This window comes from Phocoena sinus, chromosome 9 (assembly GCF_008692025.1).
Source record: "Phocoena sinus isolate mPhoSin1 chromosome 9, mPhoSin1.pri, whole genome shotgun sequence".
Classification (NCBI taxonomy): Eukaryota; Metazoa; Chordata; class Mammalia; order Artiodactyla; family Phocoenidae; genus Phocoena; species Phocoena sinus.
In genome coordinates, this window is record NC_045771.1 from 33,402,222 (window position 1) to 33,546,400 (window position 144,179).

Here is a 144,179-nt window from a genome sequence, read left to right on the forward strand (position 1 = left end):
TCATTGGTAAAATAAGAATGATGAAATATCTTATTTATCTATAGGCCCTTTCAAACTCTAGTACCCTGTGAGATATCTTTTTAAAGCATTGGATATATATACCAACTCCATTTTGAAGCTTGGTATATGTTCACCCAATAAACTGGCAAATAAAACAGTTGTTAGTTGGAGGAGTATTGTTATTCTTTTGCTTAAAAAAAATTGATGTTACAAGTTTTAACAAAGAAGTAAAATAGGATTTTAATGACTTATATTAACACTGTCTAATAGAGCTTCTGTGAGGATGAGAATGTTCTATATCTGCTTTGCTCAATACTTGGCACTTGAAATGTAGCTAGTGAGACTGAAGAACTAAATTTTAATTTTATTTACTGTAACTTAAATTTAAATAGTCACACATGGCTAGTGACTGACATCTTTGACAATACAGATTTATAGAGTGTAGGAAATATGGGAACTTCTTGATGAATTTGGGGTGGTATTCACCAATATACTTACTCTTGTTACTATATTTCACATTCACCATCCCCCCTGTTTTTTCTTGCCAGAATTAACCATACAAGTGCTTTAGGATTGATTCCATAATTGTATCTTCCCTCATGGTTTCAGTTATGTAGGTCTGGTTTAATTGAATTAAGGTAAAGCAAAGATTTTTTTTTTTTGGTTCACAAACAAGGATTAAAAGATGCAAAAATAGAGAACACTTTGTAACACTTAGTAAGTGTGAATTTCAATGCCTAACCCCTACAGTTATTTTTCTAAAGTAATTTTCTGCATTTGAGAGTTCAGGTTAAAAAAAAAAAGCTTAGGAGTCCCATGAGCTATCGAAATATATGCTTTTCTTCTTATTATGGTGTCTACAAAGAAATAAATACTTGACAGTTTTTAAAAATGTTATTTAACTTAAATTTTAGCTTTCTTAAAATCTACTCTGAAAACACTCAAGGATTTTGAATAGAAACTTCATCCCATTTTATTCATTCCAAATTATTTATCATTAGGTATACTTTCTTTTGTGCTCTTGCAGTTAAAATTAAGCCCACTCAACTAACTCTTTCATTAGTGTATAATATCTTGATTTCTATTATTGGCATCATAGAAGATACTTTAATTTAACCGCTATTGCCAGATAAACAACTCCAGCAACACACACACACATACCCATACACATAGACATATACATTACACATACATATTCACAAACACATATACGTATACATTCATACACACACACACACACACATTTTTCTAAGATTTAAGATGACTGGGAGCAACTTAATATATTGTCATTGAAAGGACCTCTCTAACAAGGAACATATGCATAGGAGGATCTGGTCCAAAATAAGTAGAAAAATGACATGTGACTTATAAAAGTTGGTTGTAATATCTATAATGAGTTTTATCTTTTCCATACCTAAGCCTGCTATACCCCAAATTTCTGCCTTACTATAAAGTTACTTTGCAAAAAAACCCACCTTGCCTCTCCCATATGTATGTACTTTGAACATTTAAAAATGCAAAACTCTTCTATTTTTCTGCCATCCAATCAAAGGATAGCACTTATCTATCCTGAGTAACAACAGGTCAAAGCTCAACTAAGTGTATATTTTACAATATTATGAAAAATAATGTTTTCAATACTGATTACAAGGCACTACAAAACCCTGGACTGCCTTCTGAAATGAAGGTTGAACTTTACTTATGAAAAATTCAGCATTGTGCATGTAATTTGACTTCAATTTCTTTGAAAATGATAAGCTTCTGTAAATTTATTAAGTGTGTACACACTTATAATGTATGTTTTCAGAATGTGTGATTAGACAGAATGTCCTATTCTGCGATCATTTTAGAAAAAAAGAAAAGCTCCACATATCTACTTTTACTTTGCCACAGAAAGCATGATATGAGTTATCTCTTCTCTCTGCCATATCAAGTAACCACATTTTGAAAATCATTTCATTAGCTTGAACACAGCTATTCTATATTCATCAAAGTGGCAGATGAAAACTCCTTAGTAACAAGTATTTCCAGATGGAATATTGCTGTGACTGAATATTCTACTAATTTATTCCATTCAGTCATTTAGATACTTATCTTTATTATAAAAGTTAATAATATTTGTGACATATTTTTCTTTTACAGATCCTGCTTAAGTTATTAAATTCCCTGGTCCTAGAGCAGTTTAGCTAGCTTTCTATCATAAATGCACAGTAGATGGCAGTCTATGCACTAGAATTCACAGAACATCATCTTAAACCCTTAACTGCAGCTTTTTAAAAATCTGCATTTTGGAAATTCTGTTGAAGTTTCACACAATGAGGTTGAAGGTCAACTTTAAGCTGCCTCCTGATTCATTTTTGGCTTTCGAGAACCATTATAAATGGAACATATATTTGCTTTTTTGTTTCATTTTGCTTGAAAACAATTTTGGCACGAAAAAACAGGAGAAATTATTAAATTAAAGTGTCCACAAACACTGAAATGATAAAGTCAATAAGCCAATTTTCTGTGAGTTTTCTTGATTTTTTTAGAAAGGAGCAGACTAGAGGATGAGATTCCAGACCAAGATCTGTCCTTCTAAATGTGACCAGCAACATACAGTATGATACTTTGTTCTTCTAGAAAGTTTCCCCTATGTGTTGAAGACACAATTCACGGGTAATTGTAGGAAGAGTTATTAATGTTCAGTACTGAAAATTGGCTAATATAGGGTTCCAATATGATTTATCAAAAGGGAAATTTGAAAAGAGAGAGAGAAAATTATAATGGAATGTTTTCTCCCAAGGGACAGGAGTTTCCAAGAGGGCCTTTGCCTTGGGGGCTGTTCTTGTCTACCTCAAAAGACTTGGGCAAGGTAAAGAACCTATCCCAGTCCTCTGGAGAGCAGAGAGGAAGAATCACTGTTTCCAGGAGTCAGTGCATTCAGAGCATCTATTGTGAGTTTGTCAGAAATAAGCAAGTATGAGGCTGCTGGAGGTGATGAGACGGCTGCTGCTGGTGGGTCAGAGGAAGGGTCAGAGGAGGGTCAAGGAGAAACCTTTCCTGGCCAGAGGATTTGGGAAGTACCGGGTGGCATCACTGACTCTGTGTGAAGCCAAGGGCTGAGTGGACTGATGTAGAAGAGCATGTAGCAGAAAATCAGGGAAGGTGAGAGGAGGTGAAATCAAGTGTAAGTCTTCACACATGACGTTTACTTGACTTTGAATGCTCTTCTCCCCTCCACTTTGCACTGGCCGTCATCTTCTCAGTCTTCATGTGTCAGCGTCACAGTCAATATTTCTTCAATAAATGAATGAATGGATGATCATGCAGAAAAAATTAACATTCTAATCCCAAGAGTTTGAAGGTACAGCAGAGACAGCAACTACAGCTTTGGTAGTGGTAGCAGGGGAGAACTCTTCCATGGGAAGGGTAGCAAGCTCTCATCACCCTGAGAAAAGCCACAGAGATTCTATAAGGAGGCATGGAGGTCAGGTTGAGAGCTTAAGAAGAGATCAAGGCAATTCTATGTCTGAGTATTTATCCAAAAGAATTGAAAGCAGAGTTTCGAAGATATATTTGTATACCTGTGTTCATAGTAGCATTATTCACAATAGCCAAAATGGAAGTGATTCAAATGTCCGTTGACACATGAATGGATAAACAACATCTGGTGTGTACACACCATAGACTATTATTCAGCCTTAAAAAGGAAGGAAATTCTGACACATGCTACAACATGGATGAACCTTGAGGACGTTATACTAAGTGAAATAAGCCAGTCACAAAAAGACAAATACTGTATGATTCCACTTAAATGAGATACGTAGAGTAGTCAAACTCATAGAAAGAGAAAGTAGCACGGTGCTTGACAGGGGCTGGGGGAGGGGGAAATGAGGAGTTGTTGCTTAATGGGTACATAATTCCAGTTTTCAAGATGAAAGTTTCTAGAGATTGGTAGCATGGCAATGTGAATATGCTTAACATTACTGAACTGTACACTTAAAACTGGTGAAGAAAGTAATTTTTATATTATGTGTATTTTACCATAATTTTAAGAATGTTAAAAATAAAAAAAAAAAGAGGATGGTGCAAGGCAGAGTGCTTCAGCCAGCATCTGTATCTACCTTTTCCTTCAGGCTGAGATAGTTCAGCCTTGTTGAAATCTTAGGGATTTAAGAATTTTAGCACAATACTCATGCCACCTATTCTCTAGTTGGGTCTTGACCTTATAATATTACCTTCTTGAATACCAGTTTTATTAACTGGGTTCTTGCTTTCCTTAAAAAGCACTGGCTTAACGTCTCTAGGGCTGTGGTCTGCCTTGTTCTTACAGTCCCTTCTCTTCTCAAACTTCATCCTTGTCCAGGAGTGGAGCCTAACCTTGAGACCCTGACTTCCTGCTAATTGATTTCCTTAAAGATAACTCTTGCCTGCATTGATTTCCCAGATGCTCCAAATAGGCTGACCAACCATCCAGGGTAGCCCCGGACTGTCTCGGTTTTAGCAATGCAATTCCCATACCCTGGGAAACTCCTCAGTCCTGAGCAAGCTGGGACAGTTGAGCATCCTACGTGTAACTGTCCTCAGTCTATCGGTGTGTTCTTCACTGTTGGACCCTCCAATGCCTGTCCAATAGCCCTTAGTGGAGGCAGGGGTGAGCCTGGCCAGAGTGCCAGCTGCACAGCCTAGAGTTAGAGGCAGTGCCCAGAGCCATACCTAAAGCAACTTGATACGGAAGGACACAGAGGATGAGGAAAAGCTTAAGTATTTGGAAGGTACTGAAGTTCAAAACTGGGAAGCCAATAAGAAGATATTTGGTGCTAAGAGCTAACATTTAAGAACTATGCTGAGGTTTAGACGTGAATTAACTAATTTAATCCTGACAGCCTTATAATACGCATACAGTATATATATAGACACTGTGATTACCACATTTTATAGATTAGAAAACTGAGACTTAGAATAGGTAATTGGTTTTGCTGGACTTCTAACTCAGGGCATCTGATTTTTAACCGGTCTCCCAGGGAGCTTTAAAACAGACTGATACCCGGTTTCACACCTAGAAGTCCTCATTTAATTGGTCTGGGATGAGAACTCAGTATTGGGATTTTTACAAACTCCCCAGGTAGCCTTAATACGATTCCAGAGTTTAGAACCACTGCACTAAAGCCTGATTTTTAAATAGCTACTTGATTCCACCTTCTTAAAGTCAATGTTCAGAAGGTGGGCAGAGCTGGGGAAGTTGGATTGAGAGCAAGGATGGAGTCATGAGAAAAGGTTCTCAGCTGATTACCATGAACACAGTCACATGCTATTGCTTCCTTCTGTTGGCTACTGGTCATAGGTGAATCAAACAGGCTTAGACATCGGTGATCAGGACAAACGCCACTGGGGTATTTATTGCCTCTTGACCTCTTCCCCTGATGTCATATTTACTTATACACAGGCTGGATGCCCCTGACTCTGTACCTGACCTTCACAATTGGGCTGGATCAAAATCAGGCCCTGGTCGCTTTCATAATTCCTGTCTTATAAAAGTTAGACTGACTTAAAGAGAAAAAAGACATTCCTCTTTTCTCATCCAACTCCATGCTTTTTGCCCTATGAAAAGAGACAGAACGAAGACCTAGATTTTGAGATTTTACTTGGGATGGTAAGAATTTACCATTTCCTTGGGAAAAATGTATTAGTTATACATGCCTAAATGAGTTATTTATAAGCCTGCATTCTGTTATCAGGTAGGTAATTCCTTTTGTTATTTTCCTAAAGAACTTCAGCCAGGTACTATGAAAACAGAAATGGCCACACTTTGGGTAGACCACTCAACCATCCATTAATATTTTTTAGGCAAGAACTAATTGAATCTACCATGCTTCCCATTCCACAAATACTGCTTACACACCTCTGGGTGGGAGTGCTTCCTGGAAACCAAATCTTGTATAATGACCCCAGAGCATGGTCCATCTATAATCACAAAAGCTGGGTCTTACAAAGGCCCAACTTCATAGAAGTTGGCTAAGAGTCCAGTTCCTGTTGGTGGATGCAGGAGTTGCCAGAAACTTCATTCTGTCTTCAGATTCAAACTTAAAAAATAGCGGTTATTTCAGATTTCCAGTAACTTTCTGTTTCCTACAAAGTTAAAGTTTGAAGTGATATACTGTGGTGCTGGTAGAAACACAGGGATAGGTTCACTTTCTCTTGCTTGGCTTTCTTGGACAGGACAGGGTTTTTGAAACAGCCTGCTGGAGTGTGGGTGGGGGGAACATCCCTGGCCATAGGACAGGGTGAAGCCCTGGGTAGTATTTGTGAGTGTGGCCTCAACAACACTGGCTCTGACCACTAAGTCAGGGATCAGCAAACTGTGGCCACAGGCCAAATTCAGCCTGCCGCCTATTTTTTCCCCATTAAAATAGAGTTTTATTGGAACACAGCCAATGTGTGGAGTGGCAAAGTTGACTAGTTGTGACAAAGACCATATGTCCTGCAAAGCCTAAAAATATTTACTATCTGGCCCAGAAAAAGTTTGCCAACCCCTGCACTAACTTATTCACAGATTTAGAAGAGATTGGGTTGAAAAATATTCAGTTTGTCTCTAACCTCTTTTGGGGGTCAAGACCAAACCAAAACAGGCCACTGCTTGGCTTGAATGTGGCACCTCTGCAATTTGTAGTCAGCCTCTCAAAGGCTATTGGCAGTGAGACATAATGCTGGTCTGGTCAGTACTAACAGTTTTTTGTTTTGCAAATACTCATTATTAAAATAGGCTTATGTTTTTCAGAAATCATTGGAAATTATAAACTAGTGTTTGGTGCAATTTGGGTTTATGCTCTAGTGAAAAAAGAGCTTATTAGAGGCCTCCTGGAAAACTTCTAGGACTGTCATTTTTTTATTCAGCCTATAAAGGAATGCTCAACTGTTTCTTTTATTATTATTTTTTTTTCGGAATTCTCTTGTCCCCTTGGGTCTTATTGTTCTCATATATTTTTTAAAACTAGTGAGTCAGAGCCTTGCTACAATGAGAAAAACGTTCGGTCTCACAGGCCTTTGCTAGCGTGAGAGATGGCGTTGAGGTGCAAAGATGTCACTGGACAAACTAAATATAGGCCAAGCAAAGCACTCCCAGGCCCATCGTTTCTCTGTAAACGGAGGCCTGCTACGTGTCATGAGCCTCCTCCCCCTTTCTTTGCCCTGTGCCTTTTGCACTGCTCTGAGGAATCTTTCTCCTCAGGGTAAGGCTGATGAAATGTTCCTAAATTCCCTGAGGACACACAAAACTGCGCGAGCTGCATGAATTCTTTTTTGGAGGAAACAAGCTGGTTCTGGTGACCAGGCACAGAGTCCGGAGCCTCAAGACACCCTGCTAGCACATGTTTTCTTCCCAGTTCTTAAACTAATTTGCTGTTCATTTGGATGGCAGCACTTAGCAGCTCAGTGTGGTGACACCATAGGGTGGAACTTTTCAATTTGCTTCTTTGTATAAGTGAGTCCGGACTATGTAATTTACAGATTAAACAATGAGAATATGCATTTCTAAAAACATGCAGATACTAATGGGGTAAAGTCACTTGGGAGAGGGAGTGAACAGTGCTATATTTAGACCAAAAAGGGATTGTACAGCTGATTTTAAACTTCCTCACTTGTCTGAGGCTGGTGGGCTTAAAGTCTGCTTGGTGGTCTACGCTGGAAGGTAGAATCCTAATTTCATGACCCTTCTTGTGATTGATTCCCCAAATCTCTCAGCACAGAGCCTAGACCCCATCCTGGAGGAAGGGAGATGCCCTAGCAGAGGGAGAATACAAATCCTTGCTTTGCCTCTGACTCACCGCATGACCATGGAAAATTCTGGTTACAAAACATGGAAAAGTGCAAGTTTTTTCCCTTGTGAAACAACTCCTTGACAGTGTCTCCCAGCCATCTTACACACCCCATATATCTAAAAGTACCTCCTTTGGCAGTCAAGAAAGCTGGGACCTCCACAACTGCGAGGAAGAGGGGAGCAGGCTGCAGACAGCTGGGGTAACCAACTTGGCTGTGAGCCTAGCCTCTGTCATGGGGGGCTGTGTTGTTTAATGTAGGTGCAGCTGCTGTAACAGATAAACCCTGAAATTTTAGTAGCTCAGCTTTAATTCCTGTAAAAGCCCATTAGTGCTGGAGAGTGGGCTGGGGTAGGGTAGGGTATGGCGCTTTCCTCCCCACAGTCTTTGGAGGACCCAAGCTGAGAGATGCTCTGTCGTTTCAACACGTGGTTTTCATAGATGCCCTTAGTCTAGACATCCAGCCAAAAGGTGGAGGAACGTATGGGAGTTTTTTATGGCTCAGACCTGGAAAGAGAGCACATAATTTCTTCCTAGATTTCAGTGCCAGATCTGAGTCACATGGCCACTGCAAGAAAGGCTGGGAAATTTGGTCTAGCTGTGGGTCCAGGAGGAAAGGGAAAAAAGTTTCTTGCACAAACTAGCCAGTCTCATGCACAAACTACGCCACCTGATGGAGGGGAGTCTCTAATGCTTTATCAGAGTCCATGGAATTAACCCTGGAGCTTACTAGGGCAAAGGTGCTGAATTTCTTCAGTTGGTTGGAGTTGAGGAATACAGAATTACATACTCCCTTTTCCTCTTTCTTTGAATCTAGTTGACATTGTGGTTGAGTCTCCAAGGTTTATTTCACTACAGATCTAAACCCATCGTGGTAATTATTTATTTATTTATCTGGCCAGACAACTTGACAGAGCCAGGAACTACCTTGTGAATCTGCAGCTGAATGAGTGATGAGAAAGTATGGAATTACCAGCCCCCTTGGTAGTCCTGTGGAATTGTTCCACACCTATGAGTAACACCTCTCACAGGTGAGACATTCCCTGCCTAGGATATGGAGATGCCTTGGATCTGTCCATCTTAGCTCAGTGAATCCAAGTGACCATGGAACTTCAGCAAATCCCCCTCCCTTCATGGTGGCAGGGTCCCAGTATCTGCATTTCAAGGTACAAGGGTTTTTTTTTTTTTTTTTTTTTTTTTTGGTGGGAGGAGTAGAAACTTCTCTGCCTCACTCTGCCCAGCAGCAGGGCAGGCTAGAAGTGCCAAGGAATTAACACCTGCCACTTCCACCCCCCAGCCCCAGCAGCAGGCTTCAGCTGAATTGGAAATTGGATATAAATGCCTGCTGTCTTGCTCCTTGGGTGGGGTAATTCTCTGGTGTGTACTGTACAATTTACCTGAGTTTCCCAGGTACATAAGCTGACCGTGGTAACTGACTTATAGCTGTCTTCATTTCTCTGTATCACTTTCCTAGCTCCCAACTGATGTTCCCTGCTCTTCTCAAATAAACCATGCAAGTGAATTCTTGTCTCAGTGTCTGCTTCCGGGAGAAAGCAAACTAAAACTCTACTATTCCAGAAAATAGCCTGGGCTTCATGAGGGGGTTATTCTGACGCTTTAAAAATAATGTTTTCCCAGGCAGATATTTTGGGATCATGGTGGTATTTACTCCCAACTTTCTTCTCTAGCTAATTTTAGTAGGTACATGGCAGTTTCCCATTAGAACTATCTTTTATTTTATTTGGGACCCAAAGAAAATTTATCTCCATATAAATTATGATAGTGGCTTAAAATATTTTTTTGGTATTATCCTCAGTAAGAAATACGCTCTATATTGCAACTCACTACACACACATATCCACACGCATAAAAGTGAAACAAGTCTTACTGAAGTCATTCTATTACCCTTGCTATGTGTGATCTACTCTGTTATTTCTATTCTACCCTATCTTATCCCATCCCATGCCATCCCATTCCATCTCATGCCTTCCTATTGCCATCCCATCCCATCCCATCCTGTCCCATTCTGTTCTGTTCTATTTTCATTTAAGAATGAAAGCCATTAACCATTAAATCACTTTTACAATTCAGTGATAGATCAGCACTCACAGTTTGAGAAACACTAGCTGAAGGAGACACCTTTCAAAACAGATACTGGCATAACAGGATTCTCAAAGGAAGAAAGTTCAAGAAGAGGATTTGCAAAACTGTTATTCATTGTCCCTCAGGATAGCTGTGCAGTGACCTTTGTTGATAGAATCCACCATTTATTAACATCCTCTGTTCCTGGAAGAAAGAAAAAAAATCAATATATTGCAGCTACCAGGATTCTCCATGTGGGGATTTTTGCAGGTATCCCCGTTCCAGCGAGAACAAGCACTGTGAGGTTAAATGGAACAAATAGATAACTGGAAACTGGGAGGCTCTTGAAAGTTCGGAACAGTACTATGGGACTTGCACTTGCTTTTAAGAATGCGTCCAGTGTTTTGGCTGGGAAAACCAAGAGCAGGGCATACACAAGCTGTGTACTCATCATCATCTCACATATATGTGGTTATCAATAGCCAGCCCTGTGATTCACCAGACACTTATTTGTATAGGAGACTTAGAGGAAAGACAGTGAAGGGGAGCTCTGAACTCTAAGGTTAAGCCCTATGACTGGGAAGAAGCAAGAGTTCAAACCTCTTAGCCATCCAGGAGAGAACTCTTCAGAAGGGAGAGCAGTACTATTGTAGTCTCCGAGTTACCTTATAATTCTTTAGCACTAACAGAGGGATATGTGTGTGTATGTTTAGAGTGGATGGTGGTGGATAGTTAACTTCTGAAATACTGGACTAAGGAATTTACACTCCGGGGGTAGTCAACTAACACTGAAAAACCATAACCTGCAATCCTATTAAAACTTTATCTCCAATAAATACAAGAAGGTTTGCTAGTTTGTGTAAGGGATACTAGAATGGTTTTTCATTGGTGAAAGAGTGGTGATCGAGTTATGTGGATTAGCTGGAAATGTTGTACATGCATTGCTGCCTTTGTATGAACATCAGGGAGTAAGAATCTAGAGAGAGCCTCATAGGGGCCTTCTTGGACAGGTCTTCATTCAGGTTTTGTTCAACAGCTTAACACAGGATCCTGTGGCTTGACTTCTGACCAGAAATTTAGCTGAATTCTTCACTAGGACACTGATGCGTCTGCCTTGAGTGACCATTTTATACATAGATAGTGTTTCCTGGGACTTCATTGCTCATGTCAGGTTATCTAGTTGTTTGGGGGCCTTATTGTAATGAGTATTTGAACAGGTGGCTTCTTTGATCTGAAATGTGTTTTCAGTATAATACATCACTTGGTAATGGATTGTGGGGGAGGATAATTACAATTCTCACCCATAGCTACTGGAGGTGACTGATATCTGCCAGAATAACCTAAAACTCATGAGCAACCAAATTTGCTTGTCAATTCCTTAGGTACACTCTCTTGATCTAAGAAAATTGTTTGAGGGTTGAAGAGAAACAGTGGTTTTTGAACACAGCCTAGTGAGTGTAACTGGACTTGTTTCCAGTTCAGCCCTCACAGTTCTATGGAAATAGAGGCTTTGACGAAGGGTGGGTCAAAAAGCCACCTCACTATGGCCTCTATAAAAAATGTGGAGTAGAAGGAAGCCCTGCTTTGAGACACAGTAATAAAGTTGATAGCAGCATGATTTTTCTTCAAAACACAGGATATGAGTAATATTACATTTCTTTCCTTTTCCTAAATAAATTTAAAATGCTCCAAGCTCCCGTTTAGCCTGACTGGTAGAAACATCAAACCTTGTCATGATAAGGTCCTTTTTGTTGCCATGCAAATGCCCTGAGGGTCTCTTGTATTTGGTCTCCAAAGATCACAGCTGACGTAGTAGTCAGTGTTCAGATTTGTACCATTCCATATCCTTCTCAAAATCTTCCAAAAAAAAAAAAAAAAAAAGATTAAAAAAAAAAAAAAAAGACTCAGATTTGTACCATTCCTCACGGCTGGGGGTTCTCCTGGGGGACTGAGGTCATTGCCAAAGCCAGGAGCTAGGTGCCCAGGGTCCTGCCTCTTTAGGAACTTTAAGATCCCTTCTGAGGTCCTGTCACATATCGAGGCACTGCAAGACATCGGGAGAGGGACTCCCAGTGCTTGTGGAGTCTACACACAGCTGCTGTCTCCCTAATCTTGAAGGATACTGTCCAAATTGCCTTCCAGTCTTGCTTTTTCCATTCCTTTCACTTCTGAGAGGAACCCATATAATCATTCTTCAGGGGGACCTTTAGAAACACAATGTGAAATCTCCTCCTTGGGGGAGTGGCTGGGAAAATAATATGCCAATACATTTTTTTTTTCTACAAACACAGATCCTGTAACATAACCCTGTTGTGCCAACAGCCACATCCAACAATGTTGAGAGATGGGTGAGAGGAATAGCTTCAGAATTGTCACTTGAAGCCACCCAGTAAGCAGGGTGTGACCTTATGAGATAGGAAATGGCGGAGAAAAAAATGGAATTCAATTTAAAGTGGAAGAAAGTAATTTGACCTTTTTGGAGGGCACATATATGTTTTTCCTGTGCAAGAAAGTACATATCCAATCATTTGCTAATAGCACAAGCACCGTTACTATGATAATCATTATTTTTAGATATTACTTAAAAATAAGTAACTTTTAAACCTTTGTTTAACATTATATATTGTCACATTATAGCATTGCATATATAGCATTATATATTGTCACACATGTGATCTTATTTGCTGTTCACCACATCCTGGGAAGTAGGCAAGGCAGATAAGATTCCCTCATTTTGCAGATAAAAAAAGTCAAGTGTTTTTTATGCTAACTGAGCTCCAAAGTATATCAGGCAGTAGGCAATTCAGTGAGATTAGAACCCAAGTAGATTGTTTTTCTACACTCTGCCCTAAGCTATAAGACTGGGATTGAAAATATGGTTTGTAGATGACTTATTCTTAAGCAAATCAGTTACTTTTAAGTGTATCTTTCAAATTAGCCACAAAAGGCTTTCCTCACAATATCCAGAGAATGATCAAATTCACTCTTCCTTTAGATCACATATTTAATCCCAACTCAGCCAAGTTAATGATTAGGTATTGAATGCTTCCAGTACTCTGCAGCTGACAGCTGTTTGGAGGGATGTGGTTTTAGGAAGGATTAGGTAGTCATTCATTCATTCAGAAACATTTGAATAGTAACTACTATGTGCCATGTATCACTTTAGACTCCAGTGCTGCTCTGTCCAACATAGTAACCATGAACCACAAGTGGTGACTTGAATTTAAATTAAATACAATTTAAAAATTCAGTTCCTAGTCACACTACCACATTTCAAATGCTCAATAGCTACATATGGCTGGTGGTTTCTATTGGACAGTGCAGATACAGATTTTTAGAGGAAGAAAGTTCCTTCAAGTGCTTTCCATTTATTATACTGGAAATAGAGCATTTCTATACTTGAAGAAAGTTCTATTGTATAGCACTGCTCCACAGTGACAGAGATGTAAAGGGATCAGACTGGGCCCCTCCCTTTTAAAAACATAATTATTGTATGCCTGTAGCACAACAGAATATATCATGGTAAGTTCTATAACAGAGGGTCAGTTCAGTTTAGCAGATATTTATTGTCAGTCCTTATGCTGACCTCTGTGGCCATACTGATGGCTAAAAATTGGTCTCTGCCCCCCAGTAGCTTACAGTTCAGTGGAGATATGAATAAAATGTCTCAAGGCCTCGAGGGCAGAGCAACTGTCTCTGCCTGGGAAAGTTACAAGAGGAAAATACAATTATGCCCATTTTTTTTTCATCTTCTCTATCCATGAACATGCCTTGTTTCCTGAACAACACAGAAAACACTTTAATAACTATATTATGTAATAAGCAATTATTATAATTTTGCATTGGCATTCTCAAAGCACTGGACTCCCTTTGCTCTATTTTACAAATGAGCCTGGACCATAGGGTGGGAACCATGACAACTCCCAAATTCGCTTGGTGACATTATTCATAAGGCAGGCTATTAGACCTCATCCCAATGATGCTTCTCTTTGCACTCTGCTGCTTAAAGCTGGGAGAACCTTCCTCCCATCTCCTCCTCTACCCACCGTGGGTCAGGTGCAGAAGACATTTATGTTTAACATGGTCCCAATGTACTAAGAGTGGCCAGCAGTGATCTTTTATTGAAATTTCCGAGAGCGGCTGTTTTGTGTCTCTTCTCCTTTTATCATGTGTCATTTAAATTTGTACAAATAATGAAATAGTTGTCCTTTAGAGTAAGATAAATCCTCATTTAATTTGAGGGTAGTGGCTGAATATTAACTGTGTTTTCTGAGACTTTTATGAAAGAGACTCCTATTCACTGGCTGAATTATGGGGGGAAAAGTTCTCCATTGCCCTCTAGGGTTAGTGCCAAGGATTTAACCCTTAGGTTCTTTCCTGACTGGCATTAATATGACTCTACAGAAGGAAGTTGCCCAGGAGTGAAAGCACAGCATTGTTGAGACACAAGTCCATTTCAAGCTGATTTATTCCATTTAGTGAGCGGGGGTAGTTCCTTCTTCTAGTTGTGCCTGCGTTTCTGTCTTTACAATTGATACTGATTCAGCATTTGTTGCCCTTGCTGTATTTAGAAATCTTTGCAATCTTAATTGTTAAAGAGAGACCAGGCTGCCTAAGCTCTCAGAAAATCTGGATTTATTTCTTGCTCCACCAGTCACTCATTAAGTGACCCTAGGTAAGTCTTTTGTCCGTGTTGTTTTATTCTTTCCATATGTAAAATGAGGTTACGGGACACCTCCATTCCCTCATGGGAATATGGAGGGCACAGATGTGGAAGAGTTTGGAAGATTAGAGTTTTATGGATATTTAGATTGTAAGAGACATGTTTGCTGGTTTGCTGGCCATATCCCTATTTCTAATTAGCTTCCCTTCCTTCCATAACCCCTTGAATGGATAACCTTTCAAACCAGGTGACTCTGCTGCCATAGCTGTCACTGATAGGATTAGAATGGACAACAAATGTAGGAGAAGCCAGTCTATGATCTAGGCTGAGCCAGTCAGGTGTCCCTCCTCTAGTATGAATATAGAGACAAGAAATGGAAGTCGGACAATGATAGGTCCTTGAAATAAAATGTCGGGTAGATTTTGGACATTTTAACTCAGTCCATATTGATAAGCACAAGAAGAAATATGGTTTATGAAGACAGGCAAGAGAATGGCTAGGATGTGTGTTTATATATATCTATATCTATATATATCTTTATTGGGATATAATTGATTTACAATGTTGTGTTAGTTTCTGCTGTACAACAAAGTGAATCAGCTATATGTATTCATATATCCCCATATCTCCTCCCTCTTGAGCCTCCCTCCCACCCTCCCTATCCCACCCCTCCAGATCATCATAAAGCATCGGGCTGATTTCCCTGTGCTATGCAGCAGCTTCCCACTAGCCATCCATTTTACATTTGGTAGTGTATATATGTCAATGCTACTCTCTTACTTCGTCCCAGCTTCCTCTTCCCCCACCATGTCCTCAAGTCTGTTCTCTACGTCTGTGTCTTTATTCCTGCCCTGCCACTAGGATCATCAGTACTGTTTTTTTAGATTCCATATATGTATGTTAGCATACGGTACTTGTTTTTCTCTTTCTAACTTACTTCACTCTATATGACAGACTCCAGGTCCATCCACCTCATTACAAATAACTCAATTTTGTTCCTTTTTATGGCTGAGTAATACTCCATTGTATATATGTGCCACATGTTCTTTATCTATTCATCTGTCGATGGACATTTAGGTTGCTTCTATGTCCTGGCTATTGTAAATAGTGCTGCAATGAACATTGTGGTACATGTCTCTTTTTGAATTATGGTTTTCTCAGGGTATATGCCCAGTAGTGGGATTGCTGGGTCATGTGGTAGTTCTACTATTAGTTTTTTAAGGAACCTCCATACTGTTCTCCATAGTGGCTGTATCAATTTATATTCCCACCAGCAGTGCAGGAGGGTTCCCTTTTCTCCACATCCTCTCCAGCATTTATTGTTTCTAGATTTTTTGATGATGGCCATTCTGACCAGTGTGAGGTGAAACCTCATTGTGGTTTAGATTTGCATTTCTCTAATGATTAGTGATGTTGAGCATCTTTTCATGTGTTTGTTGGCAATCTGTATGTCTACTTTGGAGAAATGTCTGTTTAGGGCTTCTGCCCATCTTTGGCTTGGGTTGTTTGTTTTCTCGGTATTGAGCTGCATGAGCTGCTTGTAAATTTTGGAGATTAATCTTTTGTCCATTGCTTCATTTGCAAATATTTTCTCCCATTCTGAGGGTTGTCTTTTTGTCTTGTTTATGGTTTCCTTTGCTGTGTAAAAGCTTTTAAGTCTCATTAGGTCCCATTTGTTTATTCTTTATTGTATTTCCATTTCTCTAGGAGGTGGGTCCAAAAGGATCTTGCTGGGATTTATGTCATAGAATGTTCTGCCTATGTTTTCCTCTAAGAGTTTGATAGTGTCTGGCCTTACATTTAGGTCTCTAATCCATTTTGAGTTTACTTATTTAATTTATTTTTTTTTTTTTGCGGTATGTGGGCCTCTCACTGTTGTGACCTCTCCAGTTGCAGAGCACAGGCTCTGGATGCTCAGGCTTAGTGGCCATGGCTCATGGGCCCAGCCGCTCCGCAGCATGTGGGATCTTCCCGGACCAGGGCACGAACCCATGTCCCCTGCATTGGCAGGTGGACTCTCAACCACTGCGCCACCAGGGAAGCCCTTGAGTTTATTTTTGTGTATGGTGTTAAGAGGTGTTCTAATTACATTCTTTTACATGTAGCTGTCTGTTTTTCCCAACACCACTTATTGAAGAGGCTGTCTTTTCTTCATTGTATATTCTTGCCTCCTTTGTCAAAGATAAGGTGAACATCTGTGTGTGGGTTTATCTCTACGCTTTCTATCCTATTCCATTGATCTATATTTCTGTTTTTGTGCCAGTACCATACTGTTTTGATTACTGCAGCTTTTTAGTATAGTCTGAAGTCAGGGAGCCTGATTCCTCCAGCTCCATTTTTCTTTCTCAAGACTGCTTTGGCTATTCGGGGTCTTTTGTGCTTCCATACAAATTGTAAAATTTTTTGTTCTAGTTCTGTGAAAAATGCCATTGGTAATTTGACAGGGATTGCATTGAATCTGTAGATTGCTTTGGGTAGTATAGTCGTTTTCACAATGTTGATTCTTCCAATTGGATGTGTTAAGAAAAGCAGGTAAGGTACCCTGAGACACTGGAAAGAATGAGATAGGGTGATGGAGTGAAGGGTTGTTTAAAACTTTCTATTTCCCATGAGGTCTGGCTCTGTTTTAAGCATTTTTACTTTTTAATTTGAACCACAGTCTCATGAGACAGGAGGCATTATGACTGCTGATTTAGGAGAACATAGTTATGTGACTTATCCAAGGTCACATAGTTGGTTTTGAAGTTGGTTGAGGATTTTTCTTTTTTTTTTGTGGTACGCGGGCCTCCCACTGCCACGGCCTCTCCCGCCCTGGAGCACAGGCTCCGGAGGCGCAGGCCCAGTGGCCATGGCCCACGGGCTTAGCCGCTCCGCGGCACGTGGGCTCCTCCTGGACCGGGACATGAACCCGCGTCCCCTGCATCAGCAGGCGGACTCTCAACCACTGTGCCACCAGGGAAGCCCTGGTTGAGGATTTGTTTACAGTTCCCTGCTTCTAACTTCAAAGTTTTTTCTGCTACAGTATTTCTTATTATTTACATTCATTGTTGTTTAAGGTTGAAGGTGAAATAAGAACTAAAGAAGTTGTTTTAGTCCAATGTAGATACTGAAGGCTGATATTTTATTTGTAAGTTGCCTGAGCAATATTTGATGTCATTCCAGATATTTGTCCTAATGCCAAAACCTCACTGTTAAATTTGTTTCCTCCTCAGGAATATAAATGACGCTCCTAGTTTTTTCCTATTCATCCCACTCAAATTATTACTCATTTCTGTTAGATCTGGAGTATGAGAGTTTACAAGGCTATTGTATATTTTTTTCATGGTTTTGATAGATATTTTCTGAGCTTGGTCATCTCAGTTTAGCTTGGATTTTCAAAACAATATTATTAGAACATATTTGAGTAATAATCACAAAAGCAAGCACTAGTCTTTCATTTAAGATCTAAGTTGCTATAAAAGATGTATTTATTTCATCAAGGCAGTGGTTTTCAAATTTTCTTAGTGATGGAACTATTTAATCAAATAAAATATTGAAAATTAATATGAAAAGAAATTAAAATGGACCTTGTTTGTTTGAGGGAAAGTGGTAGATACTGTTCCTCTCATCTCTACCCCTAGCCCACCTCTTTTCTCTTAGGGGATCTATCAGTACTTCTGACTTCTATAGTTCTATATTCCACAGTTTTAAGGCCACTATACTAAACCATAAAATTTATTGTCAGTAATTTTTATTTTACAAAAAGCTATTTTCTCAGAGAAAAATAACAAAATATTAATTCTAAGAGTCGCTTTCATTGGTGCTTCACTGAGCTTCCTTGAAGACAAAGGCCTTTGTCCTACCCATTTTGTCTTGCTTGTTTTTCTATTTTCTACTGTACCAAATAATTGCTTCCTGTGAAAGGAAGAAAACGAACAACTATGTGAATAGAACCTTGGACTAGGGAATATATTATCTACATGGCTTTTAACCATTTACTGTCTTTTTTCCCCCTTGATGACACTATTTTAATACTGCCCAATAGTACTTCACTTCTGCAATTTCTCCCAAGAGCATAGTGAGTTTCTCCATAAAGAAGAGCTTTGGAGCTAATAGTCATGGGTGTTAAACTTTCTGGGAAACCTTGAGTAATCTATTTAACCCCTCTGAGCTTCTGTTTTCTGATCTCGAAAACAGAGCAGTGGCATCCAGTTGACTTAGATAAGGTCACATAAGCCATAGGGTTGTTGTTAGGAATATTTGTAAAATGCTTAGCATACTGCTCCGCCTAAGGTATGTGCTCAGTAAATGAAACCTATTTTTATTTTGAGGGCAATAGGAAAGGCAATGAAGAAAAGGACAAAATCACAGTGAAAATGCAAAGTCACTGTCAAGCCAAATTATATCCATCAATGTGAACATTGTGCTATGTATTTCACAGAGTGCTTACTTGTGTTATACAGTTGATAGAAATTTGTTTTAGAGTTGGCAGGTAACTAAATCTCACCTTTTCCAAGTGTTCGTGCAATGTGATGAAGAGCTTAAAAAATATCCTCTCAAAAATGACTTTGACTAATGCCTGGGATAGTTATTATCTCATTAATAGTTAGCATGATATTAATACAAATGAAGTAGAGGAGTAGGTTTCTTTGTTGCCCATTCATAGAGTGGCTCAGACTGACAGCTGTTACCTTTTTTTAATGACTGCCTTCTTCCTGCTGCAAGTACCCCACCCTTTATGCCAGTTTCCACATGTTTTTCACTTGTTCTGTTAAAATACTAGGTAGATTATAGTTTTTTCCCTTTGACGTATACTCAACTTTCTATAGCATCAAATCTGTCACTCCAGTTGATTTTATTCATTTTTCCCTATCTAACTCTTCCCACTCCTCTCTCATTACATAATAAAATTCCTCTTCCTTACTTGTAACTTTCTAGCTCTGTAGAAGTTTGAGTGACTCATCACACAGTGGAGTTGATGAAGTCAACAGCTGCTGGAAAATCATCTTTTTCCTTAATAACTGTATCAACATGTGTTTGCCATTATTCAAGTAAGAAAAAATGTATATATCAAATATCCATGGTAGTCCTTGCTAAAATTTTCATAGGGGAAACTCATGTTTTAACATATCAGAGTGTTCAAATGGGTACAATAGAGAAAGTTTCAATGGGGGAACAAAATCATGGAGAAAAGAATGAAGTTGGGGAAGAAAAACAAATGGCAAGTATGTTGTTGGTAATGCTATAATTTATTTCACAACAGGTTAGGTGACCTTCTTCATGACACTATTAGCAGTAAAGCAGAAACTTGGCACTTCATGTCTTCATATTTTCCATCCATCTATCCAGCAATCTATCCATTTAACAAATACTAATTGAATGTCTATTATGGTAAAAATCTCTGCTTCATGCAGTTTGTATCCTAAGGGAGGTAAAGACAAAAAATTATAAACCGAAAAATAAAATAATTTCTCAATATTATGTGCAGTGAAGGAAATAGGCAAGAGGCTAAGATAGAGACTAACAAGGGAGGACTTACTTCAGATAGGGAAGACATGGAAGACCTCTCTGAGGAGTGATATTGAGGCTGAGACTTAAAGGATGAGAAGGAGGTAGTAAAGTAGAGAGGAAGGTATAAGAGCAGTCCAGTCTGATTGAACAGCTGTGCAAAGTCCTGTGACGAGATGGGACTTAAAATGTTCTTGGGAATGAAAGATCAGTGTGTCTGGAGGACAGGTAGTAAGGTGGTGGTGGTATGAGCTAAGATGGAAGAGACAGGTAGGGTCTGGGTCATGTAAGACTCTGTGGGCCTTGGTAAAGGGATTGGATTTTATAATGAATACAATAAGAAGCTACTGGAGTGTTTTAAGCTGTGTATGTTTGTACATATGTGTGACAGTTTGTGTTGCTGTGTAGCAAAATGACCAAGTGAGTTAGATTAGGGGGCAAGAGTGGAAACAGAAAAACTAGCTAGGATAGTTCAGGATTTAAATGATGGTTGCTTACACGGAGGTAGTGACAGGGGAGATGAGGCAAGAGTTCAAAAGCACTGGAGGTGGAACTGACAGAATCCTATGAGTTAATGATAAAAGAGAAACCATCCTAAGAAAAAATTGCTCAATGACATATAAGTGATATCATATGATATTTGTCTTTCTCTGTCTGACTTCACTTAGTATGATAATCTTTAGGTCCATCCATGTTGCTGCAAATGGCATTATTTCATTCTTATTTTTGGACACAGCAGTGAATTTATTTATTTAAAAATTTTTTATTTTATATTGGAGTATAGTTGATTAACATTGTGTTAGTTTCAGGTGTACAGCAAAGTGATTCAGTTATACATAGACAAGTATCTATTCTTTATCAAATTATTTTCCCATTTAAGTTGTTACAGAATATTGAGCAGAGTTCCCTGTGCCATGCAGTAGGTCCTTGTTGGTTGTCTATATATTTTAAATAGAGCAATGTGTACATGTCAATATGGCTGACTAATATTCCATTGTATATATATACCACATCTTCTTTATCCATTTATCTTTTGGTGGACATTTAGGTTGCTTCCATATCTTGGTAATTGGAAATAATGCTGCTATGAAGATTGGGGTTTGTGTTACTTTTCAAGTTAGTGTTTTTGGTTTTTTAGGATATATACCCAGGAGTGGAATTGCTGGATCATATGGTAGTTCTATTTTTAGTTCTTTGAGAAAGCTCCATACTGTTTTCTACAGTGGTTGTACCAATTTACATTCCCACCAACAGTGTAGGAGGGTTCCCTTTTCTCCATAACCTCTCCAACATTTGTTATTTGTGTTCTTTTTGATGATAGCCATTCTGACAGATGTGATGTAATATCTCGTTATGGTTTTGATTTGCATTACCTAATGCTAATGATTGGTGATACTGAGCACCTTTTCATGAGCATGTTGGCATCGGCATTTCCTCTTTGGAAAAATGTCTATTCAGATCTTCTGCCCATTTTTCAATCAAGCTGTTTATTTTTTTTATGTTGAGTTGTATGAGCTGTTTATATATTTTGGATATTAACCCCTTATCAGTCATATCATTTGCAAATATTTTCTCCCATTCAGTATGCTGTCTTTTTGTTTTGTCAATGGTTTCCTTTGCTGTACAAAAGCTTTTCTTTAAAGTCACTAAACTGATTCTTCTTGAATAACTTTGGCATAACTTTGGCCAAGATCTGACATGCTGCCACGGTCAAAAGCATGTCTCCACACTGCATATGAGAAATGGGTTTAGTGGGTAAACACAAATGCCAGCCTGGGTTATTAAATAATCAGCCTCAGTGCTTGCTTGAGAGCCCAGCAAAGGGAGGGACTCTGTTAACAACATGAAAGGAGTTTCAGGGGGAGAGAAACTAGGAGAAGATCCCTTTGCAAAAATTTTTTTTGGAAGCTGTGATGGTTAATTTTATGTGTCAGCTTGACTGGAGTACCCAGATATTTGGTCAAACATTATTCTGGGTGTTGCCATGAGGATGTTCTCGGATGAGATTAACATTTAAATTGGTAGACTGGGAGGACAGACAGCAGAAGCAAGAAGAACTACAATCCTGCAGCCTGTGGAACAAAACCCACATTCACAGAAATACAAGATGTAAAGGCAGAGGGCTATGTACCAGATGAAGGAACAAGATAAAACCCCAGAAAAACAACTACATGAAATGGAGATAGGCAATCTTCCAGAAAAAGAATTCAGAATAATGATAGTGAAGATGATCCAGGACCTTGGAAAAAGAATGGAGGCAAAGATTGAGAAGATGCAAGAAATGTTTAACAAAGATCCAGAAGAATTAAAGAACAAACAAACAGAGATGAACAATACAATAACTGAAATGGAAACTACACTAGAAGGAATCAATAGCAGAATAACTGAGGCAGAAGAACGGGTAAGTGACCTGGAAGACAGAATGGTGGAATTCACTGCTGTGGAACAGAATAAAGAAAAAAGAATGAAAAGAAATGAAGACAGCCTTAGAAACCTCTGGGAAGACATTAAATGCAACAATATTCGCATTATAGGGGTCCCAGAAGGAGAAGAGAGAGAGAAAGGACCCGAGAAAATATTTGAAGTGATTATAATCGAAAACCTCTCTAACATGAGAAAGCAAATAGCCACCCAAGTCCAGGAAGCGCAGAGAGTCCCATACAGGATAAACCCAAGGAGAAACACGCTGAGATACATAGTAATCAACTTGGCAAAAATTAAAGATGAAGGAAAATTATTGAGAGCAACAAGGGAAAAACAACAAATAACATGCAAGGGAACTCCCATAAGGCTAACAGCTGATTTCTCAGCAGAAACTCTACAAGCCAGAGGGAGTGGCATGATATACTTAAAGTGATGAAAGGGAAGAACCTACAACCAAGATTACTCTACCAAGCAAGGATCTCATTCAGATTCAATGGATAACTCAAAAGCTTTACAGACAAGCAAAAGCTAAGAGAATTCAACACCACCAAACCAGCTCTACAGCAAATGCTAAAGGAACTTCTCTAAGTGGGAAACACAAGAGAAGAAAACGACCTACAAAAACAAACCCAAAACAATTAAGAAAATGGTCATAGGAACATACATATCGATAATTACCTTAAACGTGAATGGATTAATGCTCCAACCAAAAGACACAGGCTTGCTGAATGGATACAAAAACAAGACCCATATATATGCTGTCTACAAGAGACCCACTTCAGACCTAGGGACACAGACAGATTGAAAGTGAGGGGACGGAAAAAGATATTCCATGCAAATGGAAATCAAAAGAAAGCTGGAGTAGCAATACGCATATCAGGTAAAATAGACTTTAAAATAATGTTACAAGATACAAGGAAGGACACTGCATAATGATCAAGGGATCAATCCAAGAAGAAGATATAACAATGATAAATATATATGCACCCAACATAGGAGCACCTCAATACATAAGGCAACTGCTAACAGCACTAAAGGAGGAAATCGACAGTAAAACAATAATAGTGGGGGACTTTAACACCTCAATTACACCAATGGACAGATCATCCAAACAGAAAATTAATAAGGAAACACAAGCTTTAAATGACATAATAGACTAGATAGATTTAATTGATATTTGTAGGACATTCCATCCAAAAACAGCAGATTACATTTTCTTCTCAAGAGCTCACGGAACATTCTCCAGGATAGATCACATCTTGGATCACAAATCAATCCTCAGTAAATTTAAGAAAACTGAAATCATATCAAGCATCTTTTCTGACCACAATGCTATGAGATTAGAAATGAATTACAGCGAAAAAAATGTAAAAAACACAAACACACGGAGGCTAAACAATATATTACTAAATAACCAAGAGATCACTGAAGAAATCAAAGAGGAAATCAAAAAATACCTACAGACAAATAACAATGAAAACACGACAATCCAAAACCTATGGGATGCATCAAAAGCATTTCTAAGAGGGAAGTTTATAGCTATACAAGCCTACCTCAAGAAACAAGAAAATTCTCAAAAAACAATCTAACCTTACACCTAAAGGAACTAGAGAAAGAAGAACAAACAAAACCCGAAGTTAGCAGAAGGAAAGAAATCATAAAGGTCAGAGCAGAGCTAAATGAAATAGAAACAAAGAAAACAGTAGCAAAGATCAATAAAACTAAAAGCTGGTTCTTTGAGAAGGTAAGCAAAATTGATAAACCATTAGCCAGAATCATCAAGAAAATGAGGGAGAGGACTCAAATCAATAAAATTAGAAATGAAAAAGGAGAAGTTACAACAGACACTGCAGAAATACAAAGCATCCTGAGAGACTACTACAAGCAACTCTATGCCAATAAAATGGACAACCTGGAAGAAATGGATAAATTCTTAGAAAGGTGTAACCTTCCAAGACTGAACCAGGAAGAAATAGAAAATATGAACAGACCAATCACAAGTAATGAAATTGAAACTCTGATTAAAAATCTTCCAACAAAGGAAAGTCCAGGACCAGATGGCTTCACAGGTGAATTCTATCAAGCATTTAGAGAAGAGCTAACACCCATCCTTCTCAGACTCTTCCAAAAAATTGCAGAAGGAACACTCCCAAACTCATTCTATAAGGCCACCATCACCCTGATACCAAAACAGACAAAGATACTACAAAAAAAGAAAATTACAGACCAGTATCACTGATGAATATAGATGCAAAAATCCTCAACAAAATACTAGCAAACAGAATCCAACAACACATTAAAAGGATTATACACCATGATCAAGTGGGATTTATCCCAGAGATGCAAGGATTCTTCAATATATGCAAATCAATCAATGTGATACACCATATTAACAAATTGAAGAATAAAAACCATGTGATCATCTCAATAGATGCAGAAAAAGCTTTTGACAGAATTCAACACCCATTTATGATAAAAACTCTCCAGGAAGTGGGCATACAGGGAACCTACTTCAACATAATAAAGGCCATATATGACAAACCCACAGCAAACATCATTCTCAATGGTGAAAAATTGAAAGCATTGCCTCTAAGATCAGGAACAAGACAAGGATGTCCACTCTGACCACTATTATTCAACATAGTTTTGGAAGTTTTAGCCATGGCAATCAGAGAAGAAAAAGAAATAAAAGGAACACAAATTGGGAAAGAAGTAAAACTGTCACTGTTTGCAGATGACATGATACTATCCATAGAGAATCCTAAAGATGCCACCAGAAAACTACTAAAGCTAATCAATTAATTTGGTTAAGTTGCAGGATACAAAATTAATGCACAGAAATCTCTTGCATTTCTGTACACTAATGATGAAAAATCTGAAAGAGAAATTAAGGAAACACTCCCACTTACCACTGCAATAAAAAGAATAAAATACCTAGGAATAAACCTACCTAGGGAGACAAAAGACCTGTATGCAGAAAACTATAAGACACTGATGAAAGAAATTAAAGATGATACCAACAGATGGAGAGATATACCATGTTGTTGGACTGGAAGAATCAATATTGTGAAAACGACTATACTACACAAAGCAATCTACAGATTCAATGCAATCCCTGTCAAATTACCAATGGCGTTTTGTACGGAACTAGAACAAAAAGTCTTAAAATTTGTATGGAGACACAAAAGACCCCGAATAGCCAAAGCAGTCTTGAGGGTAGAAAACGGAGCTGGAGGAATCAGACTCCCTGACTTCAGACTATATTAAAAAGCTACAGTAATCAAGACAATATGGTACTGGCCCCAAAACATAAATATAGATCAATGGAACGGGATAGAAAGCCCAGAGATAAACCCATGCACCTATGGTCAACTAATCTGTGACAAAGGAGGCAAGGATATACAATGAAGAAAAGACAGTCTCTTCAATAAGTGTTGCTGGGAAAACTGGACAGCTACATGTAAAAGAATGAAATTAGAACACTCCCTAACACCATACACAAAAATAAACTCAAAGTGGATTAGAGACCTAAGTGTAAGACTGGGCTCTGTAGAACTCTTAGAGGAAAACATAGGAAGAACTCTCTTTGACATAAATCACAGCAAGATATCCTTTGATCCACCTCCTAGAGTCATGGAAATAAAAACAAAAGTAGACAAATGGGACGTAATGAAACTTAAAAGCTTTTGCATAGCAAAGTAAACCATAAACCAGATGAAAAGACAACCCTCAGAATGGGGGAAAATATTTGCAAGTGAATCATCGGACAAAGGATTAATTTCCAAAATATATAAACAGCTCATGCAGCTCAATATTTAAAAAAACCAAACAACCCAATCCCAAAATCGGCAGAAGACCTAAATAGACATTTCTCCAAAGAAGACATACAGATGGCCAAGAAGCACATGAAAAGCTGCTTAACATCACTAATTATTAGAGACATGCAAATCAAAACTACAATGAGGTACACCTCATACCAGTTAGAATGGACATCATCAGAAAATCTGCAAACAACAAATGCTGGAGAGGGTGTGGAGAAAAGGGAACCCTCTTGCACTCTTGGTGGGAATGTAGATTGATACAGCCACTATGGAGAACAGTATGGAGGTTCCTTAAAGAGCTAAAAATAGAATTACCATATGACCCAGCAATCCCACTACTGGGCACATACCCAGAGAAAGCCATAATTTCAAAAGACACATGCACCCCAATGTTCATTGCAGCACTATTTACAATAGCCAGGTCATGGAAGCAACCTAAATGCCCATCGACAGACGAATGGATAAAGAAGATTGGTACATATATACAATGGAGTATTACTCAGCCATAAAAAGGAACAAAATTGGGTCATTTGTAGATATGTGGATGGATCTAGACACTGTCATACAGAGTGAAATAAGTCAGAAAGAGAAAAACAAATATCGTATATTAATGCATATATGTGGAACCTAGAAAATGGTACAGATGAACTGGTTTGCCGAGCAGAAATTGAGACTCAGAAGTAGAGAAAAATCATATGGACACCAAGAGGGGAAAGTGGCAGGAGGTGGGGGTTGTGGTGTGATGAATTGGGAGATTGGGATTGACATGTATACACTGATGTGTATAAAATGGATGACTAATAAGGAAAAAAAAACATAAAAAAAATAAATTGGTAGACTGAGTAAAGCAGATTGCCCTCTCTTATGTGGGTGGGCCTCATCCAATTAGTTGAAGGAATGAATAGAACAAAAAGACTGATCCTTTCCTGAGTATGAGAGAATTCCTACTGCTTGAATTCTTTTGTACTGTAACATTGGTTTTGTCCTGCCTTTGAACTCAAAGTGAAACATAAGCTTTTCCTGGGTCTCAGCCTGCCAACTTTTGGACTGGAACTACACCATCAGTTCTCCTGGGTCTCCAGCTTGTTGACTTACCCTGAAGACCTTGAGACTTTTTAGCTTCCTTAACTTGTATGGACCAGTTTCTTATTCCTTAATCTCTTTCTCTCTTTCTCTATATGTAGTTTCCTAATATATTCATATATGTATATTTCATATATGTATTTCCTATTGGTTCTGTTTCTGTGGAGCACTGTGACTAATACAGAAGCTCTTAATGTAAACTTAGCCAAGGCCAAAATAAATTATTCTGAAATGTGCATCTTAAAAAATTCCAGTTAAGAAATGGCAAAGGGCTTCCCTGGTGGCGCAGTGGTTGAGAATCTGCCTGCCAATGCAGGGGACACGGGTTCGAGCCCTCGTCTGGGAGGATCCCACATGCCGCGGAGCGACTGGGCCCGTGAGCCACAATTACTGAGCCTGCGTGTCTGGAGCCTGTGCTCCGCAACAAGAGAGGCCGCGATAGTGAGAGGTCTGTGCACCGCGATGAAGAGTGGCCCCCGCTTGCCACAACTAGAGAAAGCCCTCACACAGAAACGAAGACCCAACACAGCCATAAATAAATAAATTAAATTTAAAAAAAAAAAAAAAAAAAAAAAAAAAAAGAAATGGCAAAAATTCAAAGCAAAGCCCCCTCCCTGAATGTATCATTTATCAATGGAGAAAGTTAATATCTATCACATAAAGTTGTTGGGAGCTCAAATTAGATGACATAAAACAAAACATTGAGTAAGCTGCTAAACAAATATTTCTTATTAATTATAACTTTCACCTGAAGTAACTCATGAATGTTGATGGCCTTAGAAGAAAGAGCCCAACTAAATGTGGAAAATGTGGTCTTGAAAACTGGAAGACCACCACCCCCCAAAACATACTACAAATATGTACACACACCATGAATATGCTCAGTACACACATACACACACACACACACACACACACACCCCACAGAAATCAACACATACAGACCTGTTTTGAGGAAAAATAATAAAGCTGACAAACTGTTAAACATTTTTATTGTGTAGACTTATAACTTTACAGGACATGCAGGATAAAAAAGTGTAAAATATCAGTAAGCATATAAAATTTCAGCTATCTTTTGGACCAGCACTTGATTTGTACAAGGGACTAAGCATCTATATAGAACAGACATGTCTTGGGATACACAGTTTACAGATTGAATCACAAAGCAATTTCCCAAGTGATTTTCCTCATATAAAGATAAAAATATCTTTGCACTTAAAAATATTTCAGTATAGTACATTTTCAGTTATGTACACAGTTTAAAAGTAAAACTATGTCCATGCCAGTGTCTGTTTTAAATGCAAAAAACCTAAGTAGGTAACAGGTTGGCAATTAAAGTGTCAGGAAAACTGGAAGAGGCCAAAAAACAAACAAACAAACAAACAAAAAAAAAAACAAGCAGAATTCCAACAGTTGTATGGAAATAAAAATAAAAGCATAACTGAAGGTTAAAAATAAAGTCCCCCTGGGAAGACTCTTAATATGAGCAGGAGGAATAAAAAGCTTTTTGATGTACCAGGCAGCTTTCTGTATGACTCAGGTTTACAGGTAAAATTCCTCAGTTTGAGTTCAGAAGAATTTGAATTTATTCCAGCAAAATTACCTCAATCTTTTATTACTGCCTCCTCCCCCATCTTCTCTCTGAGCAAAGTGATGCTTGGATTAGGTCCAAAGCTCCTGGCAGGGGGAGGGGCCATGTGTCACAGCATTACAAACAGTTGCAAGTGCTTTACTTTGAAGAGGTCACATTTGCAACAACTCTGACAGTCTCACACAATGGCCTCCATTTTATGAGCCCTTCCCCAGAGGCCCACTGATCAGCTGAAAAGGGAACACAATGTTCAGCCACTAAACCACCCCAGTGATGGATTAGTTTGGAGTCAGGAAAGCGTGATTATTCTTGAAAATAAACGAAGCTGAATAGACATGCTGACCTCATTCAGCTGGTGAGAGGCGGGGAAAGTTGGCTTCTACTCCTGCCAGCCCAGAGAGGGCTTGGCCCCATTTATCCACCTTAATTCGTTTAATGGGGCTGATGTGGACCATACTCGATATGGGTAAAGGTGTTGTGTCATCAAGTGCAGACATGAACTTCATCTGATTCTGTATCTCAGAGTCAGAAACAAGTGTGAAGAACTAGGTAATGGATTTTTCTAATTTTGGTCTTCAGGGAGGCTGCTGACCTAATGAAAGTTGATGAGGTGGACCCTATTTGAAAAGGAAAACCTGAAGAACAGGAAGGCACTTAGGTGTCACCATCTATATAACAAATATTCAGGCACAGAAAGTATCACAGGTTAAAATTTCAGGAGAGTAAGGCATTAGTCGGATCATGTACAGATTATATTTTCTAACTTGATAAAGATCACTAGATTCCACTGGATCATTAAAGTGAATGGCAGCAATTCACTAACAGTTCAGAGGGAAGAGTTGGTTGAAAACTGCCCACATACCTGTACACTCAATGGCAATAGCCTGGAATTCTTCCCTTACCATAAAATGATCAACATTTTAGAACAGGCAGTTGAGGTTGTTAGTTCTTTTTTTTTTCTCCTCCTCAGTTCTTCATATTTCTCTCAAATTATCTTTCAACGATAGGCTCATATCTCAGCCAATAAAACAATGATCCAAATGTAAGGAAAATATTTTAAGTGGGTTTTAAAAATTCATACCACCCCAAAAATAGAAGACATAGCTCAGAAGAGACAAATAATAGTTATGAAAACTGAGTGATTTCTTTGCTCTGAACCAAGAAAATTCATTCATATATTGTTGCTAACAACTTGAAATTGGCACCAAGAAAATTAAAAGGGAAAAAAAGAATCGGATATACTTCTATCCTTGAAATGTCATTTATATTTCTTTCTGCGTGTTGATGTGGATATTGCTGAATATTTTGCCAATAGACTCAAATAGCGGGTCACAGAAGGCGTGGACGTAGATGGAATAGACACGGCTGATGCACTGAATCTCAATCAAGAAACTCTTAATGCACGGTACAACTGCCCAGATGTGCAGAAAAGAGAGAATGGCAAAATAAATGCCCCAGATGAGTGCCACTGGGATGCCAAAGAGGGCAGACAGCAAACGGTAAAACCAGTACTTCGTCACAGTGAAGGTGGTGAAGCTGGCCTTCCAGATGCCATCGAAACTGTGTGTCCCTTCTGGTTCTGCAATCACATCTTCAAAATCAATCTAAAAGGAAGAAGTGACAGAACATGAGCATGAAATAGAAGAAGAAAAGAAAAAAAAACCATTTCTGAGTATGCATAAATATATATTAGCTTTTATGTACAGGTTCTGTGTAAGATGCTAAAAGGCACCCAGCAGCATAAGCCTCGCTTGGAATTTGTAGGAAATTCAGAGATTTGGGCCCCACAAAAATCCCTAGGAGTGGCATCAAGGAGATTTTCTAACATGTCCTCCAGGTGCTTCTTTGCTGTGTGAAAGGTTGAAAACTGCTGCTCTGAGGGAAACTAAATGGATATGATAAAATTCCTGCCTTCAAGTAAAACCCAGCAACATGGATAAGTATACATGGCACTCAATAAAATGTAAATGACATGACCTAAGTTAATTGACTCCAAGACAACTACACACACAGTGTTAAAGGGTAGTTAGTTCATAACTGATTATCAACTCTTCAAACATTCAACTGGTAGAATATCTTCAGGAAATTAGATCATTGTGAGCTCTGAGGATTCAAGGAGTCTTCATGGGGTGGTGGGACCTGAGCAGGGATTGGAAAAGGGGTATGATTTGGAAAGGAAGGAAGAAGGGATCTTGAAAATGCAGTGAGCAAGGCCCCAGGAGCAAGGAAGGATGATACAGTGAGTGTCACAGGCAGATAGACCTGTGTGGCCCTTCTGGAAAGATGGGTTGAGGCCAGATTCAATTTTATTTTATATACAGTGGGGGTCTATTGAAGATGTTGGAGCGGAGGAATACAGCCACAATCAATGCAGTCATTTATCAACATGAATTTGATATCAGTGTCCAGCCTGAGAAAAAAGGAAGAGACTCAAGGCAGAGAGATTCTTGCTGTATCTCAAGTTTGAGATGGTAGGGCCAAAACTAGAATAGGCCATGAAAAAGAAAAAAGAAAAGAATAAATAATGAATTTCAGGATGTTAAAGGAAGAATCCACAGGACTTAATTACTTCAAGGATAGGGAGAGAGAAAAGCCTAAGGTGAGCTTTGAGCTTCAGGTTTTCCTGCTAGAGAGCAGAGGTGACATTAAAAGCAAGAAGAAAATTAGGAAGGCAGCTAAGAAAATGTCGAGAGAACTTAATTTTTGAATTGAGCAAATAGTAAGGTTATGAATAAGGACAGATGCAAACATCAGTGGTCCACACCTGTACTAGTCCCTTTTGGTGGCCACTAGGAAGTAATCAAATGAGTTTGCAGTCACATAGCACTTAACAGTTACCACGTGCTTCTACATGCATTGTCTCCATGTGATCTGGGATTTCAAACCAATCTGGGAAGGTAGGTTGTCATTTTACAAAAGAAGATACTTAGGTTTAGAGAGGTGAAGGTGACTTCCTGAAGTCAAACACAAAGCAATGGTGGGGACAGAATGCGAACTTGGCCCCTTTCCCAAATAGCGTTCTCTCCCACAGTACGTGTTCACTTAAGCAATTAATTCCCAGGAGCTTTTATCCCTCTGGAAGGATTATATAGACTAAACTGAAACATAGGGTAAAAAAATTACCACCAAAAGAATAGGACAGAGCCAGCTTAACTGCTTGGTGGTGGCAGCAATATGAAGGGATCTAATGTAGTTTGAAATCCAAACAAGTTGATGACTGCTAGCAGCAATCCAGCTAATCTCAGGATTAGGGAATTAGGACTTGGGTGACTCCATGGAGCCTCTCAGTGCCAAGGAGCCACTTTTGATTCAACACAACAAAACCTCTTTCGTAAAGAGTACATAATACTTACCAATAGTTAAGGTTTATTTTCTAGAACATTCTGTTTCTTGATCTGTTGTCCAATGTCCTAAGAATATGTAATATATAAAAATGGTATGTCCACAATTATCTAAATGAAGCTAAGTAAATTTATTGTTGTTCTAATGTTTTCTTTCTTCATTTAGATCTAGACTCAGAAGTAAACATTTACTTGTGTGTTTTCAAAGGCTGTTCTAAATATGTGGCAAGTCAGATCAGTCCTTTAATGAAGTTTCTGTGCAGTTTACTTGTCTACTGTGGGGTTTTGCTCAGATAATGCATTTTCCTAGAGCTATTAAAAATAAAGCCCTGCTGTTTTCCTTCATTCAACTGAAAGGTACCCAAAGAATTTTATTTTTTAAAGATGACCTTATTTTGTAAGAGGATTTGGTGAAGTCAGAATGAATGCGCTAGAGCAGGTGTTCTTAATCTGAGTCAAAGGATGGGCAGTGTTGGTCCACGAATGCCCTGAAGTGGGTGCATACATTTTGAGTGTACAATAGAAAAGGGTCCATTGCTTTTTCTTAGAAAAGAGTCTATTACCAAAGAAGGCTGGTAAGCACTTTATGGGAACAGAGGATTCCTATCTCTTTACAGAACAGAATTTAAGCACGTCTGCCTAGAGATTCTTTTCCAAGGGAATGGATAGTTGCTAACATTTGTTGATTGGCTATCATGATCAAACACTGTTCTCATTTAACTTACAGCAACTCTGTAATTTATTATTCCCATTTCATAGAAAAATGTAAGGTTTAATAAGTTGTCCAGGTAAATAAGAGGTGGATTTGAATTTCTAATCTGGTTTGAAAGATACCGACTCTTTCTTCAATACCACATTGCTTAAAAAAATATTTTTCAAATTTTCTCTAAGACGATTATAGTATTTCATAATTAAATGGTACATTAACAAAAAAGAGTTTACTGAATTTAACCCTTTGGTAACTGTAAGAATACCCACAGTGTGGTCTCTGAGGAGCGTGTTACAATGAGGTCATACACATATATACACAATTGGTCCTTAGTGAAGATCTCTGAACATATGCATGTGTGTAAGATTTCTCAATGATAAGTTAATTTTTCTAAACATAAATGCTTTTTTCAATGAATATTTTGGAAATTCTTAAGCTTTATTTTAACTTGCTTTGATTATTTCAAAGCAAGTTTAGTGTTTTTTAATGCTTTCCAGAAACTGCAGTGAGCATGATTTATTTATCCTCAAATATCCAAGTAAATTTAGAGCAGGTCTCCAGGGGTGGACAGCAACATGACAAAACTAACATGTTATATAAATATATTCAGTTAGTTGCTGCTTTAGTCTTAAAAACTTTAAGTGGCTTAAAATAATATTAAAAGTACAACCAATTAGATGCAGCTGAGAAAAAAAAGGCAGGTTAAGGAAACACAATGAAGCCAGAAATAATGTTTCGTTTCTCTCCACCTCCATTTCTGCAGCAGTAATAGTAATAGGTTTTTGTGAGGAGAACATGAGAAAATTTATGCAAAGTGCTTAGCATAGGGATAGAGCATTGCAATACAGTAAATGCTTAATAAAGGGCATTAAAAAAAGTACTTGCTCTGGGTGACTAAGCTTTTTAATTGCAATAAGAGAAACTATCAGCTGCAAAGTATATGGTGGCTGTGAATTCAAACCTCATCAGTGCTTCAAAAGAGCTAACTTCCATCTGTAATCATCTTTAACACAACCCTCTGAGATGCGTGCTCTTATTCTCATTTTACATATGAGGCTACTGTGGGAGGTTAAGAAATTACCCAAGGACACAAGGATGATAAGTGGCAAAACTGGAACTTGTCCCACCCCAAGTTTGACCTTTTTTTGCTTATGTATCCCTAGGACTATAAGCTCTTCCAGTAGCCTTATTCGCTAATTTTCACCCATATAGATATGCTTTCTAAAACATTCACATTTTGATTATTAAAGGAATTACTCTTGTTAATGTTTCCATTTTAAGTTAGGACATCTAGTAACTAGGATGTTTTGCATTTTTGGTACTGATTGAATTTCCATGGCCCTGAACATTATGTTCTCACAATCCTGGGCACCTAGCCAAGGACTCTCTCTAAATGGCAGATAAGGAAACTGAGGCACGATTTAAATGGGCCAGACATTCTCAAGGTCCCAAGTGAATCAGTGGAAAGGCTGAAATTAAAACTGTAACTTCCTGATTCCCAGGCCTAGGTCCAGCCCTGCCCTCCACATAATTTCCCTAGGAACTTACATCTCTCTCCCCAGGTCCCTTCTCTGCCTACCCCATTCATATCTCTAGGTCTCCTGTAAGTCTCTCACTGTCTTCTAAGACATAGACTTGAAATGTATCTCTGTGTGAGGTTAGGAGAAGTGTCCTTTTCTCAACACTAATACAGACATTTCTGTACATTTATCTAGGGTGAAGAAAACTGGAGGGAATATTTTGAAAAATATCCTCATTGTACATTTTGATATGTATTCATAATGCACTGAACCCAACAAAGTTCTGTTAGTAATCAGTCATTCCATCTAAAGGTAGTTCACAATTCCATCAGTCAAAGCATAGTTGCTTTAGCAGATTCATAGGTATTTAAAGCTGAAGGAATCCTTAAAGAAAAGGAGTCCCATTTGAGATAGAGAAAGCTATGGCAAAGCTGTCAGATGACTGGATCAAGAATACTTTCCCACTTAATGGCAGGCTCAGGATTGGAATTCAGACTTAGAAACTCTCCTAGGCTCTTCCACAGCTGTCTGCTGTCACCATACATCCTCAATCATCTGGATGCTACATTCTGTAGTCAATGTAAAAGGCAGCTAGGCTTGTATGTGAATTTGAACATCACTGAATGAATGATGATGCCTGTTTCTGACAATCCCCAGTGTGCTCATCGTTCACATGCATCATTGGTTTGATTTATCCCTTATCAAAGCTGTCACTCTGGCGTCCCGTTCCCTCAGGGACATGCTCCTCTTATCCCTCTATAGGAGGGCAGGTCTTGCTCAGAGCAGAACTTTATCTGCTCACCTAGATTTGGAGCAGAACAGCAGTTAGAGATTTGCTTTTAAACAAACACAAAAACCAAGACATGCAGGTGCCATTTAGTTTCTAGAATGGGATGCCTCAGATGAGGTTGAACAGCTTCTCCAAGAACTGATTTTCTGTTCTGTAATCTATGGAACAAGTTGTGCCTCTGGCCCGAATCATAATGCAGACTGCAAGATCAAAGGCATAAATATGCTTCAGTGATATTTCTGTGTCTTAATAGATGCTTTATAAGGAGTCAACAGTTTATATAACTAGATTTTTATAAATGACATTAAATACTTTTGTGCAACATTGACTTATGATGCTATAATTTTGGAAACATAAGTTAACAAAAATCTATCAGCAGATGTTCAAGAAAAGCAATCTATCTCATTGTGTTTTAGTAATAGCTGGCTAATACAGTAAGTCTCAGAAGATTTCATCTTGTTAAATGTATGCAATGGAAATATTTAAAAAACATTTTATATGTACACAGGATTAAAAAACCATGGGGTCATTTTTTTTCTCAAAATTTGAACATTTTATTTACGAATAAGGAATTTTCAAGAAGGAAACTTTAAGTATATTTGAGATTTAACAAGCAATGATGCTTGCCTTGTCTGTTTCTGTGGGAAAATATCTTTTTAGACTTTTGTCAAAATTGTGAAAAAATCACAAAATTGTGATTGTATTGGATATATGGAGCACATAAATAATAACAAATAAGATGTTTACAGAAGATGTGTGTTGCCTGCTCTAAATCCATAGTCCCACTTCTCTGCCAAGTGAATCTTCGTTTATTCAGGTCTTGGAAATAATTCTTTTATCTCAGAGTTAAGTTATAGTTGTTTATAGACTTGCCAGGGTAATCTTAGTCTCCTTGGTGAATGGTCAGTTTAGAGTAGACATGTGACCCAATTCTGGCCAATGAGATCTAAGTAGAAGTCTGCTGGGCAAGACTTCCAGGAAAGCTTTATCTTCCTTATGAAAAGAAACAGAGGTATATGGTGTGGCCCTTTGCCCCTTTCATCCTACTTAGAAAATGATGTATTGCCTTAGTGTAGAGAAGTCATCTTGTGACCATGAGGTGACATGTATAATTAAAAGACCAAGAGAATAGAAGATGCTGCTTTTGCTATTACCAAACTACTGAAACAATGCCAGTAGCTGTCTGCCTCTAGACTTCTCCTTATGCTCTTATTTTTAAGCCACAGCTCTTCAGATTTTCTATTACCTATAGCAGAGAGCATTCTTAAGTGATATAGTAACTAACACTCTTTCCTATTGGTTGGCATAGTAGGTGTACAGCTCCTCATATAGAAACCTGAATTCAATTAATAACCTCAAACTATCTTTTCAACACTACTAGACTCTACCCCCAGAATGTACTCCTTGACCTGTATCAGAAGAGTTTGTTTCACATTAACATTTAGTTTTAGCAAAGTGTAAGTAGGATGATAAATTGACTATGAAAAAGCAAATTCATGTATTCTGTGATAGCATCTAAGATGACTCCCAGTGATCCCCCCTCCCCCACTTCTTGGTATTCATGCTTTGTGTAACACCCTCCCCTTTAGTGTGGGCTGGATTTATTGATTTGCTTCTAAATAGTAAAATGTGGCAAAAGTGATGGGGTGGTCACTTCCAAGATTAGGTTACAAAAGACCATGGCATCATCTTGCTTCCTTTCTTGCTCTCTTGCTTGCTTGCTCTGCTGGAAGCCAGCTGCCATGTTGTGAGCGGCCCTATGGAGAGGTCTGTGTGGAAGTTAACTGAGGGAGAACTCTAGCCAACAGCCACTGAAAAACTGAGTCCTCAATCCAGCAGCCTGGGAGGAACTGAATCCTACCATTGGCCATGCGAGTGAGCTTGGAAATGGGTCTTCTCCTAGTCGGGCTTTGAGATGACTCCAGCCCTGTCCCCTGGACTGCAGCCTGTGAGAGGCCCTGAACCAGAACTACTCAGTTAAGTCACACTTGGATTTCTGACACTGTTAGATGGTAAATATTTGTTGTTCTAAGCTACTAAATTTGGGGGTCATTGGTTATGTGGCTAGAGATGACTAAAACAAACCATCTTTATTTTGATGATCATGTTTTATTTTCTATTACATTGCTCTTTTTTCTGTTAGATAATTTAATTTTTAAGCTTATAGAAAAATGTATATAATGAATGTACATAAATATCCTGGAATTTGGTCCTGGAGCAAAGTCTAGAATTATATGAGAAGGAAATGCAGCATTTTCAACTTTCTACAATTCATATCAAACTGAATATTAGAAAAGTTTTAGGCAATTGATAGTGCGTGCTATCAGCACATATCCATAAAGTGCTTGGCTTTCTACCCAGATATGCACCAAGGACTAAGAGCCAGCTCCACCTAGAAGACGCATCACTGAATCTTGACTTCTGAATATAATGTCTTGAATGCACCAGCACAGGGGTAGTGTTGCAAAAGAATCAACTGGAGGGAGGATGCTTGTTAAAATGCAGATGCTTAGGCCCATTTCAGACTCAGATCACACCCTCTGGGTTGGGGCCTGGGGAATCTTATGCAAATGATTCCTAGCGAATGACACATCCATTTGGATTTAGTGACAACTTCTTTTTGTTGCCGATACTCTTTCCCCTCCATGCCTGGAAGCCCTAGTCTGCTTCCTGCTTCTTTCTGGAAACTCCTCATGTGCTGGCTGGCATCTGGAAGTTGATGGATAATGAATGAATGGAAATTCTCTTGAAAAGCTATTCCTAATTTAAACCTATAAATATTTATTATTGGACAAGGATGAATGACTACTATTTATTATGAAAAACACAAAAACTGGCAATAGAAATCCTGATTTATTTTTCATGACTCTAAACCCAGTATAAACAAATGCATGTTTTAAAGATCAAATACGGGGACTTCCCTGGTGGCGCAGTGGTTAAGAATCCATCTGCCAATGCAAGGGACACAGGTTCGAGCCCTGGTTTCGGGAAGATCCCACATGACGCGGAGCAACTAAGCCCATGCACCACAGCTACTGAGCCTGCGGTCTGGAGCCCGTTAGCTACTACTGAAGCCCGTGTGCCTAGAGACTGTGTTCCACAACAAGAGAAGGCTCTGCAATGAGAACCCCAGGCACCTCAACAAAGAGTAGCCCCCGCTCACCGCAACAAAGACCCGACGCAGCCAAAAATAAATAAATAAATTTATTAAAAAAAAAAAAATCAAATACGTACTTCTAAAATCCTAACACATGAACCAAACCCACACATACAGAAGGAGGGTTGAGACTAATTTCAAACTCCCCTCAGTGTTCTCTCACGTATTTCCAACATGTTGAACAGCCTTTGAAGTCAGTGGAATAAATGTTGTCCATGAGTGTGTGGGTGTAGAGAGGGCTGAGAACCAGCACAATTAAATGTTACCAGAACACAGGAACTTTGCTCTAATGCCTATGTGTTTTCTCAGGGGCAAAGGCAAAATACCCATTTGTTTACTGGGCTGAACTAGCACCACTGTAGGAAAAAAGCTGCAGTGTTCTTGCAGCCCCGATTGAAAAGAGGAGGCCTGGACTGTATCCTTAATGCTTATGATTGCTTGGATTTCCAGAGGATCCACACACGGTCCTAGGAAAAATGTAAACCTGGGGTGGGAACATTGAAGTGTTCTTGGGCTGCTTTGGGGTAGCAGGTGCTAGGCAACTTCACCTTGTGGGAGAGCACAGGATTGCCTGAAGGGAGAGGGCTGCATTACTAACCAGGGTTTCAAGCTGAAAGAGGACAGAAAGGTGGGTATATACCTACCTCTGAGTGAGAGAAGAGGGCTGGGTGTAGAAAGAGGGGTGCAGAGGGGACCTGCAGTCCCTGGCCTGGGCCTCCAGCTGGGACCCTTGAGTGTCTCTCTTTGGATTGACCTCCCTGTTGTTGCTTCTCAGACATTACAGAGACCTCAGAATAATGATATTTTATACATATAGTGTCCTATTTCACTCATCTGCTTCTCTTCACAAACTTGTGAAATTCTAGGTTATCTTCATAACAAGAAAGGAAAATAATCTTTTATTTCCCCAATAAGGAAAGGTCACTTAACTAATAAATGAATGGACCAAACCAAGACCTAGGGTAGGTCTGTATCTGTTGTACCCATCTTGGTATCCTCCACAATTCCTAGTAGTACTATGCACACATTAATTAGCAAATATTCCTTCAATATGTATAATATTTTAAAGGAGCTATAAATGTCCATTGAAAGAATGTAGGCATACATTAACTATCATATTATCTACTATGAGTTCTTTTCCAATTTCACAAGTGTACTTTTATTTATCGATATTTTTGGTATCCCATTTTATTAAAAGAGATGTTCTTTTCACCATAGCTCTATAATACCACAATCTGATCAAAATGAAGTGTAGGGTTGGTTATCATTTAAGTTACTTGAACGGCATGGAAAGCCTACAGAGGAGGGGGCAATTCAAACTCAGAAGTCTTCAGCTTTAAGGAAGAATGATTTAGAAAATATTGATTAAAGCATGTTGTTGCTTTGTTGGGTTTTGCCTCAATGATCTGAATAACTACAGTTGTGTAGATCTGGCCCCAAAACAGGGGGCACGCACTGGAGTATGTTGAGGAGGGGAAGCAGGGGTAGAAGCAGAAGTAGCAGTCCAGCTCTTCGGGGGATCAGTAGAGCACACCAGTGGGGAAGAGATAGAGTGAGGAGAGTGAATTTGTTCTTTGGTGTCTCTAGTCTCCACTTTTCCTCATGTTTTCCTGTGTGTGTGTGTGTGTGTGTGTGTGTGTGTGTGTGTGTATGTGTGTGTGTGTTTCCCCAGTGCAGGAGGCCTACATTGTAATTTGTACTTTAGAATGAATTTAGGTGACTATGTTCTTTTTCCTGGCAGGGGTATAGGGGGATGCACAGAGCAAGGCAGAGCATCATCTCCAACTGTCCTTTATTGTGTCATTAATGGACTTAGGGCATGAGTGTGGAGGATATATTCTGAGGCAGGAGAGTTGTACAGAGGTTTTGGAAAAGCAATGACATACATTATAGAGTACTATATGCCTTAATTGGTTCATCACATCCTGTATGTGAGGACCTTCAAGGCAGGTGTTATTTCCCCCATTTTACAGACCAGGAACCTGAGTCTCAGGGAGGTTGTAATCAGTGACTGAACCAAACGCAGGACTTAGGTCTCTTGGATCCTCCATCACACAACTCTCTTTAACCCCACACCAGTCCTTATTCTGCTTATGAAGCCCTGCTTAATCAGAGTCACATAGGAATTTCTGAATCCACGTGCTCTGGTTGCTCTCCCTTGCCTGCAACCATGCTTCCCATCCAAACTAACAGAAAATGCTGCCCTGACTCAGTATAACCATTTCTACCAGGACAGGGCATGTGAATCCAAGCCAGAGGATGTGGCTGGCCTCCTTCTGCTCTCAAACCTCCATGCTCAGCATTACCCTCACTCTCCAGCAACCAAGCTCTTCTCTGGTCAGGACCCCCTGAGTCATTGACCATTGGTTACGAGGGTCCCCATTGCCTTGTCACCTCTCTGTGGCTTTTTCTGGTTTACCATAACATTGTACCTTTCCCTATTCCATTCCTGTAGGGCCAGTGGTTCTCAAACATTAGTCCACTCATTTCTTTGTTAAAATGCAGATTTCTTGGCACTGAGATTCTGAATCGGTTGTGTCTGACAGTAGGGTCCTGGTGTCTGTACCTCCTCCCTCATTTTGATGCAAGTGGTTATAGGTAAGACACTTTGAGAAAGAAAAAAAAAAACTGTCTTAGGCTGTCTTAGCTCTTTGCTAGGTGAGAGCATCTGAAAAATCTAACACTCAGACCTGAGTGGGCATGATATTAAGTTAGTTACTGTGTTGCTCTCTGCTGTTGAAAGGCAATATGGTACCCTGCTTGATAGCATGAGGGCTGCTTTGAATCTCAGCTTTGCTAAGCTACTAAATCTCCCTGTGCCTTAGTTTCTTATCTGTAAATTGTGGGTATAATGGTATATACTTCATAAGATAATTCTGTGTATTAAATGACTTAACTTATGCAAGATATTTGGGACAGTGCCAGGGGCAATGGTCAATACTACATCAGGAACTTCTGGCCCAGGCACCCAAACCAGGAGAAGTGGGGAAGTGTCAGGGATTTCGGTAGCAGTGTTGGGAGGATGGAGGAGCTATCTTGGAACAGGAGAACCTCTTGGCATTCCTGAAACCATTTTGTGCAGGTGGGTGCTTATTTTCCATTCTGCCATTAAGCAAATAAGAAGGATTAGCTCATCTCTTGCATGTGCATTAGCCTTCTGGAGTTTAATGTAAACATGAGGCATACATGCCCTGGGGGAGAAGATGCTCCAGCTGACTGAGTGACTGGATGTGTCCGAAAGTGGCAGCAACACCAAGCAGACAAGACTCTCTTTGCTTTAGATTAATTCCTTTTTGCCTTATTCTTCCTTTCCTTTTGCCTTTCACCTGAAGGCAACCACCAGGTTTTTCCATCTTTTGCTCTTCTTAGGAGGGAGAATAAATGATCCTTGGGTTTGTATTACACTTTGAAAATTTAAGTTAAATTTCCCTGCTCTAATAACAAAAATATACACTCCTAGTTTACATCCTGTTATGCATTGAATTGTGTTCCTCTCAAAAAGATACGATGAAGTCCTAATCCCCAGTACCTCAGAATGTGACCTTATTTGGAGACAGGGTCTTGTAGATATAATTAGGATGAGGTCACACTGGTGTAGAAGTGGGCTCCCCATCTGAGATGGCTGGTATCCTTATAAGTAGATGGTAATGTGAAGACACAAGGAGAAGGCCATATGATTGATTTGAGTTATGCAGCTGTAAGCCAAGTAATGCCAAAGATTGCCAGAAAACCAGAAGCTAGGGAGAGACAAGGATGGATTCCCCTGCAGGTTTCAGAGGGAGCATGGCCCTGCTGACCTTTTGATTTTGGACATCCAGACTCCAGAACCATGAGACTGTAAATTTCTATTGCTTTAAGCCACCTAGTTTGTGATACTTTTTAAGGTATCCCTTGGAAACGAATATACATCCTTTTGAAATTGCTAAAAACTGTCCTTGATGATGAGATGATTTGGGGATTCCAGAGCATTTTCATACCTCCTTGAGTATGCTGTGCACTCTTTCTTCTGGGGATCCCAGTCAGGAACCTAAAACCACATTTGGTGTACCTGAGACCAATTGGCCGTTAGCCTTCTTCAGGAATCTGGAACTATCTCTCCTGTCCACATGGCCTCACATTTTCATTATTACAAGAAGCACCTAGTTTCAGGTGGCTTGGTACAAAGCAGGCTACATATCTTTTGATTCTTTTTTTTTTTTAATCTTCAGGCTTCTGGTATTGATTTGGTGGCACTTGTTGATGTTGAGTGTTACCAAACAAGTGACATGGAACAGTTCACAGTGTAAAAATAGGCCAAGCAAGGGCCAGTGATAGGAGCACTGAGACTAGAGCATTGAACTTGAACAGGGAGGAGCCATACCTTGGGGGCGCTTATGTTTGTCATCCTTGAGGAGAAATAACTGCAGCCCTTCAAAGTGTTGGAAGCTTACTTCTCAAATAGAAAGTCCTGTATTGTTTAATGCATGGAAATCTTATTTTATCCAAACATACAATGATAAGGATTCATCCAGAGGGCTCACTTTCTCACAAAATTCTGTGTTTACACTTGGGAGTTTGTTATTCTTTAAACTTCTGGGCATGTCATGGGAAAAATATAAATGATCACTGCACTAAAGAAAATAAAAGCTCTTTCCATTCTATCAAAGACATGAGAGACGGAAATGTCTTCACTGTTTTCAAGCTACCCATTGGTTCACATAGACATTTGTTTGAACCAGAGCTTTTTAAACACTCTTAACTTTTTTTCAGTTTCTACAACTCACTTCCTGATGGCAGAGGTTGTTTCCTACCATTCACTTAAGTCAACCTAGTGTTACTAATAGTTTTCGTCTTACCTCACTGCTTGAATATTTTTCCCTCCAGTGCTTTAAGTCTGTTTATTAAACAAATAGAAAATTAATGAAATAAATCTCTGTCGGTTTGAACATTGCTTGGCTAGTGAGGAAAAGGATTTACACTAGGGTCCTTGTAAGGTCTAAGCAAGGATAATCACAGCCCATCATGTGGCTCCCAAGACACAGCTACCAAGCTCTACCACAGGGTTACTCCATCTGGGCACTTGTTGGCATTTTGTGCCAGATAATATCTTGTTGTTAGGGTGAGGGTGCTGTCCTGGGAACTGTAGGGTGATTCTCAACATCTCTGTCGTCTACCCACCAGATGCCAGTAGCACCTCCTAAATTTTGACAACTAAAAATGTCTCCAGACATTGCCAAGTGTCCCCTGGGAGGGGGAGCAAAAAATAATCCCTGGTTGCAAACTGGTGCTCTAGAAAATCAGAATACAATTTGCTGAGACAGTACCTGAACTTTAGAAACATTTATAGCCTAGAATGCATGCATATTTATTGCAGGCACTTTTGGTTTACAGTACTGTGGCCTTGTGAGTTCATTCATACCTTCATTCAGTAGTTATGAAATACCTACTTTTTGAGGATGGAATAAATGAACCAAGCAAACAGAGCCAGGATAGGGTCTATGAGCTGGCTACGGGTGTCACTGAAAAGGGGACAGTGCCAATAAAATAGACATGGCCTCTGGCTGCTCAAGCTTACTTTTAGGGTAATAGAGGAAGTCACTTTCTTGCCCCTCCCCAAATCACTAACCTCTTGAATTTAGACCAGACCATTTTTTTCATCCCGCCTACCCCACACCCCACACTTATTTAATGGTTTTATTTTGTATGTGTGTGAGATTATTTCTGCTACTAGACTGTAAGCTCCCTGGAATCTAATAGATACTAAATTAATATTTGTTGAATAAATTAGTGAATGCTTCCATTTATTAAGTTATATTTCTCTCTTTCTCCTATTTACAAGAGCACAAACATGATAAAATCTCCTTTAGGAAAGAAAGTTCTGAATGTGTTATTATCTGGCCAGGGGCTAGTGATTGCATTTATTGATTGCATTCTATTATTCTAACCCAGTCATAGTAATTTTGGTAAAAGAATGATCAAAAGGTGAGTAATGACAGGGAAGACAGATCTATTCAGTTTTTGTTTATCATGAAATTTGGGTTCATACCTACAGATTTAGGTTTAGATTTAAACCTATAGCTTAGCTTAGGGAGCTGATGAGCTCCCTGAGAATGTTCAGGGGGTCTGGAATTCAAACAACTTCATTTTTACTTTCAGATTCATACAGCTGGGGTGCTAAATGATGGGATTAAAATCACCTAGGGTCCTAAATTCTGAACTTTATATGGGTCAGAGAGAAACAGACTCTTTATAGCTGGGTAATGGGAAAATATGATTCAAAGTAATAGTGCTTCCGTCCTGTAGTTCTTAGTCATCTGATCCTATTGCTCACAGATGGGCTGTTAAAAGAACTTCAGAAATGTGGCCATATATGAACTAGGTAAATTTGATAACTGTTGGCACTCAGAAAGTCTGAGCATTTTCTATTTAGCTAGACCTTTTTAAGACCATTGCTCTAACTAAAGTTGCAAATAATTATGCGCTTCTTTGTTATGTGAACTAAGAGAAACTGGCTGGTTACAAAAAATAAAAAAACAAAAATTACTGAAAGTTTGTAACCAACTTTGGAACTGATTTTCTGATCCATCTTTGAACACAAACAGCCAGTTTGGAGGCAAGGGCAGTAAAAGGAAAGACTGCAGAGTTCTGAGCCCAAATGAGAAGGGGAAATGAACTCCAGCTTTTGATCTTCTTCAGGACCAAATATTTATTTGCAGTGTATTTGCATTCAGCATGCCATCTGTTGATAGCTCAGTATTTCAAAGATGATTTAGTTAAGTCCCACAGCCTTAATATTAAGAGTAAGAATGACAATTGGTAAAATCTAGGAAGAAGGTAATAAAAATAGTATTGATGAGGGGGTCCTCCACCGTTATCTCTGCATGGACTTTTCTGCACGTTTACAGCGTTCCACACTTTTATGAATACTGGTTAACTGGAATCACAGAATTTTAGAAATAAAAGTGACTTAGCGATCTTCTAGTTCAACTTATTGATTGTTAGATGAATAAACTGCTGTCCAAAGGGTCCAAGTGACTTTTCCGAGGCCCAAGGTAACACTTGAGGTCAGTGTCCAAGAGAGATCTGGAATTCAGGTTTCATCTGAGGCTCAGTTTCCCCATCTGCTCTGAGGAGTGATTGGCATCAGTAAAGCACTTCTCAGTGACTTCTCTCTTCTCTGTGCCAGGCCCTGGAGAAGTGTGGGACACCTGCCATCCCTAGGTCCAGTGAAGCTTCCTGTGGCCTCTGCACCATTAGGAGAAAAACCAGTGCATGTTGTCAGCTCCATTCCTAGTATGCCTGAACCATGAATGCAAGTGAAAAAGAGGGATAGGGATGATGTTCTGACACTCTAACCTGCTGATCTTCCTCTTGGGGAGAATAGAAAGAATGAGCAAAGGAAAGGGAAAAACACCAGGACTGAATTACATAAGTGACATGAGATTTATCCCACATACAAAGTCTATCTTATGTAGTTGCTATAGCAGAGTTCCAGAAAGCACTTTTTTTTTGTAATAGGAATTTGAGTGATAAATATCATATTCTAATAAAAGTTCTAAGGACTGTAGGATGAGGACCTAGAGAAGTAATAATTTCCCCACTGTAGCCCTTACAGTCCTGAAAATTTTGTCATGATACACAGTTTTATTATTAAGAAATTCTGCGAGTGGAAACCAGACTCAATTCCAGCTGTACATTAGCATCACCTGGGGAGCTTTCCAAAGAGAAAAGAATACATAGGCCTGGGCCCCATCCTAGACCAATTCAGTCAGAATTTCTAGGGATGGAGCGTGTACAACAGTATTTTTAATTGTTCTCCAGATGATTTGTAGCTAGGGTAAAGGACCACTGGTCTAAAGTCACAAAACAGCCACCCTTTGCAGAAGCCACACTCTCTCATGAGTTTAAATCACAATAGGGATTTATACAAGCTGCAAAATTGTGTGACTATGCAGTGTGTAGGAGGGATTGGATGGGCAGGCTTGCCATAAAGATAATGTTTCATACTGACCTTTTGGTACATACAATGCATGCATTTTGTAGTATTCTACTTTCAGATGTTTACTACTTGCATTCTCAACCACTGTTAACACAATGCCACATCAATTCCTCTTTGCCCCCAAACAAACCAGGTATCCTGCAGGAATAGAGGAAAGTGTTCATACATATGCTTGTGCTTAATTATGAGACTGTGTCAGTATTCTTATACACCAAATTGTAGCTGTAGAGGTAGAAGGATTTGAGAAGCTACATAGACAAGTAAGTAATTTAACACACTACTCTTACAGAACAACCTCTTGTGACACATTCCTGGGATTAACTGCTCTTATTTCTTGGAATTTCTTCTCCCATGTAACCTAACTTTTCTTTTTTTTTTTCCAACTAACCCCTTCCTCCTTTATCCTTGTCCTGAATGGTGATTGTGTCTGAGCAGTATTTTCCTTGTTAAGTCTCATAAGAACCTAGCAGTAACTAAAGGCAGTTGTCATTTTATGTTCACTTTCAACTCTTCTAACAAACTGCCAGACAAAACAGTCCCTCCCCAGCCCTACCTGGGTGTTTCTCTTCATCTCTTATCTCCTTCCTTTTGCTCTTCCCTAGGATCTTTCCAGCATCTCTACCTCCTCATAAGATCGAAACAGATCCTATATTTAATAAGTCTGACCAATAGCAAATAAAGTAGAGAATCTTGTCTGTGACATTTTTGTTTTTTTGGATTACATTCTCCTTTTGATTCCATTCATTGTGCTTCCTTTAAAATATCATTAAATTATTGAGATGTTTAATGTTCAGACACAATTGATAGACTTAGTTTTGGTCCCCTATTGCTCAAGGGGTATGGAGCATGATGGATTCATTTAAGGGTGTGTTTACAATAGTGATTCTCACCCAGGAGATCTTGGTCCCTTAGGGGCTGTGGAATTATTACAAAGGGTTTCCATATCCGTTGTGTTTACCAAGCATCTTGATTTTCCACATCACAAGCTCCCACAGAAATGACAACCCTCTCCTGATATTTTCTTATTTTTCATATATTTACCTATTTGTTTCCCACTTAATAGCTATACGTTTTATTCCTAGTCTTTTAACATTATCTTACTTTGTATTGGTTTTTATCTTATTTTTATGGGCTATTTGTAATTTGCCAAAAATCACTTTGATGTTATTTTTTATATATGTTAATAAGGTCATTGTAATTGGTGTCATTTGTAAGTTGAGAGTCCTCTTTAACTCGTTCATTCCAGTCATCGATAAAGCATTAAATGTGCTACGACTGTGGTCTTGGCTGTATATTAGATATCAGTCACACCTAAAATTCACATTACACATCATCACCCTTTTTTAATGGCAGCTTTCTAGTCCTACCTATGCTTAACTGAATAATGACCCTGATTTCCTATACTTAGCTTATTGATGAGAAAACTATTTGGGGTCAAATTGACACATCTTACTCTTATCCTTATTATAGTAAATCAACCTCCTATCACGGGAAATGATAGAAAGAAGCATATCTGGAAAAGGAGCTAACATTCATTTCACTTGGCCCAGACATCAATAATGAAACAAATGATGTCTGACCCCTTCTAGAAACATTTAAGTGTTTTGCTTGTTTTTTGTTTTTTTTCTTCTGAGAAGAGATCTGAGATCTCTGACAGACCACCTATGAGGTACAAAGAAACTTCTATGCTTTTGAAATAGTGGATACCACATCCCAGCTAGTAAAAATCTCAGATCTCTGTGTACTTAATATCTAGAAGTAATAAAGCGAAAGAGAAGGAAGAAGAGGCTTGGGTTTCTCAAAGCTGTTGTCTCCTTTAGGCTTTGAGAAAGGTTTTAGATTTTTCTTCAGAACTGTCTCCGGACCTAGTCGTTTCTCTGATGTTTGCATTTGTCCAAAGGTATATGGGGAGTCTGACAGGGAGTCCTTCTACCCCTCTCTTGGCAGGGGAGCTCTCATGTGGCCTGAGACCCAACTCTCAGCCTTCATACTTCTGGCCCCAGGGGGCAGTGCCAAGGAGCAGCAATGGCATCTTTTGGCATTCTAGGAATCTGCCTGCCCTGCCTGCGAGATACTTAGGAGATGAGCCTTATTCTGCAGGCCCTGGGAAGTCATCCAGGTGCCTCAGCCTGCTTATTGGAAGGCTCAGGAGAGATGTATCTATGTCCTCTTCAAACTGGAGATTAAAAAATTCTAAATAATAAATTTATATACATATTAGAGCAGGTTGTCTCTTTACCTTAGTAAACAGAGTGAATGTTTTTGGATTTCTTTCTTAATTATTTGGATATGTTTTCCCTTATAAGGCTTTAAATGTGGCAGCTGCAGAGAAAAGGAGCAAAGGAATACACTCAATGACATAATTCTACTGTCTTTTAGCTCACTGAAGACATTCAATTACTTAAAAAAGAAATTTCAGATTCTTTTCAGCAGATTCAATTTGGCATCCATTTTCTTTCTTTCTTTCTTTTTTTTTTTTTACTAAAGTACATGCATATTTTTCTTGAATTGGTCTTTTTGCATGTCCACTTTTCCTCTAGACATGAAGTTTTGTTTTGTTTTTTTAACATTTTTATGGGAGTATAATTGCTTTACAATGGTGTGTTAGTTTCTGCTTTATAGTGAATCAGTTATACATATACGTATATCCCCATATCTCCTTCCTCTTGCGTCTCCCTCCCTCCCACCCTCCATATCCCACCCTTCCTATCCCACCCTTCTAGCTGGTCACAAAGCACCGAGCTGATCTCCCTGTGCTATGCGACTGCTTCCCACTAGCTATCTATTTTACATTTGGTAGTGTATATATGTCCATATATACACTACCACTCTCTCACTTTGTCCCAGCTTACCCTTCCCCCTCCCCATGTCCTCAAGTCCATTCTCTAGTAGGTCTGCGTCTTTATTCCCATCTTGCCCCTAGGTTCTTCATGGCCAATTTTTTTTTTTAGATTCCATATATATGTGTTAGCATACAGTATTTGTTTTTCTCTTTCTGACTTACTTTGCTCTGTATGACAGACTCTAGGTCCATCCACCTCACTACAAATAACTCAATTTCGTTTATTTTTATGGCTGAGCAATACTCCATTGTATATATGGAGTATATCATATATATACTTCTTTATCATAATAAAGAAGTATATATACTTCTTTATCAATTCATCTGTCGATGGGCACTTAGGTTGCTTCCATGTCCTGGCTATTGTAAATAGAGCTGCAATGAACATTGTGGTACATGACTCTTTTTGAATTATGGTTTTCTCTGAGTATATGCCCAGTAGTTAGATTGCTGGATCATATGGTAATTCTATTTTTAGTTTTTTAAGGAACCTCCATACTGTTCTCCATAGTGGCTGTATCAATTTACATTCCCACCAACAGTGCAAGAGGGTTCCCTTTTCTCCACACCCTCTCCAGCATTTGTTGTTTGTATATTTTTTGTTGATGTTGGCATCCATTTTCTGACAGCAGACTCCATGTGGGGCCCTGGGTGGGCACTGGGCAGCCACAGTCCTGGGGCCACCAGGGGCCACTGTTCTGTCCTGAAGGACTTGCATATGACGTGGGAAGAGAAGAGGGGAGAGAGGCATGGTGATAGAGAAGCAGAATGCTTAAAGGGCTTTGATACACGCTAAAATAGAAACAAAAACAGAATGTGGTGGGAGCCAAGAAAAGAGATGACCAGTTCTGATGAGGGCAGTCAGGGAAGGCTGACAGAGGCCCAGATATCTGAGGTGAGCCTTGGTGGATGGCTGTGGTTCTGTCAGGCAGGCTCTGGTGCACAAGGATGCATGGCAGGTTCCACGCATACTGCAGAGTAAGTGCTTCCTAAATATTTGCTGAATGGCCTTTCTAGGGAGCACCCATCTGAGAATGACTCTCATTCCTACCTTTATAACTAGAATAATAGGCTTACCCAAAATATTTTGGTGAACTGGTGGTTATTAACCATTTTAGACAAACAATTTCTCTCCCTACTAAAAAGCCCGACACTTAAGAACAAGTGAGAAAGAGGGCTCTGTTGACCTAACCAAAATAACTGGCAATGAAATCCAATGAATGCAGTTGCATTTCCTTGACACGTTTTGGTATGCCCACTTCCAGCTATATATTATTATTACTAATATAGAAAAAAAACAGTGAGCCATGATTGATGGAACATTTTAATTGTTCTTCTGAGAGATTAATGGTACGTTGTAAAAATGCACTGTTCCTTACTTCTGGTATTTGTTTTTGAGAACAAATATGTAGTTATTAGGGAGGAAGTCTCATAGAAACTACTTTCAGGATTAAATAGGCATTTCTCCCACTAGCATAAAACTAGGATTTTTCTCAATTGTTTCCTATTTTTACAATGTATTGCTGTAATGGCACGAATATCTGTAGAAACTGGACAGAAAAATTGAGAACTTTAAATGAAGCTATTAGATGCGAAGTGCCTGTCAGGACCTGCTTCATTTTCTCACACCTAGCCCTCCCTGCACATCCAGGCAGGATCAGCTGCAGCCCAGGAGCTGTGGCCAACCTGGGCAGTCAGCATGCTTTAAAGACTCAGGTAATTCAACACAAGCCAGCGTTGTAGCTTGTCTGGTCCTGAGTGTGTGTTCCACTTCTAATCACTGGGACACATCCCCACTTTGTACCCCACTTCTGTCTTTGGGATTTGACTCTCCCTGCCTTGTTGGGAGCTCACCCAGCTTGTATATTTCTTGAGGTGTGTGGGGTTTTATCTTGGTCTTTACGTTGGTCCTTCCTCCTCCTTTCCTAACTCACCTACCAGGATCTAAAGTCTGACCTTAGAACTGTAGGCCTGTCACTCCCCAAACAGACTATGTCTGGAATCCCCCTGCCAAATGCTGCTCAGCCACTCTGAGAACAGTCATGTCTTTCCTCACTATGGAGACACCACTGTCTGCTTGGATCATGATCTATTACAGAGAGGCACTGGAGCACAGTGGTTAAGAACCCTGGTCCTGGGGTCTAACTGTCTGGGTTCAAATTCTGAGTGTACCATTTCCTACCTATGAAATCCTGAGCAAATGGTCAGGTCTGAATCTCCTTATCTGCCAGATGAATATAACTGAAAATGATAATAGCATCTCCTCAAAGGGCCGTTGGAGGAGTAAGTAAAATAATCTGTGCCAGCAAGCTAGCCTGTAGAAAGTGCTGGAGGAAGCCTTCCATGTCCTGTTTCACTCCTACCTGCACATTTGGCATCCCTTGGTTTGCCCCGTTGCACTGAAGTTAGCCCTTTCTGTTAGCAGATGTCATATCTCATCAGGTCACTTTCTGGCCTAAAAACACCTCTGTGGGTTGCTGTGGCCTACACAGGGACAGGTGCTTTGGCTGGGCACAGAAGGTCATGAGGATCTGGCTCCTGCTTGTGTCCCTTGCTCTGGCTACACTGACCTGCCACTGGTGCCCAGAACATGTTAGGTGCCCTCAGGTCTCTGTACCTTTGCTCCTGCTGCTCCCTCTGCTGGCATCCCTTTCCTGCCACACATGCCTGGTGCTCAGCCTTAGAGATTGTTGAGAACTCTGCTTTGTGTCCAACTGTAGCGCATCCCTAAGTTACAGTGACCTCACTCAGATTTGTTTATATATTTGCTTTCCTGATAAACTCTTCAGGGCAGGAGCTGAGAGTTAATACTCAATCAATGCCTGAACCTGATCGTGTCATCAGACATGACAGCACCGTGCAAAGCAATGGATGTGGGGGGCTCCTGGAGTTGGCACGTGCAAAGCCCAGTCCAGCACAGGGTGGGTGGCAGGGCAGGGAGAAGGGGCTTTGTTGTCCTTTCTTTGTCTTTGCTTCTTTTCCTCCCAGTTTCCTACTTTCTCACTACTTGGGTTCAGAAATCAGAATCTTTCTCAGTTCTTCATTATAAATGAGAAACCGTAATTGTGTTTGATGCCTACATCAGTGAGATGACCCGGTGTAATGTCAGGATGCATTTTATCTTTTTACATATAATCTATCAATGTCCATTTGTATTATAATGTCCTAGCTGGGCTCAAGAAAGGTTTAAATACTGAATGCACCTTTAAAATTTTTCACTTTTAAATTGCTATGAAATAATATATTAAGCACATACATACACCATCAAAACTTATTTAAGCCTTCTCAAAATTAAAAATGCCTGCTTCTTAATTACCTAAATAACTAACAGTGGCTAAAGGGAAGCTCAGTTGTGTCTTTAGGAATATGTACTTCCCCTGCTATGAAATAATGACCAAAAAGAGACATCTTCTCAAGGTTTAATAAAGAAAACAAAATGTATTTTATATCTAAAACATCAGCATAGGAGAGGCAGGAAATATGTATTCTGTGCAGGTGTAAATCTGTTCTACCAATTAAATTCCCTTGGTAGTTGCTCAGTACATGGATCATGCAGATTTCCTTTAAGACAAAATTAAAAGCACTTCCCCACTCTAAACAATGGCTCATGTGAAAGCATGCCATTTTATGTTTCCTGGACTAACTGAAAAAAATTAAAACTATTTTAAACATTTTAATCTTTGATTGAGTAGTTGACAAAGTATGTGATGGAAGGATGTCAGTTTCATTAACCCTGTGTTGCAGGGAAAGAAACTAAGGTCTGAGGGTAGAGTAGATTGGCACTTAAGAGCAATTCCTCCAAGTTATAGTATCGCTTGGTGGCCAGTGAAGGATAGGAGAGAGGTGACACTGGAGACTGGAGAGGAAAGAAAAGCATGACATTCTTAAATGGAAATTTTGCCCATTTTGCTAAAAAAATAGTGCAAGTAGGGACTTGCAATGTATTTCAGGTACAGGAATCAGTGACAGGTCATTGCCAATTCATTCATGACCATATAATTTTTCTTCCAAACTGGGACAATTCTGAGAATGAAAAGGGCATTATTAATAATTAATTATAATTAATAATTAAAAATAATTAATAGTTATTCAGGATAGCTATTGACCATTATTAACTTGCCTGCATGGGACAACCTAGAACATATGGCCACCCCACCCCTAGGTCACTCTGAGGCTCTAAGCTTGCAGTTGGCTGTAAGCCCAAGTGGCCTCAAGGGATGGAGGACCACTGAGCAAGGCTGACTTGGGAACCCTCTATGGTGTTTCAGAACTCCTTGGCAGAGTTTAAACTGGCCTAACCTTCAAGTGTTCTTCTGGCAGGAGGAACATCTAGAATTACATAGTGTGACTGAACTGTTCTCTTAGGGTAGAACCATTCAAGTGTATATCTTTAAGCCAGGCTTGGGTACAATAATTTCTAAACCTGACTTCACAATCTAGGGAGCTTAGAGGCCCTAGATTAGGCCCCATCCCTAGATACTCTAGTTTAGTAACTATGTAGTGGGCCTAGGCATCTGTATTTTTAAAAATTCCTGTGATGATTCTGATGCCCAGGTGAATATGAGAGCCCTCTTGGGTTTGTAAAGAGGATATGAGGTTTTAAAATGGTTGAAAATTTTAAATTTTCAATAGGATGATTAAAAGTCAAGCAACAATATGGGAAGGGAGAATATTAGAGAAGAACTGAAATATTTTCTATAAGTTAATTATAATTTTTATAGGACCCAAACAGGGGCAAATTGTTTAAAAAATATATGTTCCTTTGGTGTTTTCCTAAATAAAAGTGGTACATTGGACTCTAAAAAATATATATATATTACATATTTTATATATATATATTATAAATATATGTTCCTTATTTTCCCCTAGCCTTACTTACTGGCCTAGGAACAATTGGAGGCATTATAGATGAGGCATGTTTTAAACTATGCCCTAAGGATTTTACCATACAGTAGAATTTGGTAAAGGAATTTCAGCAAAAGTTTTCAAAGGAAACTGCAATGAAGAGAGACAAGGAAGATAGTCATAAACTCTTTGTGGGCAGTGCTCATATCTATCTTTGTTCCATATTGTAGTGCATGGCACATAATAGATATATAGTAATCATTTATTGAAAGGTGAATGGGTTTGGGAGGGGAATGCTATTATATGAGAATGACTCTCATTCTTTATAGTTAGAGAAATTGAAGCATAGAAACGTAAAAAATAGCTTGCTCAAAATACTTTTAAGACTGGTGTTTATTAGCTTTGATTAGTTAAACAAGTTTGCTTTTTGCTTATGAGCTCCACTCTCAGGGACTGCTGAGGAAGAGAAATCTGTTGCCCTGACATCCTTCCCCATCCTTCCTTGGTGTCCCACACTAATGGGACTAGACACTTTCTAGTTTGGCCCTTAGGTTGAAACCAAAACTGATCTGATTACTATGTGCATGCCTTTTCTTGATTTTTAAAGAAACAGAATTTTGTGTCTATATATTTAAGAATCGTTAACATTCAAGTTTTAAAAAAGAAAGTTAACAAAAGTCACAAAAATTTCTTTTCTTGGCACAGTACTCTTTCTACTCCGTCCAGGTGCCTCTGAGCACCTGTGGTTAAGCATATTTCTAGGGGCTAAGGGCTACCTTTTTAGAAAACTTCTTTTAACAGAAGTATAGCATGCAAATCTTTTTCTCCAGGGCCTTAGTGTATAGTAACTTAGATAGTATACATAGGGTCCAGAGAGTGGAAGACGAGTGTGTGTTTCTTGGCCTAAACCATCTTTGTATGAAAATAGCAGCCCTACCCTTTTCCCGCTGCAAATCTGGCCAGGAGGATCATGAAAGGGCCCAGGAGCCCATAGCCCAGTGCACACAGCCCTATTCTTCTAGGGATCAGCTCACTCTGGATATTTCATCATAGAGAACAATAACTTATGGTTAAAAGTAGGGCAAACTAAAAAGCAGTTTAATTTAGAATATGAAAGTGTCTGTTATTTTATGAACTTGAGTGGGCAGGATGCATAAGCAGGTGGTTTTTGAAGTTATTGGACTTTCCAGATGCAATAGTTTGCAGCTGCTCTTACTTCAAACCCCTTTAAAAGGTAGCCAGCACTGCTGTCGATTGGAAGAATAACCCACATCATGAATTTTCATAATTCAAGAATATTTGGTGTATCTTATCTTAAATTTTAATAAATAATATGAAATTTTATTCAGTTAGAACCAAAGTTGAGCTAATTCTTCAGTTTTTTTGGACCACAATTTGGAGGTGGAGAAAGAAAAAATACTTTCTTTTAATAAGCATTTAAAATGTATGTCACTGTTGACTGAATTTGAAAGTGTTTCAGGTGGTTATGAATGAATAATGTCCCCCATTTTAATATTGTTATTTGCTCAGTGATGTGAGAATAATTTCCCAGCACACATGACCATAGTGCTCTTTTACAAGCTGGGGATTCTGAACTCCATGCATATTCTCATGTGTGGCAGAGTATTAGTCACCATCTTGTGAGGCTATCTCCTAAACAAACAAATAAGCAAAACCAATTCCAACAGAAGAGACTATTAACATGGTGCTGAGTGCTTTGGGCCAGTCTGACCTTTTAAATCTTATGCTTTGATTATATCAAGCAAACATGAAATTTAAAATATCTGTTATATTGATATTAATTACTAATTGCTCTAGAATGCTTTATAGTTGAAAGGGATCATGCCGGCATTAGGCCGTTATTTTGAAACCCAAACTGATTACCCTGCGCATCCCTTTTCTTGACTGCTAAAGAAAATTTTGTATCTGTGTATATTTAAGAATCATTAATTCAAATTTTAGAAAAGAAAGATACAAACGCGTATTTTTATTTTAAACAAAGATCTCCTCTCAGATGTACTGATTTGTCTCAGAGCTAGGCTCAGAATCATCTCAGCTCATTTCTCCTCTCGTGACAATAATCCATGAAAATCACATAATCTTATCTATTCATGCCTTATGTTATATTTCAAAATATCTGTTTTGGACACTAACCATGTGAAAACGTGGATAGAAATTTAAACTTTTTTAACCCTTAAGTTTCTCTTAATGTTAAAAAAAGGAATTGGGAATTGGAGGTTAACCTGGTAACCATTACATTCTCTTCCAATTTTAAAATTCTGTCATTTTGCACCTATATGGTTTTATTCCCAGTGCCACCGCATATTGTTCTTCTCATTTCATGTCCAGACCATGATGCAATTACATCATAACTGTTTGCTCCTCATCCAGACTGGCTATCTTTTATTACATCCTGTACCTTAACCAGTCATCTTCCAAAGAGCCCACCTTCATCATGTCATTCCAAGCTTGAAGTCTTCTTGGCTTCCCACTGCTGACATGATAAAGTTCAAACTTATCAGGAGTACTGGATTCAGGATTCTATCATCTGGCCACGATCAGTCGTTTCATCTCTATGACCTACTACTATGCCACATTAACTCTAATTTCAGTCAAAATGGGCTGCTAAACCTTCCAGACTTATGCCCTGTGTGTGACATTCCCATCTCCATGCCTTGTCATTTAGAATTACCTCCTGTACTTTTCTCAGCTATTTGCATTCCATCTGTCGATTATGACCCAACTCACATTGCACCTCCTTCATGCCCTTCTCCATTAAACTATCTATAATGCATCCTGCTCTCACCCTGATGCCCTATCCAAGTAGGGTCTCCCTAACACTTAACATCAGTACCATTCACTTTCAAAAAAACTTTATTGAGGAATAATTGACAAATATAATATTTAAAGTGTACAACATGATGACTTGATATACATCCATATTGTAAATGATTACCAAGATCAAGATAATTAATGATTCACTTTTAAATAAACGTTTTATTATGCAATATTCAATACTACTTACTTTTGATTTATTATAGTATATATTTGGTATATTTCCAAAATGATAATGAGAAACCTTATGATAGAGACTGCATAAAAACGCATGCCAGTTGAAAAAGAAAGTGAAAATTCAAACCCATATGTGAGAGAGAATAAGTAACATGGATTAATGAAACTTAAAAATCTAGTTATATGTTTCCTGGCAAATAAAAAAAGGACCAATTAGATAGCATTTGGAAGTGACTTACTGTTGTGATATTGTGCGTGTGTGTGTGTGTGTGTGTGTGTGTGTGTATGTGTGTATGTATGTGTGTGTGTATTTTTAATCTGTATGCATCTTGTCTTCACTAACTCTAATCTTTGTGATTTCTAGGACTTATTTTAGGAATTACACTTTGTAGTATGTAGCACAGTGTCTAGTCTAGCATATGATGAGTTTAACAAATTGATTGATGGCTAATGTGATATCAGAATCATAAATTTGAAGTCATTTTCTTTATTAGAAAATCAAAATAGTACATAATAAACATATGAATGAAATGTGAGCATAAGAAAACAGAAATCTCAGAGGGAGAATGGACAGTCTGAAGGTATGACCATTTTAATTAGAAGAAATTTTAAAAAGCGTTCATAACTTACTCTTTTTTTTCGATAAATGTCTATACAGACATCTCATAATATGGTGTAGCAAACCTTTAGTGAAATAAGAAACCAACTTTCTTGAAGTATAAATTCACAACACATCCATCTTCTGAGCTTTCTTCCCTACCCTAAATAGCTGTTTTATGGGACCAAAAGGATACTGTGCAGATACACTATGCTGCTCCTCACACTGTACATCAGTGTTTCATTTCATCTCCATCTACAAGTTTCTAAACTTCATATGGGGACATTTTTAATATAGAGAGAATGAACACTCTAGTCCTCTGCTGTCCAATAGTAATTTCCATGAAGGTGGAAGTGTTCTAAATCTGTGCTGTCCACTACGGTAGCTACTAGCCTTAAGTGCTGAGAACTCAAAATGTAGCTAGTGTGACCGAAGACTGTATTTTAAATTGTATTTAATGTTAATTACTTGGAATTTAAATGGAAATAGCCAAAAGTGGTTAGTGACTATAGAATCGGACAGAATTGGCAGCTTTTACAGAGCTGCTTGCTTTTAGAACAGACCTTTTCTTACCTGATTTGGTAACTCTAACAGTAGATTCAGTTGGCCACAGTTTCTTTATTATCATGTGAAGTTTTAAGCTACCATGCATTAAGCGTGAAGCTTTGGGTGTCTTTATTATTTTAAGAAGTCTGTGTAATCAAAAGTAAAATTTAGAGAAATTTATTATTTACTGTCTCGGTAACATGGAGAGGATCATCACTGTTTCTATCATTAGATTTGTGCTTGGATTCAAAGAAAAAAAAATTATAAAATAGGAGTCTCCACTGGGTGTAGGCCCCCTTTTCTGGCCCTACTGGCACATGTACTCTTTGCATCTCTCTTTGCAGGGCATTCTCTGAAGGCCTCTTTAAGCAATACATCTGAGTAAGTGGGCCTACCAAATTCTTCTCGAGGTAGATTTTTTCTGTCTGATTGTCTTGTTTTGCTCACAGTTCTATGAGCAAGTGGGTGGAGTTTGCTTTCTCTAGGCTAGCAGAAGCTTGTTCTAACTCTTCCTTTTAATTTCTTTAATATGAGGATCCCCACACTTGCTCTTTGAAATGCTATTTTGTGAACTATTTCCTCTAAGTCTGTTATGCCTTTTTTCCATTTGTGTTGAAGTCTCTTTTCCCACAGGGGCCTTTCTTTCTCAACTTAGTCATGCTATGTGTGGAGACCCACATCTACACTGCTGGCTTCTCTGACTCATCCTGGGAGGTTCACTTGCTTCAGGAATCCCACTCAACGCTGCAGTGGAACAACAGGGAGGCTCTAATGAAGCTAGGCCCTTCTGAAATCTGCATCTTTTCCTGGCACTTTTCCTTCTTGTCCAAAGCTACATGAGAAGGGAAACAAGCAAAAATGCCCTTTCCTCCTTTAAGGCAATGTTTTTAGTAAATAGTTTTTAGCAATTCTAATTTCCAGTTTATAAGCTATTTTTGTTATTGCTGCTGCTTTTAAATATTCCATAATCTGGTTAGTAGAAAAGCCTGCTAAGGCTCCAATTTTCCTTTTTCCTCCACCAGCAAGCCAAGAGAGTCAATTCTGACAGTTACATTTTCCTTCCAGTTGCAGATTAAATTGTTCCCCTTTTTGAAATATATTATTCATAAATGTGAACAGTCTCTGAACTATGGCCCCTCCCATCCTGGATAGGAGGCTGGGTGGGTGGAAACTGCTCATCCACCCCATTGGCTACTCTGGGGGTCTTCACACTTTAATCTTCCAGGCCAGGAATTTCCTTGGTCATCCCCCTTCCTGAAAGAAAACCCTCTGCCAAGGATGGCTCAGGCCTATGATTTCCCAATCAAGATGGGTTTAAGCAACAAATTCCTCTGATGAGATTTGTTCAAAGGGTCAAAGTTGAGTAACATAATCATAATCAAAAAGTGACCATCCAGTCAGATCTAAGTTTAGCCAATACCCATTCAGTTAACCTATTTTTAATCTCACCAAGCACATCCTTAAAGTATGAAAAGGAACTCCAACCTGAACATCCCATTAGCTCAGGGAAGGCTTACCCAAGCAGTCACTAAAGAAGCAACTTTCCACACCTAACTAGAGGTCTATAGGAGAAATCAAAAGACACATATTATTTTGGTTGTGTAAATATGCATAGCTGTGTACAACAAGCGCCATGTTTTTCCAGTTAAATACCCTTCATATAAATATTAAATATTTGATTCTATTCTGTATATATATACATATACATACACACACACATATATATATATTTCATCTTTAGTCAGAAGTATTTCTACTTACTTTGTTATTTTTAAGAAAATCACTTCAGGTTATCTTAATTTTAGCTGAGGGAACCTGCTCACTTAGTATTCCGGTTGTCACCTTTGGCACAAGACCTTACCAAATGATCTCACTGCTTAATTCTATATACAGTGGAGAGCCACCCTTCACTTAGACTTTCAACCTGAAAACGGAAAAAGGGTGACCTGCAGCGCAAACATCTCACCCTCTCAAGGAGTGCGGGGCTGTCTCTTGCTGAGATCAGAGGTTCATTTGCCAGGAGAAGGGTGCAGTTAAATGAACTCCTACAAAACTCAAGTTAGCTAAATTCCAGCTGAACTAGCCGGCAGGAGTGGGGAGGGGAGATGTGACATTTCTGACAACCGCGGGAGTTCCCGCACATCAAGCCCAGAAAATGGTGAGTGTGTGGCAAAGACAGGGAAAGATACACAGGCTGCTGGCCAGAGGAGAGCTGTCCCGGCCCTCTCAGTGTCTTCTCGGGGCACATCCCTTACTTGCTGGCCGCCTCACCTTACCTTGACCACGTCGTCGTTGAGATGCTTGGGGTCGCGGTTGACCAGGTCGATCTCCTTGGTGTGCGCGTCGTACACTTGCTTCTCGTTCGTCTCTTCTGCCATGGCCTTGTTGTTGGGCTTGTAGATGTTGCCCTGTTCCCGGATGGGAACAGTGTAGAGATGTCCCTGCGGAGGGCGGACGGCCAGGAGGGGGAGGGTGGCACCGGCGGTAGAAGAAAATTTCAAAAAGAAAAACCGGCGATCAGAAAAGCCAGCCTAGTAGCGCGGCAAACCTCGAGGCTCAAGATCGAACTAACCGCTTCGGAAGCGGTGGCTCCGCGCACAGTAAACTCCTTGGAGCCGCAAGCTTTTTAAGAGGATCGAGGAGAGGACACCACACCCCTCGGTACCAGGCAGGGAGCTCCTGCCTCCCCCGCCCGCCACCGCCAGGGGTCAGGGCAGACCCCGCCGTGCGGTCAGCCCCGGCCTCAGCCCTGTGCACGCCCTGCCCGCGGCACCCCGCGGAGACCCCCGCAGGGGAGAGGACCAGACTTCCGACTTTTCTCCAGCCCCTCTCTCCGCCACGCCACCCTCTACCCGAGCTCTTCACCTGTTCCCGTCCCTGGCCTCCATTTCCCTTCTCTCCATAATCCCTTCTAGCTTCATCCTTAAGACCCAGCTGGAACCCCCCCGACCCATGGAACATCCTCTGCACCTGTCCGCGTCCCCCACCCTCCCTTTGCAGTCTCTGTTCCTGGGCAGCTCCCACCACTCCCCTGGTGCTCACAATCCCACATCCCCCATCTTTGGGTCGAGCCAAGTGTCAGACCCTCCTAAGCTCTCTAGAACGGTATCTAACCTGCACAACCCCCCGACCCACCCTCAGGTCACTCCCAGGCTGCCGGCCGGTCGCTGAACGGCGGCTGAGTTTGGGAAAACGAGGTCTCGACACCCAGGCGGAGACCGAGCGCCGGGAGGTGGTTGGAAGGGCGGGAGGGGGGGGGGGAGTGGTAGTTAGGGGGAGGGGAGGTCCGCTCCTCTCCAGACACCCCTGCCAGGCGCCGAGATGCAGGAAGAGTTCTTGAGGTGGCCCAAGAGCTTTGGAAAGTGCAAACAAGACGCGCGCTGTCGCCCCGGCCAGCCGGTTCAGGCGCCTGGCGGGGAGTCGGGGGGACTGTCCCCAAGACTGCGAGTGAATGAGCTCCCACCCTCTGCTCTGGCTCTCTGCCTCCCAGCAGACTGGGGCCGGACCGTGGGGGTCCCACAATAAGGCAGTGCCCCTGAGCCATTCAAAAACGCGCCCTCGGTCTGGCAGACCCAACTTGAGGACCCCGACGACCCCCTTTTCCGCGATTCTCTAGCTTAGGGGCTCTCTTGACCCCCTTCCTAACAGGAAAACATAAAACATTCCTGCCTCCTCTTCACCTCCCCGCCCAGATCCATTCCTCAGCAATGCCAGGGGAGAGGAGTGCTCCGACGTCGAGAGAGGGCTGAGGCAAGCAAAGCAGTCGTAATATTTGGAGTGGGAGATAGCAGAAGCAGCACTTCTTGCGCGCCGCGATCCCGGAGCACACCCACCCGAGCCTACCTCTGAGTCCACGTATTTGCCCCCCGACATTCTGGCCCGTGGCTGGATGAAGGCTCTGAGGAGATTTCCCTGGGCTGTGATTTAAGGGAACTGAGAAAGGAAGATCTTGTATTGTATGGGGGTGGGGGGGTGGGGAGGCTCTGGCGGGGGTGGGGGGGGCGGTGGCTGGGAGGGAGCCTCCTGGCTCTCCGCCAAGGGTTTGTTCTGCTCGCGGATGGCCGGGATGTGTGCTGCGCCGGGTCTAGGCACATCCCCAAGGTTTTGGCAGCAGAGGGCGGGGAGCGCTCGCAAGGAATAAAGAGCAATGAGAAAGCGTTTTCACCGTCTGGGCTGCTTGGGCAGATATTTTAAACCTGGGGCAACATTTTTCCAACTATAAGCCACTGAGAGGCGTCCGGGCAGGGGAGCTAATGTTTTCGCAGTGCATCATCCCAGCAGGGGTCGGGAGTGGAGGAAGTCGATTGCCTGCAGAGATGCCCAGTATGGGCAACCGAGCTTCTGAAAGAATTCTGCCCTGTTCTAAGCCTTTTCTTCTCATCGCCCACGTTCCATCGCTGCTTAAGACACAACTATCTCCCTGTTTCATAGAGGAAGGGATGAAAAATGACCCGGAACCTTTAGGTGCATTTCACATCTAAACACAAGGAAGGAATCTGTGTGGGTGCGTGTGTGGTGTGCTTTTGGTGACACTGGTTTACATCTAGTCTGTGTGGATGGAAACTTGGAGAAGCAGGCATGCAGAATTTAACGTTTACCAACCACTTCTGAAATGTCTCTCAAATGCTTTGAAATAAGAAATAAAAATGTTTAACTCTTCTATTAATTTATTAATTTTTTCCCCCTGGAACAAAGGAAACAGGTGATGCCATATTTACAAAATACATAAAATATTTACAATTGTACAAATATTTAATTGGAGTTTCAAGTTTACCAGAGAAGATTCTTTTTTTTTTTTTAAGTGCTTGGCTGTGAGTTAGAGGAAGCTTAGTTTTTCTAGTAATTGATTAGAATTTTTAAAAAAGTTGTTAGCAATGAAAATATTTTATCTGTTCCTAAATCGGGGTTTTCTTTACCTTATTATAAAGTGGCACAAGATGAATTGAGCAATAATCAGTCATTTTACTTTGGGGCAATAGTAAGGAGATTCACTATCCTAAAACGGAAAGGACATTTTGCATTACGTTCCACGTGCAGTCGAAAGTCAAATTATGATTTGAAATGAAAAAGCTGGGACTATACCTGAAAGGGCACAGGATACATTAAAAATACTGGCAGTCTAGAAGAGGGAAAATGGGGATGGACACAGAAGGAGGAGGAGAAAGGGAATTAGAGGATGGAACTCCTAGAGTTGATTATCAAGGTGGAGAGAAGGCATAAACATATAAAAGAGAATGACAAAGCACAGGTTTTTGTTATTGTTGATAGCAGAAAGGCAATACAGTTTTTGGAGAAAAGATCAATTTCAACTAGATGGCAGAGAAAATATCACAAATGTTGGCATGACTTTAATTATGCTGACTAGTCATCATTAGAATACTAAAGATCTTCCCAAAGTTGGGTTTTCTTAATTTTACTTCTGCCAAATTGCATTTCTAAATGCTTTGAACAGATTACATGTTAACAAACATGATATTCTAGAAAAGGGAGGTGTCAGGCTCAGTGTGTTTTGTAGTGCCTAGTCTACCTCTAATGATTGCGAAAAGATTGCTATTCCTCTAACTCCTCCTTCATAAAAATGTTGGCTGCAAAGCAGTTGAGTTTTGTTCTATGGAAAAATGTGGAAGCTGTTTCCCATCTTTTGTTATTCAGTCTTCAGCTGCAGTGAGTAATCTTGACTGTGAAAAAAGTCAACAGGAACAGGGAGAGAGCATGTCCTGCATTCCAGCAAGGAATGGACTTTGTGGGGAGGCCTGTGAGTGAATGCTTAACTAGCACTCAAAGGAGGGAAAGCAGCCTCCCTGGGGAAGTCCACCCCAAAGTCAGCACAGCACATGGAATCATAATGATCAGTGAAGCGTTGTCAATGCCAAAGTGAATTCCTAATGAGAAGAAAAACCACAAACTCTTCATTAACCTGCCCCAACAAGAAGCTGGCACCAAAGAGAAACAGATCATATTCTGGTTATAATAGCTGATTGGGATAATTGGCTCCATCCAACTTCATGAGATACAAAGAAAAGATGAAGTAGAACACTGTTAGCAGAGATTTGAAATGAATAGATGATGTAAAAAGATATATATATTTTTTGATACCCACAGATATAACTTTAGGCTTAGAGGCAAGTTAATAACTTCTCCAAATCATTTACTAAAAAAAAAAAAAAAGGGTAAATGGCAACTCATTTGCCCTCTACGTTTTTTATTTTAGGAAGCAGCCTTAAAGGTCAGCTCATGCATTATATGTTACTATATAGAGAGCTGAAAGGACACAGGTCATCAAACCAGCCGTCTTCGAAATAAGGAAACTGAAGTTTAAATACATGATAATGATGTTCTTAAGGAGTTTTGTGGGGCAATGAAACATTTTAAAATTTATAAATAACTATAGCACCTGTTAACAACTTGCGGGGCGTGGGATTCTTAAGTAGTGTAATGAGGACGGCTGTGGCAATACTATGACGTTTGTTGCCTTTCGTGTTCTCTCATCTCTTTCTCTAGGCTCCCTAACCCCTGAGCACAGCTTCCTCTTCCCATCCCTTCCACCCTAGGTCCTCTTCATACTCTCAGCTGGCTTCATCTCATTCCCACTCCAGGATTAGGAGTCTAAGGTTTGACTGCTTATAATGATATGAAGGTTTAAAAAAGCAGTCATCTTTCCAAGATTTCTCAACACTCAGAAGCTTGATACTGCCCAAATGTGCCTTTGTTGATGAGTTCAAAAAAGTGAGTGTAGCTTAGATTATAATAAGAATTATCACTAGGTGTGATATAAAAACAATTTAATAACTAGTATGGCAGAGCCACCAAGCAGTCATTCTAGGCTTGAGTCACAGCACTGGAGCTGTGCCTTAGTGTCCTGCCAGCTAGCTGCTGGCTTATTGGGAGTTGGGGGCCCTTGGGAGAAGGACAGGAGGGGAGGGAGTACATTTTAGAGCAGTGACTATTTATACACAAGTACATAAATGGCAATATTTTTACAATCTGTGTTTCAGCTGAGTATTTACCCTGTTTTCACCATCACCACCTCTCATACCTCCCCCTATTCACCCCCATACCCCAGATCCCATTCAGGCCTTCTTCCCATACCTGCCATACCTTCTTCCATACCTTCCATTTTATACATGGAAAGAAATGGCTTTCTAGAAGAAGACTTTGCCTCATCACCCAGTCCCTTCCTATCCCTGTTCTGGTTTGAAGGCCTCACTGGAATCTTCCTCAGTTTGAGGAATTCATTGGTCTTTACATTTTGACTCTCTTAAATGATTTTTTTCTATTTATTTTCTTAAAAAAAAAAAGGACAACTATTTCTACATCTTAAAAATCTGATCAAGATGGCTGAAAAAGTATTCTTTTTATACTGTTTCTTTAAATTAGCTTTACTTTCTTTATTTGTAAAATGAAAAATATAATTGACGTCTACCCAAGAGGGGTGCTATGAACATTCAATGAAGTGATGCATTTAAACCACTGAGGATACTGCCTAAATCAAAACAGATGCTAGGGTTAAGGAGACAAATTTCAGTCCACAGATTCAGGATTGAAATAAGTGTATTTTCTTTTATAGTATTTTTATTGTAAAATAGTTCAACCATCTAAGATATACCAAATAGTGTAATGAACACTCACCATAAGCCTGATCAAATACTTTTGTTTTGCCTGGTTTGCTTCAGATTTTTCAAGTGGAAAACATAGATATTATTCTGGTCTCCTGTGAGGTATAACTTTCTCTTTTATTAATAACTGAACTTAATTTCTTTTACAAACCCCCATTCCTTCAGGTGGCAGAACCTTCACCTCAATCAAGTCCTAGTTTCTTCCATTTTGTTAAGGTTGTATTGCATCTAAGTTGCAGGGGCTTATTGCCAAGGAGTCTCAGGGTGGGTCTGTGGAGGAGAGTCTCTTCCTTAGTTGTACATCTTGGATCTGCTGATAGGTACATATCCTGTCTGTCATTGGTCCGTTCAGGATGCTGCTATAATGTCCTCATGCTGATTCAATATGACCCTTAGGGCTAGAGACACCTTTTGCTACTTCTATCCTTTTCTTGGGGCTCTGTGCAAGTCTGATGAATCTGGGTGGGCAGGCCTGATGCAGCATCATGGAGCCTCCTATGGTAAATGTGGTGTAGAGAACAGAATAAATGCCCTACCACCATTCAGAGGAACTCTAGAGGGTTGCTATCTCTACTCAGAAGCAGGAGGCACAAGTACCTCTGCTCTCAGATCCTCTTTTATCTGGGTTCATGCTAGGGATACACATGTGACAAAAATTACTTTGTTTATTTTCCTAATTTTGTCTCCCTTGAGCAGGAAGTCTTGCTCATATATCACTCAATTTCTTTAATGCCCTGAATTCCCCCAGGACCAAGGCTTTTGGAATCAAGAGAAGCCTTATCTCTGCTTTTTCGTTGTAATAATCCTTCCCTAGGTATGGTGGGAGGTGAGGTAGGGGAAGGCTCCATGGGCATCCAGAAAAGAACATCAGTAAACATTTCAAAAGTGTCATCATTCACTAGTTTTCCTCTTTCCCTTGGAGGGGGAATTAGATGAAGCTAGTCAAAAGGTACAAACTCCCAGTTATAAGAGTAATAGAGATGTAATGTGAGAGTGATAAACATAATTAACGCTGCTGTATGTTATATATGAAAATTGTTAAAAGAGTAAATCTTGAGTTCTCATCACAAGGAAAAACCTTTTTTTCCTATTTAATTTTATATATATAGTAAATGATGAATGTTCACTGAACTTATTGGGATAATCATTTCATGATGTATATATCATCATGCTATATACCTTAAACTTATGTAGTGCTGCGTATCGATTATATCTCAATAAACTGGAAGAAAACATAATCCTGGTAAGATTTTGCTGGTGACATATAAGATCTATCTGGTCTTTCTGAATTATAACAAACCCTCAAATTCAAATTCCAAATATGTAACTTTAGAACTTCTGCCAACATTTATATTTCATTGATAGCCTTATATTAAGGCTTATATCCTTCTAATTAGCTCAAAATATTGATGGTGGAATAATATCTTTAGCCTTTAGCTTTTACTGTATCAGTTTACTATATAATTTTCCTGTCAAATCTTTGTTATTCAAGACCAAATCAATCTGACTGGTTATTCAGTATTATTGAAATAAGTTTAATTCTTGGGAAAAGTTTTGAGTAGGAAATCTTGTGTAGAAAAGTACAATTCTTGTCTGTGTCCTAAGTAAAACTGGTGAAAATATAGTTGTAAGTACTAAATCAGTACAGATGACTATGTCTGAATTCACAACAGCTAATTAAAAGCAAAAGATTCAGTGAACTGGTTCTTTCTTTGTCATCATATATCTAACACATATTTTAAAATTGAATTTTAGGGTGTATCAATTATTGCTACAATAATTCAGCACAAATAAAGTACTACAAAGCTCAGTGGTTCTAAAGAACAACCATTTATTTTCACAGATTCATGTGTTGGCTTGGCTGGGGCTCAGCTGGTCTAGGCTGGGATGGCTGGGGCAGCTCTGCTTCCCATGGCAGGCCTGTGCTGGCTCTGCTCCATATGTCTCTCACCCTCCTTGGACCAGCAAGCTAGTTAGGGCAGGTTCTTCTCATGCTCCAAGGAGCAGCAGAGGCACAAGAGACAAGATAAAATGTGCAAGACTTCTAGAAGCCTACACTTGGAAATGACATACTGACACTTCTGTCCTGTTCTGTTGGCCAAGGCAAGTCATATGACTCAGCCCAAAGTCAAGGGACTGACAAGTAAATCCCACCAAGATGAGGCCAAGGTGAGGGTGTGAATGCAGCAAGATGTGAGAAGCCCAAATCTACATCACCTGTGTGTGGTCTTCAGCGACTGGTTTCAATTTTTCAAGTTTTAATCTAATTTCTGTGATATACCCTTTGCTATCTTTTATTTCATTCTCAGAAAGCTTTACATATGTTTTAAAAATCTTTGTATTAAACAGTTGGTAACAACAATAACTAAATCTCTTAATCTTACAGTAAATGCAAATTTTCTATATGAGGATTCTCAAATACAATGCTTGACAGATGGCCTCAGATCAAGGGGCCCAGCAGGTCACAAAATAAGTTCTCTTGGCTTTAAGCAGAATATGATTTTCAAAGCAGCTGAGAATCTACCTTACTTTCAAAAATTAGGCCATCTTATTGTCATCGTCATTATTATTGTTCCGGATTTAGAACTCAATATGATGAAACTTGTGATTTTTCCTTGAAAATGCAGCGAAATTTTGTCTCTAAGAGTAGGTATTCAAAATTTACAGACTTCCTTTTTCTTTTATATGTAAATTTTCCTTGAGTTTTTCCCCCATAAATTACATTAAAAACAAAATCATAATACAATCTGATTTGTCAGCATACAAGTAAATCTAAATATTGAGAAAATGCTAAATGTAAGCAAACACAAATCACATTGAGTTCTTTCTTATTTGTGCTAAAATTCCAGGTTCAGTTCATCATTTCATCATGATAGCAGTGCTCTACCTACCTTGACTATTTTAATAACTGGATAATAGCCCTACCAAAATAATTGTTCCAACATTTATTAAAGAGAGGAAGTCTTAGTCCAAACACTGATATAATCAAGGAATAATATGTTCAGAAAACGTGAAAAGAGAGGTAAAAATATCAATATTTGGCTCATTTTGTTTTTTACCTAGGTAGATTTATATAAATAATAAAAGTAATGCTAATTACAGTCCTAACTAATCCAAGATTGAAAATGTTTAATATGAGGCTCGGACATAGCAATTTTTCAGAAAAATTGGTGTCAAGTGGTGAGCCAGATTACTACATTACATCTAGTTGAGAGAAGTAGAATTTTAGATATGTGGACGATGACTACATTTCCTCCTATTCAAGTGAAACAAAATTCTGATCACCCTTTATAAATATGGAAACTCCATAAATCTTATTCAAAGTGTGACTAACACTCAGCAAACCTAATAGGACAACAAAATGTAATATAATATATATCTGAGATAAATGGCATTTTATAGTATACTAGTAGAGTGTTTGAACAGCCTACAAGTAAATCTAAATTTAGAACATCACATATTTTAACAAATAACTAATTTAAAAATTCTATTTTAATGAAGTGATAAAGAATAAAAATGGTAGTAGTCCCTGAATACTACCGTGAAATTATAAGGAGATATACACTGTAAAACTTTCATATTTTTCTTAAGTTAATGTAAATATTTGGGAGGAGTCCTTTACAAAAGCCCTTTGTTTTGTAACCAACCCATCTGGCTTTGTCAGTGCTTCATTATTTAACAAAGGAAACTCTCTTTCCTTTTGGCCCTTTCCCTAGTAAATAAACTATTTACCAGGAGTTGCTTTTACCTGGGGGAAATTTATGTCTACAGCCACTCCCTTTGAGGCAACAATGCTTAATCATAAAATATTTCACTCTTCAAAAAGTATACATCAGTTCATATTGACCATTTATTAAGTGGTCTGGTCTTTATAGAGAACTTTACTTTCTTATAGTTATATATTGAGTATATTGAAGGCTTTTTTTTTTTTTTAACCAATTCCAGGGAAAATTTTGGTAACATCGGCTTTTGTACATACTGGAGGATGGGTTTAATTCGGCACTGCTGGCTTTGCTGTCAATCAGTTCGACTTACTTCAGAGGGAATGTGAATGTGTTTTAAACCTAGTGTTGGGGATTATAGTTATGGGACAGACTGTAGAATCTTTCTTTTCTTTTTTGATTGTGTTGGGTCTTCGTTACCGTGCACGGGCTTCTCATTGCGGTGGCTTCTCTTGCTGAGGAGCACGGGCTCTAGGCCCGGGGGCTTCAGTAGCTGTGGCTCTGGGGCATGTGGGATCTTCCCAGACAGGGCTCGAACCAGTGTCCCCTGAATTGGCAGGCAGATTCTTAACCACTGTGCCACCAGGTAAGCCCTAGAATCTTTTCAGAGGGTCAAATAATCTCTCTTTCAGTTTCTTCTTTTCTCTGTCTTTAGCTACTTCATCTTCATCTCTCTCCATGTCTTACTCAAGCTAATTACTAGGGCCTTGCTACCCAAAGGGACCTGCAGCCTCACCAGCAGCATCAGCTGGGAGCTTGTTATAAACCAGAATCTCAGGTCCAATCCCAGATTTATTGAATCAGAATATGCATTTTAACAAGATCGCCAGGTTATTGGTATGCACATTAAACTTTGAAAAGCAGCATTCTAGGGGAAACTTGAAAATGCTTATTCTCTGAAGGTGTTAGGGAGGTGTTAGGCAGAAGCTGGGCAGGGAGTGAGTGTGCACACACGAGGGTGGGCCAGTGAACCCCGTGGCCCTGGCACATGATCCCAGACCGGCTCCGTTGCTTGGTGGCTCAGTCTGTATGTCCCTCAGTGGGTGCCATCATGGCGGATGCTACCAGTCAGGTGCTCCTGGGCTCTCGTCTCACCATCCTGTCCCAGACACTCTTGTATGTGAAGGTGGGATATGAGCCTCTTCCTCCAACAGTTGGACGAAATATTTTGGGGCGGCAAGTATGTCAGCTTCCTGGTCTTTTTTGTTAGGCTCAGCACATTGCAAACAGCCATGGAAAGTGTGGGTTGTGCACAGGCTTAACTCCAAGACTGTGTTCAGGGGTCCTTGGAACTGTGGTCCATGGTAAAGTTTTACAACATTACCAGTAGTGTGACAAGGTTGAGGAGTCATGATTTGGAAATGTACAGAAAGAAGTTTCATCTTTGACCGAGTTATTAAGGAGACTACTGGAGAGATGATGGCTTCTGCTGCTGCTACTCTCATCACTCATCGCTTTCACGTGAGCACCCTGAGATCTATGGTACAATTCATTGGCAGAGAATCCAAGTACCATGCACTTTGTGACTCCATAGTAACTATCTATCAGGAAGAGGACATACTAGGATTTTTGTGGGTGTTAGTCCTCGCCTCCTAGGTAACATCATTTCTTTGTGGCTCTGTAACTCAGTGGCCTACCTCATCAATGTCCTTGCACCAAACGGTGGGGTTTCCCCTATGAATGAAATGAGTTATTCCCTAGCTGTCACAGGATTTTTTTGCCAGTGTGTTGACCTATCCCTTTGTGCTTGTCTCTAATCTTATGGCTGTCAACAGCTGTGGGCTTGCTGATGGATACCCTCCTTACTCCCCAATATATACTTCTTGGATAGGTGGCTGGTGCCTGCTACAAAAAGAGGGAAATATGAGCCGAGGAAATAGCTTGTTTTTCCAGAAGGTCCCCATTAGGAAGACTTATTGTTGTGACCTGAGAATGTCAGTTTGAAGATGTGGGACAGGGACAGTGACATTTCTGTAGTCCCATATACACAGAATTATGGGAGAGAGTGTTGGTTTCTATACAATGTGGAATGCTTTTTATTAAATAATCATTCAGTCTTGGGAAAATGAAAAAAAAGGCAGAAGTTATGTCAGCAAATAAACTAAAAAATAAAACAAAACAAAAAATCCTCATATATAAGAACCACGGATGAAGAAAAACCTCCACAAATACATGCATAACAGAGCTTGTACATCATCATAGGAAGAGCAGTAGTAAGGCAGCCTGGATGACTTACAGGGAATCCCAACTCCAAAAAGGAAGTAACATACTATTAAAGAAATATTTGAAGGAAATTGAAGGAAGCATCATTTAAGGGGAAACCCTACAGGCTAAGTTGTCCAAGTTGCTTTACAGGGAACTGGCAGTTCTTTCCATTTCTATAAACTGAAGTCTTCTTGGGATGTGAAATCAAGAATTACAAACTGGACAGCAGCCAGGATGGGTTTTTGTTGTTGGTGGTGGTTTCTTTTTTTGCTTTGTTTGTTTGCTACGAAAGGAGTTGAGCTGTATTAAATTCTCCCATTAGCCACACCCAAAACGTGTTGGCTGTGGCAAGAGCTGAGGCAGCACTGGCCTTAGCGAGGGCTTCAAAGTAGTCCAAACCCACCCTGCACTAGAAGTGTGTCATGCTGGGCCAACTTGATTGACGATTTTAAGACTGGGAGGATTTTCCTTTCCAATTCTGAATATTTCTTCAACTCTAAGAATCATGAAATCATGGAAATCTTTACATGAATCCCTAGTTCATCATGCAGCATAGAGACTGCCTGCATCTGATCTGTCTCATCATTCCAAAAGTTCTAACATGAAAAGTAGTTTATGATCTTTTTTGCCATTTCCTCTTGTTCAATATATTTAGGATCACAATTCTTTTTGCGTGTGCCTACTCTAATAATATTATCACTTAAGATGACCCCACTTAGTCTTTCTCTCTCTCAGAAAAAAAATAGCTTTAATAAAATCGTTCTTTGTACAATATTTTTCATCTTTTATGTGGCCCTTTATTCACCTTTAGAATAAATAATATCAACAACTCTGGCTCTTTTTCAGGGGTCTATTTTCAAATTTATAATCATCATAAGATCTTCCTCTTGTCTAAATAAAATGTACATAAATAATTCAGTTGATTGCTCACTTGTTTTTTCTATACGATAAAAAAGTTTTTTTGATGTTTTATTTCCAATGCTTTGATCATGGCCCTCCCTCACCCCTTCCGCCCTCTTCATGGCCCCTGCACACGGAGGCTACCATGAAATTGATCGAATATGCTAGATACTCTGTGGCGATTTCATTTAGTTTATATTACCTAACCCTAAATAATGTGTGCTGTTTCTGTGACTGCCTCAACACAGTCATATCTAAACTGGGAAGGAAGGCTTGCTTGTATCTTATGCTTTTTATATATTCCAGTGTGATGACTTCTCATTTTCCATATGGCTCCCTATTATGATATTGACTAGTTTACCACGACTGCTTCGTGAGAATATATGTATGTAAAAAATGTTTGTTTTTGCAGACATGTTCATTTGGTGATTTCTTTATTTTGGTGCACTATTTGCAAAGTTTCAGTCAGAAAGAATATTAAACTTTGTTAGATCATTTAAGACAGAGTTCTAAAGAAATCAAGATCATGTGTAATCCACTGAGTTTTTCTTTGTCTCATAGCAAAACATTGTAAGCCTTCACCCTTCAAAGCCATCTAAAATATTCAGTTCATTGGACTGGATGAGAGCAGAGAGGAGGAGAAAGAGGGAGGGAAGAGCAGAAGAGTGAGTGGATCTCTGCTAGCCATTGCCAATCGTGGGAAATATAAACACCATGCCCTATGATAGGTGTTCAGCATAACTGTTATTGCAAAGCACAGACAGCATTACTATATTAAAGTGAATGAAAAATTAGGGGAAAATGAGTGTGGGGATCACAATACTAGTTATCACTGTAGAAAAATGTTTGTTAAAATTTTATGTGTGCAAAATGGAATACTATAATGTTGTTCTATAATACCACCTAATATCTTAGTAAAAATTACATATATACGTAACTTTTACTGATATACATATATACACATGAATGCTGATAATGTGTGGAGACATATACACTGCTATTGCAATTGTAAATTGTACAAGCCTATTGAAAAGCAGTATGACAATATACAACCAAGCCATTAATATGATTGTATACGCCAATCTGGTTTTTTTGTTTTTAAAATTTCTCGTGAGCAAATTATCCTATTGGAGGAAAATAAAATTATATATGGTTTTCCCTAGAATTTTCAAGGTAAAATAAATGACAGTAGGATTGGATAACATACTAAAAGCTGTACAAACTGATAAGAAATTTCCAACCAAATGAAGATATGAAGTATGGCCCCTATCTCGAAAGGTATATGCTTAGCCTAACGAGAAATTATTACTGTAATTATTAAGATTTTACATGTCTAGGTGTTTAGTATTGAGGAGAAAGATCATCATTGTGTTTCTGATACATAATAAGAAAGTTTTTGTTAAAGGTAGTACAATTTTATGAAATTTACAAAACATGGGAATAATAGCATGTGAAAGATAGTTTTCTTTTTAAAAAATTTTTTTAAGATTTTTTTTTGATGTGGATCATTTTTAAAGTCTTTATTTGAATTTGTTACAATATTGCTTCTGTTTTATGTCTTGTTTTTTTGGCCCTGGGGCATGTGAAATTTTAGCTCCCTGACCAGGGATAGAACCCGCACCCCCTGCATTGGAAGGCGAAGTCTTAACCACTGGACTGCCAGGGAAGTCCCTGAAAGATATTTTTCTGACATTAGCTGAAGTGTTAGGACCTAGGGCACAGATCATACAGGGAAGGAAATGGTGTGCTCAGGAAAGTAGAGAATAGGGCTAGGGGAGGGCTCAGGGATCAGAAGGGGGCAGAGTGAGGAAGGTACAGGGAGCCCAGATACCAGGTTGTAGGGAGCTCCCACCACTGAGGACTTTGTACTGACTCCATTTATGGGAGAAAGGAAAGAAAAAAGGTGCTTCTCATAGCAGGAAAGGTGACATGACTGAACAATGAATAAAAAAGAAGATTTTGGTCGGAAGGCAGAATTAGTCATTAGAATAGCCATACCCACATCCTAGAAATAGCCGATAATCTCTGTAGTGATTAAGAGCCTGAACTCTGGTGTCAGACTTCTCTTGGCTCAGATCTTGACTCCCATGTGATCTTGGGAAAATTCTTCAACTTAAGGACATCAGTTTTCTCATCGGAAAAACAATAATAGAACCCACATCATAGAGTTATTGTGCAAATTAAATAAATGCCCAGCAAGTAATAAATGCTTAACAAATGGAAATGTTATTATTTGTACCAGAGATCAGGATTCTCCCACTGTTGTAATGCATGAAGGATTCCAACTGGTGTCCTCCTCAGTAAAAGAAACATGTTATCTTTGCCACTTGCCTCCCTGGGAAATGCTGTGTTTATCCCTGCAACTTTCCAAATGACTCCTTGTTTCACTGTCCCAGTTAGCTGAGCCAGCACTTGGCTGGAACTGGTGTGCCATTCAGTTAGAGAGGCAGATCCTGCCTCCTGCCCTTCTCTCCCCTTTTGTTACTGGTAGGTGCTCGATGACAAGCTACTCAGAGGCAGGGAGAGAAAAGAATGTTCCAAAGATGACCTGTAGCTCCTATCTCTTCCTGATCCATTTATGTCTGAGAGAAATATTTGCCCTTGGTTATGTGCTCTTTCCCACTCTGAGTCATGTCTCTTCCTTTCTTTCATCATTCTCCACCCCTACCTTTTCCTATAATGGCAAAACAACTTCTCCAGCTGTGCAGCCAAGCTGAATGACCTGACACGTCCAAGTGCAGGCAGATAGGTGTCTGTCCTATTTTTGGATAATTGTTGAAGTGGTGTCCTCTGATTTCTCTGACTGCTGCATGGTCTTCTTTCTTTGCCACAGATACACGGCAACAGTCAACAGCACAGAGAGGTGAGGTGGAAGAGAGACAGATGGTCACAAGTTGTAGTACAGTTTTCATTTTAACTTTTGCTCTTCTGCTATTGTCTTTAGGGCACAGGGTTCTAGGAGAGCCCTCATGCCCCCTCCCAAGGCCCTTTTCATTTAACAAGACATAAGGAACTTTCCTTTATGGTCTTAGCTGACTTCAACTCCTTCCACCCTGTTCAGTTTCTATTGACCCCTTCGCTAGGGGTTTGAACAGAGGTGTCCAAAAGCAAAACTGTGAAGGGTAAAGATTGTGTCATTGGAGCCTCCTGTTCTCCCTTTTCTGTCTTGACTTTCACTTTGGTGGCGTGTCTTTTAATCAGTGTAAGATGCTCTCAGGTGGCGCTCCACTCAAGGCCCTCATGCTAGGGCCCCTTATATAGTTTTCAGCATCCCCTTCTCAGATCATCCATTCACAGTGAAGTAATGGATGTCTACTAATAGACTGAAATGTTACCTCACCCAAAGGTATCATTCATTTAAACAAGCATCAAGGTGTAAGGCTCCAGTGGTAGCAGTTCAGATATAGTCCGAAGAAAGAAGCTGAAGTGTGGGTGCAAAAATGGTTTTAAAATATAACAGGGTGCCTTCTTTTGTTCATTTGGCGGTAAACAGGGAGAAGAAATTGGGAAGATTAGGTATGGAAGCCGAAATTATTTTTATTCCTAAAAAATATAACCTAGATATCCAGTATATCCTTATCTTCTGCTCCCTCCTCCTTCAATTCCTTCTCTTGTCCTCTCTACATACACATATACCGTGAAGGAAGGAAATATACCAAATCCTGATTTATGATAAGTTGCATTAGTGGTGCAACATTTTCATTGCAACATTACCTACTTTTTTTTTAATCTGAAAGTAATATGTAATCTTGTAAAAATTCTTTAAGCTCTTGTTATCTTAAGTAAACATTCAAAAATGATGAAATTGCAAGCTAAAGAAACTGAGCCATTATTTATGTGACTTCTCCACTATGCTATTTAATTTGTCCTGGATTCAAATGAGACAGTGTATGGGACTGTGTTTTCTAAAATGTAAAACTCGATAAAAACAATGTTTTAGTATAAATTTCAAAATGGGAAATAGGATAGTAAAAGAAATAGCAACATTCTAAAATGCCAGAGAGAATGTTTCCAAACCAGTTTTAAGTACTAGCATTTCCTACCCCTGAAGCCGTGAAAATAAATTTCAGGCAAGAAAATTGAGAGTAAAGATAGGCATTACCCCAAAAGATGAAATATACTTGATATGCTTTACATACATTTTCATTTTCCCAACTTAATGATTCATGAGTGGGAAAATCTTATTAGGATCAGTACTTTTCAAACCCCTCATGCAAATGAAGAAAATTATGATGTCAAAATATGATTCCCACTCCAGCTCTGCAATCATCCTAAATTTTCTTCAATTATTTATTCATGTAGTTGTTCATTTAGAAAATACTGATTGACCTCACTAAGTGCTTGGCACCATTTTAGAACCCCAGGAAACAAAGATGAAGTCATATTTTTGGTTCTCAAAGACCTAACCAGCCGTCTAGTGGGGTTATTTAACAGGGTTAGTTTTACCATGTGGTAAGTGATAATAGGGGTTTGTACAAGATTTTATATGAAGACATAGAAGAAGCACTTAATGTGGCGGAGTTCTGGAAACAGGAAGGGTTAGACAGGCTATGGGGGGAAGAGTGATGCTGCCATGGACAGGAGAGGGCTGGGCACTTCAGTGAGGGCTGCAGAAGAGAGTTGCTGAAGACAACAGTGGGTTGATAGGGAAGGCCTTGTGAACACTGCTCAAGAGTTTGGATTTTATTCTAAGGGCAATGGCATATAATTGATAGTTTAAGCAGGGGAATGACATGGAGTCTTCATGAGATCACTTCTTTTTTGAAGGGGAAGATGGATTGGAAAAGATGATATTGAAGCTGGGAGTGAGACCAGTTAAGAGGCTGTGGCAACTAGGCAGGCAAAAGATGAAGATGGCCGTGATTATGGTGGTATAGCAGTGATTTGGGTAGAAAAATCTATAAATAAAATAAATTGTAATTAATTTAAAATACAGAGTAACATATTATTGGGGAGAAACTGTCACAATAATAAAGACTTAGAATTGTTGTAAATCTAGGAATCCCTGTCATGAAGAATCAAAGCCGCATACAGTCTCATAATCAACAGAACTGTGAAAAGTGAATGCATTAATTCCTGTGTTTATGCATGCCAGTCCTTTAATTGATAGAAAATTCATGATTTTAAAAAATGCCTTTAAAAAAATTCCTGGACTGAACAGCAAGATTGCATATACATGCATATACATAGCCAAGTCTTCATTCTACAGAAGTCACAGGAAACAATGAGATGGGATGCTCCTAAGAGATCCTTGAGTCTAATCCTCTCATTAAAGATAAGAAAACTGAGACCTTGAGATTAAACCATTTGCAGGAGGTGACACACCTCAGTAATGGCAGTGCTGAGACAGGAATCCAGATGCCTGACCTGGAGGGCAGGGCTCTTTTCACTAAACTCCAACAGCTTCCCAAGAAAGGCATTTAAATAAATTCATGGGATGTAGACAACTATTGAAAAGAGGGACTTTTAAGTTCTTCGCAACTTTAAAGAGCACTTTAAAAAGCTAAACGCATGTTTTATTATTGGAGATTGGTCATTTTTCCAGATTAACTCACAACAAGAAAATCTATGCCAATATCAGCAACTACTTTTCACATATTGACTTTCCAAAAATAATTTTGGACTCTGGTCTGGCTTCATGGTACTGGTATCCAAGAACATATGATTTATATTGTTTTATTTTCTTATTTAAAAAATTGAAAACAGAAATATGAGTTTATTTAGCATTAGCAAGATACTTTATTTCATGAAGAATATGAAGTATGGTTGGTTTAAGAACATGCTATTCTATCATATTCATCAAGTGATAGAAATGTTTATAGGGAACCTCTTAAATGCTGGGAAAACAAAAAAGTTAAATTACCAATCTTGTAATTTTTCACAAATACATTCCTGAATAAGCAATAACTCATGTATTTTTATATATTATGAGTTTTTTAAATAAGGAAAAATTAGTTTTAAAATGTTCTTTATTGATGAGTTTGACATGTAGTAAAAGCAATAAACACATTTTATGAGTTTTTAAAAAGTTTATTATGGATACTGGGAAAGTCCCATCATCACCCACCTCTTCCCCACCCCCAAATAAAAGAACCAACATATTTGCACATGAAACCTGGATTCACTTGGTACAAAATTTCAATCTTTGAAATAAAATAGTTAATGGCAAATCTCAATAAAAAGTTATTTTGAAAATGATCAATGTTATTCAGAAATAAGGAAATCATATAGTCTACGTTTTGCAAGTTATAGGGTTTTGTTATATGACTGTGTATATATTTTGGCTTTAAAACTTGCCAATAACTAGAAGATAGAAGCTCATGATTTATTTAAATAGATATTTTATTAATCAAATACATTTGCCCAATCAACATATCCAAATATTTTTTAAAAACATCTTAAACACAAGGCATAAAGTCATGAAACTTATTGACCTTTTTAACTAACTATATAGTAACATCTATATAGTCAAATGAGTAGTAATGCTTGAAGTTAATGATCATGAGAGTGTTTTCTAAGGATGAATGGCCTAAGGCAACTTTGAAAAATTTCTTTTGTAGCTACCTTCAAAAGGATATGAGTTTCATAATCTGATCATTCATTTGCTTTGGTCCCCAATAGTATTCCAGTACAATCATCCTGTATATTCACCAGCCTTAGAATTTGGGAAAGTAAAATTAATCTTCATTGAATGAGGAGCTGTCCTCTATGAAGATATTCAAAGGAATGTTAATCCGAGTTCTAATAGTAATTCTGAAATTTGAGCATTTATACACTTTTAAGATATGCAAATTATAGTTAACCACTCACATCAGAGACATCTTTTGTACATGCCTATCATTTTGCAATAGAGATTTTTAAAACAACAGTGACTCATAACACTGAAATAGGACTCTACAGTTCAAAAATAATAAGAATAATTTTATACTGTGTAACAAGACTCATATTAGATAACATCTTGAAAGTTTGCAGCTGTTAGTTTTTAATTTATATATACGTAGCTCAGTAGCATGGACCCAGTAAATTGACAACTCTCCTGAAATTACTACGTGAATTACTGTAGCTGAAATTGTACTTAAGTGTCAGAAATAGCCTTTATTTTAAAATGTTATTAAATAGCAGCAATATTACTTGAAGGTAAAGCGAAACATTAATAGGAATGCAGAATACAGGTTTAATTTCTAATTACAAGACAGAAAGCATCTCCTAGATGAAATATCAGTTGGGTTTGTATTAAGATCACAGCCAGATAAACATCAGCCATAAAACACTTCAGGATTTTGCTTGGAAAAGTTAGAAAGAAAAGCCTTGTATATCTCTCTTTTCCATTCTATTACCAAAGAAGATGCATATGCTTATGTAATCAAGACAGTGCAATCTCACCAGTGAAGTTCCTTGTGGAACACACATTTACTCCTCCTATATATTAGCTCAACAATATAACAAACATAATGAGTTCTTTAAAGCAATCTGATTAGAGAAACATTTACAATAAGTACAAAATATACAGTAAATTGAAACATCTTGTTAAATATGCCTGTAGGTTAACTATGCCCTATTTAAAGGAACATATTTTCATGAATCTATTTTCACATTTGTTTTATCATATTTGAGAGCCCCTATCATCACTGTATGCTTTTGTTACTGTAATTTCTAGAATCTTTGTATTATCTTATCTCTAAGTATCCCCATGACTTTACCTGCAAAGGTAATTTAAAAAGTATTACTTCCAAAGTAAAAGAAAAATAAGAAATTCCATATTTTTATGAGCAGCTGTACACAAAACTATTGTAGTGTTTGAGAGAAATGTCCCTTGATCATTATAGATTCATCATTACAAAATGTATACTTACATACTAAAGCAAGAACTGTCTGCCTTCAAAATTAAGTGTTGCCAACCTACTGAGTAATTCTGGTTATAAAGTTAGATATGAAATCCTTGGCTTTTAATATAGAAAAGCATTATTTGAAAAGATCTGAAAATAAACATTTCTACATGTGGTTGCCCATCTTAATAGCTTTCTTAATTTGAACATTTGGGGAATTAACAGAACAGTAGTGCCGTTATATTATAACAACAAAGAATTATTACAGTATCCAAATCTCTGGACCTGGGGTCCAAGTATTCAGTCATGGCTCAGCTGCAGGCTGACAGAAGAGAAGCTGCGTCCTACGCTCCTACACAATGGGGCAATGACAACATCTGTCACGCTCTTCCATATTGTCTGCACTGAAGGCAGGAGCATTAGGCAGGTCTTTACAAAAGGCATAATAATCCTGGAATGGAGGAAGAGAGATGGGTAAAGATTATTAGTGTTACCAAATAAGGCCACTGACTATTGCATATGCATGAAAAGATATAACAATGGCCCAGTTCACCTAAGCCGGATTAAGCATTTGAAACAAATGAACAGTGACCCACATCATGATAAGATGCACAGAAAATATGTTGCTTAAAAAAAATAAACAAGAATGTACATGATAAACACCAATATTCTTTCTATTGGTAGCAGGCAATCTAAAATAGTAAAGCAAAAGATAAACAAAATAGTAAATTTATTTACCTGATCTCTGCCCCTAAACATTAAACTGCCTAAATCTTCATATGTCTCTGAGGTCCTACTTCCTGGTAGCTTTTCCTGTTGTCTCATCCCACTTCCTCCCCATTGGACCAGGCTGGGTTGGATACCCCTTTTTTGTGCGTCTAAAATACTGCAACAAACTTCTTAATCCTCAAATTTACCAAAAGATATCATAATGGATGCTTACCGCTTATATTTCTGTCTTTCCTATTAGAATGTAAGCTTTTTAAGTTAGGACATCCTTTACCCTTAGTAAATGTTTGAGCTGAAGTGAATTTAGTATTCTCATATGCTTTATATTATTAATTTTCCACAGTAATTACACACACTGAAAAGGGTTGTGTAGTACAGTTAAAAGAGCCCTTCAATTATGTCAGAACTCTTAGACAAGAAAAACTAGAGTATCCTAAATTTATTTTTTCTTTATGCCTTTTCTTAAGATAACCACATATTTTCATATTCCTCAGGCTGATTAATTTCTTCTGTAGTCCTCTGAATAATGTTCTTTGTCATAGTAATGCTTTTTGGGCACAAAAGTGTTTGTGAACTCTCAGGCATTGTTGGAGGGCTTCAATAGAATTTTTATTATTACTCGGGTGGGCACAAAGAAGTAAGGTTGGTTTTCTTGGTTTACTATTAAAATGTGGCTTAAATAAAGGTCTGTTGTATTTAGCCCAAAGTAAAGAGAAGATCAGGCATTTGAGTGATTGAGATATTTTTAGAATACTGAGTTATTCATATTGACTGCCTGCATAGATTATATTTATCTTGTGTTTTGTTCCAAGTGCTAAAGACTTGAAGCAATTTTTTTAAAGAAAATTAATTACTAGGTGTTTCAGAATTACATAGTTGAACAGAAACCTGAATGATAGCAACTTTTAACTTCTTACCCCATTATGTTTCTCACTTGATATGTGGCCTTGGGCAAATCACTACAAATTAAAGTAAGAATAGGAAATCTTATAGACCAGCTATCAGGATTAACACTTACTATGCATCCCTGACAGGTCCATGTGATGCTGTCATTATAATGAATAATAAATAGAACTATTTTGAAGTCAGAATATATAATGAAACAATTATGACAAAATCTCAATTTGACTTAAGTTTAGTTTGGAAAGCTTCCTAGCCAAATTCAGTTCCCTCAGAATATAATGCACTTTCCATTCTTTCTTAGGCTGAGAAATTTTCTTTCCCCTAACTCTTTAGATCTCCATGTCCTAAGAGGGAATTAAACACAGGACAAAAGTGCAGCAAAGTTCAATTGCCCACATTTGAGGACTCAGTTCATAGGATGTGGTGAACTCATTTTAATTTTATTTTCTTCAAGTTGTTGTTCTCTCACTTTGGATCAGAGGATCCAGTGATCCACTGACAACAAACTTAAATTGTGTTCTCAACATCCCAGTTAGTTTCCTTTCTGAAACTCCAGGCAATTTGGAGTGACCCAAAACTTGGTTGGGGCTCTATGTGACCAACCAAATATTGCTTAAATAAATCTTATAATTAGCAAGATTATATATTTATCCATTGGATAATAAATCCATTAGAACTGGGACTTTTGTTTAGCTTTGTATTAACTATAGTGCCATAAGACTGCCTTGTCACAGCAATTTGCTGTGTTAAAAAGTCTTCTGGAAAATGAGACTGCTACTACTGAATTTCCATCAGTTGGACCATTTATTTGAATTGCATCCCAGCAAAAATAAAAGGTAGAGGGGTCCAAGCCACATTTCTTTGGTATGATCCACTTATGACCAATAATCTGTGGTTGCCAAATGGCATATACCTCAGTTTATGGTATGGACTCAAACCAATTCACCGGTCCCTAGTGACCTGTACTTCTGGCCTAGGATCCAGCATCACCAGACTGAGTTCTGAGTGTTTTGTTTTTGTTGTTTGTTTGTTTAAATAATCTAAAGTCAGATCCATTGTGACCATGCAGTGTGGTTCAAAGAACTTATTACTGCATATTTTCATAGCTTTGATCACCAAGAAAAAAAGTTTACTCAAATGGGTTTGCTCTTCTATAAGGCCTCTCCTTGATCTGGTCTTATTGTGTCACTAGAATGTGATCCGTTAATGATAAATCTATTTTATCAAGGTATAAACTAACTTTTAAACATTTTTGTTTTAAGTTACTCCTCTACTTGCAATCACAGCTGCCTGATGACAAATGTATGACAGTTAAATATTAATGTCCCACATGAATGTAATTTGAAAAATAAGCTATAGTTAAATAATACATTTTCTGTGGCTGAAAAAGAAGTGGTTTGATGATTCACCTCTGGAAGCACTACACAGAAAACATCTCCCATTCTCAGGAGAGCCAGGTGGAGAGAAGCATCATTTGGTTAATTGCAGTTTTACTTATATCTCTCCGCCATTTAGTAAATGGAAACCTTTTTGTTGTCAGTTATTCCACAAGTGCTTTAGGAAAGCCTAGCTTTGTTGACTGGCACTCTATGTTTCCAAATAGCTTCATAGCCAACATTTCACAATATGTTATGTGGTCACTCAGTTTTTCACATTTTGGAAAGTGAGAAAATGGACATAGAGTTTAGATGACTGGTTTTATTCAATAAGGAATCCAAAATTTTATGCACTGACTTGGGCATCTTTAAAAAAAATTCATGTGCTAATGTCAAAATATAAGCTTAACTATATACATCCTTTGTTGATCTGCTCATGTACACAGGCAAAGATTTTCATTCCTCTGGCAGTTTTTTGGCACTTTCAATATAGTTTAATTGTTTACAGTTTTTAGTGATCAAATTAAATTGATGTTTGTTGTTTATCCTTTACTTATTGGGTGAACTTCAATTTATCCTTTAAAAGCCTTTGTAGACCCTTTTCTTTTTAAAAGCCTTCCCTGTGCTTCCCTCCTCCACAGATCTAGCTGGGTTTTCCTTAGCAGCCACCTCTGTATCTAGCCAGTTGTCCTGATGTGCTGTGAGTAAGCTGAAGGCAGATCTTGCATCTTATTCATTCTGGGTCCAGTGCCAGCACAAACTAAGCACTCAATAAATTTTCTTGGTTGAACTAACTAGCTAGCTAACCGACTAAAGAAATTGATTCAGATGGTAAAGGGGAATGGAGAACAATTTCATAACTTCTAACAATGAACACAACATGTATTAGGGTGTGGCAATACCATATAAAGTGATTATGAAAGACATGGAGACATCTGGGGTTATACATTTCTGCAGGACTGCCCTAAAAGACAAGCTTGGCAATTGTTGCCATACAGGGGATAATCTGAATGTTCTTCCTCTCAGAATAAAGTGGACATTTTAAAAAACAACAATAACAAAACTTCTTGGTAAAATATGACATCTCCTTTTAAATTTTTTAATGCTTAGAAATGTTCTCTATAGCTTTATGATGCATTTTGTGTGTGAATAAAGTTACTCAAAATGTCCCAAAATGTCCAATAGGTTTCTATATTTATTTCCCCTTTTACTAGATGCCACTCCTGTTGGTGCCTCATAGGTGAGAAAGTAACTTGGAAGCCTTCTCATTTCATTATCCTGCAGTTTGAGTTTCATTCGTTTGTGCTGGGGGCCCCTTCACCTTAACTGCACACATCTTGCCTCTCCTCTGTTCTCATCCTTGCCATTTGCCAGTGACAGGATTGGAGCTGCCTCTCCATAGCACTGCTTAACCAGGTCTGACATCCCTCTGCAATGATACTGTCACTGGCATTCTGCTCAGAGATCTCTTTTGTTTTACCCCAAGCACAGGTGGTGACTGAATAAAAGGTGATGAAAGAAATAAGAGCCCTGCCCCGAACCATGGGCACAAGTCAAAACAGGGCCCTATGAGAGAAAAGCCTGTGGCTGGAAGCATGGCTTCCAGATCTCCACCTCCACAGTCAGCTGGGCTTTAGCATTCGAAGGAAGATCACACCCGTGGACAGAGGGACCTTCCTTCTTCTGTTTAAACTCCTAACCCAACCTGCAATTCTAAAGAAAGCACACTACCCTTCAACGCCTCCCAGTTTTGCTACTGCGTTCAGAGATGGTGCGCCTTCTTTCGCCTGCAAGCCGGCCTGGGAGAAGGGGAGGGCAGTGGGCAGGGGGCAAAGAACATTCCTACGTTTCAGAAAGCCGGCCCACCCCAGTGTGCCCCTTCTCACCAGATGTGCAGACAGCTGAGGATGGCAAAGAGAATTCCCGCAGCGAAAGCCAAGGGGATGGCCAGGAACACCGTCAGGAACTTGTAGATCACGTATTTGCTGATTTCAAAGAGAGCGTGGCTGCAGATCCACACTTTGTCAAAAGAGTGTGTAGACACGGGCTCTGCAATCACATCCTCGAATCCCACCTGGGAAGACAAGACTCAGGGATCCTGAACTGTCGCCCAACCTGCCTCTCCAGGATACGGGAGAGCTCGGGGTGGGAGAAGCAAGAAAGAAAGACTTGGCTGCGGTGCCCCACCTTCTCTTAGGGTCATGGTGGGCGGACAGGAATTTGGCTAAGAATTCCTGGCTACTCAGGCGGCCCCACAGAGGGAATCCGGATCCCGTACCCTGCGGCGCTGACTCAGTGGCGAGGGTGGGAGTTGGGGTCGGAGCAAGTTAGAGGGGGCACCCCCACTCCCAGGCCTTGGCGGGGGCTTGGGTCAGCCTCAGGTCCAGGGTAGGGCCCGCCCCAGGCTTCACCTTGAGATGCGAGTTGAGCCGGTGGGGATCTCGGTCGCTGCCCGGATCCACGAACTTCTCGGGGTCGGCGTAATCTATGCTGCTGTGGCGGCTGTAGGAGTCCTCGTCCATGAAGAGCTGGACATCCGCCTTCTCGGTCTCCAGCCCCATCTCAGCGCTTGGTGTGCGGCAGCTGCAGCCCGGCTGGCGCAGCGCGGCTCCCGGCCCGCGCGGCTTCCCCTTCCCGTGGCGGTCGGCCCAGCCCCGCCTCGCTTCGCCTCGCCTCTCCCAGAGCGGCCCGGACGGCGGTAGCTTCCCGAGGCCGGCTTCTGCTCCCGGGCCCGCGCGGCCCGAGTCCCGCCCCTCGGCCCGGCCAGGGGGCGGGGGCCGAACGCAGCCCGCGAGATGGCTCCCTCCCCGCGCACCCCGCCGCCCGTCCCTGGTCGGGTTCCAGTCCGGCCCAGGCCAGGAGAGGGATCAGGGGGATGTCCAACCAGGCAGATCCCGGCCCTGCCCAGGTGGGCGAAGCGTGTCTCGGGGATGAGGACCCGAATTCGGCCCTCAAGGGGCAGGAAGGCTTCTTGGGTCACATAGCACGACACCTAGAACTGGATGCGTAAGAGCCGGCAGGTTGACCCAGGGATAACGGACACACTGCAGCGAGGCAGCTTGGTGGTTAAGAGCGTGGAGGTATCGAAGATGAAGGCCTGTCTTCATCTGTAGGCTCTACCGTTTACCCTGTGTGCTCCGGAGCGAGGTACCGAGCCTCTTGGAAGCCTCCTTATAAGGAGCTGCCTCCTTGTAAAATGGGAGCAGTGGTGCCTGCTTCACAGTGTTGTCCCGTGAGAATTAAATGAATTAATTCAAGTAACCTCTTACGTGGTCCCTACACACAGTATGCTTCCAATCAACGTTGTTACTGCTGCACTGTGAGATAAGAAGCCATAACACACCTGAATGCCAGGCAACCTTGCAAGTGCCAGGAGACCCCGCAAGCGCAACAGCTCTTCAGTTATCCCAGTACCCAGAGTATGTGAGTCAGCTGGAGGCACCATGAGAATATGAAACTTGGTACATGAGCCTCCTAACCCCTATGGGTTTGCATCTTCAGACCATAAGGGGAGGTCTGATTTTTTTTTTTTTCCACTCTCTCTCTAAATTATAACTTACTTTTCCTTTGGATCAGATCCTGTTGAAAGATTTCAGGTATCTCTAAGATGCAGTCACATCTGCAACTACCTTGTAGGAACCATGTAAACAAACCCCTATCATAAAGCCACACTGCAGTAGGTGAACCAGCCTGTGAACTACTCACACAAACGCTTTCAGAAGGGAGGAGCTTGCATGTTCATAAAGGGTTTAAGGTCTGGTGGACTTACACATGGGGGAGGAAAAGCACCTAGTGAAAATTTGCTGAGAGCAAAATAATGAGTCCTAGACTTGAGGGGGTGCCTGCAGCTTGCTCAGAGCCTAAGGCAGAGTAGGCACCCCGTAGGTATTGCTGAATACAGGAACTCACTGAACATATCAAATCCCCTTGTGTGAACTAGATTTGAAGAATTACTTCTTCTGAAAGAAAAAGACTATTTTTGAAAATATACAAAAAAACAGCAGGATCCGAATTGGAAAAATACTTTGGAGCCGAAACTCAATAGTCTAATAATTAAATAAAAAGTTTACGTACTGCTACTACTGCGTATGGATGGCAGTGTTGTAACGCTGTAGAGTGTTAACATAGTTGAATGTTATGCAAACTTTGCCCCTTCTCTCCCAGAAGTGGTTCTGTTTGCCCATTCCCTTATTTCTTATTTTCTTTCCCAATTTTATCTATGTTCAATTAATTCCAAAGTGATGACTTAGACATTCTGCTTATTGCTTTTTCTATATTTCTCTACTTCCTCTATTCACCAACGCACACTTGACTCTGAGAGTTGGGACTTTTCTTGAGTTGTTGCCCAACAACTGTTTATCAAAGTGAATAGAAAACATTAATCCTTAAGGAAATCCGTTATATCAATTACCAGGAGATGGAAAAGAAGAGAGAGTTTACGGCTAAATAACGTTTTGTACAAACTTATTTTCCTCAAACTTAAAATTCAAGTTTGAAGTTTAAGATTTCCAGATGTTTCATCCAAAGAAGAAAGTCATTCCCATAGTGCTAGAGTGGGCTTAAGCAGTGGCTGAAAATCTGGCATTAGGGCTTCTTTCCTTATCCTTCTCTGTCCTCTTGCCGCATTTACATTTCTAGTGGGATTAGTAAGACATTTGCAATAGTTATCACAAGTAATTGACTCATTTTTTCAGGTGGCAGGGAGAGGAGGCCAAAAGGAAGGTAAAATTAACTTGGTTTTAATGAGATAGCTTATAGATTCATTTGTAAAATGGTAGGTATTGATGAAAAACTGTCTCTAAAACCTAAGTTAAAAGAAACTCATCCAGACCCATCTAGATTTGTTGTATTTAATGTGGAGCTTAAAAGAGAACAATTCATTTGTCCATTTGTTTACAAATTTCTCTCTCCCCCACCCCTTCTCCTTTGGTAACCATAAGTTTGTTTTGTATGTCTGTGGGTCTATTTCTGTTTTGTATTTATTTAAGTTCATTTATATCTTTTTTTTTCAGATTCCACATGTAAGTGATATCATACGATATTTGTCTTTGTCTGGCTTACTTCACTTAGTATTAATCTCTAGGTCCATCCATGTTGCTGCAAATGGCATTATTTCATTCTTTTTTATGGTGAAGTAATATTCCATTGTATATATATACCACATCTTCTTTATCTATACAACTATCAATGGACATTTAGGTTGCTTCCTTATCTTGGCTATTGTAAATAGTGCTGCAGTGAAGGTTCTTATTTTGATGAAATTCTTGTCCACCTCACCATTCTAATACATAAAATTTTTTGAGATGAGCTGTAACAATGATTTTGCTTATCTTATTAGTAAATGCTTAGAAAATCTTAGCTACTATTGTCCTCAAGGAGTTTAAACCAGAGTGATTACCACAGCAAGTAGTATCCTGCTTCCTCTAAGTGGGAGATCTACCGGAAAAGGGGGAAGAGAGGAGGTGGGCGGGAGCTAAATGGCTGAGCACTCTCTAGGATCTTCCATACCACAGAATAACTCTCCAGTAAGCTCTCTTTAATTTTTTAAAATTGCCCTATAACCCAAGGAACTAAAAAATTTCATAACAAATCCCATACCGGTGCATTTATTTTCTGCACTGGTACAAGAGGGCTGATTTTCCAATGGTTATTAATATATTTGAAGAATAACAACTTGATAATGTATTAGTATTTTTGAGTAGGATAGTTTATAACCATTTTGTTCCTCACCTTTCTCAGCATAGTGTCTAAGAAAGAAGGTTATATTTCTGGTTCCTTGAAAATTGTATGTGAATACTTTTATGAATAAAAATATCTATTTTTCTCTTCAGTTTTTAAATTTTTTCCAGATCACATATGTATATATATATATTCCCTCTGTATGCTTACATACAACTTTAGGCAGGTTCTATTCAAACGACCTTTGTGAAAACTGGTTATTAATGAAAATAATGACTTCTTGATTTCACTATTATGGTTTGATCATATTTAAAGCATTTGGATTAGGCAGGGTTTCTCAGCTTCAACACTATTCATATTTTGGACCAGACGATTCTGTGTTGTGGGGACTGTCCTGTGCATTGCAGGACGTTTAGCAGCATCCCTGGCCTTTACCCTCTAGAGGCCAGTAGTACTCACCAGTCGTGAAAACCAAAAATATTTCCAGACATTGCCAAATGTCCCCTGGAGGCCAAAATCACCTTTTCCCTCCTTTCCTGGGGTGAGAACATTGGATAAGATACTGCTGAAACAGTTCTTCATGTGAATGGGAATAATTAAGCTCCAGCTGTCTATTTACAAACCCATGTTTAAAGCTCAGAATTGTAATACCAATTTGTCAGAAACTCCAGGGATTTTTAAAATTAACCTTAAGGATACTTGTTTGTCCTGTAAAAATTTCAGAACTTATTATCATCAGTTAAATTGCAGATTTTCAATATAACGCTGGTATTATTTGAGGGATGTACATATACCTCATTAAGAGACCAAAAAGAAACAACTGCTAGGCCCTATCTACCTTGCAGTCTCCTACATTTTCCTTACAAAGGCCAGGGCTGTTTGAATGATTATAGCTGGAAAAATGAGATTTGGGGACTTCTTGATTCCATCTTAAGGCTGTAAAACTTAGTAATTTTTGACACTCTTCAGTACCTGAATAGCTTTTGCAAGCTTTAGGTGACCTTAACTGAGAAGTTCATGGATTTGTTGGTGGAACAACTAGATGGTTGCTTACCAAGTTCTTTAAGCATCCCTTCCCAGACTTGTTTGCTGGCAGCAAGGCAAAGCCTGAGAAATTTGGAAAGACCTGCAGTATCTTGCATGAGTCATTCTCTTTGTGGATAGTGGGCTTTGCATAAACTTCCTTCCATAACTTCCTGTCCCGTACTCCATCTTCATTCATGTATCTTTTCATCTTCTCCCCCCTTCACCGCTACCCTCCAATTATCCCCTCCCCAGGGCCCCCACAAAAAAGTTTAAGGGAACAGATAAAAAATGTCTGTTATTAAAGTTATTCAATAATTAACTTTTGTGGACTGGTGCCAGAGAGTTGTATGGTATTTAATAAAAGCTTTTTCATTTTTTTTCTTACCTATCACTTGTCTCTGTTCACATTTTGGGTAAAATTAACCTTTACCAGCAAATTCTGAGTGAACCAGCAAATTCTGAGTTTAGTATTAACGCACAGTAGCTAGTTTGTAATTGGTGCCAGCTTAATCTTCTGGCTGTTTCAAATAGTACCACCTCTGGCCATAACCTCTTTTCATACACAAGAATTTCCAGAATTAACTTTTGTTTGGGAATACTTAGCTATTAGAAATAGATGAGGAAGAAGGTACACTCCTGCAAAGTCTATATTCATGACTAGAACTGATAGGATTGTCATTCTATTCTCATTCAAAACAATGCATGACAATTAATTTTGGATTTTTTTTATCCTGTCTTCCATAAATAAAGGATGTTCCTGTTTAATCTTTTGAGCATCCCATTGACTTCTGGAATACTGTATGTATAAATAAGACATCTCCCCAGGACTTTGGTATTTTATCTTTCCAGAACATGAAGTAGGCACTAAGTGTTGGTGAGCACTAACTTTCAAATTAAACTCTTATTAAGTACAACTTCCTCTACATTCAAATGGGAACATATTTCTGCAAAGCTGCGTAGTTAAATGTTTTTCAAATACCAACTGAAATGTGCACAATAAGATTACTAGTTATCAGAACAAAAGATCAAGAGGTTGTTTTCTTAATTTGGGGTTTTATTTTGGACAAAAAAATATTTTAGTTCAATTTGAAGCCTTTGTTTTCTCTAGTAATTCTTGTTTTTGCAAATGTTATTCTACTTTTCATTTAGAGTAAATGCCAACTTTTAAAAATGACACAGTTAATTTACATTAGTCAAAAGAAAAAAGTATGGGAAGTTTTTTGTCTGCTTGTTTTGTTTGTTAGTTTTTGTTTTTAATAAATTTTAGTCTTATTGCATATTTCCAATAGAAGAATAAAGACAAAAACACAGAATGCCTTCTACCTGGTTCTTGTAAATTACTGCTTTGGTGTCAGGTGAACTTTAATTCTTGCGAGAGTCATCTGGGAGTCAAGAGCAAAGAGAGGGCTTCCCTGGTGGCTCAGTGGTTGAGAGTCCGCCTGCCGATGCAGGGGACACGGGTTCGTGCCCCAGTCCGGGAAGATCCCACATGACGCGGAGCGGCTGGGCCCGTGAGCCATGGCCGCTGAGCCTGCGCGTCCGGAGCCTGTGCTCCGGAACGGGGAAAAAAAAAAGCAAAAAAGCAAAGGGAATCCAATTGCATGGAGCAGATGGAAGACTGGGCGACTGCCAAGGGGCTGGGCAGAAGAATTTTTAGATTATATTTTCCTATCAATAAATATCTGGGAAGAATTTTGTTTCCAGAGAGTTTACTAAAAGAATGTCTATTTTTGTTCCGTGGTTACATGAAACTGTAAGGCACATTTCTACACTACATAAAGACATGAAATAAATTAGTCAGTTCAGGTGTCTGTATCCATTCTTTCTGGGCCACTGAAGCCTAGTTAGACCCTCACTGCCTGCCAACTGCTTATTAACTTCCAGGTTCCTTGTTAGAATAGGGAGAGGATTGGATCCAAATATAGATTTTAAAGTTACTTTATTAAATTCATTACCAGTAGGACTATTGACATTCTTGTATGTCTGAATAAGGTAATTCTTCTCTAGTTAAATAATTACTAAATGAATAAATGTATTATTTCAAAAGCAACTTTAGTAAATGTTTGCATTTTCTTAAAAAAAAATAGGAATTCTTTGAAGCATTCAGAACATTCTCATCATGCTAACCTCAAGAGAAACAACAAGCTTCATTGAAATATACACAGTTTCCTATAACATCTGTATTTATGTCACCATCTCACTTTTGGGATATGATAACAATTATTTACCAGATAGGTAGAGTGACTATTTTCCCCTTAATAATAGTAAGCGGATATAAAAATCTTGCTTCCCACTTATTATCAGTCTATATATATTCATATAATTACACATTTTACTAACAAATACACTTTTTTTCCTTTTTAAATAATATTATGGTCATTGGAAGCTCTTGGATAAACAAGTCACTGAAAATAAACTTAGATAGTAAAACACTGTGGTCCTGAAAAACTGCACACTACTTTATTTGGAAATAGTAGAATTTGCAGAATGTTGCTGTAAAGGGCATGCTACTCAAATTACTTGGTTCTGAAGACTCTTACTATGAAAGCAAAGTATTTTCTGAAGGAGTAGAGCACAAATAGCTAAATGTTTGAGCCGAAAAATAGAGTTATTATTTTACTGTCTTGGAAAAGCCTATCCAATTTCACCATGTATGTATTGCAAGTCTTTTTTATTAAAAAGATAGCATAATAGAAGAAGCAAGAGGTGACAAATAAAAACTGTTTAGGCTTAAGTTATTTTTAGCTATAGGATGCTGATAATCTATAAGAGTTGGACTGTCCTTTAGGAGAAGATTAAAATGCAGTTAAATTTCTTTTAGGTGTAGGGAGATGTTTTGGGCTATTAAAACCTACTTTAGAAGTCTACATTCCTGCCATGGATCTTATTTTCCCCTAAGTTTCTTCAGTGTTTTCTTGTTGGTTTGTTTTTTCCTGCCAGAGAAAGAGCTTCCATGACAGAACTGTTTTCCTTTTTCTCCCCTTTCTTCCTCTCCTTCCTCTCTCTTTCTTGCTCTCTTCCTTTTCAAAGTGTTATTTTCCCCAGTCATAGTCTTACTAACAATATCTCAGGGTTGGGAAGAACTTTAGAGGTTCTAGACTAATGATCACCCATCAATGAATCTTCATAAGTGGCATACAGGCTCTGTTGGAATAGTTAGCAATGGGGAATTTATAAAGCAACCCAAATATGGTTGTTATAACATTCTTCATCATATGTGCCAGGGTCATCTATCTACCTAAAATTCTCCCTCTCTCCCTCCCTTCCTTCCTTCCTCTTCCTTCTTCCTATCTCTTTCTTTCTTTTTCTTTATCTCTCTATCATCTTCTGACTTCTACAGATTAAAAAAAGTGTGAAATGTCAGCTCTTGAAGTATTTGAAAGTAGTTTCTGAACACCAACCCCTGTCCCTGCTGAATCTCTTTTCTAGCTAAACAGATTTATTTCCTTCAGTTGTTCTTCACGTGTCACTGTTACCAAATGCTTCCTATAATTTTCTTATTCTCTGGACCTGCTCCATATCTCAAAAACCACACTTAAAGTATAACACTTGGTCTGGGGTCTGAGCAGTGCAGGGTAGAGCAAGAATACTATATTACCTTCTTCATATTGGCCACTAGACTGTTTTGATGTTTTTGGCTACTCTCTCCTAGTGCTGATTCAAATTAATCCTATTGGATATTGAAATCTCTAAGTCTTTCATACTCATTTGTATTTTGGTTAGGTCACACTGCTAGTATGAAGTAATTAATGATTTGAATCTAAGAGGATGACTATATTATTCCTATTAAATAGTGTCATGCTTTGAGTTATTTTCTTATTTTTGACTGTTTTCAGTGTCTTAAATTACTGTTAAACCATGATTTTGCTTATACCTTTTTCCAGAGTCACTGATAAAATTTTGAAAAAAGCAGGGTTGAGAATCAAGTTATGAAGCATTCCAATTTAATGGCTATAAATAGAGATGATTTCTAAATTTATAGCTCTAGCTGTTGCTGTTTCCAAGCTTCAAATTCATATATCCTTCTGACAACTTTGACATTTCACACTTAATATTTCCAAAAAACCAGATGTTGATGTCCACCCCCATATCCAACCCTCTGGTCATTCTCATCACACAGTTGGTCAAACTCAAAAATTATGAGTCAGCTTTATTTTCTTCATTTTCTTCACTGCTTCCTTTCCCATCAAGTCTGTTAGTTCAATCTTCAAAACCAGTACTTTCACTTTCTTCCATTTTCACTTCCCTTCCCTGGTCTAAGTTCATGTCTTAACTGAACCATCTCAACAGGCTCCATGTTTGATTCTGCATCCACTCTTCTCCCAGAAATTGCTTTCTCCACACAACAGCCAAAGGATCTTTTAATGTAGAACTACTACATGATCCAGCAGTTCCATTTCGGGTTATTTATCTGAAGGAAACAAAAACACTAAATCAAAAAGATATCAGCACCCCCATGTTCACTGCAGCATTATTTACAATAGCCATGACATGGAAACAATCTAAGTGCCCATCAACAGATGAATGGATTAAAAAGCTGTGGCAAATATATTCAGTGGAATATTATTCAACCATAAAAAGAAGAAAATCCTGCCATTGGCAAAACATGGATGAACCTTGAGGACATTATGTTAATTAAAATAAGTTAGAGAAAGACAAATACTGTATGATCTCACTTATGTGTGCAATCTAAAAAGAAGAAATAGAACTTGTAGATACAGAGAAAAGATTGGTGGTTGCCGAAGAGGGTGGGGAGTGGATGAAATGGGTAAAGGGGGGCAAAAGGTACAAACTTGCAGTAATAAATAAATAAGTTCTGGAGATGTAATGTACAGCATGGTGACTATAGTCAATAATAATGTATATTTGAAAGTTGCTAAGAGAGTAGATCTTAAAAGCTCTCATCACAAGAAAAAAATGTGTAACTATGTGTGATGATGGATGTTAATTAGACTTATTGTGAAAAAATGCATAATTTAATGAATATTCTTGTTACAAAGTATAATATATACACAGCTTAATATATACACAGCAATATATATATATATATATATATATACCAAATCATAAATATGCAGCTCAATGAGCTGTCACAAGGAAAACATACCCTATAACCTCCACACAGATCAAGAAATAGAACACTACCAGACCTCAGAAGTCTCTCTTGCCATGTCTCTCACCAACTTCATTTCCTTCCCAAAGTAACTGAACTTTAGCATGATGCATTAGACTTGCCTGTTTCAAATTTTACATAAAAAGAATCATACATAAAACTTTTTTTGAGTCCAGTTCATTTCATTAAACATGACTGTGAATAGTACATCTTTGTTATATAGAGGAGTAGTAGTTTTTTTCATTTTCGTTTCATCTCATTTCACTGCTGTATAGTGTTTCATTATATGACTAAACCACAATTTATTTATCCATTCTAACGTTGATGGATATTTGGGTTGTTTGCTATTAAGGGCTGCTATGAATAATGCTGCTATGAACATTTCTGAATACGTCTTTTGGTGCAGATATGGACACGTTTCTGCTGGGTTTATATCTAGGAGAAGATTCACTGAGTTAAAGGGTAATGTATGTTCAATTATAGTAGATACATCGAATTTTATAAAGTGATTATACTAATTTATACTCCCACCAGCAGTAAATGAGAGTTCTAGTTGCTCCACATCATCACCATGTGTACCTACAACTTTGAATTTAAATAGCAAAAGCATTGTAAGAATTAGATAATTCAGCAAGAATGAAGAAAATATTAAGATTGGCAACATCAAGAGTAAAAAGTGACATATCCCTGTGGTTATTTTAAAATCAGGAGGTAGATGAGAAGCAAACCAAGTACTGGTTTGAGACTGATACTCTTTCTGAGGGGTGGGTCACTGGAAACCATACAGGGGCCAAAATAATCAACCTAGCTAAAATGTCCCTTTGGGGAGTGGGAAATGAATTCTTATTCACTGTACTTGCTTCCTGGGAAGGGATAATATCAAGTGTTAGGGGAGTACCTTGCTTTTACAAACAGTCTTTTAAAATATCTTATGAGTAAGTGAGTTATTTTTCTACAAATATGTTGACACATCCAGTATTGCAATTCTTCATTTCCATTTCCATGACTTCTTTATTTCTCTTGTCTTTGTTGTCTCTTCAGTCTAGTTGCTCACCTGGTTTTTATCTTCCTCAAACATCTATATTCCCTTTTAGCTTAACTTCATACAACTTTAAAAAAATATGTAAATCTGTAGCACATTTACAAATCTATAATTTTAATGTCCAGTAATGACAGTTGAGAAGTACTGATCTAATTCCTTGATGATTCTGATTAACCTTCATGGTGTAAAGACAGTGTTAGCATCTCAGGTCCAAACCAAAACATTTTTGAGAGTGAAAGGGGGGCACTGTTGATAATTATATTAGGACAACCAGCAAAGACAGAGATTGTCATGAGCAAATTGGGACCTATTGCCATCTGAGCTTGATAACAATCTTCAGATAATCTTGCCTTCCCATTTCCTGGTCTATGGATGGTGGACACTGTAATTTGGTTGCTTTAAAGATCTAGGAAAGGAGAATCTGCCCCCCACCCCAAAGTAGCATGTAGTAGAAAAAACATGAATTTAGGGTTAAGTTTTAATTCCTTTTCTAAAATCATTATCCATGTAGCTTTGTTACTCAATCTCTTTTATCCTTGGATTCTTCAATGAAAAATGCAATGATGTAAGAATGAACCAAAATGCCAGAGAAAGTGTTTAAGTCTGTCATTACCAGGAAAGATACTCAATACATAGTACTCTTCCAAGGGAGTCAATGCTTGCAAATAAAAAGGTAATCAAAGGGAGAGGAGGTGGCCTCATACTGAATACGGTCCAATTCTCTCATCCAACGTATAACTCTTAATATTGTATGTATCTTTTATATTTTTCTCCAAATACTTTTATATTTGTTTCTAAGAACTGTCCTGTGGTAAAGGCAGGGCAATTTTTATTATACCCATATTAGAGACAAAGAAGCAGAGGCTCAGAGATGTTCATAGTTTTGACAAAATTACCATGGTTATTAAATGTTAGGTCCAGGATGTAAACCCAGGTCTCTTGCATCTTGGTCTAGGACTTTCTTTTTTTAACATGTCTGGCTCTTCCTGCCTTTTTCAGGTGCATGGATGGGTAATTAATTAACTATGGTCCCCAGGCTTGAGATAAGACACTGGTTTGAAAGAAACCATTTAATAAAATATTTAAGGTATATTTGCTTGTATGATATGCTTTGCTTTATTTTTTGACACAAGTGAGGTGTTGATTATAGTTCTGGAAGCAGCTAAAGGATAAAAATCACTAACTTTTTATTATTTGCATATGTGTCACACATTTTATGGTTATTCTAAAACAAGTGTTCAGTTCTGTAGTTGCTTTTCCCTGAATACTAGAAACACCTCAGATATTTTTCCATCAACCGTCTATTCAGTGAGAGTATTATGCTCTGGGAATGCTGATATTACATCCAAAATACAATTAATAATTTCAGTCTGTGATATAAAGCACATAAATTATTTCAAAGGCAAATGAAAAATAAATCAGGGCCCGACTATGTTTTAGCATTATTTTCCACCACATTCTTCAGCTGATAGTATGAGAAAGCTAGAGTTAATCCCAAAACCTTTGGAGCTTAATAGTCAGGACATTGCTATTCAACAACAAAAGAAAGAAGGGGAAACAGATGGACAATGTTCCAAATCAATGGGAGTGGCTCATGCTTCTTCAAGGGGAGTGGGCTGACCCTGAGCACAGGGTGGGATGGGGCCACCCACATGGCTGCAGGTTCAGCCCAAATAGTTCTAAAGTGCCTCAGAAAACACTGGACTAAAAGAGTAGAAATAAGTACATGTCTTTGTATGACTTGAGAGAATGGTCCAAAAAGAAGATAGAATCCATGTGGAAAAAATTTAGACTTCCTTTTTAAAGGAAGCTTCCTTTTTTAAAAAAAGTAACAGCTTTATTGAGCTATAATTCACATACCATACAATTTACAAATTTAAAGTGTACAATTCAATGGTTTTTGGTATATACACAGCGTTTTGAAACCATCACCACAATAAATTTTAGAACACTTTCATCACCCCAAAAGATATTCTTTGCACATTAGCTATTATCCCCCAATCCCTCCATCTCCCCAGCCCTAGGCAACCATGATCTACTTTCTGTCTCTGTATATTTGCTTATTCTGGGCATTTCATATAAAATAATTTATACAATATGTGGCCTTTTGCGACTGGCTTCTTTCATTTAGCATAATATTTCCAAGGTTATCCATGTTGCATTAAACATCAGTACTTCATTTCTTTTTATTGCTGAATAATATTCCTTTATACTAATATTATCTATTAATTAATTGATGGACATTTGGATTGTTTTTCCTTTTTGGTTATAATGAATAATGCTGCTGTGAATATTTGGGTACAAGTTTTTGTAGAAACATGTTTTCATTTATCTTGCATCTATACCTAGGGGTGGAATTGCTGGGTCATATTGTAACCCTATATTTAGTATTTTGAGGAGCTGCCAAATTTTTCCAAAGTGGCTGCACCATTTTACATTCCCACCAGCAGTGTAGGAGTGTTCCAGTTTCTCTACATTCCTTTTTTTTTTTTTTTTTCCCCGGTACGTGGGCCTCTCACTGCTGTGGCCTCTCCCGTTGCGGAGCACAGGCTCCGGATGCGCAAGCTCAGTGGCCATGGCTCACGGTCCCAGCCGCTCCGCGGCATGTGGGATCTTCCCAGACCGGGGCACGAACCCGTGTCCCCTGCATCGGCAGGCAGACTCTCAACCACTGCGCCACCAGGGAAGCCCAGTTTCTCTACATTCTTACCAACACTTGTTATTTATCTTTTTGAATATAGTCATCCTAGTGGATGGTAAGTAGTATCTCACTGCTTTAGTCCTCTTGAGATGCTGTACTAAAATACCATAGACTGGATGGCTTATAAGCAACAAACATTTGTTTCTCATATTTCTGAAGGCTGAGAATTCTAGGATCATGGTGCTGGCAGACGTTAATTGAGGGCTTCCTGGTTCATAGACAGCTGTCATTTTGCTTTGTCCTTACATGGTGGAAGGTGCTAGGGAGCTCTCTGGGGTCTTTCATAAAATCACTCCCATTTTTGAGTGTTCCACCCTCCTGACCTAAGCACCTCTCAGAGCCTCACTTAATACCATTACATTGGGCATTAGGATTTCAACATATGAATTTTCAGGGGACATAAACATTTAGACCATAGCACTCATTGATTGGCATTTTTCTGATAGCTAATTATAGATTTCATTTTTGTCCAGAATGTTAGCCAATATATATGCCCTTCAGGGGCAATATTGGCTAAATATTGCAAATCCCTGTATATTATCTCCACTGTAAAAGTTCTTTGTTCATTTCATGTAATTCCTATTCCATAGTTATGTCTTCCCCATGGACTTGTCATGTGGCAATTAAGTTATAGTGTGTTTATTATATTGCATTAAATCGTATTATATTTATATATTGTATTGTTATAGGGTATTGTCTTATTAGTTACATCTTTTCTAGGGGCAATATATAATTTTCTCCAGGAAGACTGCAACTCTCAGAGGATAAGGTCCATGCTTCTCGTTTATTTTGAGACCATTTCATGATTTAATACAAAGTTGAGCATGTAGTTTGCGCCCACTAAGAATTTGTTTATTGACTAGTTCAGCTGATCGCTCATTTTTGCTAGGCTAGTTTAAATGAAGTCTTAAAGCTAAAAAGACGTAAATGAACCAATATTCACAAAATGTAAACTTCATCAAGTATTGGGTAATTAGGATTTTACCAAATTAATTTTTTAAATTCATAACTTAACAGAGCTTGATAATTAAGTACAGTAGCATCCCTAAGATAAGAGGATTGAGGGTGATTCCCTGTGGAGGTGAGGGTGTTGCACAGGGGCCCTGTGCTGCTGTTTCATAGAGTGATGTGGGGAGTTTTCTTCATCTCTATCAGTCAGACAAATAGAACCACATCCACAGATTCTACTGGGAGGCATTTGGAAGCTTAACAAGGCCTATGTGAGTTAAAGTGGTTTTAAGTGTATCAGTTTTCGTTTGTTCAACTTCCATATGTACTCTAACAAAATTGATTTGCTTGATAACTCATTTGTTGTTTTCCATTCCCACTTCCCCTTTCAAAGTTGCTCCTTTTCCATGTCATACCAAAGAAATGCAGACCTCTCATCCATCTTGAACTTATCACGCTGCTGTGCTCAGTGCTGTAAAAGCCTCTGGAGAAGAGAGTGGGGAAGGGACAAATTCAAAGTATTGGTGTTAGCAGTCTTCTTCAATCAAGAAGCCATAAGCACTACCCCTAATTCATCTTATTAAGATAAACATTTCCAATGCATTTTTCTTTTTGTTTAGTAATTACTCACCAAAATTTGTGAAACATTTATACTGTCTTGATCAATTATTTACTACTACCTTTAATAGTAATTATTATTATTTATTAGTATGATGTACTAATAATTGTTATAGCAATACCTCATTCCAGAAGGAAACTTATAATTCTTAGATGTTTAAGATCACAGGAAATAAAAATCAATTTCAATTTATAGACATATTTTTGTAGCAAAGAAGTATGCTAAGGTGGTCAAAAGTAGTTTTGAGCATAAAACAATTACTTTAAAATCATATTCTATAGATGCTGAAGGGGAAGCCACATGAAATAATCATCTCAAGAAGAAAAAGGACAAAGACAAATTTTTTATAATTAAAGAAAAACTTGTCATGTATTTGCTTATTTATTAATAAAATAGATGATGGTATCAAATTGATGATACCTATATATCCCATTGGCTACATTTAAAACAGTAATGTTAGTATTTATAATATTCTGGAAATTACTTTCTTTGCAGCTATTTAAACTGTGGTGAAAAAGACATTTTATGTGTCAACCTAGAAATTTACAAAGTTTTTCTAAACTTTTTCATGGGGTATTGAGCAAAAAAAGAATAAAGAGAAGAATATTGCTATGGTTCAAGGTAAGGTACTTTCCAACTGCACAGGCTTCCTTTTTGTAACTTCCCTTCCCCATTATATTAATTTTGGTCCTGATTTTATCTGAAAAATCTGATGTTGGGGGAGGGTGAGGGAGGAAACAGAGCAGCAGCTGTCCAGTCTGAGCACATTCTGCTGCTGGAAGTCATCCCAGAAGATGCTCCTCAATGATTCCAGTGTGATGTGAACCAAGTCTGCTTTCAAGACCTTCTGAGAAGGCCCTTGATCTTTTCCACTCAGACGGATTTTCATAATTTCTTAGGGTTTTTGTCAAAATATTAAAAGCATTTAAAAATATTTTCAAGTTAAAAGAAAACCCTCGTTATGTCTAAATTATAGAAGGTAAAATTTCAGAAAAGTGGTTACATTTAAACATAAGAGTGTTGCAAGTTGGTAAGTATATTGCAATGTTTGATTTGGCAGCTGAGGAGCAAAGCTTTAACTGAGGGTAGGATTTTCATCTTTGCAAGCCAAATATAGTCAGTTTTAAACTCCTGACAGTGTCCATATATATATGTCTCTCTTAATAGTTTGACTTGGATTTATCACTCATACAACTCAGTCCTCCATGTGGCAAAATGGGGTTTTCCTGCCTTTGACCCTTTCTTGTGGTTCAGCACTTGCCCTGCTCCCTCTGGGGTCCAGGCTCACGAAAAAGTAAACTAATAGGAGGGGATCCTTGTTTATCCCCATATAAAGGGATTTGCAAGGCATAAGTGAGGAAAAGTATCTTAAATTGCTTTGCAAACTCTACAGTGCTTTCTAAGGGTTACCTTTATTACAAATAGCCCAGGGATTCCTTGAAGGCAGCAACCATACCTTAATGAACTTCAAATTTTTCACATCTAGCACAGTGCTAGATATACAATGTGTAGTTAATTTGTTTCCTGAGTAAATTTCAGTTTTTTTCTCAGAACCTCAAGTTAATCTTTATATATTGTATTGATGCAGCTTTGAGGGCAACCAAATAGAATTAATGTCCATTGAGTGTCTACTAGATACCTTTTTTAGTATGAAGGTATCTCAAGTGAGAAAATTCCTAGTGTCATAACTACTTGGCAATAAGAAACTCTGAGAGTTCATATTAGGTTAATGTTGGGCCTGCTGGACTGGGAGAGGCTGAGAGAGATGGGCTGGCTATGGAGCTGGAGGTGTACCAGATTGAGTCCTCTAGGAACGGATGCCAAAATGGCATTATATACTAGATGTGCAAGAGATTTATTGGGGGGAACACGTGTAAGAGAAAGAGGAAAGGAAGAAGAGTTGCTTAGGAAGAGTCTCAGGCTGCAGCAGAGTTATAAGAAAGCTTGGGCTGGCCTCAGCATCCCCATGCTCAGTCATTGGCTGGGGGCAACCAGTGGAAAGTGTGGTCTCAGCAGGAACAGGGGGGTGGATTCAGAAAGCAGCAGTTAGGGCCATCTATCAACTATGTTCCCCATAGCAAGAGATCTGAGTGGTGCATTTTTCAGGGCCACAGCAGGATTTTTGTGTGGATGGAATTAGAAGAAGTATTCCAAATTACATTGACAGGAGGCTGAGGCAACCCTGGTTTAATCTAGCCAGCTGATCCTGAGAAGTGGGTAAAGAAACAATTAGTAAGGAAGAATGGTAATCTGGAAGCACAGGTTAAGGAAGAGCCAGTCTTTTGGGGTTGAAATAAGTGAAGTAGGGAGTGAGTAGAAGAGACTCATGAGTGTTTTATGCTGAGTGAAGTTAATTGAACAATGAGATGCGGAATATACTTAATTATATAGAATTTGAAACTTCAGATTATTTTCAATGTGTCAGAATGATTGTGCATTTAAAAAATGGTTGATGGAATGTGCTGTATTAGAATCTGGAGAAAGGTCATCAAAGAGCATTAAAAAGGGGAAAGATCACAAATCTATCCCAATAGTATGAGAAAAGAATTAAGTGGAAGCTTGGTGAAGAAAGTCCTAAAAAGTTAAGGGATGTGTTTTGTTATTTCTGTCTTTTAATGTTCCTGCTAGCATTCACTTGTACTTAGTTACATTTCTTAGAAAATTAATACATATCTTTTATATTTTGTTGACGTAGAAACTTGTCATCCCCTCCTTTTAAATTATTTGCATATGCAAGTTTAATCACATACCTTTGATTGTAACATTTATGTACTCCGGTTGTGACAAATGATTTTATAAGGCAAATTTATCTAATCATACTCAAGAAGAGGGGATTCTCTGGTTGTGCTCTTGTCCTTCCAGTTCCTGGAGTAATTGTGTGATGACCTATCTTGTCGTAACCTGATCTTATCAATTAAATTATTTTGTTTTTTAGTGTCAATGTACTAAGCTTACTCACATTTAGGAGAAAATATATTGTCATAAATTTCCATTTTCTTGATTTACTGAAATCAGTGGTGAATAAATGACAATAGTTTTTTGGGAGTTACTGTTTATCAAATTGTGGCTAACATTGATAGGAGAAGTTTTATTTAAAAGATTTTATGTGTTGTAAATTTTCTGTAAACAGTGTAAATGCTTCGCAAAATTGATATTAGGCAGTCTTCTTCATATTTTACATGGCATGGTAGATTCTGGTATTTATCTACATTAATTATTGGAATTATAGAATTTATTATGTGGTTCTACAAAAGTTATTTTCTCTTACATATTTTCTATATTTAAAAATCTTCTAACTCATGCATTATGTAACCCATTTTAATCAGTTGTATTAAAATGACACCTGGGCTTCTTTGGTGGTGCAGTGGTTGAGAGTCCACCTGCCAATGCAGGGGACACGGGTTCGATACCCAGTCCGGGAAGATCCCACATGACGTGCGGTGGCTGGGCCTGTGAGCCATGGCCACTGAGCCTGCGCGTCCAGAGCCTGTGCTCCGCAATGGGAGAGGCCACAACACTGAGAGGCCCGCGTACTGCAAAAACAAAAACAAAAACAAACCAAAAAATGATGCCATATTGAGCATCTAAGTTGCTTATTCTAAGTGTCTTAAAATGATAATTGAGATTTCCACAATGTTAAAAGGATACACATTATGAAATATAAAATATGTAGGAATAATTTTGATGGCCTCTGAAATCTCGATGAGTTTTAATGCCCTATTATAAAAGTGTCTTTTTCACTGTCTAGATTGGGATGCAGGTAGCTTTTTGTTTTTCCCCAAGCTCTGAGTCTGGTTGAAGAAGCAGTCATAGGAAATGGGGTAAGTAGAAAGATGGAAGGGATGACATGGTATATGTTCCCAGCCTGGCTCTTTGGACAAGAATTGAGACCTTGGAATTAGAAGGGAAGAGCTAGAAGGTGGAAGAACTGTTTTCTTAAAAGATGTAAAATTCTGGATATATTGGAGCTATTTTGATACTCATTCTTTCAGGCTCTTTGTGGATTCCAGTCCTGCTCTGATATCCCAAAGATTGATGGCTTTGAGAGCTTTAGGATTCAGCACATGGCGCAGATTTTGGGTTAGTGGGCATTATCTGTGGGTGCATTCAGTGAGGCTCAATGAAATGGGAGAAGAAAGGACATTGGATGCCACTAGGTGACTAGAGCTAATGAAAATAGCTATTGGTCAAATGGAAATATTGGTGGCCTCCATTTGGGAGTGGTAGAAATAATCAGAGATCATTTAAAATAGGTTAGCATTTTTAATGGAGCTATCACAATTTGAGTATGTATATGTGCATAAATACACCCTGGTGAAACAAAGTGTTGTCCAGTTTTCCCAGCACCACTTATTGAAGGGCCGTCTTTTCTCATTGTATATTCTTGGCTCCTTTATCAAAAATAAGGTGACCCTATGTGTGTGGGTTTAACTCTGGGCTTTCTATCCTGTTCCATTGATCTATATTTCTGTTTCTGTGCCAGTACCATACTGTCTTGATTAAGGTAGCTTGGTAGTATAGTCTGAAGTCACTGAGGCTGAATCCTCCAGCTCTGTTTTTCTTTCTCAACATTGCTTTGGCTATTCGGGGTCTTTTGTGTTTCCATACCAATTGTGCAATTTTTTGTTCTAGTTCTCTGAAAAATGCCAGTGGTAGTTTGATAGGGATTGCATTGAATCTGTAGATTGCTTTGGGTAGTATAGTCATTTTCACAATGATGATTCTTCAAATCCAAGAACATGGTATGTCTCTCCATCTGTTTATATCATCTTTAATTTTTTCCATCAGTGTCTTACAGTTTGCTACATACAGGTCTTTTGTCTCCTTAGGTAGGTTTATTCCTAGGTTTTTTATTCTTTTTGTTGCAATGGTAAATGGGAGTGTTTCCTTAGTTTCTCTTTCAGATTTTTCATCATTAGTGTATAGGAATGCAAGAGATTTCTGTGCATTAATTTTGTATCCTGCTACTTTACCAAATTCATTGACTTGCTCTAGTAGTTTTCTGGTAGCACCTTTAGGATTCTCTATGTATAGTATCATGTCATCTGCAAACAGTGACAGTTTTACTTTTTCTTTTCTGATTTGGATTCCTTTTATTTCTATTTCTTTTCTGATTGCTGTGGCTAAAACTTCCAAAACTATGTTGAATAATAGTGGTGAGAGTAGGCAACCTTGTCTTGTTCCTGATCTTACTGGAAATGCTTTCAGTTTTTCACTATTGAGAACGATGTTGGCTGTGGGTTTGTCATATATGGCCTTTATTATGGTGAGGTAAGTTCCCTCTATGCCTAATTTCTGGAGGGGTTTTTATCATAAATGGGTGTTGAATTTTGTCAAAAGCTTTTTTCTACATCTATTGAGATGATCATATGGTTTTTCTCCTTCAATTTGTTAATATGGTGTATCGCATTGATTGATTTGCATGTATTGAAGAATCCCTGCATTCCTGGGATAAACCACACTTGATCATGGTGTATGATCCTTTTAATGTGCTGTTGGATTCTGTTTGCTAGTATTTTGTTGCGGATACTTGCATCTATGTTCATCAGTGATATTGGCCTGTAGTTTTATTTCTTTGTCTGGTTTGGTATCAGAGTGATGGTGGCCTCATAGAATGAGTTTGGGAGTGTTCCTCTCTCTGCTATATTTTGGAAGAGTTTCAGAAGGATAGGTGTTAGCTCTTCTCTAAATGCTTGATAGAATTCGCCTGTGAAGCCATCTGGTCCTGGGCTTTTGTCTGTTGAAAGATTTTTAATTCCAGTTTAAACTTCAGTGCTTGTGATTGGTCTGTTTATATTTTCTATTTGTTCCTGGTTCAGTCTCAGAAGGTTGTGCATTTCTAAGAACTTGTCCATTTCTTCCAGGTTGTCCATTTTACTGGCATATAGTTGCTTGTAGTAATCTTTCATGATCCTTTGTATTTCTGCAGTGTCAGTTGTTACTTCTCCTTTTTCATTGTTAATTCTATTGATTTGAGTTTTTTCCCTTTTTTTCTTCTTGAGTCTGGCTAATGGCTTATCAATTTTGTTTATGTTCTCAAAGAACCAGCTTTTAGTTTTATTGATCCATTTACATTAAGGTAGTTATCAATATGTATGTTCCTATTACCATTTTCTTAGTTGTTTGGGGTTTGTTATTGTAGGTCTTTTCCTTGTCTTGTGTTTCCTGCCTAGAGAAGTTCCTTTAGCGTTTGTTGTAAAGTTGGTTTGGTGATGCTGAATTCTCTTAGCTTTTGCTTGTCTGTAAAGATTTTAATTTCTCTGTCGAATCTGAATGAGATCCTTGCTGGGTAGAGTAATCTTGATGGTAGGTTTTTCCCTTTCATCATTTTAAATATGTCCGTCAGTTCCTTCTGGCTTGTGGAGTTTCTGCTAAAAGATCAGCTTTTAACCTTATGGGGATTCCCTTGTATGTTATTTGTTGTTTCTCTCTTACTGCTTTTAATATTTTTTCTTTGTATTTAATTTTTGATAGTTTGATTGATACGTGTCGTGGCATGTTTCTCCTTGGATTTATCCTGTATGGGACTCTCTGTGTTTCCTGGACTTGATTAACTATTTCCTTTCCCATATTAGGGAAGTTTTCAACTATAATCTCTTCAAATATTTTCTCAGTCCCTTTTTCTCTTCTCCTTCTGAGACCCCTATAATTTGAATGTTGGTGTGTTTAATGTTGTCCCAGGAGACTGTCCTCAATTCTTTTCATTCTTTTCTCTTATTCTGCTCTGCAGTAGTTTTTTCCACTATTTTATCTTCCAGGTCACTTATCTGTTCTTTTTCCTCAGTTATTCTGCTATTGATTCCTTCTAGAGAATTTTTAATTTCATTTATTGTGTTGTTCATCATTGCTTCTTTGCTCTTTAGTTTTCTAGGTCCTTGTTAAACGTTTCACTGCTTTCTATTTCCGAGATTTTGGATCATCTTTACTATCATTACGCTGAATTCTTTTTCAGGTAGACTGCCTAGTTCCTCTTCATTTGTTTGTTTTGGTGGACTTTTACCTTGCTCCTTCATCTGCTCTTTGTTTCTCTGTGTTCTCATTTTGCTTAACTTACTGTGTTTGGGGTCTCCTTTTCTCAGGATGCATGTTCATTGTTCCCATTGTTTTTGGTGTCTGCCCCCAGTGGCTAAGGTTGGTTCAGTGGGTTGTGTAGGCTTCCTGGTGGAGGGGGCTGGGGCCTGTGTTCTGGTGTATGAGGCTGGATCTTGTCTTTCTGGTGGGCAGGACCACGTCTAGTTTTGTGTTTTGGGGTGTCCATGACCTTATTATGATTTTAGGCATCCTCTCTGCTAACGGTTGGGGTTGTGTTCCTGTCTTGCTAGTTGTTTGTCATAGGGTGTCCAGCACTGTAGCTTGCTGGTCATTGACTGGAGCTGGGTCTTAGCATTGAGATGGAAATCTCTGGGAGAGCTTTTGCTGTTTGATATTAAGTAGAGCTGGAAGGTCTGTGGTGGACCAATGTGCTGAACTCAGCTCTCCCACCTCAGAGGCACAGGCCTGACACCCGGCTGGAGCACTAAGACCGTGCCAGCCACACAGCTCAGAAGAAAAGGCAGAAGAGAACAAAGAAAAAAGAAAAATAAATAAATAAATAAATTTATTAAAATAAAAACTAATTATTAAAAATTAAAAAGTAATTAGAAAAGAAAAGAATAGAGTAACCAAACCAAAAATGAAATCCACCAATGATAACAAGTGCTAAAAACTATACTAAAAAAACAAACCAACCAACAAACAAAAAGACAGACAGACAGAATCCTAGGAGAAATGGTAAAAGCAAAGCTATACAGACAAAATCACACAAAGAAGCATACACATACACACTCACAAAAACAGAAAAAGGAAAAATATATATATACCATATATATACCATTGCTCCCAAAGTCCACTGCCTCAATTTTGGGATGATTTGTTGTCTATTCAGGTATTCCACAGATGCAGGGTACATTGTGGAGAAGTTCTTTGTGGAGATTTAATCTGCTGCTCCTGAGGCTGCTGGGAGAAATTTCCCTTTCTCTTCTTTGTTCGCACAGCTGTTGGGGTTCAGCTTTGGATTTGGCCTTGTCTCTGCATGTAGGTCGCCTGAGGGAGTCTGTTCCTGCTCAGACAGATTGGGGTTAAAGGAGCAGCTGATTAGGGCGCTCTGGCTCACTCAGGCTGGGGGGAGGGAGGGGTATGGAAGGCAGTGAGCCTGGGCGGCAGAGGCCGTCATGACATTGCAACAGCCTGATGCGTGCCGTGTGTTCTTCCGGGGAAGTTGTCCCTGCATCACGGGATCCTGGCAGTGGGGGGCTGCACAGGCTCCCTGGAGGGGAGGTGTGGATAGTGTGCTTGCACACAGGCTTCTTGGTGGCTGCAGCAGCAGCCTTAGTACTTCATGCCCGTCTCTGGTGTCCACACTGATAGCCCATGCCCATCTGTGGAACTTGTTTAGGCTGTGCTCTGAATCCCCTCTCGTCACGCACTCTGAATCAATGATCTCTTGCTTCTTAGGTAAGTCCAAACTTTTTCCTGGACTCCCTCCCGGCTAGCTGTGGTGCACTAGGCCCCTTCAGGCTGTGTTCACGCAGCCAACCCCAGTCCTCTCCCTGGGATCTGACCTCTGAAACCCGAGTCTCAGCTCCCAGCCCCAGCCCGCCCCGGCGGGTGAGCAGACAAGCCTCTCAGGCTGGTGAGTGCTGGTCGGCACCGATCCTCTGTGCGGGAATCTCTCCACTTTGCCCTCTGAACCCCTGTTGCTGCGCTCTTCTCCATGGCTCCAAAGATTCCCCCCCACCACCCTTCATCTCCGCCAGTGAAGGGGCTTCCTAGTGTGTGGAAACCTTTCCTCCTTCACAGCTCCCTCCTAGTGGTGCAGGTCCCGTCGCTATTCTTTTGTCTCTGTATTTCCTTTTTTCTTTTGCCCTACCCAGGTACGTGGGGAGTTTCTTGCCTTTTGGGAAGTCTGAGGTCTTCTGCCAGCATTCAGTAGGTGTTCTGTAGGAGCTGTTCCACATGTAGATGTACTTCTGATGTATGTGTGGGGAGGAAGGTGATCTCCACATCTTACTCTTCCACTATCTTTAAGATCTCCTCTGGATCTCCAAGCTTAATGTTTAGTCAGAGGTGACTATCTACAACCAGTTATAACATGACAGTAAATGGTTTTTTTAAACATTCAAGTAGTAATTACAACACATTGCTTCAGGTAGCAATTTATAAAAGAAGTTGTCATCTAAACTCCACCTAGTCTGAGTCTGTACCCATATAGTCCCACCCGGGAATAAATCCTATACGAGGGGTATGCTAAAATCGAAGTGTCAAAGAGCAGCTCTAACCTCCCACAGTAAATAATTCAGAAACTGAACAAATTAATGAAGTAACTGTTTCTAATGTTCGGAGAATAAACAGCATAGAATTGTGATCCTTGTAAGAAAGGAAGCAACTGTGACCCATACAATCTTCTTGGTTCTCTACCTGGAGTCAAAACCAAGGGAGGGAACACAGGGACGGAAACTCAAACAGATCCTGGAAGCCTTGCTAACTTGGAAGATGAAGATCAGAGTCTGGGGATGCTGAGACAGCTGGAAGTTACAGGGCAGAGTTTTGGAAAGGGGGCATTTATAAGAAAAGTAGTCCATAAATCTGCATGGTGTCACCTCTAGTTTTCATTAAGTACTAGGCTACCCACATAGAGAATAAAGCTCCACGAAGATGGAGAAGGAATGACTATGGGTCTGTAAGAGGAAATATTCAGAGCTCACAAAGGACAAGAAGACATTTGAGCTCTGGCCATCCAGAATGGAGAGTTCTTAATAATCATCTGGGAAATTTAATGCAGACCCCAGGATTCCTGCCTTAGAAGTAAGAATGAACCAACATTGGAGTGGATGCTGTTGTTGACCCACCCTAGCAAAATGTATAAATAGACCTCAGGGGTGATGGAACACGAAAATATGCTCAAAAGCATTAGTCATTAGAGAAATGTAAATTAAAACCACTATGAGGGCTTCCCTGGTGGCGCAGTTGTTAGGAATCCGCCTGCCAATGCCGGGGACACTTGTTCGAGCCCTGGTTATTTAACTCTGTACAGGAAGAATGCAATGCAAACACTTAACAACATAACACTCACAATATCCAGCATCCAAGAAAAAAATTAATAAATAAGCCAAGAAGAAGGAAAAGGGGACCTTTAGCCAGGAAACAAATTAGTCAATAGGAAAAGCACGAAATGAAGGTGTTATTAGAATTAGCAAAGATGTTAAAATCATTAACACAGTAAGGAGAGAAATGTAAACTATTAAAAAAGAGGCAAATGGAATTTATAGGAATAAAAATGTGATACATAAAAATAAAGAAATGATTGCTCCAAATTTGATGAAAATTATGAACCCACTGGTTCTAAAAGCACAGTGGACTGAAAGCAGGATGAACACACTCATGCTAACATAGATACATCAAGGTACACCATAATCAAGTTTCTGGAAACACTTGAAAAGAATATTTTAAAGGCAACTAAAGAAAAAAGACATTAGATAAGAGAAATAAAGATAGAAATTACAGTAGATTTGTCATCTGTAATTATATAAGCCAGAGCAGTGGAATGACATATTTATTTATTTATTTATTTTTATTTTTGGAATATTGATTTAATTTAATTTATTTATTTGGTTGTGCCGGGTCTTAGTTGCGGCTTGCCAGCTCCCTAGTTGCAGCACATGGGCTCCAGTTGTGGCACACGAACTCTTACTTACGACCTGCGTGTAGGATCTAGTTCCCTAATCAGGGATCAAACCCGGGCCCCCTGCATTGGGAGTGCAGAGTCTTAACCACTGCGCCACCAGGGAAGTCCTGGAATGACATTTTTTAAGTGCTAAAAAAAAAGCCTTCAATCTAAAAGTCTATAAACAGAGGCATTGCTCCTCAAATAAGGGCAAATAAGGACAATTTTCTGAAAAAAATTGTTTTCAGCAGAGCTGAACCACAATAAAAGTTAAAGGAAGTTTATCGTGTGAAGAAGAAATGATACCAATGGAAATATGGATCAATAAAAAGGAATGGAGAGCACTGGTAATGCTAAATATATGCTTAAATATAAAGACCTTTCCCCTTAATTTTTAGTGATTTTTAAAAGTATTTAATTGCTTAAAGTAAAAATAATACAATGTATTTTGGAGTGTATAACATACATAGAAGTAAAATATATAATAACAATAGCACAAAGGAGAGGAGGGAGAAGCAAAAGAAGATATGCATATGACCAAGACATACACGAAAATATGCTCAAAAGCATTAGTCATTAGGGAAATGTAAATTAAAACTACTCTGAGGGCTTCCCTGGTGGTGTAGTCGTTAGGAATCTGCCTGCCAGTGCAGGGGACACTTGTTTAAGCCCTGGTCCGGGAAGATCCCACATGCTGTAGAGCAACTAAGCCCATGCACCACAACTACTGAGCCTGAGCTCTAGAGCCTGCGAGCCACAACTACTGAAGCCTGTGCACCTAGAGCCTGAGCTCTACAACAAGAGAAGCCACCGCAGTGAGAAGCCTGCACACCGCAGTGAGGAGTATCCCCCACTCGCCGCAACTAGAGAAAGCTGCACGCAGCAACAAAGACCCAATGCAGCCAAAAATAAATAATAAATAAATCGATAAATTTATTTTAAAAAACCCCCACTATGAAATACCACTACACCCCTGCTAGATTGTCTACATTTACAAAGACTGCCCATACCAAGTGCTGGCCCAGATATAGAACCATTGAAACTATCATATATTGATTTGGACAATATAAATTAAACAGACGCTTAAATTAATCACTTAAATCAATAACAATCACTATAAATTAAACAAAAATAAAATAAACAATCACTTTGGAAAATAGATTGACAGTTTCTTAAAAGTGAAGCATACACTTACAGTGTGATTGAGAAATTCCACTCCTCGGTTTTTACCCAAGAGAAATGAAGTTCACATAGACTTGAATATGAATATTCATAGCAACTTTATTCATAATAACCAGAAAATGAAAATAACCCAGATGTCCATCCATAAGTGATGGATAAACAAATGATGGTATATTTATAACACAGAATGTTACTCATCAATAAAAGAGAACAGAGTAATGGTGCAAGCAACAACACAGATGAATCTCAAAAATACTACACTGAGTGAAAGGAACCAGATTCCAAAGAGTACATACTATATGTTTCCATTTATATGAAATTATAGAAAAAATAGAACACTAATTTAGAGTGACAGAATAAAGATCGATGGTTACCTGGAAACAAGGTGTGAGGATAGGGGGTTCATTGATTTAGAAGTTACACAGGAACTTTCAGAGATGACAGACATATATCATATTTTGACTGTAGTGATTGTGTAGTATATACATTTATTAAAAATAATTAAAATGTATACTTAAATACTTAAATTATACTTAAATTAAATTGTATACTTAAAATACTTAAATCTTACTCAATAAAGTTGATTAAAAATATGTCATCAGCTCTCTCCCCTCACTCCTCACTCTCATGCTGTGAAGAAAGACCATCTGCAACCCAAAGGGGGAGCCTCACCAGACACTGACACTGCTGGCACCCTGACCTTGGACTTCTAGTCTCCAGAACAGTACATCATGGAATGCAACTCATCTCAAGCTAGAAAAGCACAGTCCCTTCAGGATTTCAGCACCCAAATGAGAGTTGTGAGGACAGAAATTGGAGGTGGACCAAGGCCACATACTGGAGTGAGCATAAGCAGAGCACAGAGCATCATACTTGGCAGGGTGTTCCAAGAGTGATTGTTGGGAGAAAACCAAAAACAACCCCAAAGCACTGGTTGCACAGGACTTACATAGGTGTGCAGCCATGTGGCTGACAGGGTCTCGGTGCTCTGGCCGGGTGTCAGGCCTCAGCATCTGAGGTGGGAGAGCCGAGTTCAGGACATTGGACCACCAGAGACCTCCCGGCTACATGTAATATCAAGTGGTGAATGCTCTCCCAGAGATCTCCATCTCAGCGCTAAGAAACAACTCCACTCAACGACCAGCAAGCTACAGTGCTGGATACCCTATTCCAAACAACTAGCAAGGCAGGAACACACCACCACCCATTAATAAAGAGGCTGTCTAAAATCATAGTAAGGTCACAAACACCCCAAAAATGCACCACCGGACGCAGACCTGCCCACCAGAAAGACAAGATCCAGCCTCATCTGCCAGAAGACAGGCACCAGCCATCTCCACCAGGAAGCCTACACAAGCCACTGAACCAACCGTATCAAGTATCTTTCCCAACCACAATGCTATGAGGCTAGATATCAATTACAGGAAAAAATCTGTAAAATATCCAAACTCATGGAGGCTAAACAATATACTACTAAATAACCAAGAGATCACTGAAGAAATAAAAGAGGAAATTTAAAAAATACCTAGAAACAAATGACAATGAAAACATGACAACCCAAGACCTATGGGATGCAGCAAAAGCAGTTCTAAGAGGGAAGGTTATAGCAACACAATCCTACCTCAAGAAACAAGAAATATCTCAAATAAACAACCTAACCTTACACCTAAAGCAATTAGAGAAAGAAGCACAAAAAACCCCCAAAGTTAGCAGAAGGAAAGAAATAAAAAAGATCAGATCAGAAATAAATGAAAAAGAAATGAAGGAAACAATAGTAAAGATCAATAAAACTGAAAGCTGGTTCTTTGAGAACACTAACGAAATTGATAAATGATTAGTCAACTCATCAAGAAAAAAAGAGAGAAGACTCAGATCAATAGAATTAGAAATGAAAACAGAGAAGTAACAACTGACACTGCAGAAATGCAAAGGATCATGAGAGATTACTCCAAGCAACTATATGCCAGTAAAATGGACAACCTGGAAGAAATGGGCAAATTCTTAGAAAAGCACAACCTTCTGAGACTGAACTAGGAAGAAATAGAAAATATAAACAGACCAATCACAAGCACTGAAATTGAAACCATGATTAAAAATCTTCCAACAAACAAAAGTCCAAAGCAGATGGCTTCATAGGCAATTCTGTCAAACATTTAGAGAAGAATTAACGCCTATCCTTCTGAAACTCTTCCAAAATATAGCAGAGGGAGAAATTCTCCAAAACTCATTCTATGAGGCCACCATCACCATGACACCAAAACCAAAGATGTCACAAAAAAGAAAACTACAGGCCAATATCACTGATGAACATAGATGCAAATACCCTCAACAAAATACTAGCAAACAGAATCCAACAGCACATTAAAAGGATCATACACCATGATCAAGTGTGGTTTATCCCAGGAATGCAGGGATTCTTCAATATATGCAAATCAATCAATGCGATACACCATATTAACAAATTGAAGGAGAAAAACCATATGATCATCTCAATAGATTCAGAAAAAGCTTTTGACAAAATTGAACACCCATTTATGATAAAAACTCTCCAGAAAATAGGCATAGAGCGAATGTACCTCAACATAATAAAGGTCATATATGACAAACCCACAGCCAACATCGTTCTCAATGGTGAAAAATGGAAAACATTTCCACTAAGATCAGGAACATGACAAGGTTGCCCACACTCACCACTATTATTCAACATAGTTTTGGAAGTTTTAGCCACAGCAATCAGAAAAGAAAAAGAAATAAAAGGAATCCAAATCAGAAAAGAAGTAAAACTGTCATTGTTTGCAGATGACATGATACTGTACATAGAGAATCCTAAAGATGCTACCAGAAAACTACTAGAGCTAATTGAAGAATTTGGTAAAGTAGCAGGATACAAAATTAATGCACAGAAATCTCTTGCATTCCTATACACTAATGATGAAGAATCTGGAAGGGAAATTAAGGAAACACTCCCATTTACCATTGCAACAAAAAGAATAAAAAACCTAGGAATAAACTTACCTAAGGAGACAAAAGACCTGTATGCAGAAAACTATAAGACACTGATGAAAGAAATTAGAAATGATACAAATGGATGGAGAGATATACTGTGTTCTTGGATTGGAAGAATCAAGATTGTGAAAATAACTATACTACACAAAGCAATGTACAGATTCAGTGCAAATCCTATCAAACTACCAATGGCATTTTTCACAGAACTAGAACAAAAAATTTCACAATTTGTATGGAAACACTACAGACCCCAAATAGCCAAAGCAATCTTGAGAAAGAAAAATGGAGCTGGCGGAATCAGGCTCCCTGACTTCAGACTGTACTACCAAGCTACCTTAATCAAGACAGTATGGTTCTGGCATAGAAACAGTAATATAGATCAATGGAACAGGATAGAAAGCCCAGAGTTAAACCCATGCACATATGGTCACCTTATTTTTGATAAAGGAGGCACGGATATACAATGGAGAAAAGCCAACCTCTTCAATAAGTGCTACTGGGATAATTGGACGGCTACATGTAAAAGAATGAAATTAGAACATTCCCTAACATCATACACAAAAATAAACTCAAAATGGATTAAAGACCTACATGTAACACCAGACACTATAAAACTCTTAGAGGAAAACATAGGCAGAACAGTCTATGACATAAATCACAGCAAGATCCTTTTTGACCCACCTCCTAGAGAAATGGAAATAAAAACCAAAATAAACAAATGGGACCTAATGAAAAGACAACCGTCAGAATGGGAGAAAATATTTGCAAATAAAGCAACTGACAAAGGATTAATCTCCAAAATGTACAAGCAGCTCATGCAGATCAATATCAAAACAACAAACACAATCCAAAAATGGGCAGAAGACCTAAATAGACATTTCTCCAAAGAAGATATACAGATTGCTAACAAACACATGGAAGGATGCTCAACATCAGTAATCATTAGAGAAATGCAAATCAGAACTACAATGAGGTATCACCTCAAACCAGTCAGAATGGCCATCATAAAAAATCTACAAACAATAAATGCTGGAGAGGGTGTGGAGAAAAGGGAGCCGTCCTGCACTGTTGGTGGGAATGTAAATTGATACAGCCACTATGGAGAACAGCATGGAGGTTCCTTTAAAAACTAAAAATAGAACTACCATACGACCCAGAAATCCCACTACTGGGCATATACCCTTAGAAAACCATAATTCAAAAAGAGTCATGTAGCACAGTGTTCATTGCAGCTCTATTTACAAGAGCCAGGACATGGAAGCAACCTAAGTGTCCATCAACAGATGAATGGATAAAGAAGATGTGGTACATATATACAATGGAATATTACTCAGCTATAAAAAGAAACAAAATTGAGCTATTTGTAGTGAGGTGGATGGACCTAGAGACTGTCATACAGAGTGAAGTAAATCAGGAATAGTAAAAGAAATACTGTATGCTAACACATAAATATGGAATCTAATTTAAAAAGGTTCTGAGGAAGCTAGGGGCAGGAGAGGAATAAAGATGCAGATGTAGAGAATGGACTTGAGGACATGGGGAGGGGGAGCAGTAAGCTGGGACAAAGTTAGAGTGACATGGACATATATACACTACCAAATGTAAAATAGATAGTGGGAAGTAGCCGCGTAGCATAGGGAGATCAGCTCAGTGCTTTGTGACCACCTAGAGGGGTGGGATAGGGAGGGTGGGAGGGAGACTCAAGAGGGAGGCGATATGAGGATATATATATATATGTATAGCTGTTTCACTTTGTTATAAAGCAGAAACTAACACACCATTGTAAAGCAATTATAGTGAAATAAAGATGTTTAAAAATATGTCATCAATGAAACAGAAATGTAATTAATTTACTTCTATTTTGCTGAATAGTGGAAACATTTCAGAGTCCTGTGGTAGACTTGGCCAGGCCTGCTTTAAGCTTGTTTACTGTAAGAAACATGGTACAAAAATATGTAACTATGGCAAGAAAGGAATTGCATCCGCTCGCTAATTTGTATCCTTTTAATGTTGTTTCTGGTTGGAAGTGAAAACAACCTTGAACTAACCTGGCACTCTCATTCTTGCTCATTTTAGAAACAGGTGCTGTGTTTTGTAGTCTGTTTTAACTTAAGTGTCTATTGCAACATCTGGATTAAAACAATAAAATAATGTGTGAACATAAGCATAGACATAGTGGAATAATTAAGTACCGAAATCTTAGAACAGTAAACACCTAGAAATTACTTTTCCCAATATCTAAGGCCAAGGAAGATGAAATTACTGTCCCAAATCACAAAACTAGTGGGAGGCAAAAGCTTCGATTTTTAAGCTGAAATTGCTGTTTTTAACGGATGCTGAATTTTAAAGTATAGTCCTTTCTCTCTGCTTTTTGTTACTCTGTCCCTGTCCGTTTTGCTCTTGTATCTCCCTAGATGGGGCTTCTTGCCTTTCTCATGCTTGTTTTTCCTGTTCCCATCTCTGTGCCTTTGCTTATATTACTCCCTCATCTGGAATGTCCTTTTAATTCTCAGCAAATACAGATGGTGAAGAAAAGTGACCATGATGTTAGAGTACCACAGCATGTCTTTCCTAAGAAAAATATATTAATATACTTAAAATACATTCACCTCTATCATTTTAACCTCAATCTTTGTGCCCATCATTTGTGTTGTGAACTAAACTGTATTCCTCCAAAATGTGTATGTTGAAACCCTAATTCTCAAGGTGACTGTTTTTGGAGATAGGACCTTGAAAGAAGTGATTAAGGTTAAATGAAGTCGTAAGGGTGGGGACCTAATCCAATAAGACTGGTGTTCTTATAAGAAGAGAAAGACACACCAGCAGTGCACATGCATGGAGAAAAGATCCTGTGAGGACACGATGAGAAGGTGGCCATCTGCAAGCCAAGGAGAGAATCTTCAGGAGAAATCAACTCTGCTAGGGCCTTGATCTTCAACTTCTTAGCCCTCAGAACTATGAGAAAGTACATTTCTGTTTAAGCCACCCAGTCTGGTATTTTGTTATGGCAGTCCTACCAGACTAATACAATTCCCTTTGAGTACTTTCTTAGACTCCATTTACTCCAAGAAAATATTTCTAACCTATAGTTAGCATCTCCTCTATTCCTAGTATCTATTTTGTAGTTTATTATGTTTTGTTTGCTTTAGTTTTTTATAGGCAATTATATCATGAACATATATAAAATAGTGCTTTTAGAAAATTTATTATTTGGTGTCTATGGGCATTTCTGTTGTGAACTAGAATTATTTGCTGGTTTGACCCAAGGTCTATGAAGCCTGATTATAAGCATTGCTCTGTGGTTTTAAGAAAAATGCACTTAAATTGAATAGCTGTGTTTGACTTGTACAATTGATTTGCCTATCAAAAACTCAATCTCAGTCAATACTTAAAAAAATTCTCCAGTAAAACACAAGGTCTTAAATAACAAGTTATTTTTCATAGTACAGCAGAAACAAGACTCTAATTAGTCCATTTTTTCTCCTTTAGATGTCCTTTGTAAACAAACTGTTTTAGAATTCTTTAGACTTATATAGGCATGTCTCATCTCCTATGAAGGCACATAGCACATATTTTATTTCTTTTATACTATATTACTTATTGAAGGGAGGGAGGAAGGAAGGAAATGATAGCTCCATACTGCAACAATGTTTTTGGCTTCTTTATAAGTAAGAAAAAATTCCAAATCCAGAGGTATTGGTCAGTGAAAGATCCAGCTAATGTGCAGTATTAGGTAGAGGGTGAGATACTCAAGTTCAGGATTGAGGGTGAGTGGGAGTAAAATGATTCTGTATGAGGGAGGCTGATAGAGAAAATTATCAAAGAAAATGAGACCAGAATGGAGATGGAGTGACTGGTGGGAGAAATGAATGGATAGAAAGGGAGATCAGGTGACTGGGGAGGGTGGGGAATTGAGGCTGAGAGAAGTACTAGCTGCTGACAGCTGAAGAGCACATGGGAAAAGAGACATGTGTTAACAAGTAATATTTGAGTGAATTTGTGTCTCTCTGTTTTAGAAATATTCATTAAAATGTACATTGCTTCTAAAGTTTTTGGACACATAGGGTTGTTTTCTTAAGTATTGAAACCGAGAACATGAGGAAAACCTCTGTGTTACATAAGTAAAAATAATGCATAAATCTAGAAATCTCCACAGTGTTCCTGATTGTAATGAAAATCAAGAGCTATTTAAAATACTTAAAATATTCATAGCAACATGAGGGTGTGGTCATATATACCACATTATCTGATTCCTTGATTTATTGTTTAGCAAAGTATTTAGAAGACTATCGTATTGGAGTAACACTTTGGGGTCAAACTTAAGTAAATAGGGAAAATGTCAAATAATTTGTAAGCACCAAAATGGAAATTCCTTTTAAATCATTTGAAGCACAGCATATTTTATTGTTCCCACTCTAGTGGGAAAGATATTTAATAAATAAGGCTGAATTTACAGAGGTGCTCCTGGAATCTGTATCATATCCCAGAAGTATGCCATTGCATGAATATACCACAATTTGTTTATCCATTCACTTATTGATGGAAATCCAGGTTATTTCCAGTATTTGATTGTTATGCATAAAATTTCTATGAGCTCTCATGCACAAATCCTATTTTGGGGATATATGTTTCCATTTTTCTTTTTTTTTAAATGTGTTTACATTTTTTTGAAGTATTTATTGAATTTGTTACAATATTGCTTCTGTTTTATGTTTTGGCTTTTTGGCTGTGAGGCATGTGGGATCTTAGATCCCTGATCAGGGATTGAACCTACACCCCCTGCATTGGAAGGTGAAGTCTTAACTACTGGACTCCCAGGGAAGTCCCTCATTTTTCTAATATAAATACATAGGAATGAATTGTAAGGATGTATGGTAAATAGATGTTTAGTTTTATATGAAAATGCCAAACTGCTTATTTGTACCATTTGTCACTTCCAGAAACAATGTACAAAAGTTCCAGTTGCTCCACACACTCACCAACACGTGGCATTGTGTCTTTTAAATTTTAGCCATTCTAGTGGGTGAGTAGTGGTATCTCATTGTGGTTTTAATTTGTATTTTCCTGATGACTAATTATTTTGAACATTTTTATGTCCTTATTCACAATTCATAACCTATTTTGGTAAAATATCTGCTCAGCACTTGTCACTTTTTAAACTGAGTTTCTTGACACAAGTCCCTTGTCATATATGTATTGTGAATATGTTCTTCTAGTCTATGGCTTGTTATTTCTTTTTCTTAATCATAGCTTTCAGAGAACAGAAGTTTTAAATTTTATCCAGTTTATCAACTTTCATGGTTCATGTCTTTTGTATCCTTCCTAAGAAATCTTTGTTTATCCCAAATATATTCTGAATATATTCTCATATATTTTCTCCCAGAAGTTTTATAGCTTTAGCTTTTATGTTTAAGTCTGTGATCCATCTCAAGTTAATTGTTGTTTATGTGAAATAAGCACTGAGGTTCGTATTTTTTCATGCCCAAATGCAACTGTTTTAACAACATTTGTTGAAAAGAATTTCCTTTCCCATTGAATTATCTTGGTGACTTTATTAAAAAATAATTGCTCATCTATGTGTAGTCTCTCTCTGGACACTATTCTGTTCTATTGCTCTATAGTATATCCTCATACTTCACTATCTCAAGTAATGTAGCTTTAAGTCTTGAGATCAGGTTATGTAAGTCTTTCAGCTTTATTCTTTTCCAGTAGTTTGCTGAGAGTTTTTAATCATGAATCGTGTTTAATTTTTGTCAAATGCTTTTTCTTCATCTATTGGAATAATCATATGACTTTCTTTATTCTGTTAGTGTGGTTATTTACATTAATTGATCTTTGAATTTTGAGTCAACGTTGCATTTCCAGACAAAATTAACTTGGTCTTAATGTAATATCGTTATTTTGCTGCATCTGGTTGGCTCATATTTGTTGAAAATTTTTGAGACTGAGGTATCACAGTTTGTTTATTGTGACATCCACTATCTTATTTTGCCCAATACAATTGCTGATCTGTCCCAGATTCTGCCATTTTCTATTACAATTTATAGCTTCTGTGGATTCTCTGCTTTCTGCACCTCCCACCCCAAGCGTTTAATGTTGGGATGTTGCTTCCTTATTGATTTTATCTTTCCTTATTGCCAGTTGCAGAAAATCCACAATCTCTTTCAAGGTACTTGCTCAAAATTTACATTAAGAATTAATTCTTCACTTTCCATATCTCACCCTGCTCCCTGTGCTCTTGATTTAGGATTTCTTTAGTTGTATTATACATAATGACCTTCATATCTGATACAAGATATTTTCACATGGGTTGTTACACAAATAGTTTAACTTAAATGTTTCCCTCCCTTTCATCAGAGCCTACCATCTCATTCTCAGTATTTTCTGTTATTGGCAGCTCCATACATTTTATTTATTTACATACATTTTTTTATCCAAAAAAAGTGATTCTCCCCCTCTGTAATTCTCTATTTTTGATCCATAACCAAGTCTTGCCAATCCTGTATCTTGAAAATCCCTCAAGTTCACCTCCTTTTTTGAATCTTCTCTGTCATTGCCTCCAGATACTCACCATTTCTCTCCTGGATTACTGAAACCAGCCTCCATTTGGCCTCTTTTGCCACTGCCAACCTGTCCTTCACACTGCCACTAGTTTGATCCTCCTGCAAAGCAAATTTACTTTTCTGCTTAAAATTATTTAATGTCCTTTTTTTGCCTTTAGAATAAAACATGAACTCTTTGATACAATCTCCAAATTCTTCAAGATCTGTCCCCTGTTAAAGAAGTGTCCAAAATGGGCTTGAGCTGAAAATGAATTCTACGTAATTTAGCAAAATGAAAAACAACTTCTGTGCAGTAACCCTAGTCAACATTTCCCCAACAGTAGCATAACTGAGAGTTTCACACCTAGTTTAGCACAGCTAAGATGGTGGGAACCATCTTATTTCCAATATTGTATGGGCCAGTAATTACATATTGAAAAAAAAACTTGTCAGGGTATTCACATTTATTTGGCTCTAAATCTATTTCAGTTTGTTTGAGGCAAAAGGTCCCATGACCCTAAAGGAAAACTCCTCTTAATTGTATTCACCTCGAAAATTAGACTGCATTTGATGAAATGCTAATGATTGAAATTAAACAATCATTTTAGCTCAAAAGTCTTTTCATTCCTAATTCCTTACCCTGGTCCTGAAGTCAGAAATAATCCATTCTTCATTTGTGCTCTGAACGCCCCTTTAAGCTTGTACTGCCTTGCTCTGCAGTTAATTTCTTTTTTCTATACATGTTTCCACAAAAGGTTGACATTTTTGAGGCAAAGGCTTAATGATGTCTCACGAAGAGTTTGGCTCAAAGATGTGACTTAATAAGTATGAGTCAAGTTTGTGCCAAAACTAAAAGTATAAGAGTACAGACACAGAGCTATTATAGAACATAAACATTATAGGAAGCCAGCTTTGGAACCTCTAGAATGTTATATTGTGCCTCCCTTCCCACCAAATCCAGAATTTCGTGGATCCAATATACGTCATTATTAGAAATGCAAATGCAAAGGTATACAAAACAACTTCTTACATGTGTAATAGTTAGACTTTGGTACTTGTTTATATTTATGCAGTTTTTACTGAACTTTTAGGGGGTAATGCTCATGTCTTGCCAAAAAAGCCAATGCAGCTTTTGGTTTTTCTATCCTCTTAGACTTCAGATATTTGGTTTTGGTATGTTTTTATTTTTATTGTTTGCTATTATTGGCTTAATTTTGGTTAGAGACAATATTTTTTCCTTATTTTTAATTTTGCCTAACAAAAACTGTATGAAGTTAATTAAATCAAGTGTTTTTTCATATGGGTGAAGAAAAATTTTAATGAGCAATTTGAAAAACATTTTGCATATGGCCAACATATTTTAAATCTTCTTTTGCTTTTTACTTTAATGTTGGATATAAGAAAGGCATCATAAAAGCAAAATCTTAACAGATGGATGATCTTCACATGTGGTTTATGAGCACAGATCACTAATGACTAATATGAACTTGTTTATGATTTCCATCCCTTGTGAAAACTTTGATGAGTAGAAAGTTAGATCATGAGCCAATTGTAGCTTTCCCCCAAATGAGCAATTTGTATTATGGTACAAGAAATAGATACATAAATTTATTTAATGCATCTACTATACTAGTTTTGTCTTGAAACTGTTTTCTATCTACATAAAATCCTCTGATAAATTTAATTGTTAAAGCCAATGTCATTCTGTCATATTAATCCAGAGTATAAACAAGCCAGTTAGGTAGGTTCATACTCAGTATTGGGATGAAACTACAAGATTTAAACTATCCAGTGAATTTAGAGAACATAGACACTTACATCTGTGATTCTGGGAAATTGTGCTTTTATGTCTTTTTTTGGGGGGGGATACACTTATTAACTGGAGTGATTTGGGGCAAGTTGCTACATTGTCTCTGAGTTTGTATTTTTACTTATGAAATGTAAAAACATGTCTGCCTCACCCACCCTAGGTTAATCCAGTAAATATTTATTTAGCTTTTATTATGGGACATATACTGTTCCAGGCATTTATGTTACATAACAGAAGAGAAACAAATGAGTAAGGGTGTACACAATAAACATAATAAATAAACCATATAACAGGCTAGAAGATGGGAAGCAGTAGAAAAAATAGAGTGTAAAGGCAGGAAGTTCCTGGTGGAAGGGGTGGGTTCATTGCAACTTAAAATAGAATTGTCAGAGTAAGCTTCATTAAGAAGATGGCAGGGCTTCCCTGGTGGCGCAGTGGTTGAGAGTCCGCCTGCCGATGCAGGGGACACGGGTTCGTGCCCCGGTCCGGGAGGATCCCACATGCCGTGGAGCAGCTGGGCGTGTGAGCCATGGCCGCTGAGCCTGCGCGTTCGGAGCCTGTGCTCTGCAACGGGAGAGGCCACAACAGTGAGAGCCCCGTGTACCGCAAAAAAAAAAAGAAAAAAAAAGAAGATGGCATCTGAGAAAAGATTCAAAAGACATAAAGGAGGCAACCATCAGGGAACATTCCAGGCTAAGAGACTCACTAGGGCAAAGGCCCTAAGGCATGTTTGGTGAGTTGGCAGAACAAGAAGACCAGTGTGACTAAAATGGAGTGAGGGGGAGAGTAGTAGAAATCAGAGAGATAAGGAAGACTGGGGTACAGGTTGATTATACAAAGTCTTGTAGGCCATGGTAAAGATTTTGCTTTGATTCTAGGGGGAGATGAGAAGACTTGGGAGGATTTAATGAGGATTGATATGATTTGAACTGTATTTTAAAAGGATTATTCTGACGACTGTCTTGAGAGTATATTATAGGGCAAGAGTAGATGAAAGGAGACTATTAGGAGGCTGTTGGATCTGAGAGAGATGATGTTGGCCAACAGGCCAACATCAACCTAGGGTGCTAGTGAAGATTCTGGTTGAATGAGTCCCACAAGGTTTTTGTGTAACCTGAGTGTCCAAAGCTGAAAAGCCTGTGGCTGTATTGAAGAATTGAGCATTTTATTAAACTTTGGTACAAATTTCAAAAAAAGAAAACCACCTAAGATGCCAAGACAGGAAGTGGGGTGAAGTGCTTGAACTGTAGATATGTTCTCAAGGCAGAGCCAACAGCATCTCCTAATAGACTGGATGTAGGATGTGAGAGGAAGTGAAGAGGTCAGGGTTGTTCAAAGAATTTGATCTGAGCAACAGGAATGATGGAACTGACATCAGCTCACATAGGGAACCTGCAGGTGGAGTAAGTTTTAAGGAGGAACATCAAAAAAATTCAGTTTTAATTATATTAAGATTGAGATGTCTTTTTAACATCTACCTTAGGATAATCTAAATTATGCTAAGTCTCAAAATGTCAGTAGCTTAACACATCAAAGGGTTACTTCTCAGTCATGGTACACTTAAAACAGGTAGTAAGGGCTCTGCTTCAGACATATACTCAGGGACTAAAGCTGCCATATTGTAACTGCATTGGAGACATATGGTTTCCACATTCATAAAACAGGGGAAGAAAAGAACTAGAGAATCACCTGTTGTCTCCTAATATATCAACCCAGTGACACAAGCTGTCAGGCCCAGAGTGCTTACCTATGATCCTGACAGGCTATTGCAATCTCCATTGCCTTAGGTATTATCATTTCTCTTGGGAACAAAATTGAACAACACAGAGATTTGCTTCGGTGGTGGTGGTGGTCATGGTGGTGGGGTGTGTGTGTGTATATATATTCTTCATTAATTCAAATTAGCAATAATTAACCAATTAAATCCATGCATCATTGGAACTTTTCTAACTTTTTGGATCTATAAAAACCATTTTCTCTGAAATTAGTAGATGCTATATGGTAAAGCTGCCATGTTCTGAAAAATCAAGCTATTTTTGCTGTTACAATTCTAAACATGTCTAAGAATAGTACGAATAATTGAATCACAGAATTATCCAGAGTGTTCCTACACTGTAGTGATTTGTGCCCAGAGGAGAGAAGGAAAAGATTTTAGAGGCCATATGGTAGCCCACTGCCATCGTCTATATTGCCCAAAGAAGGCAAAGACTGTGAAATGGAATTGCCAGTGGAGCCCCTCTCTGGTCTTGTTGGGAAATCTTTTATGAAAAACACATTTAATTAATTCTTCCACTCCAGACCTTTTAACAGGATAATAGTTGACAAGCTGCCAGGCTTTATTGGCCAGAATAGAAACAGACATCATTATGTCATAACACTTAGTCCTAAACAGGAGCTTCTACACTCTTTAATGCAGCATTTGAAGATTCTGAATTTTTAATGCATTTGCCTTGCTTTTCTGCCTTGCATATCAGGCTTAAATTGATAAGCTGAACATATAGATATTCACAGCATTTTATTTTTTCTTACATACATTGAAAAATCTTATAAACATAATACATGTCCATGTTTAAAAACAACATATAGAAGAATTTATAGTTAAAAGAATCAGCCCCTTGCCCCATCTTTTCCTACACAGAATTCTGTTTTCCAGAGGCAAGTGTTTTCTTCTCTCTTAAGTGTTCCCATCTTAAACTTCTTTCCTAGTTAACTTCATATATATGTATACTGTGTATACTATGTCACTATCTCCTAATTTTCCATGTAGACATTATTCATTGACTTTCTGATAGATGACAATTAGCCTAGGTAATCCCCTCTCCACCTCCACCACCATCACTACCACCTTCCAGTTTTTTGTTACAGCACTGTTTATGACTTCTATTGGTTATTTGTGTTTTCTACCAATTACAGACAGTATCTCTAGACTCCTCACTTTATAAAAGAACATTAGTGCCCCTACCCTTGATTTAAACTCTCTTCCTTATTTCTGTCTCCCAAATTACATTATTTATACCTTTCAGCATTTGTATTCTGTTCCGCGCCCATAATTAACACCTTTCTGATGTATATTCAGGCTGATTTGAAAATCAACATATTCTGGGCTGTGATTTTTTTTTTCTGGCTAACTCTACTAGTTTTCCCATCTCATTTTACTTTTTGTCTCCTGAAAATTCATTGAAAACTCTTACTTGCTGATGGTTTGTCTCTGGTTTTCTCTGTTTTTGTGTTCTTTTCATTTAATGCCTTCTTTATTTCTTTACTTTTAATAAGATCTAGAGAAGGAAAGAGGATAAACAAATGAGCTCAGTCTACCATTTTGCACCAGAAGCTACTTTTTTACTTGAATTTTTTTCCTGATACATATGCAACGAAGTGTTGTACCAGCAATAATTTAGCTAGATGTTCATATTTCCAGTAATATACTATTGGAACAACATTTTATCCATATTTTCTTTTTACTTCTGCAGTCTAATGTTTCATTATTCCTTTAAATTTTGAAGAAAAATGTTCTAATCCAAAACACTCTGAGAAAGCAAATTGGAAAAGCAAATCCACACTTTGGAAAATTTAACGAAGCCTAAAAAACTGACCATCAATTTTAATTGTCTATTTACTTTGACATTCTTCAAATATATTGAAAACAAAGATCCTTTCTTTTAAAGTATTGGCATGATATTTTGAGTCTTCATTCTTCTCCAACTACAGTTTATAATACACCTGGCAGGCAACTACCCGTTTAGATATCTTTATCTGCACTGCAGGATAAGATACTAAAATGCTTTCCTCTTGCCTCTGCCTTTTGTGAAGTCTGGATTAGAGTTTCAATAACTCCTTGGAACAAGTTACTATACAACATAAACATATATTCCTGTTTATTCAGAGTGACAGATTTGTTATTGCTGTATTATGAAAACAATTGTGATTCCAAATAAAATATACTCATAAATTAAAACCAAGAGAGCAACATAACTACAGTCTATACACAATTTAAAGTCCCAATAATTTTGTTTCACAAAATTCAGCTAGCCTGAAACACATTGCCTACAATAAAGGCAATGTCTGCATGATTCATTTTTTTAAGTATGTCAAATTTACATCTCCCTGTTTTCTTACTGACCTCTAATAGTACAATCTTCTTGGATATTTTCATTACCACTTTGTGAGCTTCGGGGCATGTCTTGATGTACCAGCTTTATCCTGGACTGAAGGTGATCTTTTGGAAAGCTGACTTCAAGAAAAGAGAGGCAGTGCAGCTTGGTGGTGAAGGGGCCTTGCTTGGAGAGCAGGCAGTGGGTGCCAGTCCTGGCTCATCATCTTACTGACTGGGTGACCTTAGACACTTGATTTACTCCCTTGAAGCTTGTGAAATGGGAATAATAACAGTATTTATCTTAGAGAGCCGCCAAGAGTCTAAAATAAAATAATACATGTAAAACATAGCAAAATGCCCACACTTATTACATACACATTAATTGTTAGTTATTTTTATTCTTAGTAACAATAATTATTTGAAAGTATTAATCTGTCTGAGCACACATAAATACCCCTTAAGTTTTTTGAGGACCTAAAATACATTCTAAGGATAGCTTTTCAATATTAGGAACTTTTCCTGTTTCACTTTATGGACGTGATTTTTATTTTGGGGATTACTTGCACTAGGCAGAAATATTAAGTCCAGCTTTAACTTTTCCCCCACTTAGGAGGTCAAGTTTGTATATAGCTTATTTATATCTAAATCCCTGTTTTTTTAAAGCTGACTTCAGTGAATTAACATGTACATTAGTTTCATAAAACCTGTTTAACCTTCACTTGACATAGTAAACAAATCTCTAAATGTCTAAGAGGGAAGTTTTTGTATCCCTAACCAGGTAAAGGAGAGAAGATGAGGTAGAGGCAGGACAAATACTAAAAACTCAATTTAATTCTGGTTCTACCACTAAATTTCTTTGTAACTTGTCAAGACACTTTATTCATCAATTCATGCATGTTTATCCTGTACCATGTACCAGGAACTAAAGTAGAAACACAAATAAAATCCCTTACCTTGGGAAACACACAGCTTGGTTTGGAAGGCAGAGCTAGTACAATAAAACATCGGTCCCCAGCCATTTTGGCACCAGGAACCGGTTTTGTGGAAGACAGTTTTTTCACGGACTGGGGTGGGGTGGGGAGGATGGTTCAGGCGTAATAAGAGCGATGGGGAGCGGCTGTAAATGCAGATGAAGCTTCGCTTGCTTGACCACTGCTCACCTCCTGCTGTGCGGCCCACTTCCTAACAGGCTGCGGACCACCACCAGTCCTCGGCCCAGGGGTTGGGGAGCCCTGCAATACAACGTATGTGACAGTACATACACAGTGTGACAATATATATATCACTGAATGATACATGATGTGATGTGTGTGAATGTATGTGGCATAATACACATACTATGAAATCTATTTTACTATATTTTATTAGTTTTTTTTCATTTTTTAGTTTTTTGTGTATATCTCTTGCTTGATATTTGCTGAATTTCTGAAATCTTTATATCTTTGACAAAATTTGGGATATTTTGTCATTATTTCTTTAAATATTTTTTCTGCCCCATTATCTTTCTCCCTTCCCTTCTGGGATTACAAATACACACACACACACACACACACACACACAGGAAATCTTTTCTATTCTCCCACAGATTCTTAAGGCTCTGTTAAGATATTTTTCCTTAGTTGTTATCTGCAGTAGGATTGATCCAATAGGAGCTCCTCAGCCATTACCAGAAAGGGAATCCTCAATTTGTATTATCATACATAGAGCTAGAGTAGTTAATTTGCTTCTGTAATTAGCATTGTATCTCAGCAAGTAAATAGTAAATTCTATGTGTTCAATTTATCTCTTTTATAAGTACTAAATCCTTCACAAATGGTCTGCGGCTATAGATCTAAGAAGTGTAGCTATACCACATTTTAGGATTAGTTGATTTAAACATTTACCTATATCTCTGCTGGGTATTGTAGCATGCTGTAATTTAAGAGTGATGCAAAGTACTTGAACTCACCTCTAAAAAATATTATTATTTTTGGAGTAATGCAGAGTGATGAAAGAAGTTTGTTTTAAATATGTGACTTCAGTATGCTGTTTATTTATATTGTTCTATAGGTGTGCTATCTAAAACAGTAGCCATAGCACATGTGGCTACTTAAATTTTTAAAAAGTAAAATGAGAGTCCAGTTCCTCACTTATACTACCCACATTCCAATTACTCAATAGCCACATGTGGCTAGAGGCTACTTTATTGGACACAGAAGAATAGAACATTTCCATTATTAGAGAAAGTTCTGTGGTTTAACACTGTTCAACAAAGTGCTGCTCTGTGAGCAGACAAGTATACTTACTAGGAATTATATATGTTCAGTTGGTCATCTGAAATCCACAGGTGTAGAATCCATTGCCAACTAGAGCCATACCTCAATGGACACAGATGTTTACCCTCTTCTGTCACATTTGCTTTTTTTTCCTTTCACGGGTTGATCAACTATGTAGATCACTGCTTGTTCCTGTGAAATATCTCTGTAGACTTAAAGCCAGTGATACTTTGCATGGCTTAACTATATTCTAGGCACTGTGCTCAGCACTTTATCTGCATTATCTCATTGAACCATTATAACAACTTCATGTCATACGTGCTGTTAGTTTCTCCGTTTTACGGGTGGGGAAGCCAAGACAGAGAGCCTACATAACTTGCTCACAGTCCCATAATAGGTGGGAAGTGAAGCTAGGATTTAATTGTGGAAGAATAAAGTAAGTGAAAGAATATATATATTTTATATTCCCTGTGGGAAACTTTCTGAATATCAAAACTTGGAGATGACATTGTTTTACTTTTATGAACAGAAATATAGTACAAAAGGATTACACAGAAATTAGTCACATCTTTTTAAACTCACATAAAAAAATTCTGTTATATATCGTTCCTTAGTCACATAAATTCCTGATCTAGGACTGTCTTTTATTTTCTATTTAAAGATGATTAACATTTTAATATCTCCTACCAAATACACATTTCTATGTTTTAAACTTCTTTCTTTTACATAAAAGAATTTCTTGGCTAAATTAATTTTTTTTCATTTAGAAGGTTTCATCTTTTTTATTAGCATGTATTGATTCTATTTATTTATTGATTGCTCCTCCACCATTACCCTTCCTTGTTCTCAGTAACATTATATGACAAATGTCCTAGTGGTTTTGAACTCTTAAATTTAATGTTGGGGTAAAAGTTCCCTTTCTTAATGAAACGATCCATCCAAGAGAGGAAGCATGGTGACCACAGTGCTGAAGCTGGAGCATAGAACCACTTTCTTGCTCTGTTTTTTATCTCTCAAATACTATGCCCCTCTTGCTGCCATTAAATGTGTCTTGGTGGTGTCACCAGCTCAGGCTTCATCAGCCTTCTTTGGAAACAGAATAGACAGGAATTACCACTTAAAGCTCATTTAGATTAATAGTTGTAATAAAAGAGTATCATCTGTAAAATATATTTTGCCCAGAAAAGGAAAGCATGACATAATTATTGTGACATACTTTTTCTTAGATGTGAATAGAAGAAAAAAGCTCTAAAAGATTCAGAAAGATTCATAAAGAGTACTTAATAAGCTTTTATAAAACACTAAAAAAAATCTGATTATAGTTAGAAATACAAGTAGAACAAAGTTTTTATAGTGGCCTGGCCTTTGGTCACTTGGTAAATGAAGTGAACTTGTCCCCATCAAAATGTTCTTTGCTTATTCCGTAGCCATCTTATAAAAGAGGAAAATCTGCAATGAGATCCTGTAGGTTCAAATCACTTAACTCTACTTATTTTTATTTAGAGACAAAAACAGGAGAGCCCTCATAATTCCATCATGAACCACAGGAACAGTAGTTTTAGAAACATGCAAATTTCCTTTGGTATTCAGCTGCAAGGAGCTCTTTGAAAGAACTTCCCAGCCATACTTATTTTGGAGATGCAGCTGGATAATTATATACATGTGGCAGAAACAGGAAGGCCTCATTTCCTCAGCATTTTACCACTCTGCTCTTCAAAGGGAATGTGAAAATATTTTTGTTAAAGGATGGGATTCCCTGCATTTCCTAATAGTTGAAATTAGTTACTCCTCATTAAAGTGTTACATTTTCCCCCCCGGATGGAGCACCTGTGTTTCTGCAAACTCTTTTTTTTTTTTTTAATTTGAAGGAATTTTTTGTAATTACTTAACAAATGAGCATATTAATATGTAACATTGTACTAGATTTTTGTGAGGTTCACTGCAGGTCAATTTATTACCTACTGAAAAAGTCAAGGGAAAAAGTGCCTTAAACAGAAAAGTAGAAGAATCAATCATTACTCTATTTAGAAATGAATTTCTACATCAAAGCATCACCCAATTTAGAGTGATTTGTGAATTACTTCCTTTTCTTTTTACTTCTTTGTATTTTAACTTTGTCAATAATATTTGTTATTTGTGTGATAAGAAAGAACAAGAAAATGAAGCATTTACCTATCTTATTTTACTCATAACACAAGGAAGACAGGATTTAACAACTTAAAAGACTTTGGTCTGGTCGTTAGCATATTATTCTCTCTTACAGATATATTTCACCATTATTAGCACCATCTAGGTCCAGGTTGTCCAGTATAACTTTCTGTGGTGATGGAGACATTCTGTATAATGCTGCTTATTACTCTAGTCACATGTGCCTAGTAGCTGCTGAGCACCTACGATGTAGCTATGGTAACTGAGGAATTGAATCTTTAATTAATTTAATTTTAATTAATAAAAATTGATATAACAATGTATTGCTAGTGGTTTCCATATTGGACAATTCAGGCTTAAGAGCCAAAACAAAAATCATTCACAAGCATCTAAAAAGTATTGTAAGATAGGGATATAGGATTAAGAAATACAAACTACTATGTATAATATAGATAAGCAACGAGGATATATTATACAGCACAGGGAAATATAGCCATTATTTTGTAATAACTTTAAATGGAATATAATCTAGAAAAATATTGAATCACTATGCTTACACCTGAAACTAATATAATATTGTAAATCAACTATACTTCAATTAAAATAAGAGTATTGTAGCACTATTTGTGGTTACCAAACCTGCATTTATTTACAGATAGTTCTTTGGATGTTTATTTTCTCTATAAATGATGTGTCTATAAAATGGAAAGTTTGTTAAGTAAGTTTTGTTAAGTTTGTCCATACTTAACAAAAGTGAACTAGAATTTTGCTATAATACTATTAGTTATAGGAGAAATTAAGAAGAATGCAGGTCATAACTAAAATGAAATACTACAAGAATTTAAAAAATCTGTAAGATAGCCACAAGCCTTTGTCCTTGATTCTAATATTTCAGAAAAGCTTGGGTATGTGTAAAACATGTTAGACTTTCAACAACTCTAGTAGTAAGGGAAGGGAATAAGCTAGGAGTAAGCAGGACAGAGACTGGTGAAACTCCCAGCCATGGGACCTGACCTTGCATGAGTAGTGAGAGGTATATAGCAAGACTGATATTGGTTTTAACAAGTGTCATTATGGAAGGAGGTATATGTAAGCGTAAGCTAGTATTATTAAAACAACTAAGCATTTGAATTTATGGGTAGGGAGCCTTTAATCACTATTATTGTTTCTGGTAGGTGCAGTGGGTTTTTGTAAGTCATAAGGCAAAGGGTCAGAGAGAGAGATAAGGCATGAAAATTTGGGAGTGGCTGAGGGCTTGAGGAGTAGATAACATAGATAACATTAGATAACATAATTATAAATAATTGAACCACAGATTCTTTAAGACTAGAATGACTTTAATAAAGGCTACCTCTTATTGAGGCATCGACAGTGCATTAGGCACTATACTAAACACTTCATATACATTAACTCATTTTTATTAATTTATGGTTACTAACTCATAACATTGTGAGGTATATATTATTATCCGCATTTTACAGATGATGAAACTGAGGCACAGCAAGTCTACGTGATTCCCTAAGGTCACATAGCTAGAGGATATAGAGCTGAGAGTCAGCCCAGGCAGTGTCTCCACATTAGCTGCTCCTTTGTGATGTCTTTATAGTCATTTCTATGTTAACAACTTATACCCCTGGGAATCCTTTCATTGTAGGTTACAGAAAACCTATTTCACAATGGCTTAAACTATGTAGAGGATTTATTGGCTCATGTAACCAATATCCCCAGAGATATATAAGACTCTAGAACAGCCTATCTTGCTCTGGTTTGGTTCTCTGTGATTTTCATGGTTCTGCCTTTCTCAAGATGTCAGCCTCATCATCAGCTACATGGAGGAACTGGTAGGGAGTTGACTATGGTTGTTCTAGGTGCCATCATCCAAAAGGGAAGAGATATTGTCTCCAGTTGTTTCCCAGAAGAGAAAGTTTCTGCTATAGAAGCCCCTGCAAATACCTCTTCTAGTCTCATAGAGAGAAATTAGGTCATACAGCCTCTAGTACCAATGGCCAGTGGATGGGCTTGTCCAGGTTGGTGTATGCCAGAGCTGCCTGCCTCACTTCTAGATCCAGGATGGAGTCAGCTTTCCCTGAAGCATGCAAGTTCCTCATGGGACATGTGAACAAGCAAGCTGAGGTTGGTTATTACCAGCAGATTGGGGAGTGGATGGTAGGTAGGAAACTCCAGTGCTTACTTCATCTCTCATATTGAGGATGTAGACCCTCAGAGATATGGTGACTTACCACAAAGTTGCTTAGCGATCCATCTATCTTTGAGCTATAAACATCTAAATTCTAACAAACTCTTCAAGGAAACTTTTAAAATCATGTCTTATTGGAACTCTTCTGGGGAAATAGCATTTATCTCTAAATACTTTTTATAAAATATGAAATAATCAAGGTTTCTAAGAAATTAGAATTTTTAGTTAATTATGAAAAAGAAAACAGTATGAAAATAAAACTGATAATTATCTAATTCTCATTGTATATTTAGAGATTATATACATTATATATACAATATATTTTCTATTATATAACACCTTGTAATTATAAAAACAGTATAATATACTACTATGTAGTACAATACAATCGGCAGCATAGCTTACTACTTTATATTTGATTTTAATATTTTTGTGAGCCCATATACAACTAAAAATGATAAAAAAAAACTCTCTGAAAAGTAAGTGGTTAAGATATATTGTAGAATATCTGTTAATCAGCCCATTGCAACCTTAGTTCTCTTTCACTAAAACTGTATTTGCTGTTTTTAAAATTGATATCAAAGCAAACTCTGATAGACATGCATTCATCTGTTCCTTCATTTAGTGAATTCTGTATTTATTGAGGGCAAAGCACTTGGGGAGAGAGTGTTGAGTACTTGTTAGCTGTATTTGAATTCTTTGTGAATTCTCAGCATTTCTTTCCTGAGAGGCTAATTTGCTCCTCTGTATGTAACTGAGCCTTTTTACATTCTACCAGCAAAGCAAACTTTATAAAACTCAAATTCAAAGATACTTTGTTTCTGCTTAAATAACTTCAGTAGTTTCCCGAGAACTATAGGAAAATGTTCAAAATCCTAGAATGTCTTAAAAATGTTTTCACAAGCTAGCCTGGACCTGACTCCCAAGCCACATTTTGTGCTGCTTTCTCACACATACACCCCGAAACCTGCCCTACTGAACTCCTCACTGTGCTTTCAATAGAGATTTTTTTGTTTGTTTGTTTGTTTTGCGGTACGCGGGCCTCTCACTGTTGTGGCCTCTCCTGTTGTGAAGCACAGGCTCCGGACGCGCAGGCTCAGCAGCCATGGCTCACGGGCCAAGCCGCTCCGTGGCATGTGGGATCTTCCCGGACCGGGGCACGAACCCATGTCCCCTGCTTCGGCAGGCAGACTCTCAACCACTGCGCCACCAGAGAAGCCCAAATAGAGATACTTTTAATGCTAAGGCTTTGTACATGCTGACCCTTCTTTCTGGGAGATCCTTTCTTGCTCTTCTCCATCTACCTACATTCTACTCATGCATCAAAAACTAGCTCAAATATTACTCATTCTGTGGCTACTTCAGCAAACTGTCTAGACAGAATTACTTATTCTTTATTATATTTCCATGAAACTTGATGTGACATTATTGTTCCATTTAATACAGTGCATTGTAATTTTTTTGCATATCTCTCTTGTGAAATGAGATAGTGTTGATCTTTGAACCCAGTGTTATCATTCACCGATATACCAGTCTGACCAATATGTAGACCAATGAGCATTTTCTTTCATTGTTTCTAAAAATATTTTTTGAGTACTTTTTCTAGGCCAGGTACTGAATTGGTATTTAGCTCCAAAATATGGCACAGGGACTTTAATTTTAATAATCCATGTGCTTTTTGGACAGTTGGATGTTTATTTTGACTTTGGTGATTTTCCAAGATGTATCAAAATGAGAATTGCCATTGCCAGAAATTGATTGTGTACTAGTTATTTTTTTTCTCCCTGTATATAGATATGTACTAACAGGGCAAGAGTGATTTGCTATCATTCCAAAATACTATTTATGATGATGGCAATCAGTACTAAAATATTTGGTGTTTCTCTCTTTCTTCCCAGATAATTCTTATGCCTCTCAGATAGTATATAGATAGAATATAACAAACTTTTAATTTAATTTTTTCATATTTCTATCTGCATATTATTGACTGCAAAATTCCAGGTTAAAAAGAAATGAAAGCGTATTTGTTTGGAATTAAGGCTCTAACTTGGACTTCAGATTATAAAATTTTACTAGAAGAGTTTTTGAATTACTCCAGAGTTTTCTGACCTGTTCATTTGAAAAATGTATTTCACAAAAGAAACCTGTGGTACACTTAAGTGATTTTTTAAAAGATTCCATTGAAGAACAAACTTTGAGATCATAATTCCTGATTCTGAATCAATGAAGTAATGCTACTTTTGCTTATAAATATTCTTACTTTAAACATGCACAAAGTATGAAAAGCTTATGTCATTTCCCTATCAAAAAAAAGAATTAAAAAAAGCATCACATTAAAAAATTGTTAGGTGATATTTCAGAATTAGTTCAAACATTTTTAGTTACTATGGAGTGTATTAATCTTCCTTCTAATTAATAAATTTAGGAGTGAGATTGGACTTTCTTTTCAAATTTTCAAGCAGTACCTTGTTGTAAATGGTTTTCTTACAAAGAGGGTTTTGATTCTTTCCCCTTCACAATTATTTGTTCTTTGCCTAGAGGATGAATATATTCTATCAAAACATTAAAAAAATGCTATCCTTATCCTTGTGTTTGTTAGTCCTGAATGTTAGAGACCTAGGATATGACCTTTTGGGTCTCTCTCTCTCTCTTTCTCTCTCTCTCTGCCAAGCCCTGAGGAATGCAGTCTTGCAGTACAAAGTGGGACCTGAGGCAATGAAAAACAGAGTGCAATAGGCATGATTGTTTTAATTTGCCACTGCCAATTTTCACTAACAGGCATTAGACTGCACCTGTGTTTCTAAAAATTGGACTAAGGATCTCACCACAAAATAAGAGTTAACTATGTTAGGTGACAGATTTGTTAATTATCTTGATCGTGGTAATCATTTCACAGTTCATGTATATCAAATCATCACATTGCACACTTGAAATATATGCAGTTATGTTTGTCAGTTAGTCCCTAATACATCTGGAAAAAATGCAAATAAATAAAATTCGAAAAAAAAAGATATTGAGACAAAGGAAAGATCATTCCAGAAAAAAACAGGGAAAGAATTTAACATTATATCAATGAGTTTCATCACAGACTATTTCAGCCTCTCCTGAGCTGACCACACTTGGCCTACTCAAAGACTGACATGAAGACAAACTACAGTATACCATGAAGGTTGAAGTTTATGATTCCAGCCTGATTCAGACTCAGGCTAAAAGCCCATTGGGACAACCCCATTCAGTCTCATTGCAAAGACAAGAAGTGTATGGCAAGATGGCATAGGAAGTATTAATCTCTGGTGGGATAACAGTTCAAATACTAACTAATGTCAACTTTCTTGTTTTCCCTCTTGTAATGCCACCTTCTTCCTATTAGGCAATGAGGGAGGGGTGCACCTACTGCTCAGAGAAGGAAAAGCCCACACATGAGAACAAAGAGCTTCTACATCCTATTCTAAGCTATATTTTAAGCTTCTACAGTCAAAAGATATCTCAGTTTAAGACCAAGACGATTTGATGCAGCTCCACTAGCAGGGAGAATAGGTGTGTCTTTCTGCCCTTCATACTAGACAAAGGAACTTCACGGGAAGTGGAGAGTTTAGGAAATAAGTTAGAAGTATTGCAGGGGCCATGAGTTTGTCACTCCCCAACGTAGGAGTCTGGTGTGTGTGTGTGTGGGGGTGTGGTGTGGGGAGGAAATGATCTAATTAACTTTAAGTAGGAATATGAGGATAAAGGGTCTTGTGGCCCACTACCCATCTAACATCTCAGAAGGCAGCAGCGTCATGGATGTGGTACACTCTGTCTACCAGGGCGCTCTAGTAGGGACAGTGAAATGATGTATCTACATTTGAGAGAAAGGACAAGCTGGCTAAGAGGTCTTGGGACTGGGAAAGCAATAAGCAGAGATGTGAGTGCTTTCCCAGCGACAGATAAGAAGGATTGGCAGTGCTAAAGTGCCAGGTGATCCACCCGTGGGCATTTGCCCTCTGAGTGTAACATATGCTTCACACACGTTGTCCAGTTCCCTGTGAGTCAAGTTACATCACTAGAAAAGTTCTCAACACAGGATAGAGAAAAAGGGAGACTGAGAGAAAGACTCCCTGTTCCCCCCACCATGACACAGTGGCCGTTCTCTAATGACCACCTCTTGAACAAGGAGTATGGGTTAGGGATAAAACAGGAGCACATATACCTTAAAAACTTGGAATTGGTTAAAAGGAATCCCTGGATAGGATTGAGAAATATGGAAGTTGACCAAATTGAGGGTTTTTTTTTAATATCATGTAGATATGGGAGCTCATGATAGATAATAAAATTATTAGTGGAAATAAAGTTATTTTTACAACACTGAGAATTTTGTGGACCATTGTGTCAGAAAAATGCACACACACATATAGAATGATAATCAGCAGAGCAAGATGGCAGGTTATGTATGTGTATATATACAGAATAATTGACTCTGGAAAGCAAGGGTCTTGTGAAATTCATGTCAGGAATGCTGTCAGAATCAGATTAAACCCTGGCATTTTTAAAGTGCATATTTATAAAACTGTATTTGGCACAGCTGAGCCAGTTATCTATTTTCCTTTCCAGCGTTTCTGCTGAAATGTGAGGGGTTTTTTTTAGCAATGTTTTTCCCCACAGTGAAGGATAATGAGCATATGTGAGCATATAAGACAAAGAGAGACAGAGACAGAGGGAGACAGAGAGGTTTTTGGAGCAGCAAGAAGCCCCCAAAACCTAAAAGATACATTGCTAGCTCTGCCCTCAGCCTGGTAGCACAGACCATCCTTCCTCTGTGATAACTGATTGCAAAATCCTATAGTAAATGCCTGTAACCACAGAGAGCAAAAAGGGATTCTCAAACACACCAGGAACCACCAAAAAACTGAGAAAAATCAAATTGAAGAAATGGAATTAATGGAGAAAACAGAAAACTTAAAAAAAAAATCATTACTATCTTCAGAGACACTCAAGAGGTAGCATATCAATAAAATAAGAACAGGAGGTTCCAAGAAATAGACAAAAGATTTTAAAAAAGAAAAAAATTGAGGATCAAAATATGTATCAGTTAATGGCTATTGAAATAAAATGTAGCAGTATTAATATCAGGTAATATATAATGTAAGGAATATATTAATTTAACATTGCTTTCCATTTTATCCTTGTTCTAAATTAATTCTTCATACTGTATACCATGGGACGTGGTTCACTATTGTATCCTAGAGAATTGCCTTATACTTAATAAGTACAGTAACTATTTCTTTAATTGAATTTAATTTAACCTGAATCACAAGATCTCTTTTTTTCAGCAAGCTAGACTGAGGAGGAGGGCATATAACTTCAGTTTTTGTGTGTGTGTGTGTGTGTGTGTGTGTGTGTGTGTGTGTGTGTGTGTTTGAGAGAGAGAGATGGGGGATAATTGTTAGTGAAAATTTCAGACTCTTCTGTAGCAACTTCATGTATATAGTGATGTAATTTTTCCAGTTCTATGCCCTATCCATATTTATTCATTTTATAATAGAGTGTCAGCTATCTCCTGGAATGCTATTCTAAATTTATCTTTATGATTATACTCCTGAGGTCACAAGACTCACAGCTACACTGGATCCATTAAGGCTATGGTATCATTGGCTTTAAGCCCAGATAGAAAAAAATTGTGCCTTTGACTTCCAGTGAATGGAATTTCTGAGTCACACATCCTTGCCCTGCTTCATATGCAGATGCATCCTCAGAAGATGAGAGCCATTCTGAAGAGGCATTTCCCTGTTTTGGTCAAAGGTATCCAAACAATGAACTAATTATTTAATTTATTCAAAAGGTATTTTTTGTCTTTGTACAGTATTATGAGATTCATTTTGGACCCCTTGATATATTTATCACATAATTTTCTAATGCAATTCAGAAGTCCTTAAGAAACTATTATCTAGGCCTCAACTTTCTATTCCCTGAGGGGCCAGATGTTACCAACAAGATTGTGGAAGAATCCTGCAGAAGCTTGCCATGTGATGACTTTATTGTGACAATGTGCTGACTTCTCTTGAAAACCAAACCTATTCAGTGAAATTATATCACATACACAAAGGGGTAACGACTAAAAACCACACCTATCCAGTGCAGGCAGGCAGTCTTTATAATCTAGGCATACTTTAAATTTAAAACACCCACATACTATGTCAAAATGCATTTAATAGCAGATTTGCAGGTCCCTACTCTACTGGTATTATAATTATGATCCAATATATCCTAGAATCCCAAAACTTTATGACAGGTACTCTTTTTCCAAATCTCTCAGACCTTGACACTTCTGTTCATTAATCTAGATTTATTGAGGGTGTGCTAAGTGCCAAGCATGGCTCTATGCACCATGGATGCAACAATGAGTTAGATACACCACTGTGCCAAAGAGCTTATATTCTGGGGGTGGTGGGGGGAATCATAAACAGATAATTAGAAACAATCTGATGGTGCTGTCATAGAAGTAAATGGAAATATGGAACTACCAATGAGGAGAACTTCACCTGACTTGAGGACTTGAGGAAGACTTCCTGCTGGACATGATAACAGAGGTGAGTTAATTAGGTGAATAGTGGGCAGGAGGCCATTCTAGAGACAGTAGACTGCATGTGTTAGTGCATAGAGGCAAGACAGCATGGTATGTGAGGGATTTACAAGCAGTTCTAAGGAATAAGGAAAGGCAGGAAGTGATGAATGATAAACTGGAAAGATGGAGGGCCATATGTGAAAAGGTAGCTTTAACCTTATCGTGTGAGTTAGGTGCACTAACATGGTCATATTTTTATTTTAAAAATTTCCCCAGCTTTATGTGTAGAGGATGGATTTTAAGTCCAATTCTGGAACCAGGGAAACCATTGAAAAGGCTCTTACAAGGGATAATGAGATACTAAGCTAAGGATGGAAAAATGGGATAGATCGGTGATATTTTTAAGGTGTTAAAACAGCAGCACCTGGCATTTATATGTGGGGTTTAAGGCAGGATATGGACTCAAGAACAACTCTGAGATTTTTAGAGTGGGTGACTGGATGGATTATAAATTATATGTTTGTATATGGAGCTCTGAAGATAAGTCTGAAATGGAATACTAGTTTAAGTTTCATAAGCATGTAAGTTTTAGTAGAATTCAACACCAGGGGGAAAAAAAGGAGATCTCTATCTGTGTTCTAATGTATTTTTTAGAATTTATACCCATTGGATCTTTTTATTTCCTTTCCTTTTTTTTTTTTTAATATTTATTCATTTATTTGGTTGCGCTGGGTCTTAGTCACGGCAGGCAGGCTCCTTAGTGGCAGCTCGTGGGCTCCTTAGTTGAGGCATGCAAACTCTTAGTTGTGGCATGCATGTGGGATCTAGTTCCCTGACCAGGGATCGAACCTGGGCCCCCTGCATTGGGAGCACAGAGTCTTAACCACTGCACCACAATGGAAGTCCCCTACCCATTGGATCTTAATGATTATGATTTTAGAAAAACAAGGTTATTCTTCTACCCAACTCTCACACACTGTTGCTGGAAATATACAATGTTACAACCACTTTGGAAAACTATCTGGCAGTTCTTTAGGCAGTTAAGCAAACTTACCATGTGATCCAGTCTTTCTACTCCTAGGTATACCCAAGTGAAAGATAGCATGTATCTATACAAAAACTGGTACACTGACACTGATAGCAGCTTTACTTGTAATAGTCAAAAACCGGAAATAACTCAAATGTTCATCAACTGGTAATGAGTAAACAAACTATAGTATATCCAATGCAATGGAATACTACACAACCAATAAAAATGGTTTTTGATAGTGGAACTATTGTTACATGTTAAAGCATGGATGAATCTCAAATAATTATGCTGAGTGAAAGAATCCAGACAAAAAAAAGAGTACTTATATATGATATAATTCATAGAAAAGTCTATGAAATGAAAACCAATGTATAGTAACAGGAAGCAGGTCAGTGTTGGCCTGGGAGGGGTGGGGCAGGAGGGAATGATAACAAAAGGATACAGGAAAACTTTTGGAGGTGTGGCTATATTTATTATTTTGATTGGGTTTTCTCTTTTCATTTTTCAGAAGGCAATTTGGACAGATTTTCATATTTTCTTAAAAGAACACAAGAATATTGAACTGATTAAGAGTATGGGTTTTAGAGTTGGTTTGGAGCTCAAATCCAAACTCTGTGATTCAACTTTGGCAAGTGAATTCATCTCTCCAAGTTTTAGTTTCCTCACCTTAAAAATGGGGATAACAGTAGTACATATCTTACAGGGTTATTTTAGGGACCAAATAAGATAACACATAAAAAACACAGCATAGTACCAGGTATAACACACAAAATGTCAGTTACTATCCAGAATCCTTGAAAAGTTCCCACTGCCTGTGGGGAAACCTAGAACTGAGCCTCCTGACATGGTAGGGGGCAAAGAAGGAAATTAGCAGAGACCACTATAAAATTACACTTTGGTACATTTCCTTTACTTAGAGAAATAACACTGCTTCGCTGGTGTAAAACCAGAAGAATAAACATGGAGGGAAGACTCGATATAAGAAGTAATAAAGAGACTAGCTAACATCTGTGCAAATAAATAAGCAATCTCAGAAAAAGACATTGGGAACACCATTATCTGTGCTGCTAAGCCACTACTTTAAACTGAAGGGAACTTTTTTTTTTGTGGAGGGGAGGCATGCAGGTGGAAAGTTGTATTTTAAGAATAGATGTGGTGAGTGGAGAAAGAAGAGGATCGAGAAGGTGGTTAATTCTTGTCTATGCTTTGGTTCCATATTCGCTCACTCACTCCTTTTGCATTTATGTTGTTTCCATATCCTTGCATTGCTTCATCTACTACCCCACACTCTTAAGTTAAAATGAACTTCCTATGTTAAGGCAACAAGTGTTTTCCTCATGAAATTATTTCTGGTGAAAACTTTAAAAGGTGAGGCTGAATTCCTTACATTTCTTTTGTCTACACCCTGATTTCTTTGGCAAAGCATCAGTTCTTAGGTTTTGGACATTAAAACATATGTTAATAATCATTGATTAGACTAATCTGGCAAATATGCCAAAAGATGACTAACTTCTCTGCAAATGGGATGATAATGAACAAATATAGGAAATGTCTAGTATCTTTCTAATGTGAAGTGAAATATGTTTTGACAGTTATTCTAACCTTTCCAAATAATAAGATATTATTATTAGATTTTTCAATTCTTCATCCTCCTCTTTTCATATTTAAACATTTTTAAATGATTTAGTGGATTTTAGTTTGAGATTTTGTTTTGGAAATTTTCACAAGGCCTCTTTGGATCCCCCCACTTTGGAGAACTATTTGGGCAATAGTTGATGATGATAATAAAATGTGGACAGTTCAGGTTAGTCCTCTCATTTAAACACAGGGAGTATTTCCTCTGCATCAGTACTTATAATGTGCCAGGAACTGGGTGAAATATTTTACCTTTTGAATATTTTTTTCTTTGCCAATGTCTTTTCTATGGGCTTGTTAGCAGCATCTGATTTGGAGGAAGATTTTTGTTGTTGTTTTTAATGGATA

The 144,179-nt window shown here is 38.3% G+C and overlaps 2 protein-coding genes and 1 pseudogene across 3 annotated transcripts; 1 reads left to right on the top strand and 2 right to left on the bottom strand.

Moving 5' to 3' along the window:
• Nucleotides 1–28,331: 28,331 nt before the first annotated feature.
• On the bottom strand, nucleotides 28,332–62,448 carry CAV1 (caveolin 1). 2 transcript variants are annotated; one of them, XM_032643007.1, is made up of 3 exons: nucleotides 62,129–62,448; nucleotides 60,562–60,726; nucleotides 28,332–30,551 (listed from the first exon to the last, which is right to left on the bottom strand). In XM_032643007.1, the coding sequence occupies exons 1-3, from the start codon at nucleotides 62,156–62,158 to the stop codon at nucleotides 30,210–30,212; spliced, it is 537 nt and encodes a 178-aa protein (XP_032498898.1). In that variant the 5' UTR covers nucleotides 62,159–62,448; the 3' UTR covers nucleotides 28,332–30,209. The 2 variants fall into 2 exon arrangements, with proteins under 2 accessions (XP_032498898.1, XP_032498899.1); XM_032643008.1 differs by lacking the exon at nucleotides 62,129–62,448 and adding an exon at nucleotides 61,421–61,538.
• Nucleotides 62,449–70,674: 8,226 nt separating this feature from the next.
• On the top strand, nucleotides 70,675–71,567 carry LOC116759347 (annotated as a pseudogene).
• A 7,180-nt stretch (nucleotides 71,568–78,747) lies between these two features.
• On the bottom strand, nucleotides 78,748–86,616 carry CAV2 (caveolin 2). Its single transcript, XM_032643009.1, has 3 exons — nucleotides 85,974–86,616; nucleotides 85,449–85,636; nucleotides 78,748–81,005 (listed from the first exon to the last, which is right to left on the bottom strand). Exons 1-3 carry the CDS (start codon nucleotides 86,121–86,123, stop codon nucleotides 80,855–80,857), a joined length of 489 nt encoding a protein of 162 aa, XP_032498900.1. The 5' UTR covers nucleotides 86,124–86,616; the 3' UTR covers nucleotides 78,748–80,854.
• Between the last annotated feature and the right edge of the window lie 57,563 nt (nucleotides 86,617–144,179).

What these genes read in the sequence shown, in the direction of transcription:
- CAV1 (XM_032643007.1), bottom strand. Translation starts at nt 62,158, where the DNA reads ATGTCGGGGGGCAAATACGTGGACTCAGAG. An exon ending in GCAAATACGTGGACTCAGAG is followed by an intron (nt 60,727 to 62,128) that starts GTAGGCTCGGGT and finishes CGCCCTCCGCAG; the next exon opens with GGACATCTCTACACTGTTCC. An exon ending in TCAACGACGACGTGGTCAAG is followed by an intron (nt 30,552 to 60,561) that starts GTAAGGTGAGGC and finishes TCTTCCTTTTAG; the next exon opens with ATTGATTTTGAAGATGTGAT.
- CAV2 (XM_032643009.1), bottom strand. Translation starts at nt 86,123, where the DNA reads ATGGGGCTGGAGACCGAGAAGGCGGATGTCCAGCTCTTCATGGACGAG. An exon ending in GGCTCAACTCGCATCTCAAG is followed by an intron (nt 85,637 to 85,973) that starts GTGAAGCCTGGG and finishes TTGTCTTCCCAG; the next exon opens with GTGGGATTCGAGGATGTGAT. An exon ending in CTCAGCTGTCTGCACATCTG is followed by an intron (nt 81,006 to 85,448) that starts GTGAGAAGGGGC and finishes CCTCCATTCCAG; the next exon opens with GATTATTATGCCTTTTGTAA.